Source organism: Crinia signifera, chromosome 8 (genome assembly GCF_055691185.1).
Source record: "Crinia signifera chromosome 8, ASM5569118v1, whole genome shotgun sequence".
Lineage (NCBI taxonomy): Eukaryota > Metazoa > Chordata > Amphibia > Anura > Myobatrachidae > Crinia > Crinia signifera.
Window position 1 is genome coordinate 39300880 of NC_139224.1, and position 144179 is coordinate 39445058.

General features: G+C 45.3%; 1 protein-coding gene across 2 annotated transcripts; it reads right to left on the reverse strand.

Annotated features, from left to right (window-relative positions):
• Positions 1-1716: 1716 nt before the first annotated feature.
• On the reverse strand, positions 1717-94127 carry BICD2 (BICD cargo adaptor 2). 2 transcript variants are annotated; one of them, XM_083156185.1, is made up of 8 exons: positions 93622-94127; positions 37749-37961; positions 17981-18133; positions 15574-16014; positions 12616-13617; positions 11538-11689; positions 6421-6631; positions 1717-3766 (listed from the first exon to the last, which is right to left on the reverse strand). In XM_083156185.1, exons 1-8 carry the CDS (start codon positions 93895-93897, stop codon positions 3761-3763), a joined length of 2454 nt encoding a protein of 817 aa, XP_083012311.1. In that variant the 5' UTR covers positions 93898-94127; the 3' UTR covers positions 1717-3760. The 2 variants fall into 2 exon arrangements, with proteins under 2 accessions (XP_083012311.1, XP_083012310.1); XM_083156184.1 differs by having other exon boundaries at positions 1717-6631.
• Between the last annotated feature and the right edge of the window lie 50052 nt (positions 94128-144179).

Consider the following 144179-nt stretch of genomic DNA (forward strand, 5'->3'; position numbering starts at 1 on the left):
TTTATTACAATTTAAAAAAAAATTGTGTAGGTTTAATATTCCTTATAAAGACGCCCATCAATTCACTAACCACGATCAATGATATTGGTTAAATGTAAGGCTGCACAGTGTCCTCAATATGGCTGCTTGCTTGGTATGACATGCCTAAGAAACATCACTGGTTCCACTACTTCCTCCTCAAAAAAAGACCAAATACTTACCTCAATTCTATGTTTACATTTATTTTCTATTGACCTGCATGCATCACCATATCCTCCTATGCTACCCATAAACTTATGCAATCGGAAGGTGCAAAACTTGCCCCCTTTCAGCACCCGATGTCGCATGCTACTTGAGATGGCCCATAGGGTGCTGATTGAAGAGGGAGGGCAAAGTAGCGTATCGCTATAAGGTTGCAGAATTGTTTAAAACACTGGGCAGCCATGTGATTGGCTGAGCTCTCTCTGAGATATTATGTGCAGAACATGCTATCGACGGTTGCACTTCAACGGCGTGCCCTCGCTTTGCACCGAATGAAGTAAAAAATGCATACAATCATTAGAGTTTTTGACTAGATGTGTGGTCGAATGATTGCATGCAATATATCACAAGTGTATGGGTAGCATTACTCCTTTGAACGGTGCAAAGCTGCCACTGGCAAGGAAGTCCAGGAACAGAGCTTTATGTAGCTAATGGGAGTGGGTCACATTGAAGTGTGGAAAATGTGTAGAATTCTGTGGACTAGTCAATACAGCTATATGATGTACTATAGTCTACATGTTGTTTATAAAAGGAACGGTTTAATGTTGTGGTTGCTGTGGCCATCTAGTGGTCATAAACAAGAACAGGATGTTTATACAACATCATTTTATAATTTTCACCGTTCTTGTATATGTTTTTCAAGCAGAGAATGTGTCATTTAATAAAAACAAAAAGGAAGAGGTTTATGTGGTCAGATTTGTGCAGGCATCCCCAATCCACCCCCGCCATCCTTCCACAAGGACATCTTGATAACTCCACCACATCACCAGAAAATGCGGAGGAGCCGTGGAAAATGAACACAGGATTCCAATTAATTCCTATTTAAAGAAATCTAATAGCCAGAAGTTAAATGGGATGGTTCTTGGGTATAATCCCTGGAGCCATAGACCATCATTTACCACACAACTGCCTAGAATAAATGGAAAAATCCATGGTACAGGGTTGTCCTCATCAATCATTCTCAAAGCAGTTTGTACACAAGAGATTTATCAATAGATAGCCATCATAACCGTTCCACCTGGATTATTCATCCCAGATGTAAAAGTAACACTTCTCTCTTTTAAGTCGCAGGTAACTAGAGTACCAAAGGGTTGATTTATCAAGCAGTGAAAAAAGCACAAAGTGGGTCAGTAAAGAAGTTGGCCATAGTAAAGCTAGCATCTACCAACCATTTTACAGAATCTACTTGACAAATGCTTCCTCAAAGCTCATTGGCTGATATTTAATTGGTTGATAACTTGTCAACTGATCCATTTCTACAATTGGTTATTTTTAAAAGAGGAAATAATGCACGCAGAGATAGAAATTAATTATAATAAAGAAGATAATTATAATAAAGTCATAAAAAAGAGGCGGGACCAATACAGCTTGTAAAACAGGCCCATCCATTATTTTTCCTCTTAATGTAGCATTGGGTTCTGGAGAGCAATTCACATAGACCACAAGAAACCTTGGAATAAACAGGCGAAGACAGTGTTCCTTTATCACCTTTATTGATACATGTGACTACCCTTACACAGGCAACTCGCTACACACAACCTTGTATTAATATCATTAACACTTTTCATTCACTAGACAAACCGTTTTAAGAAGCGCCAATCTCTGCCAAAACGACTGCTTCGACTTTCCGATCTGTGTAAAGGTTACTTGGCAAGAGTACGTGCATATGACATGTAACTGAAGAACACTTTGCCACTAAAAGTAATGCACATTAAAATAATACAGTACTTTATGAAATAATTTCAAATAAATACCCACATACATATGAAATAATTTGCAGTAACAATATTTTAAGGATCAATACTGTAAAAGATGAGAATATAAAATCCCAACAACTAGAAATAATACTGTTTTTCCAGCAAACAGAAATCTTTTTTTTTCCCCCACTACTAAAATTTGCCGTTATTTTTGTCATCTTGTATAAAAGAAAAAAAATGACAGTAGTTTAGCGAGTACCAATTAAAAACATTTGCCTCTGCCTCGACGAACAGCCACCAATGCGGCGGTGCTTGTTGATGCCTCTCACAATTTCTGTTTCCTGAAAACAACAGCAGTTAAATACAACATGCAAGAGTAGATATTAATGTGTTGTTTTCCACATTTGCCAGCGATAGAATGGTAAGACCGCGTCCACCACCGTACACAGATAATAGAAAGTCCCTTGAGTTCGGGGAACAGCCGCCACAAATGTGTAAGTACATCTTGCTAGAACAATTTTCAAAAGCTATTAGTTTTGGTTTGCAGACATTTTTTGTTTCTCATTTCCTGAATTAGTAAGGATCTGCATTGAAAAGAATCACTGACCAACGGAATTTTTTTTGTTTTTGAAAATTGTTAGTTTCCGTAAATATAGAGGACTTGTATCCATTAAATATTTGCAAGGTTCATTTTTTTTATCCTTTGCACTTATTGCTCCGCATGGATTCATTAATTTTTCAGACCCTTTTCTTCCCCCCACTTCACACCTAGTCTAAGAACTTCTCAGTAATCATAAAGGCACTACTGGTTTCCATAACAAAGGCTTACTGTATAAACACTTGTTAATTGACAACTTTAGAATTGAACTTGCTAGATGTACCATAATTTGGCACGATAACGAAGAAAATAAAAACAAACAATTCCAATTTGGAATTTAACTGGTACAGTTGTATAAAATTCTGTTCATCAGCAATTCTTGATTTCCTAAAAAGCAGAATATTCTGTCATTTTAGATAATACTACTTATTGAACTTTTTTTTTTCAAGTGCCTATTACTGTTTTAACCAAAGAAAGTCAAGTTTTTTCCTTGTTACATTAAGCTATTCCTAAGAATAATAATAGTATGAAAACCCCAGAATTTTCAGACCCTGGATTTTTGTAATGAGCATGGCAGATAAAATCAGTAAGTATTTAAAAAAAAAAAAAAAATTGTATCATGAAAAAAAAAGCTGTAGTAAGAGAGAACATATATATTTGTAAGTCTTTAACATCAACGAGTGTATTAAATCATAAAAACAGTAAATAAATTCCTTGCAACATGTCGATCCTAAAATCAACATGCACAAGAGTTAATACTACCCAGGAAAACCGCCATGTTCAGGCTATTAATGCAGCCATTACATGTTCTATAAAATTTCTACAGAAAATATAAAGAAAACAGAAAAACATTAAAATATCAAAAGTGCACAGGTTTAACAATCGGATGTAAAATAATAAAATTAAAAAAAACAAACCAAAAAAACCTTTTCCCAACGTGACTGATACTAACAAAGAATAGTTGATAGTAGAGTTTTGTTCAGCACTTGTACGTTTTCTTCCCCAGCAGCACTTAATAAAGCTTTTTCATTTTGAAAATATATATTGAGAAAACATTAAATAATGGGAAGGAGCGCTTCCTGTAAAGTGTATGAAATAAACAGAGGGTGCAGTTTCCCGTCTTTTTTTTTTTTTGCCATTGGCTCTAAAAAGGTCATAAATTATTCGGACTGGAGTTATGTGCATCTCAATGCAATGGACCGCAAGTTCTTCTCCCGGGACTATTCTACAACTGGAAAAACGGAAAATAAAATAAAAATTAGATATGTCTCATTACAAAATATTGTCAGGAGCTGAGCTGTGCGGAGAAGGTTAGTTGAAAAACAAAAGCAAGACCAGGCAGCTGTTAGTTTCCAGGCGTAAAGGGTAGCCAATGCCATTCGCTGGCTTATAGGGCAGCGATCGTAGAGTAGTGTATGCAAGGTAACAGATTTCTGTCCGACATTGAAAGATATTTGTTGATCTGAAGTTATAGAAAGCAGAAGGTGGTGAAGCTTTAGACCTTTATGCATTGGTCATGCATGGTGATACCAGTTAGCGCACATCGTGCTTGATAAACAGGTCAGCCAACATTGGTAGCAAAAGTGATGTAATGAATGCTTGGAAGAAAATTTGACACAAAGAAATAAAACTAAAATAATAAAAATAGTGTCAAACAACTCAGAGATATTAGTGTAACACACTACAAAAAAAAAGTATCATAAAAAAAAAAAAAAAAAAAAAAAAAAAAGAGACATCTCACACCAATCCAATAAACTTGTAGCAGAAATTTGGAACCTTTCCCCAAAACATTATGGTATTTGATCATACTGAACATTTTAGGGGTAGCGGTCTCAAACGCACATCAGGGGAAAAATATAAACAAAAAAACTATTTGCAAAGTGCTCTGACTGAGTGTATATAAGACATATTCCCAAAATTGTATTATTCAGAAACCAGGGATATAAAAGTTCTAACGCTCTGAAAACGTTAAGGAAAAGCACTCGTGTTAGCATGCAGACACTCTCCAGCAGGCGGTGAGCTCTTGTTACCTTCCAGAGTCCCTGGGGGCTCGTCCTGACTATTTTGTGGCAGAGTGCCTGGACACAGGAAGCAGTGTGCTGATAATCTATAAGGAATGGCAGTGAGATGAAAAGAAGCATAGCCAGGGTCAATGCAGTGAAGTTAAAAAAAAAAAAAAAAAAAGTAAGCAAGCAGAAGGGTAGGAGGAAGGAACTAGAGTTTTTTGGAGGTGTGTTAGGGACAAGGACGGAACCCATTCTTGCAAGATTCACCATAGGAATCTATTAACGATGACTGAAATAACAGGTTAAACAGAGCTTTACAATAGTAGAGCAATTCAAAGCAGGCACTTTAAACATTTTTTTAAAATGAATCTTATTGTGCCTTCCGCTAATTAGTATCTTGAATTTCTTTTTTATAATGGCACAATCTCCACTGAACCTTTTGTCATTTTCTTAGCTTTAGCCTCGACAAAGAATGTTGCCAGTGCATTTAGATTCCAGATCCTCCTGGTTGGTAATTTAGTCAGTGACCACTAGGTGTCAGAGTTTCCTAATTGTAGAATCTTGTGCTTGCCGAAGTAATGCTCGGTTCTTCTCAAATGTACTTAACAGTATTCTATGATAATATAGAATAATTATATTAACACTAAGTTACTTAGAAGAAAGTAACTAACCAACTTATTATTGAATCCCGGCAACTTGTTGGGGAAGGTTATGTCTTGTTATTCTCTGGTTAGCCGGTCTTGGTTTGTTTTAGTATGTACTCAAGTTTTTGGTCTTTTCCCTATTTGAGTGAGAAGACTCAAGTAGTTTAAAGCTCATACTAATAATTGGATACTGTTATCTTGTTAATACTTGAGTGTCACCATTATTTTAAACCAAACACCAAATGTGAAGACATATAGTTCGAACCATATGTCATATTTAGCAAAATATATGTCCAATTTCAATTGGTTAGGATTGTGCAGGTTACAAAGCAATATTTATACCGTGCTCCAGCACACAAATCGGAGAGATGTCCGGGAAAGTGGAGGCAGACTGTGTCTGTATGGTCAAGAAACGAGGGACTTGTGGTTCATGCTAAATGTCCCATATTTCTTGATGAGCATTTCTGGACTTCTAATATTTGTGCTATTAATGATACAATGATTAAGACGTGCAATATAACAGGCCACCACGTTTTATACACCTGGTACGGCCAGAGAACTGACACTGTACTGAAGCGTTTCATCACTGGTACCATAGATACATGTTCCTAATTTTTTTTTTAATAATCATGTTTATATTGCCAAATGTGCAATAATCAATTTAGACTCCACCCACGTGTTGTTACCGCAGCACAAAGCGGACACAAAGACTTATCCAGCCGCCGTAAGGTGGGAGTGATTCCAACATGTAAATATGTTGCATTTCACCTATTTCTATATATAGGTTTTTTATCATGTGACACAGAACGTGAATCGGTGTTCAGATATTCTGAATTTGTTTTCAGCGCACCCATCGACAGATGGGTCATTACCGTGATTATGGCTTCAGCTTTGTATATGTTCTCCAAACATAAAAACGCCTACAAGGTTAACTCTGGAAGTGCTGTCTGTCTCCTTCCTGCGTTAACTTCTTGCAAAGCCCCCTTTACAAGTGTTAGTTATAATCAAGCTAAGCTTAATATTACCATTTGCATACACAGTTTAAACAACATACCAGCACAGGTTAAGTGGCTGCAATATTGTAGCAATTGGCGCTTCATGCGGACTATCCAAGCGGACAAACAAGGATCAGCCTTTCCCTAGTCGCAATAGATCTTATACTTTTCACTGCAAAACACCTGGTTGTTGAGAACCGACCCCTCTGAGCCGTCGGCACATGAGCGAACGTGACTTACGCTAGGGTTACTGTTTTTTTTAATGGACGTGGATTTTGTGCGCACGCGTTTCGCCTGCTCGTGGTCAAGTTCCAGGTGCTCTAAACGCTGCGTCAGTGCCAGCTTCTGCTGGATGGCCATACGGAGCAGTGAGTTCAAAGTCTTCTTCTCGTCTTCTGCCGCCGCCAGCTGCCTCTGCATTTCATCCAGCTGCGTTACATACTCGTCACACCTGCAAAAATAAGGATATGTCACAAGGGTTTTAGAAAATGTTAACTTAAAGGTAAATCACCAATGGCAGGAATGTGCTGTCTAATTTCAAACGTTCGATGTGTGACTAAGTGAGATGCTCAACACATAAAAACACAGACAGTAGTACAGATTTGCAGCAGGTGCCGGATGACTGACCGATGGTCGGGATTCCGATAGTCATAACACAGACGTTGGAATCCTGACTGTTAAAAGCCTGACAGTTGGGACCTGCCGGGACTTAGGGGGGTATTCGATCTTTGTCGACCTCCCGCAGCCATCTCCCGACGGGGGAGATGGCTGCGGGGCCCTATTCAATGCTGTCTTCCCCAACAGCATTGAACAGGGTTTCTCCGTAGAACGAGCCCGACATCACAAGCTGTCGGGCTCGTTCTGCCGAGAAAAGCCGGAAATAGGCAAGCTCCCGGCCGGAGCTCGTCTATTTTCGTCCTCAACTCGCGGCCACACCCCCATGTCACCGCTCGGCGGCCGGGACATTGAATCCCGACTGACAAGCTCCAGGCGAGCTGACCGAGAACGGGACAGGGGCACAGCTGTCGCGCTAGCTCGACAGCCGTGCCCCTGACATTGAATACCCCCTTAGACTCACCCCGCTGCCTGAGTCCCAGCAGTCGGTATTTCAACGTCGGGCTAATGTCTGTCGGAATCCCGACTGTCGGTGTACTATACCACACCCAAGACAGCTATTCAATTTAATAGCATTGCTTCGTACGCGTACACAGGACCTGATTCAGGAATGTATGCAAATGTCCTCGCGGAATGGGATCATTAGATAGACAGTTACTAGGTCGACATGCATGAAGGTCGACAGGTAATTAAGTCAACACAAGCATTAGGTCGACAGTCAAAAGGTTGACATGGGGGTTTTACAATCTTCTAAAAGGCGATAGATAAATGAGAATCTGGTTGGCTGCTCTGGGCGACTCCTCCAGTTCTCAAAAATCCGCACAATAGTAAATACTCCTCCAATATTCCTGAAAAGAGATCCCTATATCTATATAAAAAAAGTGGCCATACCTCCTTCACATTTCCAAAACAAGATACGGTGAACCAATAATAACAATGCATGTTGTAACTATCAAATTTACTCTACAACATGTACAGTACATGTACAGTACCCATACCACGTGACAGACGCAGCCTGTACAGTACCCATACCACGTGACAGACACAGCCTGTACAGTACCCATACCACGTGACAGACACAGCCTGTACAGTACCCATACCACGTGACAGACGCAGCCTGTACAGTACCTGTACCACGTGACAGATGCAGCCTGTACAGCACCTGTACCACGTGACAGACGCAGCCTGTACAGCACCTGTACCACGTGACAGACGCAGCCTGTACAGCACCTGTACCACGTGACAGACGCAGCCTGTACAGTACCTGTACCATGTGACAGACGCAGCCTGTACAGTACCTGTACCACGTGACAGACGCAGCCTGTACAGTACCCATACCACGTGACAGACACAGCCTGTACAGTACCCATACCACGTGACAGACGCAGCCTGTACAGTACCTGTACCATGTGACAGACGCAACATGTACAGTACCTGTACCACGTGACAGACGCAACATGTACAGTACCTGTACCACGTGACAGACGCAACATGTACAGTACCTGTACCACGTGACAGACGCAACATGTACAGTACCTGTACCACGTGACAGACGCAACCATGTACAGTACCTGTACCACGTGACAGACGCAACATGTACAGTACCTGTACCACGTGACAGACGCAACATGTACAGTACCTGTACCACGTGACAGACGCAACATGTACAGTACCTGTACCACGTGACAGACACAACATGTACAGTACCTGTACCACGTGACAGACACAACATGTACAGTACCTGTACCACGTGACAGACACAACATGTACAGTACATGTACCACGTGGCAGAAACATACAGTACTACTTTTTATCGCACGTGTTAAGCAATAGGTCTCCTGTGCGTACATATGTAACCTAATATCACTGCCAAAACGCAGGGCTGCTTATGAACCATAATGCATGACATAAGAGTAATTATGGACGTTTCTGCTACACAAATCTCTTTCCATCGCTGTGTAACTGGGTGACCTGAATCCGACATGTGTCGTCCCAGAAGACCCCCGTGCATTTATGCAGAGCCTTTCAGTTGCTACATGTAGTTAATGCGTAGATTCCCCAGGGAGCCAGCCTCATGTATTAATAACTCCCTTTGTGCCAGAGCAGCCTCAGGAAGTCTTTGGTCTCCGAGGTTCTAAATAGCTGCAGACTAATTGCTTCGCGTGTTCCAAGATGCAGAACTTTTCCCCTTTAAATATTATATGAAGTCTGATTGGCCCAGTATAAATTATGGTTCCTTGTCAGATTTAGAAATAATTCACATCTTTTGAGAAGTAGAGGAGCGCCCCGTGTCAGACCGCATTTTGTATTTCATGTTTGTTTGTCAATAAAGTTTTCAAAGCTATACAGCAAATCTTTGCAATTTGTACATAACCATTTATTTTGTGTTGTTTCCGTAAAATCGCATCACTGGGGACTGATCTATTATTGCTGGCTGATAAAGCCGCTACCTTATAATAACTCTGTTTCCCATCTATCTGCTACAGCTTCCTATTCGGGTGTTTCCCACATTTCCTGGACAGTAAGCTCATCTGAGCGGGGCCATCTTTGCCTTCTGTTCATGACATCTGTTTGTACATTGAGGGGATTACCATACAGAGCTACAGATGTTTACACATACATCTAACCTCTTGGCGAGTTAAACAGCCCTTCTAGTCACATCATGCCAAGACATGACTTGGTTGTGCTGGGCATCTTCCCGTGTGACTTTTTCCAATAAAATGCATCTTATTCGCATGCAAATAAGACGCACAAGCAGCTTCTGCTGATTAAATTTATGAGGCATGCCTACATTCTGTGTGCGACCGCTGCTGTATCTGTATACAAAACACTATGTAACGTAACATTTACCTCGTGTGTCCTATATACATCAAATTGTGACTCAGTTGCATTGAGAAGCCCAGTGCAACTGTCACACGGCGCTCAATGGTCGACAAGTGGTGCAAGGAGGTAAGATGTATGTGGACACACCTGTATGTAATTTGGCAATGTCTTTGCCCATAAATTATAAAATATATGGAATAGAATTCTAAACCTTGGCATTCACAAAGGTGACAAATGATTAGAACATAAGTGACCTCTCAGATGGCCCTGTCACGTTCAATCTAAACTTATTGATCCCCCTGCAGCTGACAGCTTGTTAATGTGACTTACCCATTACTGTGCGAAAAGACAGAAGCAGTTTTAAAAGGGGATTACCAATCACCCAGAGAGCTCCAATATTAAGTACAGTGTGAAGGAAGATTGTTCACTGTGAAGGCCCTGTGTCCGACACCAACATGTATGTGTATCTACCAATCCCCATTATACCGGTGGCTAGGATGCTGCTCAGTGGACATACTATGTTTGTAGCAAGGTACTTGTATTACACCACCATTCAGCTCTTAGACAGCAACACATATTAAACTGCAGCCGGCCTGTATACAACCTGGGATCCGATCAGAGTTTAATTAATGAAAGTACATGGCCAGCTGGCAGAATCCGCACTAGCACTGGTCATTCTCACTTAATTATTAAAGCCAATAGTGTGTTCTCCCTTCCAGTGCTTTGAGTGTTTGAGGACCACCGATCTCTGTGCTGCCCAGAGCAATGCCTGGGCATAGCAATTTTCATGTGTGTGTGTGTGTATATATATATATATATATATATATATATATATATATATATATATATATATATATATACATATATATACACATATATATATACATATACACATACATACATACATACATACACCCATGTTCCATGTCACCAACCCTAAATCCCTGAAACTCATTCTTTGAGGGGTTTTTTAACAAATGTAACACCGATTCACCTATTTTGGCCTGCGCTAACATCAAAGTGCATAAAACAATGTCAGCGGTAAGATATTACCTACGTATACTTCTGAAGTGTCAGCGGAGAGTAGAAATACTCCTGCCCCTTTCATCGAACACACAGGAAATCGGACTCCTGGTCCTGACTTATTGCACATATTGTGAAGTGCTCTCTGGGGCTTCCCAACCTTTGCTGAAGTTTTGGGTTACAGCCAAGTTTCAGTATTTCAGTATAATAAAGAGGACTGATCCCACTTCAGAGGCTTCATTACAATTATACAGCACCTGCTTTATCTGCACAGACTTGCACATAGGCCTCCTATATACAGGTGACATGCTGGCTAGCTATGGGAAATGATGGTGTAACATGTGTAAGCTGTGCAATCAGCGGCGTAGCTACGTTTTGCCCCCCCCCCCCGTCGCCCATTCAAACCCCCCCAATCCCCCGCAGCCTTACCTTTTGCGTTGGTCCCGGCGGCTCCGTTCTTCTGCTGAGGACCACCACAAAATGGCCGCCCCCATACAGCAGACAGTTTCAGAGAACTGTGTGCTATATGGGGGCGCCCATTTTGTGGTGGTCCTCAGCAGAAGAACGGAGCCGCCGGGACCAGCGAAATAGGTAAGCCTGCGGGGGATTGGGGGGATGTGTAACTATAGCACCGCAGCCCCCGGCGCCCCCATATGCACAGCGCCCCCCCCGCGGTGGCTGCGGTGCTATAGTTACGCCAGTGTGTGCAATACATGTTTTGCTGATTGATTCTTGCAGAAAAAGACAGACGCACAAATATTAGTGTTTGGTAACAGTGCTCTCTTACACAGGTCACTGGCTAATATTGCTAATGGGTGGTATTCTCAAGTTGTTCACAGACCATGAACTAATTTCTTTGCTTCTTTAGCAGTGCCTGGAGAGTCCTGGGTACGTACCTAGTGGCAAACATGACTCTGAGAGAAGAGAATGTAGCAGCGTCTTCCTTGAGTGCCTTTAACTCGTTGCGCAGTTTCATCATGGTCTCGGTCACCATGGCTTTCTCATTCTCGTATTTGCCCTTCAGGTTGGCGATAGCGAGTTCTGCAGTCTGGAAGAACAGATCGTTAGAATACGCGAGGATACAAAATACCATTATACCTGAAAATGATCTACAAAGGTTTCCTGCAAACGTGGGAGGTGTCAACAGTCCAGACAATGCACTGTGGCCGGTACAGGAAGAGGCTGGAAAAATAACAACTCTGAAGAGTTATAATGTATCTAATCATATTCTCTACAGCCCAGAATAGCCTATAGAATTTCCTATATATTTGAAGGAATTTATCAGGAGTAGGGTGCAAGGATTTTGTCTGATTCTGAGTCTCATGCAGTAGCATCTATTGGGGACTCGACCATCTGCGAGTTTATGCAAATGCCGCTGCAAACTCCTCCCCTTGTGTACATGCATGTGGCGGATTGTGAAACTGGGAAACACCCACTTATAGCATCAGAGCAAGTTGCAATAGAAACTCATGTGTTCCTATTCTCCCACCAGCCCTGTGTCAGGTGCAGTGCATGACCGGGACCTCCTATGCCTGCAGTTTAGCCTGTGCCCATCTCCAATTGTGTTGACACAACCGCAACACTCCCATAACATGCCCGCTGAACAATCCAAGTTTTTAGACCATTCCTAGCCAGCTGCCAGTGTCCATGCCCAGGAAAAAAACACGTAGACTATTATATATACACACTGCTTTATGGAACGTGACCTAAAAATATGCTAAATCCAAAGCTTTGACTATTCAAATGCAGCTGACGCAGAACTGATCTCATAGAATACTAACTAAATAGAGAGACAAAACATCTCCTATTTTCTTTTAAGATAAATACAGATTCAGCGCTCTGGAGATTAATTGCAAATATACTTTTGCCTCTGCAATAATGAAACATAACCTACTTTCCTAAGAGCAGATCTCCCAATTAAAAAATGATTATTAAAACATAATTGCTTAAGCTCCATATCCAATTGCTACTCACTTGTTTGTTGGCTTTAAGCACAGTTCGTAGAGTAGCAATCTGTTCCCTCTTTGTGCTGAGCAGAGACTTCAGCTTCAAGATGTCTTCCATGAGGGCCTCTTTGTCTCTATCTATTGCTGGCCCAAGATCTTGGTTGGACACCTGCTGTCGGGACAGCTCTGTGGTCCTGTCCACTGCAGCTTGCAAATGTTTGATCTGATCACGAATTATGGCAATGAGATTGTAAATGTTCATGGGTTCTCTTCTGGGGTCGGAAACAGGTGATGGGACTGGAGAGACAGGAGAACCAGATTCACTGTGGCCATTCTCTGGGCTCAAAAGGCCTTTAGAAAGCAAGATCGGTGACCGGCGCCCTTTACCTTCAGGACTGTTCCTCCCACCTTTCCCCTCCTTGTAGTAATCCAGCATGACCCTGTTGGGTGTTTCGTTGTTGCACATGCACACGTGATGGTACAAGTTGGCCAGCTCTTCACTAAAAGTAACCAGCTCATCTTGAGCCACCGTGAGACTCCCCTGTGTCTCACCGGCCACGTCACTCACTTTCTTTAGTTCTTTCTCGAGTTTGACAACTTGGTCTTGGTCTTGTCGCGTGGTCTTTTCTAGCACAGAGATTTTTTCTGCCATGGCTTGTGTATCACTTTCAAATCTGTTCTTATCCTCTTCATATTTGGACTCACACTCTTCATATTTATCCTTCACACATTTCAGTTCCTCTTTCAAATCATGTATTTCTGCCATGGCTACTTTGTACTTGCACTCTAAGATCTCAGGACCATTAATGTCGACCTCGTAATAGTCCCCATCTTCATGGCTGTCACGGTCTTTCTCATTATCTAGAGAGGATTGGCGCTCTTTGGTGGCTTGGAGTTTCTTCATGGCAGTTAGGTTCTCTGTGAGCCTGCTGACTTTGTCATTCTGCTCAGATAGTGCGCCTTTGGTGTTCTCCAACAGTTTTTGAGATTCCTGAAGAGTAGACAGCAAACCAACCTTTTCCCTTTCCATCTGAAAAATAATTGGAAAAGACAATGGTCAGAATGGAAACCAATTTTCAGAAAACCAATATTGATTTGTAATGAACATCTCAACATTTGGTTTAGACTTGGGGTAGCCAACCCTAGTCCTCGAGAGCTACCAACAGTTAATGTTTTCCAGATCTCCTCACAGAATCACAAGTGAAGTAATGAGCTCCACCTGTGGATCTTTTAAAATAGTGCAGCAGCTAGGTTGTCTGGAAAATGTGAACTGTTGGTAGCTCTCGAGGGCTAGGGTTGGCTACCACTGGTTTAGACGAATAAAACTAAAACCTTTAATATTTCTATAATGGACTTCTATAGTTTTTTCAGCATCAAAAGTAACATGGAATACTTAACATACTAATAACTTTTATTTTCAACTATGTTCATATACCTGTGCTTTAAACAGGTGAATCCTTTTTGGGGAACTGCTGCATCCACAAGATTATGTGACTTCATTCTTATGTCTATTCTCCTCATCATATCATGGGAGAGATGTATCATGCCTTGGAGAGGGATAGCAGCTTCGGGCAACTTTTCCACATTTTTCACTTTCCAAGGCTTAATACATCTCCCCAAATGTCACACAACCTGTCACATGCAGAACTGTTGTTAATAACCTAAATCAAAGGCGAGGAGGAAAATTCCTGCTGCTCTGAGCATTCTCCACCCACTTCAAAATGGAGGACATGCCAGTGGAGCAGTAGTGGAAGACTGAAAGCAATACAATGCTCAGAAGCTAGTTAAATACGCGATACATACAGATGATTGGCGGTCAGAATACTGACACCAGCAACCTGATGGAGGGAATCCCACCCGGGGTCAGTTAAAGGTTAGTCTGCTAGAAGAGAGCTTCTAACAGACTAACCCTCACCAAAGCCTAACCCTCCTTGCTAGTGCCGAACCCCTACACCCCTCCAGTGCCTAAACCCCACTTCCTGGTGACTAATACCTACCCCCCCCCCCCCCCCCGCTTCTCACCATAGCCGAACCTTAACCTTTCACTCCCTGCAGCATAACACTAAGTCCCCCTCTAGTGCCTAAACCTTACCACCCCTATTCTCCAGCTGCCCACTAGATAGCTAGCCCCACATACTTTCCAACTGGAATTCCGGATGACTGTATTCCAGTGTAGGGAACCTAATATATTTGGAGAGCCAGAAACCATAGTTGTGAGGACAGCCAGAATGTTGGTCTTGGTATAGTATAAAAATGTACTCTTAAGCCTTTTATTTTACTTTGCTGTTGTTTTTGTAGTAACTATTTACAGATGAATACATAATACATTGAAGATGCAAATGCAGTTACCCAGTGACCACTAGCACTATGTTTATAAGTATTTCAGCCGACAGCGCTATTTGAGAACACTCAAATTACCCTGATGTGTGATACAACTACAAAAGTGTCACCAACTTTTACACATATACCATCTGGCCATTGGAATATGGGTTTGGGGAGGGGGTACTGGAGTATGGGACGAGTGTTTGAATATCATGCCCAAGTGACTAACTCCATGCATGAAGGCAGATTATAACCATTATGGGGGGGGGGGGGGGGATCTTATAACATATCAATAGCATTTGAGAAAGTAATAAACTCTAGACCAGGGGCGCTCAAACTAATTTGCTGAATGATTACCGGACCCCAGCAAGTTATTACTGAATCGCTGCAACATGTGTGGTCAGTGAAGTGATCGCTTTTGTGACTGGGAGGCAGTGGGTAATGGGGGGGGGATGATAAAGGGTGACAGGGGGATGGAAGAGGGAAGCTGTGGATGTTTGCTTAAAGAGTCATACCCTGTCTCCCCTCCACAGACACATTAGCCTGATGGTCAGCAACATAGTCGTGACCCCATGTTGAGGTGGCCAGGACCCACAGTTTTAGAACTGCTGCTCTAGACCATACAGCCTAGAAAAACTTCTATAAGCAAAGACCCTTTCCATACCTGCATCAGTTGCTGTTTTAACTTTTGTATTTCAGAGATGTTCAGTTCACTTAGCAGGTCAGAAACCAAGCTTGGGGATGGGTCATTTTTCTTGGGAGTGGACATTTTGTTATCATTGTTAATCTTGATGACTCCATTATGCTCGAAACCATTCATGACCTCATCGTTGTTGGGCTCTGTGATCTCATCGCTGAACTTGAGTCCATCGAGGGAGAGGTTCAGGTGGTTGCTGTACATGGAGTCGTTGATGTTCATGTAATGAGACAGCTCTTTGCGCAGGTTATTCTTCTGTTCGCGTTCAGTCTTCAAGGTCTCGAGAGTTTCCTCCAACTGTCTCTCCGATATCTCTTTCAGCCTGATGGCATCTTCCAGCTGGCTGTTGAGAAACTCTGTCTCTTCTTCCAGTCTCTTAATCTCATGTTTGAGACCCTCAAATTCCACCTGTAGTACAAGAGTTGTCAGAAGTCAGTGGTTACAGGGGAACCATCAGCATGATAACTAACAGTTCAACACAAAAAAAACGTAATGATTATGAATTTAAAAACGAAATCTAGCCAACATACGCTGCCATCTGACAGATGTAGAACCGCTAAGAACAATCATTAAGTGGAGTATGATTTTTTTTTGTCTCTCAGCCATCACAGTTCACATTGCATCCATGTACTGTAAATACATGTTTGGGATGTGAGCTACAGCCCTGTGATTGCATATATAATAAGGTTACAATACCACAACTGTGAAAGATAATTTCATCATTGTCATTCCCTCACAACTCCAGTTATTAGATGACAATAATATTTAATACAGTATACCGTACCTCACCTATACCAAGTAGAATGATAAGCTAATGGCCCCCATACACTAGCCGATTTTGGTCAGATCAGTCGGATCTGGCCGAAATCGGACCAAAATCGGCTAGTTTTGATGTCCCCTCAGATCCGATGCGCGGTCCCGTGCGCATCGGATCTGCGTCGGGTGGTCGGACCTGCTGCACGTCCGACCACCCGACTTGGGACCTAGTGGGGCGGCGCGGCGGTGGAGGGAGCAGGGGGGGCTGGGGACGCTGCGGGGTACACAGGCGGCATAAAGCCGGGCAGGGGGAGCCGGGAGCTGTCAGTACTGAATAAAAAAAAAAAGCCCATACAATGAATGGGCGGCCTGTGATTGGCTGAGCGCTCTCTCAGCCAGTCAGCAATTGGCTGAGAGAGCGCTCAGCCAATCACAGGCTGCCCATTCAATGTATAGGCTTTTTTTTCTAGCACTGACAGCTCCCGGCTCCCTCTGCCCGGCTCTATGCCGCCTGTGTCCCCCGCAGCGTCCCCAGCCCCCCCTGCTCCCACCAGCAGCCCTGCTCTGTAGCCTCCCCCCCCCCCCCCTGCTCCCTGGGTTTTTTACATGTAAAAAATGGCACATCAAGTGCCAATCTAATCAAGCTCCCCCGGGGAGAAGCCGGGGAAGCTCAGGGGGAAGTCGGGGGCGACTTGTCCTAAGGACAAGTTGCCCTAGTGTATGGGGGCCTTTACACTGCGCTCAGATACTTTCTCCTCTTTTCTCTCCTCAGTCAGAAAACACTCATCACAAAACAAAGATCCCCACTCTAAAGCCCCCCCCCCCCCCCACACACACACACATACACACTATAGAGATATTTAAAAAAAGATCACTAATTTTGGCCCTTCAGAGCAACATCGTTTGTAATATACTACATATTACTAACGCTGCGCGCTCCCACGGGTCGTTTACGATGCCCTCCGTCAACCGTACATACAACTCAATTTAACTAGATCGTCAATTATTGCATGTACGAAGCGGGAGATAGTATGACGTCACTGAACAATATAGTTATATTATTCAGCATGAATTCACAATATCGCTTGTCCGTGACACCGGGAAGTTCATTTATCGATATCGTTCATGGAGTGTATCGTCTAGTGCAGGGGTTTTCAACCCGTGGCCTGCTGAGCTGGTCTCAGTGCCCCCTCCCCACCCGCCATGCACATGAGTCCGTCAGGCCGCTGTGATATCTATGGGGGCATAAATACCACATTATAGAGTGGCCCTCAGAATTTGTTGAATTTTTTTATGTTGCCCACACTAGTAAAGGTTGAAGACCCCTGGTCTAGTGCGTACCCGACTTAAAACTGAGCTCCACACTTCCTAACAAACGGCAGGTAGTAAACATTACAGGACTGAGACGCCTGCCCCCTCTGATTGAAAGGTAAAATACTCACCCAAAAAAGCTTCAGTATAATAAAATCAAATGGCAATAAAAATACAAAAAAAGGAACAATGGCCTCCGAAAGTGAAATGTACCAAAATTAGGATTATATCAGAGTTCCATGCCCTGACAGCATGTGGTGCCCTATACCCTAATTACTTATTGTGGCAATAGATGGGTTGAACTCACCTGGTTTTGTTTAAGAATGGACACTTGTTTCTGCAAGGAGATGTTCTCCTCCTCCAACTCGGTGTAGTCCTGGAGCAATCTCGCTTCACGAAATTTGTACTCTTTGATTTCATCACGCAGGCGGGAACGCTGTGCCTCCACATTCTGATTCAGCTGGAATTAAAATACAGTTTCTTGAAAATGTGCTCCAACCTACATTAAAATCATAAATATACATACATACAAACATACATAATATACACACACACCTCAAATTGATGTACACTTATACAAACAGGATAATTTTTTTGCTTTACAGTACATTAAATCCCGGATTAACAAGCGCTAATTATCACAAGAGCAGACACATTATAAATGCATTCTCTTAAAAAAAAAAATGCAACTCCCATAATCCTTTGCCAAACAGCATGACCTGAGCGTGACAACAGCTTAAACACAGCAGTACCATAACAAGGCAAAGAAGAGTCATGGACGGCTAAGCAGAAGTAAAATGTAACAAAAAAATGACATGTTTTACAGTTACCATATAACCCTGGAAGTAAATTGAGATAAAGGAGGAGGAATGGATTACGGCTCCTTATTTGTTCAGCAGATTAGTGTAGTGGGGACACAGAAATCCCATTATTAGTTCAGCTGCTGAGTTACCGGTCACATTCCTTTCCGATTGTCACAGAAACTGAGAACTTTGTCCCCCAGCCAGAGGTGTGAATAAGTGCTAAGGCCACTGTAAAGGGTTAAAGGTGGACAACAGAGTCTCAGACACAAATATCTATGCCCAGAAAAAATAACAGACCTATTAAATGCATCAATGACCCAGGAGATGCACAGTTGCATGGAAATAGCAGTAAAGCCGTTTACACACGGCAGCGATGTTTGCTAATATCGCGAGCAATATGGTCACTGGCGACCATATTGCCAGTGATGGGAGTGTGCCCCGGCGACAAATTGCCAGGTGTGCGCTTCCGTTTTCTGACCCGTTCTAATTGCTGGTCACAGGAGCTTGCTCCTGCAACCAGCTGATTATCTCTGCGGCACCGCCGGCAGAGGTTTCTTTTCATCAGCGACCATCTCTGGTCGCCGATGAAAAGGGGACATTGAGCGATACATCGCTCGGTTATATATAGCCGGGCGATATGTCGCCCCGTGTGTATTGACCTTCAGGCTACCAAAAGAGATGTCTTTGGTGTAGATCAGGGGTTCTCAAACTCAGTCCTCCGGACCCCACACAGTTCACATTTTTTTACAGGTGCACTCATTACTCACTGACCCATTTAAAAAATATCCACAGATGTAGCTAATATTTTCACTTGTGATTCTGTGAGGAATTCTGCAAACCATGCACTGTGTGGGGTCCTGAGGACCAAGTGCAAGAATCTGTGGAGTAGATGGTATCGGTGGTGACACCGATACCATCTACACCAACCACAACCAACTACCATCCCGCCAAACATACTTTACAAATTTTTTTCATTTCTCTGCAATCACTGCCTAGACCAGGGATGGGAAACCTTTGTCCCTCCTGCTGTTGTTGAACTACACGTCACAGCATGCCCTGCAACTGTTTTAGCATGGCCAAATAGCAAAACTGTAGCAGGGCATGCTGGGATGTGTAGTTCAACAGCAGCTGGAGGGCCAAAGGTTCCCCATCCCTGGCCTAGATTCTTGCAGTGTGTTCAGTATATGTTCAGGAACAGTTATCTGATGCACAGTAGCTGAGAATGAGCATATTGCTAGTCACACTTCATATTCCAGATGGCAATACCAAAATATTCCAACATTTGGTAACTAACAACCTCTTAAAAAGCGGTGTGAGAGGGCATAGTCTCTGCTGCTCAGACTAGCAGGCCCATCTGGCCCCGCAGCCGTTGGGCCTGTAAAATGAAGCCTCCACTGGATTAGTCCATGTATAGCCAGAAATGAACTTCTGCCCAGACAGAATATTTCAAGGAAGGCAGGATTGCAATTTGAACCTAAGAATAAACTACACAGACACCCCCCCCCCCCCCACACCCACCCCAAACACTCGCCTGCAACATATACAGCTGTGCAGCTGAATGAGCAATAACTAAAATTACAGGGCAGAGAATAGGCAGATAAGCCTAGATATTGTGGCAAGGAAAACTGCGCCGTCTGCAACAATAGCCCGTTCTCCAGATGAAGCGCAAGTCGCCCTAGTTACTTCTCTGGAATTGCTAAAAAAAAAATGTCAGAATGTTGCTCCGTGAGGATAATGGGTTTTACTAAACGTTAAAGATATATAATTGTGAATGCAAATAGGAAAGTAATTGCGGCTGCGGGTAAGTAATTAGCACCGTGGTGGAATAAACGCCCCAGTCTGGGGATATTAACCCTTTGGTTCACTGGCAATTCATCATGCGTTTCTGTGCAACTGAAAGTTTTTATTTCCATGCCAGAGAACACAAAGTGCTAAATACTGTAAAACATAATCTGACAGAGGAACCTTAGTTTTCCTCAATGCAGTCAGTGGCATATTTATTGTACAGAACGCAGAGGTGCCTGGGCGCCCGCTTGTTACCAGGATTATCGGAGTGACCACTGGGTGTCAATCACACGTCAGGAACGCGGCTGCTGTACTAAGCTGACAAGCACTGCATAGGACTCATTATTCATCCAGCTGTCCCATAGCATTGTCTGCAGTGCATAATATTGATATTTACTCAGCCGAGAAGCACAGAGCACATTGGTTTGCCTACAGATTAACCGATGACTTATTAGCGGGACATAAAATGTATTGTCTGCAAGTTAAACTCAATGGAAGATCATTCATTCTACTAACGCAAACATGTGAGCAATTAATATATCCAATAGTCCCATCTTGGTATGAAGTAAGCATTGGCAAGTTACCGGCTTGCAGGAAGCGGGAGAGTCCGTATGTCACGGGTGACATATACTGTATGCCTTTTGTTCATGAATAGGTCAATAGGGAAGACGACATAAAAATAAGGAAGTATCCGCTTAGCCCACGGTCTGCAGTCATAACAATACATGGTGAAATTGCAGCAACATTATACTAATCCTGCTAGGGCTAATCCTGACCTTCTCCTATCATGCGGTAATATTACAATCACCTATAGGGCAGAGAAGCATTCTGCAGAGAAGAACGAATGCAGATTGACTGTGACAGTACTTCCAGAGACCTGTGTTATTGCGTCTGTAACTGTGCTGTAGGCTAAAGACACAATGGAGGACGTGAGTTATACGGGGGGCTTTTCACAGACACCATATTTTACAGATTTCAAGGACACAAAGAATATGGAGAAAGCATAGCCAATGTGTGCAGTTACAATTACTTCCCCTGCAAGAGCTAGGCAAGAGCCGACTCTAAAAATCAGATTCATTACAAAGAAATCTAAGCATGCATGCAGTTATAAAACATGTCACAGGTGAAGAATTGCTACATAAGACTGATCATGTAATACCTATTCGCCATAACCTTTTTTTTTTTACTTTTAACCCTTTGAGTGCCAGCATCTCTGTGAGCGATGTTCTAAATATCTGCGAAAAATGCCAGCGTCGCTCACATTTGTGATATAAATTCAGATTAAAAAGTTTATGTAAAAAAAATGATGTTTCCTATGCAAGATAAACATTACAGGTCATTATGAATATAAAAAGGTTTTTGTGGCAATTTTCACACCTATTTTGACAAATTCACTTGGTACTCAAATGCTTAACCGTACATTTTCAAAAATGTAAACCACGAATGTAATACACAAAAAGATTTCATTAACTATAGCTAGGCTCCTCCCAGAGTGTCCTAAATGAGAAGGACAGAAGTGAAAATGCAGAGTACGCAGTTATTTAAGTTACACTTGCCCTGCCTCCAGGTATTCAAATTATTATTACTAGTTATTTATATAGCGCACACATATTCTGCAGCGCTTTACAGGGAGTAGTTGAAAATTCCCTTCAGTCTCTGCCCCGGTGGAGCTTGCAATCTATATTCCCCACCACATGTACACGCACACACATATATTAATTCTAGGGTTAATTTCCTGGGAGCCAATAAAACTACCAGTATATTTTTGGATTGTGGGCGGAAACAAGAATACCTGGAGGAAACCTACGCAAGCACGGGGAGAATATACAAACGCCACACAGTTAGAGCCATGGTGGGAATCAAACCCATGACCTCAGCGCTGTGAGGCAGTAATGCCAAGTTACTCAGAAAATATCAAATGCCAACACCAGAATGTTGACATGTTGTGAATTGTGGTTTGGTTAGTTTTAGGCAAAAAAAAAAAAAAAAAAATAGTTCTGTCAATATTCTGAACAAGCAAACGTGCGGTGTGTAAATATTACGGTGTTGACATTCTGTATGTATGTCTATCAGATCGGTCATATACAGCTGGAGATCAGTAACTAGAAGGGGGCACAACAAGAAGAATAAAATGCTCTCTTCTGTGTGCCAGTGTAGTTTTTGGTGGTGCCATGATGGAAATTGTCGTAGGAACATTTTGTGGTAACTAGATTTTACTGCATTGTGAATACAACCATTATTTGCCATGAGCATAAGATGAATCTTGCTGCGTGGGACATTTAAACACGTAACATAATGGACAATAAGTCCTGGACAAAAACCATGAAATGTGTCTGGTGTCCCAACGTGGCCCGTAATCTGGAGACAAAAAGACGCAGACTTAGCAAGTGATTTACATACAGCCCGCGCTCCGTCTGACAAATAATCCACATGGCAACAATGGGGTCATTCTTAGCTGGGAAGCGTGGCAGTAAATATTACCAACAGATGCCAGCTTATTACACCCAGCACTAATGAGGGTGCACTCGGTGTACAAGATGATGGATGGGACGTGCTCAAGCCATCGGGCAAGAACAAAAACTTTCCAAAGAGAACAGTTTTTCTGAAAAGCGTTACATGATCTAATTGTTCGTGGAGAAGATATATATAACATTTATAAATACTCCATATTTATTATAGACGCTCAGGTACCGGGACTTTTTCTAATTGTTAGTGGGGAGAAGATAGATAGATATATATATATATATATATATATATATATATATATATATATATATATATATATATATAAGGTCTGGCACTGCTATAGAACAGCGATGGTGCTGCAGCCGGTGCCCTCACAGAAATCATACATACTGTACAGAGGCTGGAGGTGCGGCACTCGTAGCTTCGTTATTGGCAAATCAATAAACACACCGTGACACGGTAGCTGGGTGATCAACGTTTCAAATAACTTTGTATTTTTCTTCAGGATAAAGGTCATAAAAAACACACATACCTTTATAGGTGAGAACAGACAAGTGCAAACACAACGTGCCAGTGAAGGGAGGCCCGCCCTTCCACAGGAGGGGGGTTTAGTGACATCATCATAGGGCGTCCGATAGACGCTACGTGGTTACCATGGTGACTTAATTAAAATCTGCACGAGTGTTATTTTTGGCCCGTGCAGATTTTAATTAAGTCACCATGGTAACCACGTAGCGTCTATCGGACGCCCTATGATGATGTCACTAAACCCCCCTCCTGTGGAAGGGCGGGCCTCCCTTCACTGGCACGTTGTGTTTGCACATGTCTGTACTCACCTATAAAGGTATGTGTGTTTTTTTATGACCTTTATCCTGAAGAAAAATACAAAGTTATATGAAACGTTGATCACCCAGCTACCGTATCACGGTGTGTTTATTGATTCGCCAATAACGAAGCTACGAGTGCCGCACCTCCAGCCTCTGTATATATATGTATATATATATATATATATTTATTTATATTTATATAAGGTGATTCATCGCGCCCTACGGGCGCTCTTCACACCGTCGTAAGGGGCTGCGCCCTCTTAATTTGTGAACGTTTGTATTGTGAGAAATATGGTTAGAATTGTATGAAAGATGCCTGTATTGCAACTTGAGTTATAGGTGAAATGTGTTAAATAGAGAGCATATGATTTGGAAGGGGGTGTGTATTGTTTTGTTTAATTAAAAAGCAGTTAGAGTAAGATGTACATTGATAGTGTGGATGGTACAGTGACATTTGTGGGTGGGTGGGTGTGTGTGGGTGTGTGTGGGTGTGGGTGTGTGTGTGCAATAGTATAGTAGGGTGTTTTTGAGTCAGCGGCTCCCCACTGGCGGAGGTCACAACACAGGAAAAAAGGAGGCTGGGTAGTGATAGGGGTGTGTGGGCATAAGGGGGACTAAAGAGGAGGGTGGGAGACACAGTGCAGCTTCTGCCAGTGGGTGAGGGTCCAGCGTTGCAGTACAGGAGTCAGTGTCTCCTCCTACTGGGTGGGAGTTAGGGTGCATGAGAGCAGGAGGCTGGGCTATGAGGCATGATAGGGGTATGGGGGCAACACAGCGTCAGCGACTCCCCAGTGGTGGAAGTTATGGTTCAGGAGAGCAGGAAGCTGGGTAGTGATAGGGGTGTGTGGGCATACGGGGGACTAAAGAGGGGAGCAGGGGTGCCGTGAATTGTGGGAGGGGCGCGGGGGGTGCCGTGAATTGTGGGAGGGGCGCGGGGGGTGCCGTGAATCGAGGGAGGGGGCAGAATTGCGGGAGGGGGGGCCCAGCTGTCGGTGAATCTCGGTAGGGGGGGGGGCGCAAAGCGCAGGAGTGGGGCGTGAATCGCGCAAGGGGGGGTTGCGAATTGTGGGAGCGGGGGTCGTGGGGGGTGCCGTAAATTGCGGGCGCGGGGGGGTTGCAGCGAATTGCAGGAGTGGGGTCGCGGGGGCAGGGGGGTTGCCGCGAATCGCAGGAGGGAGGGTGCGGGGGGTTGCCGCGAATCGCGGGAGGGGTGGGTTTTCTCGCGAATCGCGGGAGGGGTCACAGGGTGGGGTGGTGCCACGAACCGCGGGGGGGTGCCGCGAATCGCCACAAGAAAAAATCAACACAGAAAGGTCAACACATGTAAATGTTGACATAAGTGTGGCATTTCATTGGTGTCCATGTCAACACATGAGAATGAATATGAGAACATTCAAAAAATGAAAAATAAATCGCGGGGGGTCGCGCCGCGAATCGCAGGAGGGGGGTCGCGTGGGTGCCGTGAATTGCAGGGGGGGGGGGGGGGTTTATATATACACACACACACACACCATTTATAAATACTCCATATTTACTATAGACGCTCAGATACCGTGACTAGTTCCAATGGTTAGTGGGGAGAAGATATATATATACCATTTATAAATACTCCGGATTTACGATAGACACTCAGGTTCCAGAATAAGGTCTGGTGGGCAGTACGGATAGTGTAATGGTTATCATTACTGCCTCACAGCACTGAGGTCATGGGTTTGATACCCACCATGGCCCTAACTGTGCAGAGTTTGTATATTCTCCCTGTGTTTGTGTGGGTTTCCTCTGTGTGCTGCGGTTTACACCCACAATACACAAATATATTGGTAGGCTAATTGGCTTCCTACAAAATTAACCCTAGCATGTCTGTGTGCGTGTACATGTGGTAGGGAATATAGATTGTAAGCTCCACTGGGGCAGGGACCGATGTGAATGTTCAAATACTCTCTGTAAAGTGCTGTGGAATATGTGTGTGCTAAATAAATAACTGGTAATAATAATAATGTTAATTGTTAGTGGAGAAGATATAATATAGATATATACTCCTTATTTACTAGATGCTCAAATTCCAGGATTAGTTCTAAGCCACAATACCACTGTTTTCGTCGTATTGTAACATATAAATATAACCGCTAAAATACAGAACATCTAACAGATATATCCTGCATTTACTACAGTTTCCAACAAACAGAAGAACTCATATTTCTCTAAGAGGTCAGTGTTCTAGAGCCATTTCAAAAGATCTAAACATTCAGGGTCTCTGTATTTCTCTATGTATTGAAGAGAATTACATGCAATGTAATAGAGTGTTTTCTGTGGTCTTGCCTTACACTCACCCATGATACTTATTATCATGGGTGAGTGTAAGGATGCAGTTCTGTGCCGTTTTGGACTTTTGTCCGCCAATTAATAAATCATATTCTTGGATTAGAATTTATATCAAAATTACAGCAAATAGTGTCCATGTATAGGAGGGTTAATAACAGTGGGGCCCTTGAAGAGAATTACATGCAATGTAATCATGTGTTTTCCTACAAAGCTTCTCTGGTCATGCCTGCATGTTGTCTCCTAAGGGGCTGCATGGCTGCCTCTGCTTACATAGGACATGTACTGGAGAGACTCATTTTATTCTAAACAATGTTCAGAAGAATTCAGTTTGCTTGGACGCAATCCAACTTATTGGCTCACTGTAAAACTGTAGGCCAAACAAACACAGGAAAAGTTTCCATAAGTATATTCCTGCAGTAGTATAAATCTGATTACAGATACGGAGTTAGCGCTGACAATTGCAGATAATGCAGCATTTTACCGATGATTTCCAACATGGCAGATAGTCTAACTATAGGTGAAATTCGATTTCGATCTCTAGAGATCTCTAGCTCAACCTCTCTCTCTTCAAACTATAGGTGAAATTCGATTTCGATCTCTAGCTCAACCTCTCTCTCTTCAATCACCGTCAGGGAGTAATTACTTTTCAATCAATAAGAAGCCTGCAGCTATTGAGCAGATGACTGCAGTACCTGTAAAACAATGCTCAATCATTTCTCTAACTGAACAGGCAGCCGGTGGCTCGTGCCTCTCTACTTGGGGCCTCGGGGGTAAATGTATGTAGCTTGGAGAAGTACAGTAGTATCTATCCCCATATAGATCTTTATGTGCAAGGCGATATTGCACCAGCCAATCAGCTCCAATATGTAAATTGACAGTTAAGGACTGATTGGCTGGGGCATTGTCACCTTGCACATAATGTGGCAGATGTATGAAGCCTGGTGAAGAGATAAACTGCAGATAAAGTTGAAGGAGATTGGCACCGGCCAATCACATCCTAACGGTCATATTTCAAACACCGCTAATTGCCTGGTGCGTTATCTCCTTCCACTATGGGCAGTATTCAATGAGCATTTTGGCGATGTGCAGCGAATCCTGTTTAGGATTCGCTGCACATTCGCCACGTTCCGGAGCCTCCCCGGCTCCAGTATTCAACGAGTCAGGGGCTCGCTGCCCCTGACCGGCGAATTTTAACTCCAAAGGACGGAGGCAGGCAGGGAGATGGAAGTCTCCCTGCCTGCCCCAGAACGTTTGTGGGGGGGAGGTGGGCTCCCTGGGAGCCAGGCAGCACAGGCTGCCCCCCGGGGGTGCCAGCAGGCGACCGGGTATATTCACTACACCCGATCATGCATATGTAATGATCGGGTGCAGTGAATATATGAATATCTAATGAGCGGCTCATGCTTACAGCACATGAATAAAAATAGCATGCCCCTCCTCAGAATAAAATTCCTGAATTTTTGACACCAAATGTAAAAAACAAAACACTTTATTTTAAAAGTTCACATTCCACTTCACCATAAAAAAGATAGCGATTGCTACTCGGTGAATCATGGCGAAAAAAACCTTGAAATGTATTCGCCATCTGGTCATTGAATAGGGTGATTCACCGTTTTAGTCAAAAATTCGCCTTACAGCACAAAATCGCCATAAAAACCTGGCGAATCAGGCTCATTGAATACCGCCCTTTGTCTCTACTTTATCTCCAGTTTATCTCTTAGCAAGGCTTATACCCCTTTTACACCAAAAACCCTGGTCGGACCCTGGTCTTTGAATGCTGGAGTATCCAGGGTCTGACCCTGCTTTATACCCCATTTACACAGCACTTTGACCTGGGTCGGACCTGGGTCTGCACCATTTACACTGAACCTGGGTCAGCCCTGCCTTAAATAATATTTTATATATATATTTATAGAAAAAAAAAAAATATATATATATATATATATATATAGAAATATATATAGAAATATATAATATATAGAAATATAATATATATATATATATATATATATATATATATATATATATATATATATATATATATATATATATCAGGGCTGACCCAGGTTAAGTGTTTTTTTTTTTTTTTTTTTTAAGGTGCTGGGGGTGCCGGAGGGTACCTGTCCTGCCTGCTGTGCTTGGTGTACCTGGGGGTACCGGGGTGCTGGGGGGTGCAAGGGGTGCTGAAGGTACCTGTCCTGTCTGCGGTCGGATCTCAGCGGAGAAGATGATGTGCGCCGTTGCTGTACCACCCCCCCCCCCCCCTCCCCGGCAGACGGTCCCTGCGGCGTGCGGCGTATGGAGTGTCAGTGGCGGGGGTCCCTCTGGCGCATGGGAACTAGTACTAGTTCCTATGCGCTGGAGGGACCGCCGATACTGACACTCCATACGCCGCAGGGACCGGCTGCCGGATGCGGGGGGGGGGGGGGGTGATACAGCAGCGGCGCACATCATCTTCTCCGCTGAGATCCGACCGCAGGCAGGACAGGTACCCCTAGCACCCCCGTACCCCCAGCACAGCAGGCTGACAGGTACCCCCCTCTCCTCAGCAGCCGCAGGGACCCCCCTCCTCCCGCAGCAGCTGGGAACATCTTCCCCAGCGCTGCACGCTGTGGACCCGCTGCGGGTGCCTGCACCCGCAGCGGGACCATTTACACCGACATTTACACGGGTCCTATCCGTGTTCTACCCAGGTCAGGACCTGGGTAGAGGACCCGTGTAAATGGAAACGGATACCCCCCATTTACACCGCCGCGGATCCGGGTCTGACCCGCCGCTGACCCGGATTTTTCGGCGGTGTAAAAGGGGTATTAATCTGCCCCAATTTTCTTTATTTTTCTCTCTTTCTCCAAGCTTCATACATTCACCCCCTACCTTACAGCACAGGCCTGAATCTTTAATATAGTGGGGGACTATGTGTTCATTTCAGGGGTCTCACAAATGATCATTTGTCCTACAACAGCATCTTATTAAAATAATTTTAATTTATTTATTATTTTTTTCACTGTCTACACTTTTTTTGAAATATGTATGGTAGCTTTACATTTTCTACATTCATAAGATAAACGTTCCACGTTCAAGTGTCAATGACACAAACAAAATAACATATCCACCAGTATCAACCAATCCAAGCATGACATGTGTTTGTGTAAGTGCTGGGAGTGTCCAGGAGGATCTCCGACAAAGGCGAGAAACCTCACGGACGCCAATAACAGTGTGACGACAGGCAGACGCAGTGAAAACAAAGTAGGCAGGGGTGCGATGGCACAATCACAGTACACCCTGTCCCGCACACATGATTTAGGCGGTTGCTAGGTCGATACCTTGGGTCGACCTATGAAATAGGTCAACAGAGCTAAGGCCGACGGGGTTGGACAGTCGACACAAGCTTTAGGTCGACATGAGTTTTTTCGTTTTTTTTTTATTGAGCCTACAGATGGTATTTCATACCCTACCATCCACTAATGTGGATAGTGCATCTATAATCCCCAGGGTACATCTGGAGTATACCTGTATGTGTTACGTATATATGTCACTGATTAACTGTACCTACCCGGCTGTTGCACAGCAATCCAAATCGAATTCCTAGTATGTGCAAGTATACCTGGCCAATAAAGCCGATTCTGACCTAATAGGTGTCGACCCTCTAACCAATACCAATTTAGGTGACTCTCCCCGAGGAAAGCTATAGGATATAGGCACGTGTAACGCTACATGTTCGTAGGTAAAGCAGCAAACCCGACAAAAACTGTAATTTCCTTCTCAATGAGATAGAAGGCCTTACACAGAATAAGAGGAGGGTCGGATGGCGTGACGAAAATGGGTTTTGAAGGCACGGAAGGGGAACCTACAGTATGGCCCTCCAGCTGTTGTTGAACTACACATCCCAACATGCCCTGCAACAGTTTTAGGATTGCCAAATAGCAGAACTGTAGCGAGGCATGTGCACTTCAAGAACAGCTGAAGGCCGAAGGTTCCCCATCGCTGTTTTAAGGGGACATGCCTTAGCTCAACTCAAACCATGTTGCTAATAACGACTGTAATCTTTGTTTATCCTCCAGTTTATAGGAAGTGAAGGGCAGTGTGAGCGGTGACTCACACCCTGGAGAGTTATTTCTGACACAAGTTCTAGGTTTACACTATGACATCATGTGCATGCACTCAGCAGCCAGATTCCAATGCGGTCATGTGAGCAAAAAGAAGGAAGGAAAGAAGAAAAAAAAAGCTCTGATTAATGTACCACGGAAAGAGATACAAGACAAAAAGAGATACTATCCTGATTACCGTACTTTTTTAAGGGGACAGGTCTCACCTCAACTCTCACCATGAGAGTCCATACAATTTGCTTAAAAGAGTTTACAGCCCTATGTGATGCAAGCAGTTTTGGCCAGAAAGTGTGGCTGTTGCCGCGCTAACTCGCACCTAATTGGATTGACCCCTATAGTTACTGGCACAGTTAAGGGGTGTACACACTGAGATTTAGACAGGAGATTTTGACTAGATAGTGAAAATCTCCTAGAACAGTGGTTCTCAACCTCGGTCCATAGGACCCCCCAACAATGCACGGTTTCCAGGTCACATGGCAGGTGCACTCATAATTCACAGACACATTTTAAAATATCACAGGTGGAGCTAATTATTTCACCTGTGATTCTGTGTGGAGACCTGGAAGACGTGCACTGTTGGGGGTCCTAAGGACCGAGGTAGAGAACCACTGTCATAGAAGGTTAGCAAAATCTCCTGATTTTTCTCCTGCTTAGTCAATATTGTCTAGCATAGATTGCTTAGCATAGAGTGACTGTGCAGGCAAGGCAATTTTGACTAGATCATAGACTATCATGAGTCCTGTTGGAGAAAGTGTGCTATATAAATTAAACTTACTAACTTAAACAAAATCACGTAGTCGAAATCTCCAGTGTATCTAGTCAGAATTGCTTAGTCAAAACTGCCCATTAGCCAAAATCTCACCGTGTGTATGGGGCTTAACCTTAAACATCATAGTAAAGCACCACATTTACAGTTATATTGCAGACACATTTTAAATAACATCTACAGTATATCAACATTCTCCAATCTACACAATGTTGCCAACATATCAAGTTTTTGTGGGTGTGGTACAGGGGTCCGGCAGTAAGGATCCTGACAGTCATTAGCCCGACGTCGGGATCCCGACTGTCCGGACTCAGACAGCATGGTGAGCGCAACTAAGCCCCTTGCGGGCACGCTGCGGGCACGGTGGCTCACGTTTTTTTCGCATGTATGCAGTTGCATATAGCTGCTTTTGTTTGTGAAATTGTCCCCTCCATTACTGTTCTGTTATTTTCCAGGGCTGATAACTAGTACTACATAATCCCTGGCACTACTGCAGTACTGGCACACTGTACATATGGATGACCAGGAGTGAGAATGAAAGTGGTCAGAATACCTATGCCGGGATGCTGACAAAAAGCAGGCAAGTATACTTACCCTCCCCCTGATTGATGTGTGAGAGAAAAAGAGTGCTGTGAGAACAGGAGGGAAGAGGGCCCTGCTCCAAGGAGATTACAGTCTAGAGGGAGGGGGAGACAGACCGGAGACATGAGGTGCAGGCAGGTATTGGGCATGGCAGGGATGGTCAGAACATGACCGGTTTATATGAGTGTAAATATACTGCAAAAAGGCACATGCTAAATATGACCATACAAAAAGACACCTACTAAATATGGTTAAACCAGTCATTTCTCTGGCTTTGTATTCGGTCCCTGCTTCTATGTTGGCCTGCAGGTTTTTTTTTTATTTTTTTTTTACAAAGTATTAATTTGCATTTAGAGTTTAGTTAAACCCCTTTAATAATAAAAATGAAAGCAGTTGGGAAGAGAATGTATTCAAGCCATTGTGAAATGCTACATACTGGTTGGATGGAACCATCTGATGTGAGAGCAGAGGAGGATGAAGCTTCGTTTTCTAATTTCTTTATCTGCATGAAAGAGACACAGTCTATGTGCCGCTGAATGCAGAGAAAATCACCATTATAATCAGCCTCCAAGACAATTAGGGCAATTATCCTAAACTACAATGAAAGAATATCAGTCACATTACAAGTGTTAAATGAGCATTCAGGGGAAGGGAGGGGAATCACACAAACCATCCCAATTATCTGACATTTAAAAAATGTTTTTTAAAAAAGTGTGAAAGGAAATTTTCATAGCAACATTTAGAGGGGCAATAGACAGGGGGGAAAAAGCTGGAACAACATCTGTGGTCTTTTTGTAGCTTTTCAGACAGAACGCATCAAGCTGTGAGCCATTGTTGCACTCATATTATCAGGACAGAACTTTATATGCTGTACAAATGGCGATAATTACAGACGTCCATACTTCAGTATGAAGAAAACCAATCGAAATTCACTGGTGAGGAAACCTTAAAAGGAGCAATGTGTTCAGTTCAGGCACATTCCTCCCTTTAAAACCTTCCCAAGCCAGGGACTATTTTATAAAGGTTTCATATTGTTAACATTTTATATGCTGTACTTCGCAAAACACCTTAAGACCACCCAGGAGCCGTGTTTGATGCTGGCTGAAACCACACAAAGGCTTCAGCCGATCTGCTGTTTCACGCACATGTGCCGCTGCAGTAACTACTTATTAAATAAGGAAGGGGATTCGGGTTGGCTCGGTAAGCTGCAGAGATCGCAGCTTACTGAGCGCCTGAGACGCCGCCCGCTCAAATGCTCACCCGCCGATTCCCCTCGTTAACATGCGAGGGGACGTGTAACGAAAACACATCCCCTCCCATGCCTCCCCTGCAGGAGAAATAATTTGAATGGTTTCTCCTGCCTTCGCAAATAGAACTCGGCGGAAACTGACTTATTCGCAAGCGCTGGGACGAAGTCCGTTCGGCGGGTAATGTCCTTTGATGTCAGTCGCCCGCCCTAACAGCCTGCACACGTACCCATGGAAAAACCCAGCGTTTTCACGGTAATGCCCATAAAACGTTGGGCATTCCACATCCCCGCCGCCATCTGCCCCGATGCTTGCGAAGGGCTCGGCGACTGTGCAACTCGCCGAAGCTACTCGCAAAGGGGACGCGCACATGCGCATAATAGACCAAGACATCGAGATGGGGCAGAACTCACCTTACTGCGAGTAAATCAGAATCAATTGATTCTTAATTCTGTGTGATGCCCGAGTGTTTGGGTGAAGGCTCTCTGTGACCAGTATCTTATCCAATTTCCCTCACAGCCCATACATATGAGCTGACTACGTGTATGCCATGATAGTAAGTATAGCAGTAGGACATTGTGGGGATGACCACTGGCTCATTGTACAGAACTGAATCCACCACCCACTAGGAATGCTGGTATATAAAAGTGAGTAAGAGTTAATCTCTACAGAGCAGGAGGTATATATAATGCTTGCGCTATGTACTGTACTTAGTATTTGAGTATGAGAAAGTTGAAGGTTAAACCTTCTGTCAAAATTGTGTATTTGCCCTTGGAAAGAGACTCAGTAAGAGTTTTACTGCGCACTATTCACTTGTAGTGTCATTTGCATATTTATTGGAGTAATCTGTGAGCTTTATTGCTCCTATGTTTGTTTATATGAGACCGCATAGTGCAGCTCATGACAAAAAAAACAACATGAAAAAAAGTTTCAAGTGACCACTGATATAAGCTTCCCGCACAGAAGTAGGAATGACCTCACTAGTTGAAAGCCTGTCAAAATGACATCTTAAGGCCCCCAATACATTAGGCCGACTTGTTGGACCGGATTTCCTTTGTAGCTCCCCGGTAGGGCTCACACACGATTAGGCACTCGATGTGCTATTTATCACATGCGATTTATCACATGTAAATTTCGGGGAGCTGCAGATGGAAGGACTGGGAGCCAGATGGAAGAGCTCTCAGCCAATCAGCAGCTGCCTATTTTTATGGGTTTTTGTTTTTAAAATTTACCCGGCTCTCAAAGCTCCCCCGCATTGGATGCGATACAGCGCGGGTGCTTAAAAGCACCCCGATGTGCTGGTGATGGCAGCAGGTACAGATGGAGCCAGCTCCATCTGTTCCCGGCGCCCGCCAAATCCCTTTCACTGGCGAGAGCGCGTCCCAGTATCACGGCGGCTGGGCAGCGTCTCCCTGCCTATCTCCGCTTCAGGGAGATGCTGCCCAGTTCAGGGAGATGCTGCCCAGTTCGGGGAGGGAGGGGTCGGGTCGACGAGGGGGACCGGTGGCTGGGGAGGCGGCGGCAGGCTCTATTGCCACGGGGCTACCTGGCGGCAGCCGGCCGCTGGCGACAGAATCACCAGCCCCTGCAAAAAAAAATGTGGCCAGCTACATCTGTATGATCTCCTGGTCCAATGCACACGGGACCGCGCATGTCATACACATGCAATTTGGCTTGATTTCACGGCCCGATCCACCGGAGTCGGGTGAAATAGGGCCCTATGCTCTCTCCATATACAGCAAGTTTAAAAACAGATCGTAGCCATTATGTCAATCACTGATAAATCCAAAATCTTTAAGTTTGTGGCCTTAATGTTATCATCTCTCATAGCCAAAGTTATTTCATACTGGGCACATGGTTGCTGGGGTGCTCGCTTGGCGGTGCCCCCTTTTTAATAAGTGAACCACCAGAGTTTGGAAGAGTGTGAGGGTTCCTAGAGCAATAAAAAGCAATAGTGGACTTGGCTGGAACTTTCAGTAAGTAAACAGTCTGAGCTTGCCTTTAATTGAGCTGCTCTGTAATTCATGTCAAGCTGTGTTTGCATTTCCAGTTTATTAAGTAAAGTCACCTTCCTATCACTTCTGAGTACCGTGTTTGCAGAGTGCCGTGTGGTCAGTGACGGCCAGACAGCAGACGTTCCGCCAGGATTTGTACAACACAGGCACTTTCAATAACCAGGACTCTTTACCTAGAAGGGCGCCCGTCGTGGTGATCGCGGGTACATTTATGTCTGGCCGCGACGCGACCGACGCGATGCCCGCGATTTCCCATTGAAACCCATGTTAAACATGGAAATCGCGTCGGTCGCGTCCGGCCATAAATGTACCCGCGATGCCCGCGACGCGATGCACCCGATTTCCCATAGGAATCAATGTTAAATGGCCCGACCGACGCGATTTTACTGTTAAATGCCTCAATGGACCCGATTTGGCCATAGGAATCAATGTTAAATGGGCTACAGAGCCCAAATAGGCACAATTAACCCTTAAATGTCCCCCCAAATTTTTAACGCCTCCCCACGATCCACGCCAACCCGAAGCGTAGCGAGCACAGCGAGCCCGCGAGGGGCGGCGGTACGCGTCCTCCGACCTTTTCATGCCCTACTATCCACGTCGGCGTGGAGTTGAGAATAGAATAGTGTGGCGAGCGCAGCGAGCCACCGAGCCCGAAGCGTGGCGAGCGCAGCGAGCCCCGCGAGGGGACGCGGATACCTTCACAGTTATACGCGTCCCCTCGTGGGCTTCACAGGTGTCCGTGGCCACGCGGACACCTGTGAAGTCCGCGAAGGGACGCGTTTACCTGTGAAGGTATCCGCGTCCCCTCGCGGGGCTCGCTGCGCTCGCCACGCTTCGGGCTCGGTGGCTCGCTGCGCTCGCCACACTATTCTATTCTCAACTCCACGCCGACGTGGATAGTAGGGCATGAAAAGGTCGGAGGACGCGTACCGCCGCCCCTCGCGGGCTCGCTGCGCTCGCCATGCTTCGGGTTGGCGTGGATCGTGGGGTGGCGTTAAAAATTTGGGGGGACATTTAAGGGTTAATTGTGCCTATTTGGGCTCTGTAGCCCATTTAACATTGATTCCTATGGCAAAATCGCGGGCATTGAGGCATTTTACATGAAAATCGCGGTCAATCAGCCTTTTTAACATTGTTCCCTATGGGAAAATCGCGGTCATCGCGGGCAGCAGATTTTTATGTACCCGCGATTTACCCGCGATGACCGCGATTTTACCCCCGACGCCCGCGATTTCAATCGCTGGCGCCCTTCTAGGTAAAGAGTACCCAATAACCTACTACAAAATATGATCTAGTGCATGGACAAACGTTTGCTAAAAACTAGAATATCATTTGAAATGGTCATCATTTATTAAATGGAAAATACACTATATTTTAAGATTACTTTGTCAAATGACAGCTGTCTGACTGTTGCCTGCATTTCACTTGGATTTAATCAGCCACAGAATCTGTGTAATCTACAGATGGGTCTTGTCCCATCCTTGCTGGCGGGTCGCCATGGCGTCTGCGCTGGCGACCCGCCAGCAGCCACGCCAGCGAGGAGACTGAGACGCGTGTGCGTCTCACGCGCACGCGCGTCTCCGTCGCTAGCGCGACGGAAACCCTGTCCGTCTCCGCCTCAGGGAGACGGACAGGGTTAGGGGGGTGCGGGCAGTCGGCGGGGACCCCGGGTTACCGCTGGCAAGCCGGCGGGGACCCGGGGAAACGTATGGAAGCGCCGTCGGAAGGGGACGCGCGCGCCTCTCGTGCGCGCGCGTCCCCTTCTCACGATCGCCATGGCGCTGGCGGGGGATGGCGGCTGGCGACGCCAGCGCCATCCCCTGCCAAGATGGGAAAAGACCCATCTGTATGTAATGCAGGCATGGACAAACTATAGCCCTGCAGCTGTTGTGAAACTACAAGTCCCATCATGCCTTGCCACGATTTTGATATTAGGGAATGCTAAAACTATGGCAAGGCATGCTGGGATGTGTAGTTTCACAACAGCTGGAAGGCCACAATTTGGCCATGCCTGATGTAATGTCTCATATTAGAGGGATGTGTGTGTTTGAGAGACCAGATCGCTATATATTTATTGGAAGTAATCTATGTTCAGGTCCAAGAAACACCTACATATATACGGTCGGCAGCCACATTTACAAGAATGAGCTCTATCAGTTCCCAGGGAACCAGTGATATCACTAAGGAACTTATTACTAAGTTAAACCATAAGCCCTGGCCGTTTTTCACAAGAAATGAATCATAGGGCCTGATTATAATCACAAGTAATATTCCTCCCCAATCCAGTCATTCCTTGACTGTATCAGCATAGATTAGGAGCTGGTAGTTTCACGTACAGCACGTTTACTACAGTCATCTGTGAACGACTTAAGGGCCCCATACATCAGCAATTAATTGTGACAATTTTCAGATATGGAGATGATTGCCACAATTAATTTTAGATGTGTGGGCTCCCCCTTTTGGCAATCCCAATCAAAATCGCCAATCGATTGCTTAATCAGGTTTTTAAACATGTTTAATAATCTGGTATTATCTGCGGATCTTTTTTATATGTGTGGGCATTCCCAATTCGTCTTCTTCATCTATTTACATTATGAACAGCTGAAATGACAATCGATTGGGCAATTTCCAGATATGAAGATGCAATCTTTAGATGGAAAAATCTGCCGATCACTGAAATAAATCTGTAATGTGTGGGCAAAGTCAGATAGATTGTAAAATCCATTTATCTGGCCAAAAAATCCCTGTATCTGGAAATCCATAAATTGTGATTGCTGATGTATGGGGCACATTAACTGGACATTTTATCTGTGTAATCTTGGTTACAGTACAATACTCGGCAATTGTGTTTGCAGCCCCATACATTGGTGTATAAAAAAATCCATAGATTCAGGGCAAGATGGTGCCACACGGTGACGGTGAGTTGCCAATATTTCCCTTTCGGTAGAAACAGCAGCTGACTCTCCTCACGTCTAATTGAATTAACCTCTTAAAGCCGTCCTTTTTCCCCTCACATGGTGGAGGCAGACATTTTGCAGGATGAAGCTGGCTTAGTTCACACATTGGTTTCCACTATACTAGAATATAATAATGTTACCAACAGCAAAGTGCTATAAATGCCACAAATCACTCATAAACGTAATGCCGGCCTCATACCTCTCGCAGTTCTTGTGCCACAGAATTGAGGCGCTCGTTCTCAGACAGTGTGTTGGCAACCACGTTTCTTGATTGCTTGAGCTCCGTTTGCAGCTCTAGGACCTTTTTCATGTAATATTCTTCCTTGGTTGCAGATTCCTGTATGAGCGTTTCCTCTCGACTTTCGCCATCAGCCGCCACCTTCTTATGGTTACTATGTGCTTGCCCAAATGCCTGCAGGAGCGAGATAACACATGTTACACAGCCTCTGACATATTCAATTACTCACTTATAGAGCTAAACAAGAGGCGCAAATTCTCTCCCTCATCAATGGCCTAGCCCGGGGCTAATTTACTGCTAAATTCTCCTAGTTCATTATATGTGGACACTTCCTGAGAGAGCAAACAAAAGCAGCATTAAAAATGGAGCTTAGAACAGCTCACATAAGTATGCCCTATTCTTAGCTGTAAACTGAAAATACTTAAATCACAATAATTTCACATTTAAGGGTCCTATATAATGTTCCCGCTAGGCTGTTTTAGCGTGGTGCCGGGTCCTGACATTTTAGGGACGACAGACAGCTGCCTTGGGCAGCATGGTTTAGTGGGTGCGTAAACCACCGAATAAGAGACATGTCCCTCATTCTGTGCCTTTGTCATTATGTTGCACCCTTGCTATGCGCCTACCACCACACATGGAAAGAAATGGGGTAGAGGTGGGGGACAAATGACTGTGATTGGGTAGGGCTTAATGTGAGGTAGGGGAAGCAGTGGTGAGTGCACCGTATTGCCCCAGGATGCACCTGGCTCTGTGTAGAATGCCATTTCTCTACACATTGGTTTAACAAGAACATTTTTCTGTATACTACATACATTAATATCCTTTTCACAATACTTGAAAAACATTGAACACTGAAAAACAATAACATCACAGACACTGGGGACAAAGATACTAAAAACACAATATTTTGATTGGCTCTGGGACATGTGGATATATAATGAACCTACTGTAAGCATTCAGCAGTTACAGCCATTTTGTAGCTTGAACCAGGATTGATGATAACTCAGCCAATCAATTTACTTGCAACTGGGAGGTTCTGTAAGTGAGGAATAGTTATTTAAAAGGCTGCATTCTTTCTCATCAATTCTGGTTTAGCATGTGAGATGGTTGCATTCATTTTACATCAGCTGAGGAAGCAAAACGGCATTGATAAATAATATACAGTGTATGCATGACATACAGTATATATATATATATATATATATATATATATATATATATATATATATATATACTGTATGAGAGAGAGAGAGCCCATCTCTTTCATTGTCAGCGCTGGTGAGCATTGGTGGAGAGGGACTCCATCAGACTGAGACGCGCATGCTTTTCCGCTTCAGAGAGACAGGCAGGGTTAGGGGGGGGGGGGTTTGGGGCGACGATGGGGACCGGGGAGGCGGCAGACGGTGGCAGGGAGCATTGCCGGAACAGGGCATGCGAGCATCTCGGGCGTCCCCTTTCAACGGCTAGCAGGGGCTGCCGATAGAATCGCCAGCCCATGCAAGCATCAGCTGCGCTCCAACTGTTTATAATATATATATATATATATATATATATATATATATATATATATGATGACGATGTAATAAACATCGAAATCGTCTTTTGTCAGCCTCCGGGTGCCGCCGTACTTGTGTATATATATATATATATATATATATATATATATATATATATATATATATATATATATATATATATATATATATAGGAGTTGTTTAGCAGGATGGCACTCAATAAGGTAGCTCTTCGGTGCCAGGAACTTAATACAATAATAGAGAGCACTTACCCCCTTCCTTTGCAGGCGAGGATGGAACCGGCACACGAGTTTTAGTGAAGAAAAAAAGTGAAGTTTATTGTACAAGCATAATTTTGCACAAACAGTCAGCTGTAACCTAACAGCCGTTTCAACCACTTCCTGACGAAAACCACTAGGAAGTGGTTGAAACGGCTGTTAGGTTACAGCTGACTGTTTGTGCAAAATTATGCTTGTACAATAAACTTCACTTTTTTTCTTCACTAAAACTCGTGTGCCGGTTCCATCCTCGCCTGCAAAGGAAGGGGGTAAGTGCTCTCTATATATATATATATATATATATATATATATATATACAGAAAAGATGGTGTAATAGTTAGCATTACTGCCTCACAGCACTGAGGTCATGGGTTTGATTCCCACCATGGCCATAACTGTGCAGAGTTTGTATATTCTCCCCGTACTTTCGTGGGTTTCCTCCAGGCACTCTGGTTTCCTCCCACAATCCAAAAATATACTGGTAGGTTAATTGGCTCTCAACAAAACTAACCCTAGAATTAATGTATGTGGCTGTGGGAATATAGAGTGTAAGCTCCACTGGGGCAGGGACTGATGTGAATGCGGAATATGTGTGCGCTATATAAATTACGGTTAATAAATAAATAAAATAATACATGTATACAATACATACAAAAATTTGTATTTTGCCACCACTGCTGAATGCCCAGAACAAAAACGTGTAGCCTTTTGTATCATAAATATCTACAGAGAAAACCACATTTCTATCTGGAGACTGTAGTCAAAGTCAACACTCGGAAGCCGGAATTACAACATCTTACACCCTGGAGACACGATGAGTGCTGTGATATCACACATGTAATAACAACAGGGTGATGATTGTATATACTGTGGGACTGAGACGGACTCTCCTTTGCTGACATCTAATAGTGGAGACTTTAGCTTCTATAATTAGATTCCATTTGATTTCAGATAAGGAAAATCAGCGAAAATGAGATAAGAAAAAAAATCCACAGATCCCACTGAGACACATTTCACTGGGACAGCCCCGGGGAAATTAAAAACCATCACATTTCAGACAAGGAGTATAATACCCCATCTGCGCAGGGTCCCTACAAATCAGTTTCTTATTTACAAAGCAGCTTAAAACGGCTCCTAATACCTTATGTCTGCATACATGTAAAGATGTATCACTGTCCCTCATCTCTTCCTGACATGATTACAGCTAGCCTCGTCTACAGCGTATTACATATAGATGCGCCTTATATCTGACCTGGGAGTAAATGCTTAGCGATGCCAATCAGAAGGTGGCTTTGTCATTCTACTAAAATAAATACATAAATAAAAAGATTTTTCATGTGTAGCTTATAGGAGCGTGATAGACTCAGGAGGCCTCGGCTTAATGGTTCCAATATGGCAGAATGTGAAATCCTTACATAAACAAACAAAACTAAAACCCTAACTGTGGGGCCGATTCAGGATCGCTCGCAGTGGCCCAAATTCTGGATTTGTTGCAAAGCTGAACAGTGGTTGAGTGGGGATTATGGGCCAGATGCACTAAGCTTCAAAAGTGATAAAATGGAGAGTGATAAACAGCCAGCCAATCAGCTCCTACCTGCCATGTTACAGACTGTGTTTGAAAAATGCCAGGCAGGAGCTGATTGGTTGGCTGTTGATCACTCTCCTATGTCTGCATCACAGTGCTAGAGCAGTCTTTGTAGAGTATTTGCATTCCCACCATTTCCACTTACAGTCCAGAACCATGGTGTGTTAGTGCTCGGGTGGTAGAGAATTTACACTGAGAAACGTTAATAATGAATCATGTAAAGTGATTTATTTACACTAACCATATAGAAATGCTGGTATTTATTAAGGCCACACACTGTACTTGTGAATTGCTGTCATTTTTGTTTTAGACTAACGCATTTCACTATAAAGTTCATTGTTAGTGATGGTTAGTGATTCCAAAACATAGTCCACAAAGCATCGTAACAGTACAGTCTTTAAGGCTATCAATGCTGAAGCATGTGCGATTAAATGAGTACTTTAGTCAGTTTGGTTATATCGTATGTGTACAAGCATGGATATCCTTAAAACATGGATTTTTATGGTTCCTCAAGGACAGAGTTTGGGAAACACAGTTGTAGGCTAGGAAACGCCACAAATGAATCGTGACTTTAATGACACAAATTGGCTTAATGTAGAATTTTTCCTTCAAATCATACAAGATGTCTCTTTATCTATCAATGGTACAGATGGGACACTAAGATATAAACATAATGATATAAATGCCTTAAACCATCGGGTAAAGAAATGAGAGACCAAGTTTTCAAGACCAAGGGGTTATGTTAATAAGTTCCGAACGCAAATTTAACCGTTTGAGTGCCAATGTTGCTGTGAGAGATGTGCAATATAGCCCCTAAAAATGCCAGGGCTGTAGACGAGGAACATGAATCACTATAGATATTGTCAGCAAATGATCTGATGTCAATTCATTGAAGTTTATTTAAATATTGCGCCGAAAAAAAAAAAAACAGGTTGCGGTGAGCGATGCTGGCATTTTTAGCAGATATTTTGCGGATCTTTCACCGCAATGTTGGTACAGAAAGGGTTAAGTCACAATCGGTGATCAGGTTGAATGTGTCTTTTTACGGAGAGTTTCTTTAAATGCCGTAGTGATCTCGTAAAAAACCTGTAGCATCACTTGTCATGAAATCTTAAGGTGCATACACACTGGGCATTTTTGCCCAGCGTGTATGGATAATGATGATGGGGGAAAAACTTTCACTTTTCACTTAAGGGGCATACACAAGTAGAGATCTGTGCTAAGCAATTTTGCTTAGCAATCTGACTAGATTTTGACTGCATGCACTGACTTAGTTAGCAAGAGATATTTAATCTCTCAGAGCACACACAGAGAGAGATCTGTGCTTACTTTCTAAGCAATCTAGTCAGATTGCTTAGAAAATAGCACAAATTTGCTCCGTGTGTACACCCCTTTAAACTTGCACCAAGTTCTAGAACCTACAGAAACTTTAGCATAAAGTAAATATAATACTCTGCTCAAGTTTCAACTTTTCCAAGTTACATAAAGCCATTTCATTTGGAGCCATCCCATCAGTTCCCTAATTATGCATGTACCTCCAGCTATATGAAATGAGGGCTCCCACCAGTAGAACTGCGCACATTTAGCAGCACAATAAATCTGATTTTATTCTCCCATAGACGAGTGAGCGAACAGTCAGACAGAATAAATTCTACAATGCCTGCAGGTGAACACAATCCTCCAGCATTCTGCCCAATTCCCCCAAGTCGGGAATCTGAAATTAGATTGCAGACTCTGGAGCACAATTATTTTAGGATGCCTACAGCAAAAAGCGCTAAACAGATTATCTGGCTGTATTCTGGGATAATACAGTTCTGGGACTTTCCTAGTCAACATGTTTCCAGCAATCTGTCCGACAACAATTAGCATCTCTTATCAATCAGACATGAAGCAATTAAGTGACCTACAATAAAGGGCATCTTTCTGAACAAAAGGAGATTTCTAGGCGCAGTTAGCTATGAAGTATTTCAGGCAGATTGGAAGCACTGTATAGGGGCAATGGCAAAGTATAAAAGAGGAAATTTATCAATAGATGGAAATCTTTATTAAAGAGCCTTCACACATTGTTTTCAGATCTCATAACTGAGAAGATGACTTATGGGCCCTACACACACAGCGATATTCAGCCGCTTTCTGAGCCCGATCTATGACAGCCCTGCTTGTAAATTAATAGTGGTCGCTCAGAAGGCGCTGCACATTTCTACAGTGTGGTGGCCTTTTGAATGATCACTGAAGCCGCCCAGCCACCTCAGCCGTCCATTACCCGGAAACCCTGGCCGCCCGGCTCTCACTGCAGTCCCACAGCGGCAGCAGGAAGCTGTTTGCCGGCTTCGCCCGCCGCTCAGACCAGTGGGAACATCCTGTCTGCTGCCGAGCAGAGTATCTCAGGCGGGAAGGCAGGAGTGTGTGAAAGAACTTGCGGGAGTGAGAGTCCACCCAGCGTTCCAGTGACTTGGTATAAATGAAATGGGAGGGCTGATTGGCAGCAATCAGTAGTGAGTGGTGGTAAAATCTTTTACGTCATCCTGTCCTGTACATGCTTTTTCTTGCGGCCTGTATCAAAGTGTCATATTTCTGCATGAAGCACTCTTTAACCCCCCAGGTTCAGAAAGATTTGTGGGCAATCATGATCAGACTTTCAGGGGGGGGTTTGCGTTGCTGCTTGTCCATGAGGGATTCAGTGTTAATGGTTAATACTGTATGCATGCCTGCTCTGACGTAGAAACGTGGCTGATCACTTTAATGTGACACCACTTTGTTTGTGGTCACCCTTTTAATGATGACTGGTCTGGTAATGCCTTCTGACGGCACTTTCTGTGACAGATTTGAATTCTCCCATTATGAATCTCTGATACAAATCTATCTGTGTGTGGGCCCATTATCGGAGAGAGGGAAATCTCCCATGCTGACTCTCCTGTTATGAATCTCTGGCACAAATCTCTGCGTATGTAGGGCCCTTAACTTACTGTTAATATTCATGTATCTGTTGCCTTATGGTTAAGATCTAGAACTTACAAAATACAAATTTAACTGTAAACCTCACACAGAATAGTTTGATACGGTCTTCAGATGTAGCCAATGGGATCAATCTCTCAGATTCCGATCAGATGCTAGTTATTGGCTAGCGCTCCTGCATACAGACTACACAATTATTGGCTGATAGGTTCTGATAATTGTATAGTACCCAGTTTTAAACTGTCCAGTATTTGTGCAGTTTTCAATGCGTACAAATGACAATTACATTTGTACCACTTACATTGTGGCATAGTCTGTTTTTTTTACGTAAAATTTACCATGCACACATTACAAACCCAAACTATCTTGTTAATTACTGTATCCCCTCCATACATAACCAAGAGCCCCAACAATAAAAAAAAAAAGAATGATTAATCCATATGTGTCTGCATGAAGTATTATAGACTGTAAGTTCCTGGGGCTAGGGCACTGATGTGAATGGCTAAAATGTTCTCTGCAAAATGCTGCATAATATGCGAGTGCTACATTAGAGATGTATTAATAGAATATGACCGTGCATATCATTTCAATGGCTCACAAGATTTTAACCCTTCTAAAGCTTCCATAAGAATTTAATTGATCTTTTGTAGACACAGAAGAAAAAAAAGAAAAAAAAAAAAAAAAAGATTATGGGGGACCAACCCAGTGATTCCCAAACATTATCCGATGACACACCCAGTGTGCAGCCGTAAGGGGAGCCCATCCCTGTGATTCCCAGTCATTACATGATTACACACCCAATGTGTACTGCAGGCTACACCAGATCTGGTGCAGCTATCTGCCTGCCGGCTGCTGTGCGACCTGCTGAGGCAGAGAAAATGGGTCAGCCGGTAATTCAGCATTCACAGCAGCCTCTGGGTGACGGGTCGCGGACAGCTGACGCACAGTCATCATGGCAACTTTCAGTTCCTGATAATCACAGGGCAGTGTGAGCTGTGTACACTATGAACAAACCACACTGATAGTGAGGGAATGAGAACTATACATTAGCACAGACTGTTATTATATACACAATAGACGCTTCTTCTCACAGCCAGCCACTTTCCTACCCAAGGTCGTTTTATTGATGTTATCTCAAGAGCAAAAACATGATTAACTGGGGCTAAGGCCAGATAGAGCTAAACACACCAGATCTGCAGAGTGCCATTTGTACTGCAGAGGTTGGTTACATTGTATTTGGCACTTCCCTTATACAGGGAATGATACCAATTTCCATAGAACTACTGTAGACTGTGTGGGGGTGACGCAGTGTTCATGCAAGTCAGCCGGAATGACTCGTGTGCTGCGTGCACAGCACTAATGTGTATCATCGGCCCTATGTGGAGGTGTCCGCTCTTATTCATACCCAAGATTGGACACCAGTCATCATCACCACAGAGAACTAGCTCCAGCCTTTAATACCCTACTTATATAATATACCTGGAACTAGGCAAAGCTATGCTTCCATTAAACCAAGCACACTGTGGCAGTCCAGCTGTTGTAAAACTACAAGTCCCATCATGCCTTGCCACAGTTTTGCTATTAGAGAATGCTAAAACTATTGCAAGGCATGCTGGGATGTAGCTTTAAAAGGAGACCCACCAGCTGAGGGTCTTTAAAGCCTCTATCTCCTTGGCAATGAAAGAAAACGCCTACAACATTTACTGTAGGTGGTACTTAGTCCCGACCCACCTACGTAAAATGTATAGCTCGGCCTCAGATCGTTGTTGGAGAAGATGTGGTGAAGTTTATCCATATTTGGTGGACATGCCCCAAGATTGCCAGGTTTTGGAACGATGTACCCAAGTTGCTATCCCAGGTTCTTCTAGTACAGATCACCAAATCGCTATGGTCTTTTTTCCTTGGCTGTTCCATAGACGGCCTTGATAAATCCTCAGACAAGCTGAGATGTTTAATGGCCAATCACTGGAAATGTCTGGATCCTCCACCACTTCAACAGCTATTGAATTAAATTTGGTGTGTGGTGGCCATGGAGAAAATATCGGCCTACCTTCATGACACCTCCCACCAATTTTTATGCATATGGAGTGCCTGGTTTTCATTTAATGCCTCTGTCCCTCATAGATCCATACTGTCCTGTTTTTCAGACATTTTGATTTAATTAATTTGCCTATTTTAAATTTAAAATGTAGCTGTTTTCCCCTCGCTCCTTTTTTTCAATTTTAATTATTTTACACCCGTACTCGGCCTCCTCCCTTTCCCTATTTCTTTTTCTTCCTCTATCCCTTTCCCTTTTACCTTTTCCTTCTTTCTATGTTGATCTATGTACCTCTATTTTTTCCTTCTTTTGACTACTTCATTAGGTCCCTTACATTTTACCTACATCCTTAGGACCCCTGATTCTGATGTGAGTGTTTGGCACCTTGGCTAGTCTGGGTTCCCGGCCTTCACATCAACCCATTTTCTTACATTACAGCTGGACTTTTTCCATCCACTACAAATTATACGTATTAGGCAGATACATCTATTTGCAATATATTTTATATTGACATATCGTTATTGTTTATACTTATTTGACCTTGAATACTGTACCCCTATATGTATGCTTGTGTTTTTGTTTTTTATGTATATGTGAAAATTATAAACAATTAAAGTTTATTTTAGCAAATGCCAAAAAGAAAAGCGAATGAACAGCAAATAAATCTAAATTAAATACATAAAAAACTGTGGCTTTAAAAAGTAAGCTTGTCCGCGCTGAAACCCCAGAATTCCAATCCTTTTTAAACAAAATGGGGTAGCACGAACACCATGAAACAATAAAACAAACAAAACTGTTAAACTGTTAGAATAATAAAACAGTCAAGAACAAAAACACAGTACAACTGAGTGCAAGGAAGGTAACGCAGTTTTCCCCAGTCAGCGTGCACCAGAGAAAAGTATTTGGTCGGTAAGAGAACAGGGGCCGCAAATCCCATGTTCTCTTTCAGCAAGGCTGGGGAACAGTGAACCATGGGACACTCAACAGTACCCCTTCGGGAGGCAAAGCTCAGGCAGAGGACTAGGTAATCTTGGCTTACCTTGGTGCTGGGCTGCCTCCAGCACGGCGATCAGTGGCCCCGGCGCTTGGAGATGATGTCATCTCCAAGCGCCGCCTCCGTCTACACTGCGGGTGGGCACAGCAGTGTAAACCGTGTAAATCACGGATCCTTCTTCCAAATGCCGGGTCGGATCTGGGATTTTTGGTGTAAAAGGGGTTTTACTTACTTACTAACTGTCCTGCTGAAGCCCTGTGTCACACCATCAAGGAAGATTGGCATTGGTCCTCTTGCCTTAGCATAGACTGGGAAGACAAAACCCCCGTTCGCAGTGTGAAAAGCTAACCTGCGTCAAGCAACCTGGGTCCCGTTCACAATAAGGAGGAGGGATTACTTGGAGACAGCGTCAGCTTCAGCTTATTGCTGGGTTGCTGTTAGTACTGAAGCGTCTCCAAATCCCATGTCCAAAACCGGGTGCGATCTGGCATTTGCGATGTGAAAAGGGTATCAACAACCTGGCTCACAGGTGGTGGGGAATTCTAGACACCAGTAGTCCCTGTTCACTTACCTATCTAATACCCACAATACAGATTTAGGGGGCATTCAACTTGTTTCCAACAGTCGCAATATCGTCCATTTCCGACAGTTGGATTTCCATTTTCCAACTATCAGAAATGTCCGTGCATTTGTCGAAAAAAAATTAATGGAAGTGACAAATCAGCAGCTGTTTTCGCGAATGCGGATTAAACGGTCGAATCTGGATGCCTTCAATGCAGTCAGAAACAGCCATATTGAATAAATGTGTGCTGATATTTCTGACTGTCGGAATTATCAGCAAATATGAATACCCCCTCAGACTAACAGAACATAGCTAGCGTTTCTATTAAGAAAGTGCAATAAGGACACACAGTTTGGGTCTGTGTGTAACCACCATTTGTGTGTCCAATGGGACTATTTAGTAAGCCTTGTAAAGACAAAGTACCAGCCAATTGGCAACTACCATGTTATAGGCAGTGTTTTAAAAATGACAGTTAAGGGCTGATTGGTCAGTTCTTTAGCTCTCTCTCCATTTTATCTGTCTCCAAGTGCTATGAATTGAACCCTGATAAATCCATTATTATTAAACTGGTCTCATTTACAGGTAACAATTAAATTTTGCAAGCCACAATGTGACGAACTTGATCACACATAAGCTCTGCATAATAAAGTAACAGGCTTCACAGAGCTTTTAAATGTGCTGTACACAATCTTACAGCACTACATGAGCCCTTAAACCAACTCGCACCCCCCAGTTACCTCCAATAAATGCTCACTATTGTCAGTCACCACCACAACCAAATCACGGCACGTGCACAGTACAGAGAACATCGGCATGCATCTGCCTCAGAATCAGGCCCCCATATGTCTCTGGAGAGATCATGATTTGTGGCCAAATATCAGATCTCCCTGACAGATGTTTTGCAGTTAATTCAGAAGACTGTGCAGCAATTCGTTGTAATACACATCTGTTGCTGCTTTATCTGTCTACCCAAAGAACGCTTAATTATATTAAGAAAAATAGCATGTTACTAAATACAGGACACAAAAGGTACAGTCACATATTCCCTCTCTGCAGAGGAACCCAGATGTACTTCCTGCACAGACAATGCAAATTTTAAGGAAAAGATGGAGGCTTTTAATAAGGCTGCGGGTTGCCGGAAGTGCGGGACTTTGCCGCTTTTTAAATAGGGGCAGACTCGCGTAATCATTTACAAGGCAAACCTAACCTCCGGCAATGCACAGGCTATTAGTTTAGCCCAATATGTTAAATCTCACTTAAAAATCCTGGGTTTTTGCAGGTGAATGCGCACCGACCCGGGATTTTGCGATTGCAGAGCCCCCCTCGCCCTTCCCTGCTGTCCTGGGATTCCCTTTTCAGTGGAAAGGGGGATAAACCCTGGAAAAACAGGGTAGTGGAATCGAGGGAAAATCAGCAGGGGATCCATCAAAATCCCAGGTGTGTGACCTTAGATTTCGATGGAAAACAGTATAAAGGGACAGCTACTAAAACGTGAAAAGTGGGGGATGTTGCCCCTAGCAACCAAACAAATTCTGTATATCATTTTCTAGGATGCAATAGAGAAACGATAGCTAAAATTAGATTGGTTGCTATGGGCAACATCAACACTTTTCCTTTTTAAAAGCTTTAGTAACCTTCCCCCTAGGTGTATGAGGATACCCAAGCAAGGCGAAATGAGAGAGAGAACCAAGCGTACCAGGGAAATCATCATCTTGCGTGTCATTGGCTGAAACAGCTTTACTCAATGACGCCGTTAATTTAAAAAATGTTGTGTATGCTACAAACAAGTAACCCCCCCCCCCCCAACTTATTTATAAATAGAAAAATTATTTGGCCAATCACAAATGCGAGATGGAATTAGACTGATTGGTATAAAGGGCCGGGCACCACAGGACAGAACTGCAGTTTGCCCCTTCCCGTTCCTCCTTTATAATCAGCACATGGGACCTCACACGCACAACAGTAATTACAGTCATATAAATATCGCATTCTGTCTGATCGAATTCAATCAAGGTCTTATCTCCCTGAATGACCCCTGGCTGGCCAGCATTACGCCAAAAGCACAAACCCGATCCGGTACAAAGCAAATCCAATTAATTGAATTCTATCTATAATGTAAACTCCCCAGTGTGGATTAATATCCTTCAGTTGAGGCCAAACAATACGCAGACAGTAGCAAATGTCAGGGGATGCTTAATGAAGGGCACACTGCCCTTTTCTCTGGTGCACCGTGCAGAAATCGGATGCCAATTGTCCTTTCCCGGCAGACCCACTGGAGGCTCGGGCTGCATCCAACAGGCACTTGTGAGGCTTTTGTCAATGCAGGGCTCAGATTACAATGCAGGCTACTGCAGTGAGGACAGACAGACCCCTCCATCCCCCCCATTCTAAAATACCCTCCACTATCCCCAAATACACACATGCATCTAACGGTACCAGCTAACAATGAACTGCAGCAAATAATGTAATAACATTTAAATAAAATATAAAACACAACATGCTAAAGTCAATCTAATGCTATACCAAACATATTTGTTCTGTATTCGATTTTTGGTTCCATAGATTTCAAGAAGGTGCAAATATATATATATATATATATATATATATATATATATATATATATATATATATATATATATATATATATTTATATTGACAGACGGGTGGCACTCCAGAAAAAATAACAATACTCAAACGGTCAGGTGATCCAACGTTTCAAATGTTATTACAACATTTTTCATCAGGGACACCCTGATGAAAAATGTTGTAATAACATTTGAAACGTTGGATCACCTGACCGTTTGAGTATTGTTATTTTTTCTGGAGTGCCACCCGTCTGTCTGTCACTATATATTGGAGTGGGTCTCATCCCCCTCTCCTGGGAGGGCACCCGATCTACCTTCTTTCTGCTGCATGGAGTGCCGGCCACCTTCTGGACCATATATATATATATATATACTAGGTGATTCATCGCGCCCTACGGGCGCTCTTCACACCGTCGTAAGGGGCTGCGCCCCCTTAATTTGTGAACATTTGCATATGAGAAAGATGGTTAGAATTGTATGAAAGATGGCCTGTATTGCAACTTGAGTTATAGGTGAAATGTGTTAAATAGAGAGCATATGATTTGGAAGGGAGTGTGTATTGTTTTGTTTAATTAAAAAGCAGTTACAGAGTAAGATGTACATTGATAGTGTGGATGGTACAGTGACATTTGTGGGTGCGGGGGGGCTGTGTGTGCATGTTGTTTAGGTGTGTGTGTGCAATAGTATAGTAGGGTGTTTCTGAGTCAGCGGCTCCCCACTGGCGGAGGTCACGACACAGGAAAACAGGAGGCTGGGTAGTGATAGGGGTGTGTGGGCATAAGGGGGACTAAAGAGGAGGGTGGGAGATACTGTGCAGCTTCTGCCAGTGGGTGAGGGTCCAGCGTGGCAGTACAGGATGGTGGCCCTTAGTCAGTGTCTCCTCCTACTGGGTGGGAATTCGGGTGCATGAGAGCAGGAGGCTGGGCTATGAGGCATGATAGGGGCATGTGGGCAACACAGCGTCAGCGACTCCCCAGTGGTGGAAGTTACGGTTCAGGAGAGCAGGAAGCTGGGTAGTGATAGGGGTGTGTGAGTATATGGGGGACTAAAGAGGGGCTTAGGGGTGCCGTGAATTGCGGGAGGGGCGCGGGGGTGCCGTGAATCAAGGGAGGGGGGGGCGCAGGTGTCGGCGAATCGCGGCAGAGGGTCCGCAAAGCGTGGGAGGGGGCGTGAATTGCGCAAGGGGGGTTGCGAATCGTGGGAGGGGGGTGCGCGGGGGGTCCGTGAAGGGGGGGGCACGGGGTGCGATGAATCACCTAGTTGGTTATATATTCTTGTAGAAGGATGGTAGGATGTTGCTGTCATTCAGAATGCATTTACATAAACAGTAATAGTAGCAGTAAAAGGTCTGACTTAAAACACCTACAGTAAAACAGAACAGGTGTTATATATTATACAAAGAATTGGTTGATGATGTGTAGGTTGACGTGCACATAGTTCATAGTTGTCACTGGAAAAAAATTGCTACAAGAAAAAATCAACACAGAAAGTTCAACACATGTAAATGTTGACATAAGTGTGGCACTTCATCAGTGTCCATGTCGACACATGAGAATGAATATGAAAACATTCCAAAAAAGAAAAATAAATCTTCAAAAACTCATGTCAACCTTTTTCATTGTCGACCATAGCCGTGCCAGTGTTTTGCATGTGCCATTTAATCCTGGGGTTGCCGTGAATCGCGCGCGGGGGTGGGGGGGGTGAGGGGTGTCCGCTAATCACGGGAGGAGGGGTCGTGGGTGGATGCCGTGAATTGCGGGAGGGGGGGTCGTGGGGGGGGGTGTGGGTGCCGCGAATTGTGGGAGGGGGGGGGGGCGCGGGGGGTTGCAGTGAATCGCGGGAGGGTGGGTCACGGGGGTGGGTGGTTGCCGCAATGACAGGAGGTGGGGTCAGGGGTGGGAAATCGCGGTAGAGGGGTCGTGGGGGGCACCGTGAACCGTGGGAGGGGGGCCGGCGCGAATCGTGGGAGGGGGATCGCGGGGTGCCGCGAATCGCAGGAGGGGGGGGTGTCACAGGGTGGGGCCGCGAATCGCGGGAGTCACCGGGGGTGCCGCGAATTGTGGGGGGTGTGCTGCAAATCGCGGGAGGGGGGTCGCGGGGGGTGCCGCGAATCGCCACAAGAAAAAATCAACACAGAAAGTTCAACACATGTAAATGTTGACATAAGTGTCCATGTTGACACATGAGAATGAATATGAAAACATTCAAAAAAAGAAAAATAAATCTTCAAAAACTCATGTCAACCTTTTTCATTGTCGACCATAGCTGTGCCAGTGTTTTGCATGTGCCATTTAATCCTGGGGTTGCCGTGAATCGCGCGCGGGGGTGGGGGGGGAGGGAGGAGGTGAGGGGTGTCCGCGAATCACGGAAGGAAGGGTCATGGGTGGATGCCGTGAATTGCGGGAGGGGGGGTCGCAGGGGGGGGGGGGTGTGGGTGCCGCGAATTGTGGGAGGGGGGGGGGGCGCGGGGGGTTGCAGTGAATCGCGAGAGGGTGGGTCGCGGGGGCGGGGGGTTGCCGCAATGACAGGAGGGGGGTCAGGGGTGGGGAATCGCGGTAGGGGGGGGTCGTGGGGGGCACCGTGAACCGCGGGAGGGGGGCCCGGGGGGTTGGCGCGAATTGTGGGAGGGGGGGTCGCGAGGTGCCGCGAATCGCAGGAGGGGGGGTGTGTCACGGGGTGGGGCCGCGAATCGCGGGAGTCACCGGGGGTGCCGCGAATTGCGGGGGGTGTGCTGCAAATCGCGGGAGGGGGGTCGCGGGGGGTGCCGCGAATCGCCACAAGAAAATATCAACACAGAAAGGTCATGTAAATGTTGACATAAGTGTGGCACTTCATTGGTGTCCATTTCGACACATGAGAATGAATATGAAAACATTGAATATGAAAACATTGAAAAAGTGAAAAATAAATCTTGTCAACCTTTCTCATTGTCGACCATAGCCATGTCAGTGTTTTGCATGTGCCATTTAATCGTGGGGATGCCGTGAATGGGAGGGGGGGAGGGAGGGAGGTGCATACCTCCCAACATGACCCTCTCCAGGAGGGACACATTGCTCTGTTTCTGGAGTTTCTTCTTAATTTATGGATTACCATCACCTGTGCTTAAACACCTTTCTTATCAATTACCCTGTTTAAAACAGGTGATGACAATCATAAATTAAGATGGAAGTCCACAACCCAGCGTTACAGCTCCAGACACACTTTGAGTGACAGATGTAGCCAAATATATAAGAGATCTATATATTTATATATTTTTTTTTTATTATTTATTTACAGTTTCTTTTATAGTGCAGCATATTCTGTTGCGCTTTACAATAAGAGCCAGTGATTAAACAAATTAGGTATTAACAGACAGTCAAAGGTATGAAGGCCCTGCTCGCAAGCTTACAATCTATAAACTTGCCCATAGCCGGGATCCCGACTGACTGACACTATTCTCCCTTGTGGGGGTCCACAACCCCCCATAGAGGTAGAATAATATATGTGGCAAGCGCAGCGAGCCACCCAGCAGGCACGTGGCTTCTTTGTGCTTGCCCCCATTGGAGTACCGGCAGTCAGGATTCCCATGTCGGTAAACTGACCGTCACACCACACCCCTGAAATGTGTTGGAGAAATACTTGACTGTACCCTACAGGATGGGCATCGTACATCTCCAAAGCACGAGAAAGTATTGTGCAGTACATGATCACATACACAGGGGCCACGGGAACATATTCAAGCATTTTAGCAAATATGTTTTCCCAGTTCTGCCACAAGAAGATTCCATTAGAATTTGCAGAGCAAACATGTACTTGTTTACATCATGTAAATGGGAGCAGGATGTTAGCTTCTTGTCAGGTCCTGTACAAGCATTCTTAGTAGGTAGCATACATTAACGGTGTCACATGGGCAGCGGTGGTACATATACCAGCCACTGTCTTCTTACTGATGGTTTTATATATTTTTCCTAATAAGATGCAGGCGCTGTTCTCTTTATATTCCTGCCGAGTGTATACAATCTAATATACAGAGCTGCAGGTGGTTTTAAATATGTTAATGACAACAGATCACCTAAAATGAACCAAAAACACAATATTTAGTACCTCTGCACTAATCAATATTAGACAAGGCTGGTATGGATACATTGACATATACCATATAAAACATTGAATCAATTTCACAATGGTCTCAATGTGACCGTATTAATAACATACGGATATATGATATCAGTAATTATAAACATAAAACTATAGTAAAAAGTTTTAATGAGAAGGTGGATCAATAATCTAACAATTGTTGATTATAAATCTTTACTGGAATCAAACATTATTGTATAGCTTTAAATGATTACAGTGTAGTAAGTGCTGCATCCATCTGTACTGCTGTCCCCCTTAGCAGTACAGGTGGAGCCTTCTCTGCATAGCCATGGTGAGCGCCGAATGACAGGTGGAGCACAGTTCAGTTATCAATATAATATCATGCCCACTCTCCACTGTGGGAAATGCCGGCAATAGTCAGTAGCGGACGAGTTTGCTGGGCACACACTGAGTGGCATGTAATACTGTATGAGAATCAGACTGGGCCAGAGCTTCAAAAAGAATGAATTGGAGAGTAGGGATGCCAATCCCAGGGCATTTTTTCAATCCCAGGATTGAAAAATGCTCAATGCCGGAATTCCTAGATTTGTCATCCCTAGTTAGCAACCGTGTCCCCGTACCGACTCCAAAACCGGCCGACCCGCACATTTACTTACATTGGCGGGCGGCTGGGAGTGGAGCAAACAGTAGTGGGTGCGGAGGTGCTTCCAGGCGCGAGGCGCTGTCAGCACTCAGCAGCAGGAGAAGCCGGGCGGGAGGGTGCCGCCGGACAGCAGCAGAGTGGGCAGGCACAGGAACAGGATGGCAGCAGAGTGAGCGGTGTGGCCTGTGCAGCGTGACCTCTTACTGTCATGCTGCGCAGGCCGCACGCCAGGGTCCAGATTCGGGATAAGCCAGACAGCATCTGAGTGGGTGCTCAGATGCTGCCTGTCATTAGATGCGCAGTCTAATCCCGAAAATACAGGGATTGGAGGATTGAAATCCCGGCATTTTTGGGGCCAAATCCCAGGATCGGCCATCCTAGTGAGAGTGATAAACAACCAGCCAATCCAACTGTCATTTTTCAAACCTAGCCTGTAACAAAGTGTGCAAGGTTTCCCAGTTATTTAAAGCATCAATCATGTACCCTGCAAAGCCAGGTTGATTTTGCCAAGCAATTCATTGCCGCTTTAAAAAGATTGGGAAAACGCTCACAAAACCTCTCACTTATTGTGAGTATTTGCGCCCACACAGTTGTGAGGTCAGTGTGTATGGAGAACACCATGCCATCTCCATCAAAAGATATCTATGGATATACTTAAAGAGTGTGCCCCCAGCCTTACTGAAAAAAGCACTAATACTACCTCCTTCACTCTGGTTGAGTTCCCTGCCCTGGTACTCCCATCAGTTCCTGCTCCAGAGTACAGACCTTCAGGAAGCTGGACTGTGCTCCAACAATATTCGTTCCCCCGGCAACATAAGACGGTTATTATAGAATCAGACTGTTATTCACATATAACATGGGTCAAGACAGAGCAAGGGTTTGTACCAGTCGCACAGGGAAATATAGTATCGTTTTCATTCAGGTGGACCCTTGTATAGGTTATTTCGTGTGGGATTCACTTGAGTCAACCTGTAAGGGTGTGCTACCATGGGACATAAATTTTGAGCATACAGAGAAAGAGAAAGCACAGAATGTCCAGTATGGTGCACCTTTGAAAGGAATGTACGATAAAATGTAACTTTTAATAAAGGATGCTTTTAAAAGATTGCGAACATAAAAACACACTAACACACAGATAAACACAAATAGTGATTTAAAAGAGGAAGAATTCCTCATGCAGTGTGCCCCGGATTTGTAATACAAATGACAAATTGGAAATTTTTATTATAGATGTCTCCTGGTGTGTATGCACCACGGAGAACCCCACTTAAAGGTTTGCTGTTAAATTCAAGAACAGTTGTACTTCATGTGTAACCCTGAAAATGAGATCTACCATGAGATCGGGTTCACATGTATCGACTTCGTGTGTGCTGAAGGGAGATTGACTACTAAGTCCTATTATTCGTGTGATGCGAAATTCCTACCGTTGTATCAATCACTGGTATAGATCGATTGACTTGATATTTACACAGACAATAATTCGTGAATGATTGCAACCTTTTGATAACCCTTCTTAGACAATGAGATCCACTGTGGGATCGGGTTCAGGATTTTGCGCTCAAATGGTTTTACAGAGAGGCTTTGAGACTAATACTGGAAATTACTCCCGGTGCAGGGTGTGGAGAGCGTCTCCGTTACCTGCCCTGATGGCGGTCACCGTAGCCGTGTCTCAAAGAGTCGCCTAAACTCTGTCAGTGAGGCGCATCTGAGGTATGTGCCCTTGCACGGCCTCAGAAAAATCAGAGTGCTGCTGAAGTCAGGTGACGGCCGTCACAACCTGATCAGTAAGCAGCGGGGTTCCGTCTGCGGCGGAAAACCCGTTAGGCGCAACCAAACATAATCAAAATACAATGGTAAGTGGGGAGAGGGTAGGGGGGACACACTGCGAGCGGTCGGCGCACGCTTCGCAGAGCTTCTTCAGCACAGTGGATCTCATTTTCTAAGAAGGGTTATCAAAAGGTTGCAATCATTCACGAATTATTGTCTGTGTAAATATCAAGTCAATCGATCTATACCAGTGATTGATACAACGGTTGCGCTGACAGGGATTTCGCATCACACGAATAATAGGACTTTATAGTCAATCTCCCTTCAGCACACACGAAGTCGATACATGTGAACCCGATCTCATGGTAGATCTCATTTTCAGGGTTACACATGAAGTACAACTGTTCTTGAATTTAACAGCAAACCTTTAAGTGGGGTTCTCCGTGGTGCATACACACCAGGAGACCTCTATAATAAAAATTTCCAATTTGTCATTTGTATTACAAATCCGGGGCACACTGCATGAGGAATTCTTCCTCTTTTAAATCACTATTTGTGTTTATCTGTGTGTTAGTGTGTTTTTATGTTCGCAATCTTTTAAAAGCATCCTTTATTAAAAGTTACATTTTATCGTACATTCCTTTCAAAGGTGCACCATACTGGACATTCTGTGCTTTCTCTTTCTCTGTATAACATGGGTCACGCAGGATTGTAATAAAGACGAAAAAAATATATAAATCTCAATTGTTTCTACTTAATCATAATAATAAATACAAGCAGAAATAATGTTCCAAAAACAATAATAATAAAAAAAAAAACACCATCTCCTGTCACCTAAATCATCATTGTAAAGGTTCCAATGCTTGGAAGAGTGTCAGTAACGCCCCCTTGCAATGCAAGAGCATTATAAACATATGATATTAAGAATGATGTTCAGAGCAAAGGAATGAAGCCCGGGATCTCAGAGGCCAACTGGAGCACTCACCTTGTCTAATCTACTACAGCGACACATTTGACAGCTCATACAGGCAATTTCCCCTGATTGACAGCTCAGTCTGTCTTCAATTACTATAATTAAATGGAAGCGCTGGCAGAACAGATTTTAGCCTATTGCATCTTATTACAATGTGATATAGGTAATAATCTACGCATGCTCCTAACCGACAAATCAGAACACTTGAGCTAATGATCAGCACATTTCATTGTTAGGTATTTTGGTAAACCAACATGCCGTAATAGGGGAGGAGGGGGGGATCAATTCAAGTGGTTTTGACATTTTAAAACTGTACTGTTCAGAAGCAAGATTGCCATGGCAACACACGACATGAGATTGATTGAGATACAACTCTATCAGATTCCACACCCTGACTTCTCCGCTCTGTCGCTTGCACAGCGTGAACCCACCAGACGACGTTAGCCAGATTCAATGTCATGTTTTACTGCTCCTGTATTATACGGAAACAGCTCTTATAGTAGTAACACAAAAATAGTATTACCGTGTTTCCCCGATAATAAGCCCTACCCTGGCTTTTGATGACTGGTCCAAAATAAGCCCTACCCCGAAAATAAGCCCTATCAAAATTCACATTACCCGAGTGCGTTCACCAACTTCAATACCCTCAGGTCCACTCTAACCCCCGCTAACCCTCTTCACCGCCGCTTGAGGGATGCTGTACAGTACAATGCTGTTCTGCCGTTGAATACCCCAGCTCCAGGTCCCAGGGATGCATCGCGCCCTGCGCATGATGTCACTGCGCTCATCACGCGGCTTCTGTACATGGCGGGAGCGGATAGCAGCGGTGCCGGTGGAAAGAAGAACAACTGGAACTGGAAGAAGGTTGTAGGTGAGGAGCAGGGCCGGGGGCATGGTGCTGTAACTGGGGGGCTGTGAAAGCAGGACTGGGGCATGGTGCTGTAACTGGGGGCTGTGAAAGCAGGACTGGGGGCATGGTGCTGTAACTGGGGGCTGTGAAAGCAGGACTGGGGGCATGGTGCTGTGAAAGAAAGACTGGGGGCATGGTGGCTATAAAAGCAGGACTGGGGGCATGGTGGGCATGTTAATTAAAATAAGCCCTACCCCGAAAATAAGCCCTAGGGTGTTTTTTGTTACAAAAAAAAAAATAAGACAGTGTCTTATTATCGGGGAAACACGGTAGAAGCAGAGGCCATAATGTATCAAATGAATACACGGAAGTGGCAAGTGCATATTACAGTAACAGATGCGTTTTCATAATACTGTAGACTTGTGTACCATTTGCCCGCCCACAACCCGACCATACCAACCATGGAGGGCTTATGTAACTAGACGAGTGGCGGCTCCAGAGCTGACGCTGCAGCACAGTCCAAAACTCAAATAGGGGAGTCTACCAACTGCCAGTGAGTCAGTTTGGAATGGCAGTTGGTGGGAGTGGCTTTGCCTCCCCTATTTGAATTTTAACTGTGCTGGTGCCTCCCCTGAACTAGATGCAGACTCTGGTGTGATTACTCCTAAGGGCAGACTCACCAGATCCGCACCAGTATCATCGCCCATACTTTCACACAATAGGCCCCGGAGCAAGCCCAGTGCAGATACTGTATATTCACCAAACCAGCTTGCATTCACCAGCCCTTACTTATCATACAATTAAGCAAGTTGAGTTTCATTGCAACCCCCTCAAAGGACAATCGCCCACGGAAAAAAAATATGTTGTGTACCCCTTGTCTCAAGGTGTGTCATTCCAATGTAGAGCACATTAAATATGGTGTCTAGCAAAACAACAAGAGAAAAAAAACCTACAGCGAAAACAAGGACTACAATAACTTGCGCTTAAATTCCCCTGAGAAACTGGCAAGATGCTTTTTATATATTAAGTCTGTCCCAGCACAGTACAAGTGATACAGTACACTTAGCAGAGAATCGATAAAATATCAGACAACTGAGAGGTGTATTACTATTACACAGATACCCAATCTCAGCTTTATGGTTACATAAGGGGCTTAATTTAAGCCACCGTTTTGAGATTGGATATGTGAAACCAGCTCAGATAAAGCTGTCGGAGTTTATAATGTGCGCTATCATGTGGGAGGGTAACCAGCAACGATAAACGCTTATTTCTCGTATGATATCTCACGCCTGAGACAAAGGCTGCAGAAATCTAATTATCAGCACAGAAACGGTTCTGAATGTCACTTTCTTCTTTATCATATGGTGGGAGTAGACATTCAGATAGAGCGTAATCCCCAATTGTAATTATCGGGAAGGTTTTTTCAGTAATGAGCACTGCAGTACATGTTATTTAAATCTGATGATCTGGATTTGTATGCACTGATTTAGCCTATTCTGATCTAGAACACAAGAAATGAGAACACTGCAGAAAAACATAATCTTGCTCATTAGTTATTAATATTGGGAAAATGCTAAATATTTTATTTGCCATACATTTTAGTAGTAAGAAAACAGTAGTGCAGGGACAATATAAACTATACACAGAATGTAAACATAGCTCTAAAGCTGGGTACACACTGGGTGATAGTGACTTAACGATATGGACGATATTGACAGGTCATTATTGTAGCTCAATCTGACAATATTGTCAGCGACTGCATGTACAAGGCGGGTGACATCACTGACCTATACTGTGAACGATACTGGCTGTATATGTGGCCGAACAATCAGATAAACTGACACGGAAACTGCCTACAATCACAACTGGGTGTGAAAATTTAAACGCCCACCTTACTTGTGATGCCTGGACAAACATAGTGAGCGGCAGATTGGCAAGTACCAATCGGCCGGTCAGTCAGTGGATCCGTGGGTCAGCAGACAAGTTGGATCCATCTTTTGGGGCACATAAGACCTTTGATCTAACAGCGCACCAAAACCAGTGTCTCGTTACCACAAAACTTTTTTGGTTTTGCCGCATTTCCCAGGGTAGTTGCTAAATTGTTGTGGGCTAAAGGACCTTTCACATCCAGTGGCATGCTTCTTCACTATCTGCGCCACAACTGGTTGCATTTAGTAACCAGGTGGCAAGGGGAGCGAGCCACCTTGCCGGAAGCGTGGCCAGCAAAGGGAGCCTGCGAGGGTCCATTTGAGCCCCTAGTTCTGACCTTGCTCCCCCTCTCTCCTCCCACTCTCCTCCCCTGCCACGTCACAAGGTCCCTTAGCCCACTTGAATTTAGACCTAACCCATTTAACAGTGTAATCCCTATCATATCATTTGCTAACAGCACATCCAAAATGAACTGTATATGCAAGTGGCAGATGGAAGATGTTTATTTACAATAGGTTGAGACAGCGGAGTCAAAGGCTAATTAAAAATGATAAAACTTTTGTAAAACTATCCAATGCTATAAACACTCCAGTGTGTTAATGCAAGGAGAGAGACTTTGATAAACCAGCAGTTGGTGGTTAACATTGTGTTCTAGTGGTATAGAAACACAGGACTGAAGGCGTTAACATGGATATTTAGGCTGCATGCTCTAAAGTACATCAATTGCTGCCATTATTTCACCTTGGCAGCAGTGATGGCTAAATAGGGCAACCCTGATCTGGTGAGGCAGAAAATCTGGACCTCCAGCAGTGACTGCTGTACTCTGGTTGTGAATTCTGGGACATAACAGCCCCGAAGCGGTGTCTCTCAGCTCCTGGCAATGGTCTAATCAGGGTCAAGGACAACAAGAAAAAGTGATCTGCAGACACAAACCTTTCATGTGTGAGGCCGAAGCCAGAGAGACATCATACAGGAAGGAGTGACTGTACTGCAACCATAAGGGAAAATAATCATCAGGAAAACCTTCCATCCGTGCATGGGTATCTGCATATCGCGTTCCGTCACTCTGAGGACATGACCCTCTTTGTTTGAAAATTAGGATTTTCCCAAGCTAGCATTGTTACAGACAGCTAGAGAGCTCATACAATGATCCAATACCCATTCTCCTTGTATTTGGGAATATTATCAGGGTTACTTTTAAGGGGTGTACCCACGGTCAGTGTTCCCTCTAAGCTGTGCGCGTGTGTGCGCGCACACAACTCGCCAAGCCCGCGCACAGACATTACAACTGAGCGCACAAAGGTTAAAATCTTGTTTAGTGTGCCACGAGTTTAATAAGGTTGAAAATCACTGCTATAGCCTATATGTGTGGTGTGTGAAGTCTGTAAATATTCAAATTGCTTTATTAACTCAACAGAACTCGAAACCTAGGCCTTTATACGTTATGTGACGCACAAAAATTTTAATTTCCTTCCAAAGTTGCACAGCCAATATCTTTTGCCGCACACAGCCTTCGTAAAATTAGAGGGAACATTGCCCACGGTGGGTTCCTTTTCTTTTTAATCCTCATTCTATCGCACAGCAAGCTAAACGCATTCGATTTAGACCAAATAGTACAGATCTGTACAATAACATGTAGTCTGCAAAGTCTATTTTTGTCTATTCGATTTCCATGCTGCACATCGGGATCGAATCGAAAGCGTTCAATTTCGATTCTGCTTATATAAGCCTAATCGAATAGAAACCGGTGTACACCATATTAGACACTGTCCTGCTCTATTTACCTGAATTTGCCACAATTGAATGCACTGTAGTCAATGTAGCAAAATGAAAGAATTACTGGGAAAGAGGACAGTGCACAGAATAACCGCCTCCGGGCACCGACAATTTATTTATTGGAATTCATACAGCACTGACATACTCCACTTTAAACAGGAAAGGCATTCACAAATAGACCAGAGGTAAAAGAAGGACTTGTTCACAAGCTGACAATCTATAATCCAATTCTGCAGGCATGGTATTAATGAACACCTTTACCCAGGTCCGGTGTAATGCAGGGTACACACCAGGATGACCATGATCGTGCAACGATCATGATTCCTGTGAAATCACACGATGGATTGGAGTATACAAACACACATGATCAGTACCCAAAATGTAGATTGACAAATCATAGGCAATATCCATAGCTCCCAACTGTCCTGCTTTCCATGGGAATGTCCACATACCCAAAGTATGTTCCCGCATCCTGCCTGGGCCAGCCAGTTTCCTGGGGAGGGGGGCGGCAGTTAGGAGTCCCCCCAGCCTGAAAGGAATCGTCTATTCAGTGCTGCAGGAGGACGCATCATCCCACAAAGCCTTGCCCATTTTCATAGGCCACACCCCTTTTGGGGAACGTGGCAGAGCCACGCGAGTGCCCTGTTTCCAGGACCACAGATGTTGGGAGGTAGGAATATCCCAACCTCACACTGTGCCCCTAATTGAATTGTGTAGGCTATGTCACATCCTTAATATAGTAAAAGACCTAATCGGTGCCCCCCTCAAATTGCCGTGTCCTAGGCAGCTGCCTAGTGGTAGAGAGACAGCTATGGCTTTACCAGACGCAGATGTTTCTTGAGCTTTTTCACTTCAAAGAAATCTAATAAATCATACATACATTATTCCTTAATTATAAACACATTTGCAGATTTCATTAGGTGTAATGTGCCACCTTGTATGCCCTGCTACTATAGGAGGAACATTTCTGGTTCTTCTCAACACCTCTGTGGGGTCATGTGCAGTTTGCAAGTGGCACATCACACCTTTATATATGTATATTTCCTTGAAACCATAGCAACCAGAAACTGATTAGTTGCCAACTTGAACCTGAGGTAAAAAAAAAAAACACTTCCAGGGTTGTCGGTTTTTCTGTGCAAAAACATTGCTCTATTGCTAAGCACAGCGACAATAAGAATATTAGGTGTAAAGGTATATCAGGAGGAAGACAAAGACACTTTGCAGGGAGCATTCAGCAGAAGGTCTAATTGGGAACCATGGGCTACTGTTATTGCACTGCACACGGAAGGACAAAGCAGTGTCAACATGCTCGGGGAAATCACAAACAGAATCCTGCTGGAGACATGTGAAAAGCATTGTCTGACTTCTAGAGCGCAGCAGGAAGTGCAGCCTTCCTGCCCTCTCCTGTAACCTCATGTGCCACACAGTCATTACCCAAGGCCAAGAGGGCACCGGCCCTGCCCCGCACACCACTGCACACTGGCTTCTGGCTATTTTTAAGCAGCTTGATTACAAATACTTTCTGCTTGGAAGCTTAACACAGTCACTTAGAATTTTACAGTCCAGCGACAGATGAGGAAAGCAGGTGGGGTGACTGTGCGCTTCTAGAGAAGGTTTAATGCATTTATCCGCAGACTCCACTTTTATTCCTCTCCTCATGTCAACATAAAATAAGTTCTGGCTGCTGGGCATTAATCTCAAAATTATTATTTTTTCCCCTTTTCATTTACTGTATGTCACCATACAAAATAGCCACTCCTGGTCTGTTTTACAGGAGTATTTCTCTTCTACAGCCTTTGTGGGAGCCGTCTGTATTTACACGGAACAAAGAGGACCTAGGGATGCATTTACGATTACCCCTATCACACTGCAGCTCTTAAACTGTATATTGACGTTTCCTTTGCCTTTTAAAATGGGTAGAGCTGCAGTGTGAAAGCTCCAGGGTGCTTTACCCGTTTAACAATTACCGGTATTTCTTAAACGGTTAAAAAGCAGTGTCCTAGCTGTTTCAGAGACGTTTTTTATGCAGTGTGAACAGCTCTTTTTCTATGGCTTGATACGTGTTCCTTGGGGGTTAAACGGGTTGAATATGTGAATGGTACTTACATGCTATTTAAAACGGTTTTCACCTGCAATGTGAAAGAGGTTTAGTGGCTCAGACCAGTTTTAAACAGTTTCGAAATACCGGGTCTTAAACGTTTAGGCAATTTGAAAGCAGCATAGTATAGCGACAGCTTGCTAAAACCACGGCTTCTCCGCGTCAAAGCAATATTATGGTTGTGGTTTGTCTATCTAGACACTCTAGTGTAGATATATCAATCAGTAGGTTGACAGAAAAATGTCAACATTTAATAGGTCGACAAGATATTTTCACATCTATTTGCTCGCTCTCTGCACTTATATTTTCCCTCTATGCCAACGTGAAGTCCCAAAAATAAAAAAGTTGACCTCTTGACCCCGTCGACCTATTGATGTTCTATTTAGACACCGTAGATCCATCAGTTGGATACCGAATATTATAAAATGCAAAAAGCATTGCACTTCAAATATTGTTGCCATTTTAAATATCCTCATAAGATGAGAAGCGGAGGCTTTTGTAAGCCAACACAGTAAACTGACCCCCCCAAAGTGTTAAGTCATACTGTACTTCTCTACTGTCCCCTTCTGCCTCTCCTGGATTGGCCAGGGTGAATATATATTTATCATCAAGTATGCACTATATATGCTTCACCCATGATGGTTATGCTTAAATTGGTGCAGGAAAATCTTCTGACACACACACACGTGTGACCCTTCTGGCAGTTGGTGGGTTAAATTACTGATGAGGTCTTGTAAAACTAGAAGGGGGCAGGAAGCCTTTAGACTTAGCCCACAGCCCCCCCTAAGCCTGCGTCTTCCTTCCTTGCTAACACACAATAACATGGCATCACTCCAGTACACTGCACTTATCTGAGTCTTAATGATAGACTGTCCAGTCTCATCTTGTTAATCCTCCCTTTCACCTCCAGAGGAAAACGTGCTGTCTGTCTACCCTTATTCTGTACAGCGGTGAGGGGCAACAGGCGGTCCCACTGTACCAGCTGCCCCCAGCTCCTTCCTGTCACATTTGTTTGCTATAGCTTCTGACACTTGTTTAAAATGCCTACTGACATGATGTTACTACAGATAGGTATCTGTTCTTGGATTGAAGGTCTTGATTTAACATCTTATTAACTATATAAGAGTGAGAGGCCTGCTAACAAAAAATTATATATATTTATACTAAAATGGCCTTTTTATACTATACAACTTGAAACCACATGGGAGAAAGAAAAACACTGGTACTTATGTAGTATCTGGGCGTCCGATTTAGAAATCGGATCGTATCGTATCGCATCGCATGCGACCAAATCGTATGCGATGCGATGGTCAAGATTTTTCCATAGGATTCAATGTTAAAATGGTCTGAGTCCATTTTAACATAGAATTCAATGGGAAAAAGGGGTCCTTTTCCTTTCCCCACTATCCAAGTGGGCATGGAGTTGGATATAAACCTGTGGCGAGCGTAGCGAGCCACCGCGCCCGAAGCGTGGCGAGCGTAGCGAGCCCCGCGAGGGGACACAGAATACTTTTTAAGAAATATGCGTTCGCTCGCCACGCTTCGCTCGCCACGCTTCGGGCTCGGTGGCTCGCTGCGCTCGCCACGCTATATAAAATCAACTCTATGCCCACTTGGATAGTGGGGAAATGAACAGGACCTTCTTAACATTGAATCCTATGCAAAATCGCATCGAATCGCATCGCATCGCATCTGATTGTATGCCTTAAGGTAAGGTAACAATCACAAAATCGGCAGCCCAGATACTACATAAGTACCAAAACACTTTACATTATGTAAATAATGCACATCAAAAGAATTATTCGCTAATGTATAATTTATAAAAAAATATTCAATTACCCAGGATGTGCAGTTAAAGGGCCAGATTCTCTAAGCTTCAAAAGTGATAACATGGAGAGTGATAAACAGCCAGCCAATCATCTCCTACCTGCCATGTCACTGTGTTTGAAAAATGTCATACAGGAGCTGATTGGCTGGCTGTTTATCACTCTCCATTCTATCACTTTTGAAGCTTAGAGAATCTGGCCCAAAATATGCTACTGCGCACATCACCTAGAATTACAATAGTATACAATAGTATCTGCATTCACAGATACTCCCATAAAGCTCTTTAGGCCCAGATGTACCAATCTTCAAAACGTGATAACGTTGAGAATGATAAGCAACCAGCCAATCAGCTCCTACCTGTCATGTTTAAAACCCAGGTACTTGTGGATTATCACAGCTCCCACGATGTGCATCGCAGAGCAAAAAAATCGCATCGCATGCGTTTTTTTCACAGAAAAGCATCCAAATGCATTGAAATTAGTATCAAACATGTTCAATGGCCCCCAAATGTCATTTTTGAGGCTGTACCACCCCCACTATCAACGCGAACCCGAAGCGTGGCGAGCGCAGCGAGACCGCGAGGGGCGGCGGTACGCGTCCTACGACATTTTCATACCCCCACTATCCACGTCGGCGTGGAGTTGAGAATAGAAAGTGTGGCGAGCGCAGCGAGCCACCGAGCCCGAAGCGTGGCGAGCGCAGCGAGCCCGCGAGGGGACACGGATACCTTCACAGGTATCCGTGTCCCCTCGCGGGCTTCACAGGTGTCCGCGTCCGCTCGCCACGCTTCGGGCTCGGTGGCTCGCCACACTTTCTATTCTGAACTCCACGCCGATGTGGATAGTGGGGGTATGGAAAAGGTCGTAGGACGCGTACCGCTGCGCTCGCTACGCTTCGGGCTCGTGTTGATAGTGGGGGTGGTACAGCCTCAAAAATGACATTTGGGGGCCATTGAACATGTTTGATACTAATTTCAATGCATTTGGATGCTTTTCTGTTAAAAAACGCATGCGATCAAATCGCATGCGATTTTGTAAAAAAAAACGGTAAAAACCTGCAAAAATCGCATCCAATCGCATGCCATCGCATACCACTATATATGGCATGCGATGGGAGCCGTGATACTCCACAAGTACCAAAACCCATCCCTCTTGCATGACAGGTAGGAGCGGATTGGCTGGTTGCTGATCATACTCCATTTTATCACTGTTTGTAGCTTGATACATCTGGCCCTTTGGGAGCAAAAATGGGATGCTGGTGGTCGCAGGGTGCCAGAATACTAACCATTCCTGTCACTTGTGCCCAAGGTCACTAATTAGGGGAGATGCCGGAACTTCTCCTTGCAGCCCCCATGCTGGAGAGAAGAACAGGTTTTGTTTTACGCAGCTAAATCCAATGTGCCTGGGAGAAATCAGCATGGAAAAAGTAACAACTGAATTGTGCCACCCCCGGTTCTTCTGTCACTGTAGATGGAAGATTGTGCGTACAAAACAATTCTATCGTTCCCATTGAATTGACTCCATAGACTAAAAGATTTCACTTTGATGCCAAAACTCCTACACAGTAAACACCGTAATGGCGGATAACCCAGAGGATCATACCCGCCAACATCTGAAGAGTAGTGTTCATCCTAGCACCCACCATCTTTCAAAACCCATGCAGTTCCTTTTCCCTGCCTGGGGTGTCGCTGTCTGCTGTGGTGTTTCTAGCACAGGTCTGGTTTGCATATACAGACCACACTGTGCTAGCACAGGTCTAGTTTGCATATACAGACCACACTGTGCTAGCACAGGTCTAGTTTGCATATACAGACCACACTGTGCTAGCACAGGTCTGGTTTGCATATACAGACCACACTGTGCTAGAAGCACTACAGCAGACAGCGACACCCCAGGCAGGTAAGAGGAACTGCATGGGTTTTGAAAGATGGTGGGTGCTAGAACGAACACTAGAAGAGCAAAAACAGGCACAAATTCAAAAAGGGGGCATAGCCACGTGTAAAGGGGGCATGGTCTTGCTCCCTTTCCTATAATTACAATGCACAATTGGAAGACACAAAAAAAAGATACAGGCCATAAAAAAAAAAAAAAAAAAAACAACAGTACTGTACCTGCCAAAAAAGGTAGTTGAAGGTTATGGAGGATTCCTACACCTGCAAGCACACAAATATGTATGTAACCTAATTTACGATTCACACCCATACTATTATACTGGCTGAAAATTGCCCCACTGATGTACACAAACATCATAACAAAGCACTGGGAATATTACATTGAGCGTGGCACAATAGCGTACCGGAACAGTTCATCGGCATAAAATACACTGGACAATGGCCCAAAACAATAATCTGTTTTCACAAAAAACACAGATTCATCCTCTTATGTAACACAGAGAAAGGATTTAGTTTTAAGTTAACGCCATTTAGGAGAGATTACTGTTTAATTGCAGCCAGAGCTGGAACACAGGCCGCAGATACACATCCTTTATGCACAAAGCCTTCTATAGTCAGAGACAACTGGGCGGCAGTCACATCAGACCCTAGAGACTGGCAGCTCCAGGGGCTGCTGGGAAATAGAGGCTCCCATTAGCCAGACACAGGACTGTGAACTTTAAGACATTAGGGAGGGTGGGAAGACAGAGGGGGGTGGGGGCAGTCACATTCAGCTGTCATCTGCTTTTGCATACCCAACAACATACTTTTGTCAATACACAAATCTCCTATTGGTAGGTATACACAAGTCAGAAAGAGGGAAGTACAATGTATAGGACGACCGTGTAGGTCCCTAATAATCAATACCACCTAAAGGATCTATATAGAGCATGCAGAAAACATTATTTCGGGCTGAATATGAAGCTATTAACCCTTGGAGTGCCAACATCTCTGTGAGATGTGCAACATATACACTGAAACCGCCAGTGTCGCTCACATTTGTTATACAAAATTAAAATAAAATAAATTTAAATTGAAAAAAAAAAATAATAATAAGTATTTCCTATACAAGGTAAATATTATAGGTTATTATGATGAATGCTTGGCAAATTTCACACCTGATTTGACAAATTCCCTTGTCACTCAAAGGGAGAAAAGTCATTGTAAAGAAAAGAAATTCTGAGGTGGAACGATAAAACACAGATGTAAGCAGGCAGGTCAGTATGGGAAGGATCCTCGCCCTGGTACAGTCTCTCTAGGTCAGGGATAGCCGGTATGGGTCAAAGCACATTTGTGCTAGAACTGCCATATTAGTAAATGTGTATACATACAGGTGTGGCACTAAGACAGGCATGTCCAAATGATGGCCCTCCAGCTCTTCGGAAACTACACATCCCAGCATACCTTGCCATACTTTTAGCATTCCCTAATAGCAAAGCTATGGCAAGGCATGATGGGACTTGTAGTTTCACAACAGCTGGAGGGCCATAGCTTGGACATGCATGCACTAAAGAATGCCCAGCCCAATGCCCTGGTTCAGGAGCAAAAGTATACTTCAAGTAGAGTAAATGTGCCACCTTCAGTGTAATACATCTAATCTGTGCCCCTTTTGTGTAATATATGTGCGCCCCTTAAGTCTGATTAATATAATGTCTGACATTCTATTATAATAGAATGGGACACTCCCTTCAGTATACAAAAAAAATGTTTTTCAAAATAGTTACAGTTATAACCTACATAATAAAAATCAACTGCCTTTAAAATTGTCATCATCTGATTAGAACATAAGAATAGTTGGTATGACCTCTGACCTCTCCCACAGAGATGCACAGGAGAGAGTGATGGAGAGAAGAGAGGCGTAAGTGAGGGGTGGAGACACGATGGAGATGAGTAGGGTGGGGGGGAGGGTTGGAGACCGTATATCAAAACAAATAAAAGCAAGGCAGTGCTGGGCATTACAGGATTAACTCATTGCCCCCCACCGGGTTTTCTGTAGTGCAGCGGATACTTACCTTCCAGCCTATTATCTTGATACAACATAATCCTTTGAATAAAAATAAAAGAAGTAAATAGAAAGGAAACAAACTGCTCACTTGACTATTGTATAGATGGGCAAAAAAAGATCCATCTGCCACATATAAAGCTAGCCCTTTATGTTTTACTTACTGACTAATAGCAGATAAGAAGGTTGATCCTGGAGTCTGTTCCTCAATGGCAGTTATGCCGGCCACCATTTACCCTTTAGTGGAGCTACTGTATAAAGTTATATTAAACTTTTAAGTGAACTTTAATCATCTCCAACCAGGACAAAATAACAATAAGCACAGCACAAATGGAGAGTGATAAAGTGTCAGCCAATCAGCTCCTACCTGCCATGTCACAGGCTGTGTTTGAAAAAGGTCAGGCAGAAGCTGATTGGTTGGTTGTTTATCACTCTCCATTTTATCACTTTTGAAGCTTAGTACACATATGAGGTTACATCAGATCAATTACTCACCTCCATGTCCCTCTATTTTTAACAAAAGCATGGCTGTTCTGCTGGGTGTGTGTCGATAAGTTATGGTGTGGTTTAATATGCATAGCTCTGTGGGGCATGATCAATAAAACCAGCACGATGTTCATACCCCTCATTTGTATGGGAGCAATTTGTCTCTTTACACAGCTGAATGTAGACAACCTCTCACAGGCCTGAAATCATACCTCCCCCTCAGCTTTTCGCTCAGGCCTGAGATTCTTAATAGCTTTCACCAAACCAGGAGCATTAATCTAGATGCACGCACTGGCTGTGAACTCAGTCTTCTTCCACAATAATAGGTACAAGGCACCCTGGTATCTGCAACGTCTGTGTGGCTAAACTTTCACCAGAAACCTTTTTATTTGACAGGTGACTGGCACTCTTCTTGGTGGTAGTTCAATACAGTGGCGTTAACTGGTATAAATAATAGTCTGGGAAAATGGGGTTATGTAAAATGTCCAATACTCCCTTCAAAGTCACAGTTTTGGGGGTTTATTTACTAAAGTTTCTAAAAATAAAAATAGAAAAATGATGGGTGCTCACAACTTCTTCCCAATATCACCTATCAATGTAATTGGGATTGTACATCTGCATCAATGGTTCCATGCCAATATTCCGTTTTATTCGCTACCATTACTGTTTGTGTTGATTAAAGTACCTGAACGACTCCAGAAACTCCGATAAGTATTCTTGCTCAATGAACCTCATTCCATCCATATAAAATCACAAAAGGATTCTTGGGTGGAAAGAATCTGCTGCGTTACACAAGGATTTTGTCAAAACCATGTTTGGAGTCCGGTATTGTATTAATTGATGCTGCACTCTGTGGCACTTTCCAGATATAAGGGTGTCTTCAATGCAGAGGGGGTTACACAAGCGATGCTCGCTGTTTAACCCCCGCGCAGATCGCTCCCCCTATTCAACGTTCTGGGGGAATCCTCGCTGACAGAGGACGGCGAGGATTCCCCCAAACAGCGAGGTTCGCAGCTAATGCATGGAGCCTGCTGCATTTAGCCGCGAGTCTCGCTGTTTTGGCAGCTGCATAGGCCGATTCCTCCTCACTCCAAAAACGGAGCGAGGGGGAATCAGCGTATGCAGGGGGGGTCAGTTGAATACTGACCCTGCGAGCTGTGACAGCGAGCAGGCAGCGCTGCTCGCTGTCACAGCTCGCCAGCAGCATTGAATACTGACCATAGAGATATATTTTGCATACATTTTGTTACTTGTATATGACAGAGCTTGTGAAAATACTAAAATTGAAAAAATGCTTCTTGAAAGCAAATGGCTTTCCCTTGATTAGAACTAATTTGCAACATACCAACAGCAGGAATGTTACTCTCTGCATACAGCCTGTCTCCAGGCAGCGGTCCTCTGCATTATCCCACACGGTGTAGTCTCTCCCGGGGTGCTGAAGGTCTCAGTGATGGAGAGAACCACTAAACACAAAATACCAGCCACTACTAACATTTACCAATACATTTATAACACATCCATAATATTTGTGATAAAATTTATTCATGGGAAAAATTTCCCAAGATTGACACACACACACACACACACACACACACACACACACACTGGGAGAGGGGTTAATATTAAGGATCCATAATATAAGGCAGTTGCAATTGTGACATCCCGGAGTCGTTGATCAGTTTAACAGACCTCACAGGCCAGCAGCGCTACCTGTTTGTCTTCACCAGGGGTGACCAAACCGATCCTCAAGATCTACCAATGGTCCACGTTCTCCAAAATTACCTAGCTGGTGCACAGCTGTATTCATTACTAACTGTCACATTTTCCAAATTACCTAACTGGTGCACAGCTGTAGTCATTACTAACTGTCACATTTTCAAACATGGTGCATTCATTCCTACTATATATCCACAGGTTGCCTGAGATACATGAACTGTTATTAGATCTTGAGGACAGGTATGGCCACCCCTGTCTACACCATAGCTCAGGACAATGTTACCTGGGGGAAGGGGGGGCAGTGGACCCACACTCACCTCCCATGGGCAGCATACCGACTGACACGCACACATACTGTGTGAATCCATTCTCATTTATTGGCAGGGAGGTGGATGGAACAGTTCCGTCTCAGGATGCTACTGCTGCCGCCAGGAGGGAGGAGAGAGGAGGGAGTGAAGGCCAATGATGTCTCGCAATAATGCTGCGGCGCAAATTTCTTCAGCTGCGGCCACAAATTTCTTCAGCTGCAGGAGCGCCTAAGTAAGAACGAGAACGCGCATTGCATCGCACCTCTTGTCATATACATGCAATCTGGGCACTGTACATGAGATTTATCGCAGAAATCGCATGACAAGTGCCCTGATTGCATGTATATCGCCAAGTGTATGGGGGACATACAATACCTGGACCTAGAAGTTGTAATACAGTATTATACGGCTACTTGGTACAGCTTTAAAATTCTGCCTGATTAATGGCAAAGAATAACAGAAGTAAACAACATACAGTACACTACACTATTTCTCCATGTTAATCTGATAAAGCTGGATGTGATGGGGGTGGGGGCAGGATTAGCAGAAGCGATATTAGACATGGGGTAATATTACACACAAACTCTGAAATATAACTACAGTATATACCGGGCACCTTATCTTTCCCTCTACAGATAGTGAAGAAAAAAGGGAACAAGCTGTTGCCAGTTTTACAGATATATTTTCACACTCATCCAATCAGTGATAATCCTTTAATTGTTCCATTGTTGTTAAATAGTGTCAAGCCAAATTAGCTTAGAGGGGGGCTACCTCCCGCTCAGAAGGACTACTCAGTGTCCCCATTATAAAGGTTACGCGGTCAAACAGACTGTCTGGGACAGTACAGAAGAGGTCAGTAATTAGCCCGACCCCTCTCCAGGCAATTAATAGCCCAGACTTCACTTAAATGCTTCCAAATAGTAATAATTGGGTGTGCAGTGAGCACGCTGTTTGGGAGCAATTAGTCTACATTGTCTATTAATCCTACAGGCAGACTAACCCTGAAAGTATCTGGGGACAGTCATTATTACATTTTTCTTATGCATAGCACGTTTTTACGTGTCCGATTGCAGAGAACATACATGATATTAATGAGATTATACTCCATCGTTATGCAGTCTTTCAGTGAGCCTCCATGTTTCCCTCCCATCCCCCAACACCAGCCTAGATGTGCACATTCACTCCTATTAATGAGCTTCGCAGCACAGCGTGATAATAGACATAGATCAGCAGCACTTGTGGATTACAATGAAATACAGGTTGAGTATCCCTTATCCAAAATGTTCAGGACCAGAAGATTTTTGCATAAAGGATTTTTCTGTATTTCAGAATAATTTTATATTTCAATGATGTATCTTGAGGTATCTTGCATTTATGTTGTATAAACACATCAAACACATGAAACACACACACACACACACACACACACACACACATCTATTTTATTTGTGCATGAAACAAGGTTTCAAAACATGAAACAAAGTTTGTGTCCGATCTCGGATACTGAGTTTAAAAATGCCAAGCAATCATTTTCTTACACATATTTAGTGCCAGTTACATATCATGTTCCCAGTAGTGCCAGTTACCTATCATATCATGTCCCCAGTAGTGCCAGTTACCTATCATATCGTGTCCCCAGTAGTGCCAGTTACCTATCATATCGTGTCCCCAGTAGTGCCAGTCACATATCGTGTCCCCAGTAGTGCCAGTCACATATCGTGTCCCCAGTAGTGCCAGTCACATATCATATCATGTTCCCAGTAGTGCCAGTTACCTATCATGTCCCCAGTAGTGCCAGTTACATATCATATCATGTCCCCAGTAGTGCCAGTTACATATCGTGTCCCCAGTAGTGCCAGTTACATATCGTGTCCCCAGTAGTGCCAGTTACATATCGTGTCCCCAGTAGTGCCAGTTACATATCGTGTCCCCAGTAGTGCCAGTTATATATCGTGTCCCCAGTAGTGCCCGTTACATATCGTGTCCCCAGTAGTGCCAGTTACATATCATGTCCCCAGTAGTGCCAGTTACATATCATGTCCCCAGTAGTGCTGTTACAGATGTCCCCGTTGTGATTTTAGCAAAAAAAATTTAATTCACTTTCTGGAATGTATGGTTTTCTGAATAATTTGGATAACGGATATTTGGATAAGGGATACTCAACCTGTAATACAATAGGATAATACTTTTGGGAGGAACAATACAATAGGGGCGCTATACAAGTTCAGCACAAAAACAAACAGCATTCTACTAAAATAAGTTTGTTTGCTTTTCAGAGACACTATTTATAGAGAATATTAAGATAGCGGCAGCTTTTGCAAGCCACGACTTCTCAACATAAGACCATAACATTATATTACAGTACAGAGCCCGGCGTGTCTTGAACTTTATAAGTGCATCTAACATTTTAAAGAAATCCACTGTGACTGGACACAAGCCTGTCTTTACAGCCCCTACAGTGGGTGCATTTTACTGAAGGCATAGAACCGCCCCATATACTTAGTTCTCTTACTCCATTATCAAGCACCAGCTCCGTACTTGGCGCAAAAAATGCATCAGACAAATGAACTCTGCCCGGATATTCCTAGTCAGTCACAAGTAGAAATGTGTTCTAGATGTATGCAACCCTGTATCTGCAATGCAGAATGGTTTTGCCCATTTGTTTTGTTTTTTATTTGTTAACATATTATGGCCTACAAAAAAGTTTAAGGTCCTTGCTTAGGGTGTCTCAAGTGTTCATCTTAAAAAAAATGCTGGTAGCCCTTAGCGCAGGACAAAGAGGCACAAGTGCAAATAGAAAATAACATGTTGAAATCTAGCACTAGAACACAGCGCTCCTCTATTGATCAATTCAGATTACAAACATCTGCCTGCGACTCCTATTTCCTGCCCTCAAAAATAAAATCCCCCGCTGAGAGCTGAAAGTGTAAACATGTGTGCTGGAGGCCTGAGACTCTGTCTGCATCTCTGGAGCGGGTTACAGTCAGGAGACGCTCTTACACAAGGAGCAGACATCTTTGTTGCGGTCTTTGAAGTACACGGAAAGATTGAGAGATATCCTTCAGCCAGAGGCCCCACGCCACTTTCTGATAACTTCTCAACCAGAAAGATCATTGTTCAGAGCGTTTCAGCTTTGCCAGCACAGCAACCATATTTTCAGTCCCCCACAATTATAGTTCCCCGGAGTAAAAATAAACAAGACCACAGGAAAACGCCCACTGAACTTCACCCTCCTCTTGGAAGAGACTAAGGACAATTGTAGGTCCAAATGTATTCCCCATCTGGTTGGGTCATACTGTTTTAGAGGGAAAATAGGTTGAACAGTGCAAACTTAAGGGGCCTACACATGGGGATATTTGCTGAGTGCTCTGAGCAAGGCTAGATCGCTCAGCACTCAGTGATGTGTCAGCACTGTGTGCTGGGCGATCAGTCAGGGCCAGTGTTCTCCGGTGAGAACATTGGCCTTGCCTGGCTTTATTACTAGATTTAGCCAACATGCTGGATAATAATCGCTGGACAAAATGGCCCCTATACAGGGAGCGATGAAGGGGCTTTTTCTACGTGATCTAGTTAGATTGCTTAGAAAACGGCATGAAATCGCCCCGTGTGTAGGCCCCATTAGTTGTAGTAGCCTTCGCTCCAGAGAAGAAACACAATCATATGTATACAGAGTAAATATGTTTGCAAAGGTCTCTTATCTTCAGACAGAACTGGAATCTGGTAAAAGGTCCCTCAAGTCTCACGAATGCTCTGCACTTGTTGGATACTCTCCTCGCACACCATGTAGATGTGTCACATAAAGGTTTTTTTTATTGCTCCAACAAGTAATGGACCCTTAAAAATATACAGAAAGTACACTAATCGTGCTTTACCATAAAAAAATGGAAATGTATTCAAAATACTAACCTATGCCATAAAATAAATGTAAAAAGATCAAATACCTTAACATATACCCAAAACAATAAGACCCAAGTCAAACACATAGGAAAAAAAATAATAAGAAGAAGAGGACAACGACTTGATATAGATTCCAAACAAAACTTTGTCCGCACAGACCGGGAAGTGGGAGAAACAACATGGAGTCTCATGATGGAAGCCAGGTCCAGGTAAGGGAAAAAAGGCCACGGCTCATCAAACCGGTTGGAAGTAAAATTATGTGGAGTATTGTATGGTGCATGGGTAGGGAATGAATTATATAGGAAGGAAAGAAGGAAGAGCAGGATACAGTAGATGGAGATTTGAAGCAGATATAAAATTATGATTATTACACTTGCTACCATATAATACAGTACTTTAAGAGAGTTTTAATCTATTCCCATCTACCCCACAAATACAAACAGTAGCATCAGTTTTTTGGGGAGTCTGTATATAGTCTCAGTGTTTGCAGGTGTTTTCTTACAAACGCTATCCAAACAGTAATTATGTCAATTTTTTTTTTCTGATTCTGACAATCCCAAGACAAATTGGATCAGCAACAAGGAACTTCCAGGCAGGTGTATGGCCTGTGTTAGTCTGTAGGTTTATGCTCTCTGTTCCCCACCTGATATCATCACACAGACCCATTAAAGGCCCCCATACTCTGGTTCGATTTGGGACTAATTCATCCAATACTGGCGGATCGAGCAGAGAAATCGCTTGCGTTTGACATCCTGATACATCGGAGTAGTGTTTGCCACCTTAACACATCACTCCTGTCCTGATATCATCTGTGCTGCACCTTCCACTATAAAAATCTAAATTCATGCCAACTCCATTCCTCACATCATGACACATGCAACCCTGTACTCACTTCACCCTATGCGCAAATAGGTTATGATCTCCCAAATGGCTGGAACACTTGTGTCCTGAGAGATTATTGCATCTATATTTGGTGAAGGGTGTGTAAAGAACATGGACTCAAGGGGGCCAGATCACAGACACTGTACCAATTAAAATAACTCGCCTTAAGGCTGCTGTTATTATTACCAGTTATTTATATAGCGCACGCATATTCCGTAGTGCATTAGAGAGAATATCAATACTTGCCCCAGTGGAGCTTACAATCTATATTCCCTACCACATGCACACACATTTATTCTAGGGTTAAATTTGTTAGGAGACAATTAACCCACCAGAATATTTTTGGATTGTGGGAGGAAACTGGAGTACCCCGAAGGAAACCCATGGAAGCATGGGGAGAATATACAAACTCTACACAGATAGGGCAATGGTGAGAACCGAACCCATGACCTCAGTGCTGTGAGCCAGTAATGCTAACCATTACACCATCTGTGCGGTTGTCCTAGGTCTTGATTTAAAAAATGGCGCTAGTACCATTTTCAGAAGATCTTGCACTTGTCCAGGACACATGCCATTAGAAGCCATGCATATTTATATTCTTTCCCAAACCAATGTGACCTTGAAGAACACATTTGCATTTAATGGCTATTATATTTTTACTGCTAGGAATTCACAATGGGCCTGATTCATCTTTGATCACTATTAGTCTAGAGCAGTGTTTTTCAACCACTGTGCCGTGTGTCTTGAGCTGTTCTCAGGTGGGCCCCCAGATCTAGAGATGCCCAAACCAGTTTACAGCCACCACCAGTTCAACTGTTATTTACCGATCTCTTCTTTTCATGTAAAAGGGACAATGTATTTTATTTTTGTTACGTGTGGGGACCAGTGTGATATTTTTTTTTTATATGGGGACCAATAGGTGTATTTTTTGCTGTGGGGACCAATGTGTTTTTACTTGGCAATTTTGAAATCTTATTTAGTGTGCCGCAAGGTAAAACACCATTGATCAAAGGAGAAGATCGCAGGGACACAAAAAAACCATGTAAGATGTAATTCTGCTTTTAGGTTTCGGCATATGGATGTCACAGAGTGAGCAGAATACAGTATGTAGTATAGAGCAGGTCTCACCTAACGTAGGACAACCTGAAGTGTGGACTGCAAGACAATTTCATGCAGATAATCTGATCTATTAACCCAGCGGTGGGGAACCTCCGGCCCGCGGGCCATATACGGCCCCAGGAGCCGTTTTTTTGTGGCCCGCCCACCCACCCGACGGCAGTAAGGCAAGTCTCGTACAGATATAATCTCACGAGAGCTACTGACCTCTCACGAGATTTCCCCTGTATGAGACTCCCTGCACAGCCGCTGGAGCGTGGGACGGCTGCCGCAGCACAATTTGTAAGTTTTTTTTGTTTTTTTTTTAATGACCCCCAAGGCATTATGCCTCAATGTAAACGGCCCGCGGACCACAAAAGGTTCCCCACCCTTGTAACCCTTTGATGCTTTTTTGCCACCCATTACATGCACAAATTATTATTTTTTACCCTCCCCAGCATGTTCAGCATAGTTATATTTTACAAAAGACAGTAACACAGTACAGCAACCGGTTGTTGATTCTTTTATGTGCCTATAAGCCTTTTAATACACTGTGATAAGGATTAGTTAATATCTGGACACAAAGCACTAATTTCACTGTGCGGATGTGTTATACTTGAATTGTGTTAGTGATACACACTAACCAATTTTCCTGGACTTTCTCTTGGTATGCTGGATATTTAGATTAATTCTGCACACTCAACCCCGTTTTCGCAGTCTAACTTCTCAGTGGAGTGCAGATAATATATTTGTGCAGTCCTTTAAGGATTTGTTCGTGTGTATTCAATATAATTTTTTCAACACTACACCTTCATAGCTGGTCATTTGGCTGATTTGCGGGTTCTAATAATGCACATACACTGTCCAATTCTTCCAGTTTCTTAAGCGTTCAATTTTTGTTGGTTTTGTTTTATTTGATCACTTGTGTATTGGTGATCATTCAAATTAACCTTAGTTTTTTACTCATATGTTGTCTGTCAATTTAACAGATTGCACTCTATAACAGCCTGTTTATGACCCATGTGGTTATTTTACACTTTTATTGTTGTATTTAACGGTCATTTATACAGGTCGGCATATGGGCTTTCATCCCTTATAGTGCCGATTATGTGTGTTCTGTGCTTAGAAAAAATTTTTTGACATCAACGTTTACATATATGAGCTGGCTGGACTGAACATTGGTTATGTGCGATGTGCGCCAGATAGACGCTAGCCGTTCTTTTTCATGCAGTAGAAGCTTGTCTATTGGGAGATAGTATAATATCACAGAAATTAATTGGATGGCATTCCTCTGTTGCAATGGATACACATTGTCTCCTTCTGACTCATCCAATTGTGTTTTATTTGTATCACACTCAATTGGTATTGTTTGCAAGCAAATTTCCGTGGTGGGTACACACTATTCAATCTTGCTGCGTTCAATCTATTATTATCAGGAATGTCAGTAATGACACCTGATAAATGTATATGCCCACATAACAAAATAATAAACTACTGACATTCCTGATAATAATAGATTGAACGCAGCAAGATTGAATAGTGTGTACCCACCACGGAAATTTGCTTGCAAACAATACCAATTGAGTGTGATACAAATAAAACACAATTGGATGAGTCAGAAGGAGACAATGTGTATCCATTGCAACAGAGGAATGCCATCCAATTAATTTCTGTGATATTATACTATCTCCCAATAGACAAGCTTCTACTGCATGAAAAAGAACGGCTAGCGTCTATCTGGCGCACATCGCACATAACCAATGTTCAGTCCAGCCAGCTCATATATGTAAACGTTGATGTCAAAAAAAATTTTCTAAGCACAGAACACACATAATCGGCACTATAAGGGATGAAAGCCCATATGCCGACCTGTATAAATGACCGTTAAATACAACAATAAAAGTGTAAAATAACCACATGGGTCATAAACAGGCTGTTATAGAGTGCAATCTGTTAAATTGACAGACAACATATGAGTAAAAAACGAAGGTTCATTTGAATGATCACCAATACACAAGTGATCAAATAAAACAAAACCAACAAAAATTGAACGCTTAAGAAACTGGAAGAATTGGACAGTGTATGTGCATTATTAGAACCCGCAAATCAGCCAAATGACCAGCTATGAAGGTGTAGTGTTGAAAAAATTATATTGAATACACACGAACAAATCCTTAAAGGACTGCACAAATATATTATCTGCACTCCACTGAGAAGTTAGACTGCGAAAACGGGGTTGAGTGTGCAGAATTAATCTAAATATCCAGCATACCAAGAGAAAGTCCAGGAAAATTGGTTAGTGTGTATCACTAACACAATTCAAGTATAACACATCCGCACAGTGAAATTAGTGCTTTGTGTCCAGATATTAACTAATCCTTATCACAGTGTATTAAAAGGCTTATAGGCACATAAAAGAATCAACAACCAGAAAAAATACATTTGGTCTGAGCAAGAATATCATAATCAGGCAACTGATTAGTTAAAATAATAAAGTCTTCTTCTTTTTCTGAATAGAGAGAAGCAAAATTTGGAGACAGTATCACACATAAAATTGAAAGAGCTTCTACATCACGATCTTTTTTTAAATCACTATTTCTAACCTTTACTCACTTCTACGTATTTGTTCTAAACTGAGAAGCAGTAATTAGGATACTACTTCTCTTTTAATGTACATTCAATAAAAGCTAATTTTTATAAGTGTATATTATCAGTTGGACGCCTTAAATAAATTATCTGCAGTGTGCACCCCCTTAATCTCTACTGTTCCCTTCCCCTTTTTTGTATAATTAGATTTGGGTGGGGTTTTACTTCAAAGTGAGATCTATATTGCAGTGTAAACATAATGCAGCCAGTATTTTCCCTTCACAGAAACAAAATAACTCACCCAAATCTAATTCTCTCTGCACATGTTACATCTGCCCCCCCTGCAGTGCACATGGTTTTGTCCATCTAAGAAGGATTTTGTCAGAAAGAGTGAACCAAAATAAGGCCCTGTGTATTAAGAAAAAGCTGTAGCTGCTAGCACTTCATCTACAGATTCTGATCCTCAGCTACGCAGTATGCAAGTGTCATATCAAATTACTCAGCACAGTTTTCTTGTGTGTCCCATTTGCACTGTGCTGTGACCAAGACACATTTTTGACAAAAAAATAGACATCTGACACGAGAAGATTTTCACGCGACCTGGCGTGCCAAAAGGGGCTGTTTGGTGTGACTGAAGCGAAGATGTCCGAGGACAAATGTTTAAGTGGTATTGCTTCATTAGTAGGTAGCAAACATTGTAATCAATACATGAGGTAATTACATTACTTTATTTATGTAACCTAAGCACATTTTTTAATAGTCATACGATGATGTAGATGTAATTGGCAGGTTTTCCCTTTCATGCAATTAAATTGTTGAAATCTAGAGTTAATTCTGGAAGCTGAATGTATCAGTTTTGTGTTCATACATAGGGGCTCGTGTATCCACGAGAAAAAACACAATGCATATGATAAATGATTCCCTAGCCAATCAGCTCCTATAAGATGTTTCAAAAAGGATAGGTGGGAAGCTGATTGGCTGAAGCACCATTTATCACACACACTGGTTTAATTCACAACAAGTTTTATCACTCGTTGATAAATGAGCCCCATAGTTAAATGTCTCAAGAATGATGACTCCATTACAGACTATGAAAGTAGTCTGATTTCTCAGGGATAACTTAAACCCCATACACACTAGACTAGAAATTGATAGATATCGCTCAGAAGCGCTCGCGCATCAATAATGACCCCCTCTCTCTTCTGTTCAGTACAGAGGAGGGAGGACCCCCCCCCCACACTGCCATCTGCAAGTGTGTATACAGCTGCCAGTGCTGCACAGGGTCCCCACCTTTGCCAATATCGCTGGGTACCAGTCTCGTAGCTACATATGTGGCAGACCCCACGGCAGCTTGGGGGAGCGGCGCCAGTGGGGTCTGTGGTGGGCGCCGCTGGCTGAGCTGGCAGGTGTCCCAGGCAGCAATGAGCGCTGAGCTGGTCCTGCTCCATGCACATCTAATGAGCAGGGACCCAGCGCAGTTAATATTGAATGAGCGGGTCCCCGCCCCATGCATATATAATGAGTGTGTCCCGCTCATTACATATGCACGGGGTGGGGACCCGCTCATTCAATATGCACCGCGATGGGTCCCTGCTCATTAGATATGCATGGAGCGGGACCAGCTTAGCGCTCACTGCTGCCTGGGACTCCTGTCAGCTCAGCCAGCGGCACCCATAGTCCATCACCTCACCCCTTCCTGGGGGGAGGGTGGTGCTGGAATTGTTTTCGGCAGGGGGGAGAAAATTTTCTATCTACGCCACTGCCGGGTACACACATTGCCGGCTTTACACAAGATAGCAATTTTGAAAGTATTTCATATGGTGGGATGTTGGGTTGTAATGATTTGGTGGCAGTTGTATGATGAAAAGAGTGTACAGGTAATTCTGTTACTGGTGCAATTCTCTATAATGAATATGACCAGATATCACCTCTGGAGCCAGCAGAACAGCTAACAAAATAAACCTTTTCTGTGTGAGGGAGTTCGTGTTTCTCACTTCCCGTTTTTGTGAATATGCGGTGGGTATTTTATAAAACAATCATTTTGTAGTGATCAGTAAGAGGGCCATGGCCTGGTTGCTTGGCTACCAGCGTGCATCAAACTGTTAAAACACTGCGATAGTGCTGAGAATACTTAGGATATGAATCACTCTTCATGGGGGTCTGTCTCCCTTCCCCGGCATCTGATTAGTCATCGCTCAGAATGCTGCAGAGCAGGCAGCGTATTCATATACAGACAGAACTCGCCAAGCTTGTATCAGTCAGGAACAACGACATGTTGCAGTGTTGTTGCATGCGCACCTATAGTACCGAAATCAACACTGAATTCAAGGGAAATGATTATTAATGTACCCATGGCTAACATAGGCAGAAGAAATAGTGGAGGTACCAGGAATCTGTAAGATCACCAACAAGGCCTCAAGCCTCTGTCGCATCACATATTTCGGCAATATTGTACATTGCATTCCCATAGGTGTAATGGAGTTGCAGAATGACATTATGGGTCCATTTCAGAGTTGGAAGCAAATCAGCAGCAAATGCACATGTGGAGAGGATTGTTACCTTTCTGCCCCTATCTGTACGATGGATTTTATAGCCGTTATCATCAGTGCTCACTTGACACAGGCCCTACCCACCGGTGCAGACGCACAATTCTGTACAGCATATAATTCCGAGGACACACCATTTAACCTACATACAATTGCCCAATTACCATCCTGCTGTGCGCCACTCGGCTGCAAGTGGTAAAGCGACTGAGTTATTAAAAAACAGACTTTGATGGCAGATAAGAACCACTTGGTCTGCCCTCATCTGATGGGTCACTAATATCCTAAAGTTCAAGTCCACAGCACGGAACAAGCCAACCTCCCCCAAGACATCATACAAGTGAGAGGTAACTGTTTAAAGGCCCCCATAAACTAGCGTGATTGTTCCCGATTTCATCCAATTCTGAGGGATCGGGGCAAGAAATCGGGTGAAATCGCATTTGTTTGACATCTGCTCCGACCCGATGTGAGGTCATGTGTGCATCGAGTCAGATATTGGATGTGTTGCACATACAGTAATGCAGCCCACACACGCACCGATTCCAGCGTGCGTTGTGGGCTTAACTAGCACACACAGCATCGCATCGTATGCCTTGTGCATACGATGTGCATGCGATGCGATGCTGTGCTAGAAAAAGCTAGTACAAAAAGTATGTGCAGCACATACTTTTTGTACTGTACGATGAGGTGCCGCGGGAGCGCGCACCCCATCGTACAGCATCGCACCGCCGGCATCGGCACGTGTGTGGGCTGCATTAGATGAATTGTATGTGCAGCCATCTGCGGCACATCGCAGGTGCAAATCCGACTTCCCAGCACGCGATTTATCAATGTAAAAAATCTACTCGGACGTTAGCCCTCCTGGGGAGCTGCCAGGGGAACTCAAAAGAATGTAGGTAACCTTAGTTTTAAAGAGGGGTTATATTTGTAATAAGCATCTGCAGCTATGTGTCATGAGTGTTCAGGTGCATACACACAGTGAGATTTTGGCTATGTAAGATTTTGACTATGCAATTTCCTTGAAGCCTCCAGAACCAGTCAATATTTACTTTAGAAACAAACACAAGATCCAACTACAAAACAGACTCGTATTCAGCTCTTATCTGTGTGACAAACTACATACAACAGATCATTCAAACCCATGACCTCAGCGCTGTGAGGCATTAATGCTAACCATTACACCATCCGTACTGCCCCGAATTGGAGGTTTGTCCATCTTAAGGGTCATTCCCTGTACGTACAGTACATGAATAGACTAATGCTGGATATACATTGGTTGATGCAATGTTGCTCAGGATTTCCATGACCTCCTGGACAAACGAAAAAGTGTGTACACACTGAGTGATTTTACAAACTATAAACACCAGTGGCCACATCCAGAACTATGCGGTCAGTGACTATGGGGGGTTATACGGATTCATTTGGAAAGGCACAATCACTCTCTAATGGACAAAACCATATGCACTGAAGGTGGGGCTGATGTAACATGTGCAGAGAGAGTTCCATTTGGGTGGGGGTGTACTTCAAACTGCTCTCTATATTGCAGTGTAAAAATAAAGCAGCCAGTATTTACCCTGCACAGAAATAATAAAACACCCAAATGTAACTCTCTCTCTGCGCATGTTACATCAGCCCCAGATGACAAAGGATGTCGCTAACGACTCACAGGAATGTGCATCGTTATATAGTGCGCACACACTGGACGATATGCATGTCATTATGACTGGCCTATATTGTGAATATCATTTAAAGCTGGCATGTCCAACATTGGCCCTCCAGATGTTGTGAAACTACACATCCCAGCATGCTTTGCCACAGTTTTGCTATTAGAGAATGCTAAAACTATTGCAAAGCATGCTGGGATGTGTAGTTTCACAACATCTGGAGGGCCAATGTTGGACATACCTGATTTAAAGTATTACCCAGTATACACACACACACACACACACACTTGAAACAATCATTACTTGTTATGATAAATCCATGTTACAGGGTCGTACTGAATAGCACATTCTCTATATGGACACTTCACATAGGATTGTCATAAGAATATTCGGACTTTCTATAAAAAAAAAAAAAAGCACAGCTTTATATGTGCTATCTGTATGTAATATGTTAAGCACCGTTAGGTTACTTTAACAAATACCATGATTCCTTATTAGGCGCCAACAGGGTATCTATTGGATTTTCCATGGCAACTTCCAGTGCAATATACATTAGTGTTTGTAAGGTGCAGAATTCGTTAGTTTATTCACTGGATACAACAAGGCAGCGTCAGATATGTATTTGTATTTCTTCTGACAGCAGGTGATAAGGTTAGAAGATCTGTATGTTGTGTGTGTTGTGTAAAAACATGGGCTGCCAATCAGCACAAACCCAAAATACAGACACACAATGTATCCACTTTATATTTACAGTTCTGAATAACTCATTCTTTGTGTACACACGGTGCAAGTTTGGATATTTCTCCTTGCTATTTTGACTATAAAGCCAAAAGGACACTTAGCCAAATTTGCACTGTGTAAAGGGGCTTTCAATACTGCTGCACAGCCCTGCAGCATTGGTATCACAATTATAAATAGAGGGGGAAATGTAATAGGATGAGAGATTTAGAAAGCGAGAGATTTGATAAGAAATCTCCAGTTTTTTAAAGCGGCAATCATTCACACTGCAAAACCAGTTTGATCTTGCGGTGTAAAGGATTGCCGTTTTAAAAAGCTGGAGATTTATTATCAAATCTCTCATCCTATTAAATTTCACAAAGACGGTGCAGCAAAGTCTATTTCTACTAGATCATAAGTAGGGTCATGCAGCATGGCCCCCATTCCCCTCCCTCCTGGCCAATGCCAGTACTGCACCAGCCGCCGATATTGAAATTGATATCGGCGGCCACCTATCGCACTGTGAAGCTTTGATTTGTGTGTGCTTGAAACTCCTGTGACTGTCTGCAACTGTTTGGGGGTGGTGACGGCCTCCATTTCCCTAAATGAAGTAACGTCACCACTGGTTTGGGGAGTGCCGAGACCAGGACCTCTGCCAGAAGACACAGATTTCCTGGCCTCTTGTAGGAACTGCAGTGGCCGACTTGCGTGACCCCATGGCCCATGGTGCTGCTGCCTCCTACTTACTGCATATCAGATGCCTCCTGCTGCATTACCAGACTACTGCATCACTGCTGCTTCCAAGTGAGCGTCATTGATGCAAGATCTGCCCACACCTGAATTCCACCTACAGTATAACGAAGAAGGGTATGGGTCATACGGTCGGCAAAACTTAGGTTGACAGCCACTAAGTCGACACCTGAAACAGGTTGACATGGTCATTAGGTCGACATGAGTTTTTCATGTGTCGACCAAATGACCACATCAAACTGATGTTTTTTTAAAAAGTATTAAAAATACATAAGTCCCCTTTGTTGGAAGACAATACACACCCAAAAAAAATTAAATACTTTTTTTTATGTATCAAATATTATTGATATGTTTGCTTTTCACATTTTATTTAATTTTGTGATCCACCGCCATTTAACAGTGATTGAGCTTTCTTAGATTGTACTATATATGCAATTTATTGTAGCTAGTACTTCCATGAAATATTCTAGATATAAATGTTATGATTGAAGGGTCTTCCTACCAGTGATAACCCTGCTTCACAAATCATTAGCGCAGTAACCTAGTTTCTATACATACATACATACATACATACATACATACATAATACACAATAACAGAAATGTAAAAGTGACATCATTATGTCACGTTGTACATCTGCGCTATTCGTGCCCGCAGCTGCTGAGTTTGGGTTGTAGGTGGGGCACTGGACGTGATCGGTTAGATATGCGGTGTATTAAAGGGGCATACACAGTGAGAAATTGGCTATGGATGATTTTGACTACTCCATTTCCCCTTGAAATGCAGGGAGATAATTTTGACTATGTGCAATTTTCTCTATGGCCAAATATGGGGGTTATTCTGATTCACTCGGAAAGGCATGTGCAGAGAGAGTTACAAATGGGTGTTTTATTGTTTCTGTGCAGAGTAAATACTGGTTGCTTTATGTTTACACTGCAATATAGATATCCGTTTTACCTAGGTTACATCAGCCCCACCTGCAGTGCACATGGGGGTTTATTCTAGTTCATTATTTCTGACAAAATTCTTCTTAGATGGACAAAACCATGTGCACTGCAGGGGGGCAGATGTAACATGTGTAGAGAGAATTGGATTTGGGTGAGTTTTTTTGTTTCTGTGCAGGAAAAATACTGACTGCATGATTTTACACTGCAATATAGATCTCACTTTGTAGAAAAACCCCACCCAAATCTAATTCTCTCTGCACAAGTTACATCTGCCCCACCTGCAGTGCACATGGTTTTGTCCATCTAAGAAGGATTTTGTCAGAAAGAATGAACTAGAATAACCCCCATTGTTTTGTCCATTAGAGAGTGATTGTGCCTTTCCGAGTGAACAGAATAACCCCCTATACGCGACAGTCAAAATTGCCTTGCCTGCACAGTCTACTTTTACTTGCGATAGCACAAGCAGAACAAACACTGTTAATTTGGGTAACTTTTTTTTACAATTTTGACTATATAGTCAAATTCGTAAGCCAAAATTGCACCATTTTGTATGCACCTTAAGATCCTATCAGATAGGATCGTGGATAGGCTCTTAAGGCACATCCGATTTGCATCCTATCTTGACTATATAGTGCAGATCTGCACTATATAGACAAGGCAGCCAAGACTTTCTGGCTTCCGATACATGAACGCGCATCGGGATCAGATTAAAACCCTTGCGATCTGCATCTGATTCTGATCCGATGTTGACTATCGTCAACATCGGAAAGGAAATCGGACCGTGTGTACACAGCATAACATGTGTACACACCATAAGTCTTCCATGACAGAGAGAAGATAGAACGTCATTATATTACCCAAACTGAATAAATGTTACTGTATAACTAGTAAACACCCCATAGCTTGCCCCGGGGCTAAGCAATGATCTAGCACAGGAAAATGTTTGACTTGTGTTACCTTTTCAGAGAGCTGGATTCTGGTCGCTAAATTGCTTTACATTCCTAGAATACCAGCTCGTTATCAAAGTCCTAATGAATTGTAGAGGGACACATAAGAGGGGCCTGCACTTCAGACAAGATGGAACGAGAGGGAAAAAAAAAACAATATTTCTCCGGCAACCAGAAATAGCTCAGTAATGAGGTTCCTTCTCCGTGCCGATATGTACAGAGAAGACCTAATGCTTTCATGTTCCAAGACTAGCAGTCTTGGCTACAGAGAACCTGTGGTCTGGGTGACCCATGAACTGACCTCTAGAACCCATACATTTATAGGTTCTTCGCCAAGGATAATAACTACATATGCACTAGAAGTACAATATTCAACATGAATTATATACAGTATTATATCAAATAAAACTGCCCCAAATATCTTCTATCTTCCAGCAATTGCAGCACAGGCTATCAATACACTACAATAGAGAAATGACTAATTATTTTTATCCATTTTAAACAACTTCAAGAAGAGGCATTTATTGTACTGAAACATTGCATTAATGTGTGCGCCAAGCATATCGTATTGGGGGCATCATGGATGGTGTAATGGTTAGCATTACTGCCTCACAGCGCTGAGGTCATGGGTTCAATACCCACCATGGCCCTAACTGTGCGGAGTTTCTATATTCTCCCCGTGTTTGCGTGGGTTTACTCCGGGTATTCCGGTTTCCTCCAACAATTCAAAAATATTCTGGTAGGTCAATTGGCGTCCAACAAAAATTAACCCTAGAATGTCTGTGTGCGCGTGTACATGTGGTAGGGAATGTAGATTGTAAGCTCCACTGGGGCAGGGACTGATGTGAATGTTCAACTATACGCAGTAAAGCGCTGTGGAATATGTATGCGCTATATAAGAAACTTAATAAATAAAATGAAAAGCTAATGCTGCTCCTCACCTGTATGGGGGGGAATTTAAACAGTGTGCACAAGGGCAGCTATTAAAGTGTTGCTCTGTTCGGTGTGCACATCGGCCAGCACTGACATTACTGTTCCCTTGTTCTGTCATATTGACGGGCTGGTTACTAGCTGTATTAGGAATACATACGGATGACCTACGGTGAGGTGCAGTCAGTCATAATTCTATGTCAGCATCTCGATACTGAGAATCCCAATAGTGGTCCGGCAGTATACCCTGCACTCCCCACAGCCTAAACCTCCGACTCTGCAACCCCCACCCCACCCAGAGCCTAAGCCTTAGACCCCGCTAGTACCTAAACCAGGAAACTGAGGTTACAGTAGGACCAGGAAACTGAGGTTACAGTAGGACCAGGTTCTCACTCATTGGACAAATGAAGACTGGAAACATCTCCTGGTCTGCGGTATCAGGATTAATGCTGCAATATACAGACATGAGGGTCATAATTTATTGTTAACAGCATGAATCCACAGCTCCATCCTGCTTTGGGTCAAACATCCAGGCTGGTGCAGAGAATAGTTTCCTGCACTATACTGGACCTTTTAATAACAGTGCCACATCCTACCCAATCATGTCTGCAGGTCAAGCTCCTGCCTTAATGGCCACAGACTGCCCATCATCTAATAGAAAATTCTATCAGGATTATGCGCACATTGCAAAGAACAAGTCATCGCAAGCTAGTTCCACATACAGTATATGACAATAAATTCTCTTTACTCCCAATGGTGTCCACAGTCACCAAATCTCAATCCAATACAGCACCTTAGGATGTGGAGGAACTGGAGATTGACAGCATCATTGTGCAGCTGATAGATCTGCAGCACCTGTGAGACGGGTCACGTCACCATGGACTAGAATCTCTAAGGCAGGCATGGCCAAACTGTGACCCTCCAGCTGTTGTGAAACTACAAGTCCCATCATGCCTTGCCACAGTTTGGCTATTAGGGAATGCTAAACCTATGGCAAGGCATGCTGGGACGTGTAGTTTCAAAAGAGCTGGAGGACCACAGTTTGGCCATGCCTGCTGTAAGGATGTATGTCTCCAGGGGTCTGGGATGGATATTAGACAGCACTTACATCGACAGCCATTACATCGACACCATTAGTTCGACAGCTCAATAGGTCGACATGGTTTTAGGTCGACATACCATTAGGTCGACAGCTCATTAGGTCGACACTACCATTAGGTCGACAGTGTCTATGTCGACAGTCAAAAGGTCGACATGGGTTTTTTCACTGTTTTTTGGCCGAAATGTCGACATGGACACAGTTTGAAGTGTACCACAGCCCCTCGCTTCGCTCGCAATGCTTCGGGCACGGTGCCTCGCTGCGCTCGGCACACTATTTTATTCTCCACCACGCCCTAGTGGATAGTAGGGCATGAAATACTGCCTGTCGGCACATGTCGGCTCAAAAAACAGTGAAAAAACCCATGTCGACCTTTTGACTGTCGACATAGACACTGTCGACCTAATGGTAGTGTCGACCTAATGAGCTGTCGACCTAATGAGCTGTCGACCTAAAACCATGTCGACCTATTGAGCTGTCGAACTAATGGTGTCGATGTAATGGCTGTCGATGTAAGTGCTGTCTAACAATAGTCCGGATACCGTCTCCAGAACTTTGCCTCTAAAACGGTCTCCCTTTTTTATAGAATGAATTTCGCAAAGGAGGGTAGTCGAAAAAGGTGTACCTCATAAAGCGGCAGAGAGTGTAATATATGTATAAACATATATCCATATAATAATAGAGTAACAGAGTATGAATTGTCCCATCTTTGTAATGTACACTGTTACCATGGTAATGGAGATGGGACAGACCAGGTGAGGAGAACCCTCCAGCACCAACACAGGTTAAGTATAGGAGTGCAGGGAGAAGACCTGGCACACAGCAGGTCCAAGACTACGAAAAGATAGATAGATAGATAGATAGATAGATAGATAGATAGATAGATAGAAAGATATTTTTTCAGCCTTTCATGAGTATTTATAAATACATATGCTCACAATAATTCTCTTCCTGTTTTTCCAAAATTCTTATTTCCTCTCTGTTTACTAGCATATTTTAATCTATGCAGCAGCTACAGGAAAGAGAGATACAAGACAACACTGTAGATAAATCAAGGAATAAACAGGAAACCCTTTTCTTCCTCTCCATAAACAAAGTGTAAAGCCGACATTTTCCTACAACGTGTATCCAATTCTAGTTCTCCAGTAGATCTTGCGGAATGCTGGGGACAGAAATGACTTGTATCAGTTTAATAACCATTTCCCGGCCTGGTTTTTCCCCCTGCAGCTCCCTATCCATAGGAGGATGGAGGAGGGGAATCAGGGAGCTGAGCAGATGTCTTGGGAAGGGCAGGCAGGCGGTGTGCGCAGACTCCAAGCACAGGGGATGATGCCACATCTTCTGAACACACTGCAATGAGTATTGCAGCACTGAGAGGACTTATTCCAAGAGAGGCCAAGGATGACTGCATGGAACACGATGCATACCCCATTTTACCCATCAAGAATTAGAGAACCCCCCACTATTTATCAGAATATCTATTTAACAGAGCCGGGACTTACATACAGGACTTCTTCCCCCCAGATAACTGCTATAAACAAATTGCAAATTTGGCACATCCATATTTTTCCATGATTCATGCATCATTATCAGGGGAGTATTAACCCTAGCACTACTGCACTGGTGTCCTACACTGTCCTGTTCAGTAGGAATAGATTGGCCAAAAGCCTTTTAGATACTTGAATGGATATCATTTATACATTGACAAAAATCACAGCACAGTACTTCTACAAAGACATGGTGATGCACTGTACTAGAAATGGCAGCCATGTGGAATATGTACAGCATTGGTGTGAAGGGCAAGTGTGCTGGGTGTGAGAATGTAGCCTGCAGTGCAGAGACTCACTGTACAGTACATACAATAGGGAGAAGTCCCATTATCATACACTAAGTGGCATATATGTCTTATTACAGGAGTATGCTGTGTGCAATAGGAGAGGGGAGGGTTATGGTTATTGCTCAGTCACAGATAAAGGTGTCTGGAAACTGACAGGAGCATAATATTAATGCTAGTACGTGCAGGCAGTGACACTGCGGTTACTACTGGAAGGGGAAGAATCAGGGTGGCAGTGGCACTGCCAAGGTATGATTTATGGGTGACTGCATTGACAGCAATAATGAGGGCTGTAGGGGCACTAAAGTAAGCATTCATACAAAATAATGAAAAGGGGAAGTGCATGCCATGCCAATGTGTGGATGGCAATGCCAGTATCAGTAGGTGTCAGTATACGCAGTGATGAAAATGCCAGTGTAGCTGTCTGAAAACAACAACAAAACAACCATTGTGGCTCATAAGGACAGTGGCAAGGTCTATGTGGGAAGCTGCCAGTCTGTGCAGCGCCCTGACAGTACAGGCGGCAAGGAGGTCCCCATGAGCAGTATGCAGTGGTACAGTAAATGGAGGGTGATAGAGATTCTGCAATGTGCCGTGCCATGTGGATGGTAAATGCTACAGATAGCAGCATTTGCTGTTCCCCTGTCAGATGGTGAGTGCAAGTATGTGCTGCCCCTTGTGGATACTGATGCCAGTATGCACAGCCCCTTGTGGACGGGGTAGCCAGTGTTGCCAATGAATGCAACTCCCAGTGGATGGTGGTACCACTATCTGCAGCCCCCTGTGTTTGGGGGAGTAAGTGCCAGAGAGATACCCATTTTGGTGCCAGTGTATACCACCTCCAGTGTAGGTGCCAGTGTGTGTGTAGCACCCTGTGGATGGTGGTGCCAGTATATGCAGCATCCAGTGTAGGTGCCAGTGTGCGTGCCCCCTGTGGATGGTGGTGCCAGCTTATGCAACCTCCAGTGTGGGTGCCAGTGTGTGTGAAGCCCCCTGAGGATGGTGGTGCCAGTATATACAGTGATGCCAGTGTGCCCGCTGCCCTCTCACCTCCTTCAGCTGCTCCATCTCCTGCCGGACGGTCTCATACTCCAGCTCCAGCTCATCGTACTGCTGCTTCAGCTGCTGCTTCTCATCCAGGACCACCAGCCCGTACTCGGCCGCTTGGATCTTCTCCCGGGTGGTCTCCCCCAGCTCCTGGAACAGCCGCTTAATCTCCGTCCTCAGCCAGTCCGACCCGGAGTGCATGACCAGCCTGTCATACTCGTCCTCCTCCATCAGCAGGGCCATCCCTGGGCGGGGTGCAGGGCTCTTCTCTTCTGTCATCCAAATATTCGAGGTGTCCCCCCTGCACCCCGGTTCTCAGCGGCAGTGACTCCCCCGCATCCTGCGCCCTGTGCTCGCCGCCGCCGCCGCCGCCGCCGACACTGGCAGGAATGCAGCGAGCAGATCCCTCCTTCTCCCAGGGATATGAAGCGGGGACCGTCTGACAACTGCACGGAAACAAACCCGCAGCGGGAGGGAGAGGAGCGGTAGGGAGAGACGGCTGGAGGTGTAGATACTTTGCTGACATTCCCTAAGTCGGGTACGGCCACTGCGCCTGCGCAGTAGCGACACAGCGCTGGAAAGGGGCCACATTTATTATAGGCAGCCCTGGCAGGACATGACATGGTCTGCACTCTGCAGGAGATGAAAGCAGCAGCATTTACTCTGTCATGCTGAGATGTGGGGAATGCAAGAGTCTGTAAGAGGGCTTTCCCACAGCCAGGGCACACGCCAAGTCACCATACACTTCTTGTGGATATTATTTTGCAGCAATAAAATAAAATAAAAAAATCAACCAACCTGTCACCAATGTTTACAGCTGTCACCATTAGCATTGTCACTTATGCAGTCCATCCTAATTTGGCATCCAGAATGCACACTCACAAATAAGGGGGAATTGTGCCACCTGTACACTCTACACCAGGGCTGGGCAACACCGGCCCTCCAGATGTTGATGAACTACACATCCCAGCATGCCTTTCATCAGTTTCAGCATGGCCACATAGCAAAACTAATGCAAAGCATCCTGGGATGTGTAGTTCATTAACATCTGGAGGGCCAGTGTTGCCCAGCCCTGCTCTACACGATGCAGTGGTACGGCAGTGCAATGTAGCATGCCATGCTGCTTTCGACACCATGGCATCGAACCTTATATCTTCTGATTGACTGTGCTGTGTGCACCACCCCCTCTACCCCCCACATGCTAATGACAGCACTTGTAGTACTGCAAGTCCTTGCAAAACTACAACTGAGGCTAAAGTTAGGCCCAGAGTGGGTGAATTGACTCGCTAAGCAGCAAAAATTTGCTGCTTAGCGTGCCATTTAACGCCGCCCGCATGAATGCTCCTCCTGCCGCCATTTCCCCTCGGAACCATGCAAGGGGATGTGTGAAGAAGACACATCTCCTCGCATGGCACCGCTGCAGGAGACTAACTCATATTTGCAGCAAACCCCGATCATTGGGGCAGAGGCTGAATTTGGAACACTGAGGGGCAGATTTATTAAGCTCGGTGAAGTGATAAACTGTCTGGAATTTATCACCGGCCAATCAGCTCCTACCTGTGAAGTTACAGGCTTGGTTTATCAAATGAAATGACAGGTAGGAGCTAATTGGCCGGTGATAAAAAAAAAGACAGTTTATCACTTCACCGAGCATAATAAATCTACCCCTATGTGTGATCCAGAATCAACTCCAATATGCGGATTCGTATTTTGCTCCAATCTGTGCAGCAGTTGTGGTGTTTACATTTAAAACAATGGGATGGACAGTCAGAACAAAAATGGGTACTTATGTATTATCTGGGCTCCCATGTTAAATGCACCCCATTTTTTCATACCCCTACTATCCAAATACGCATGGAGTTGATTTTATATAGTGTGGCAAGCGGACGTGGTCTCACAAGAAAAACGGGAGCCCAGATATTACATAAGTACCCAAAAATGTATATGGCCCTTCAAGCCAATACGTGTCGTTATAGCATTGGGAATCTGATTCATGTTTGTAATGCTGGCCATACACCATCAATTAGTTGGCTGGTTGGATGGATAATATAGCAGGGTGTCATACTTGCCTATGCTACCGAAAGCTGTGAGTGGCTCGATATTTGGAGTAGTCCCCTACAGCTCCAGAAGGGTAGGGGACTCTCCCAGATCCCACCGCAGCCTACCCACAGGATGGAAATAAAACCAGCAAAAACCCTGCACAGTGTGGAGTGACGGAGCTAAACTGAGAATGGTCACATCAGTCACCCCAAAGTATGTAAGTATGCAGTGTGTGGGAGCAAACGATAATCAGAAGTTTTCTCACACAGGGGGGGGGTGCTCTAACATCCACGCCCCCTTACCGCTGCCCATCGCCGGCTACCGCAAACATAATTATCGCATATGATCTAACATATGTGATAATTATCACAAAAGACAGCTCTTGCGTTAAGAGCTGTCTTTTGCGTTGACCCGGCGATGAGCAGCGCGTCCCGGCGGCTCCCCCCTCCCTCTCTTACCCGGCGGGGGAGCTGACTCTCCTCATCCCTGCACCTGGAAGAGGATGTAAAGTGCAGGGAGGAGGAGGTTACAGGTCCGGGCAGCTCAACTCTGTGCTGCCCAGACACAGGTGAGGGGGGTCGGTGCGGGGCGGCGGGGGTCGGTGCGGGCGGCAGTGGGTTGCGTTAGAAGCCCATAGGCTTCTATGGGGCATCGCCAGATTTTTCCAATTCAAAACGCCGGCATATACACTAGTATAAAAGGAAAGTCTGTGCCTCACCTGCCTCACCCCACCGCACGACACTGGTCAACGGTCATTTGCTCTCATCCATTACCAGGATTTTGTTCCAACCAGCCCAATCTGACAATCGATCTGTAGATGTATGGGACCCATTAGTCCAGGAACAGAGCATTTTCTCCCTGAAGGAGAGGGTCAGGCGGGCAACCATGGGTTAGAATGGCGATTTCTTCCCTGTTCTAACTATACATGAGTGGCAGCTTAGTTGAGTGACTGCTTAGTGGAGTTCACCCAAGCCACCCCTAGCTTAACCAGGTGCCGTTACTAGACAATGCAAGGTACAGCTGCTGGTAGGGGGTGGGATCAGATCTGTCAATCACTGCAAGGAGTTGGGTGTGTCTTCAGCTCAGAGTCGGCACATAGGTGCCTAAATGATGTTCCTATTACAGCAGCAAAGCCTGCCTGTCAGTGGCCATCAAACTGAGGCACCAACCATAGCCTTGATTCTTCAAACACTGGTGACATGATACAATCACAATGGCTCACACATACATGGTGGCCTTTGCACAGTGGAAGGGCCCACTGACAGCAGCAGCTAATGCACCTATGCTGTGTCCCACCCCAGTCTGCAAAGTGTTTCCTAATTAGGAATGAAAATATACTGCTTTGCATTATTAGAAGGAATGTGTCCCCAAACCGGTATCGTGCATGAGGCACCATGGAGTCTAAACCCGGTTTTGTGTCTGACTTCGACAGTACACTCGACAGTACAATTGGGCCCTTACGGAGCCATTAAGTAGCATTGTTGAGTCCTGTATTTTGAATTGTTTTCTGATTATAAACCAACTGTAAAACTGTGAATCTGCGGTTGCTTGTTCTGGCAACTGTTAAAAGAAGCTTGAAGATATCAGTCCATATTATAATAGTGTCAGCTGAGCAAGTCAGATAAACCTTTCTGCAGATCCTCTGCCACGATACATGTGTTATTCTAAAGATATCTTCATAGGCAGCAGTTCTATCAGGTGTCAGCAGTTGCCCTTAGCTTCCATTTCCTAAGGTTGCTTCTGGCATTGGAAGCAATTGGATCCCTTTTTATCTCTTCCTTGCTCAGAATGCATTGTCTTCATTTCAATTCCTCAGTCTCAGCTGCTATGGCTGAAGGCATTGGGAACAACATCCAAAGAGATCAGAAGGGTCTGAGTGTTCTCCAGTGTAACTAAGTAACATTTTGAGAACTTGAGTGGTAATTGCAACAAAATTTGTACATAAATATGGCAGGTGTGGGTCTATACCCTGCAAAGGTTGTGTCAGCTTTATTAAGAAAAACACCATTTACCTATTTATTAATCCAGCATAGTAGAATTACTGTGGTGATAGAGCGTGACCCAATCACAGCCACCTCTGTCGTACCGTATGCCACTTGTCCACTTTCCCTGGTTGTCAGGGAGACTTCCTGAAATAGTAGGAATCTCCCTGACTCCCTAGAAAACTCCCTGATTGCACATTACACCCGCATTACACACACAGAGGTCACCTACAGGGCCGCCGAGAGGTGGGGAGTGGGTACTAATTACCTGGGCCCGAGCTTGCTGGAGGGGCCCGGCGGGGGCCCTGGTCCAAACCCCCCCCCCCTCCTTCCCCCTCCGTCTCTCCTGTGCAGCAGCATCAGCAGCACCACACACACCTACAGCATGTGCTGTGCTGACAGCAGGCTTAGCATGAGCATCTCACTGGCAGCGTGAGAGCTCATGCTGAGCCTGCTCACAGCACATGCTGTAGGTGTGTGCTGCTGAGGGGGGGAGGGAGAGAATACCAACAATACCCCCTCAACTTTAGACTGTTTTTCACCACCTAAACATTTTGGGGGCGTGACCTAATCCCTGTAGATGGCCAGGCCTCCCGCAATTAGGCCACTCCCCAAAATTGTACCTGTGCACTCATTTGCATAGGTCACGCCTACATTTGCATAGGCCACCTTCCCTTTTCAACGGAGGAAGAAGTTGGAAGGTATGCTCTGCAGTAGTTCCTTGTCTCTCCCCCTCCAGCATGTCTCCAGGCTGAGGTCAATGTGCAGCTTCCACCATGCAGGGGTCAGGGCAAGAGGGTAGGGATCCGTATCTGCTGTCACATCCAATCAAGAGAAAGCTTAGATGTAAAGGGCTTCCTGGTGGCTGGCTGCTAGCAGGCTTTGCTGGCTTGGGTGGCTCTCATAATAACCACGGCCTGCGGTGCTTGATGGTAGTGCTATGATTGTGCCAACTCCGCCCCATCACGGACGGACTCGCGCATGCGCGGTCCAGACTTTCAAATGGGGCTTGAATAAGTAAGCCTGGTGTTAACCCTCTCCCTATGCTTCAGGCAGGATGCCTCGATGTGCTCGGCAGACTTTTTTATTCTCCAACTATGCCGTAGTGGATGATAGGGCATTTAATACCGCCTGTTGGCACATGTCGGCTCAAGAAAAACTCATGTCAACCTTCCCATTGTCGACCTAATGCTTTTGTCGACCTCCCAACCCTGTTGACCCTAGCCATGTCGACATATTACATGTGTTGACCTAAGCCATGTCGATATTCAGTAGTAGACCCAATGCATGTCAACCTAAATAGGGTCTACTAATGACCATATACCCAGTGGCGTAACTAGATACACGTGGGCCCCATAGCAAAAGTTTGTAAGGGACCCTATTCATCACCTAATGGTGAAAAATGTATATAGCACATGATACTTTGACTGGCAAAGTGGGCCCCTCTCAGCTCTGGGCCCCATAGCAGCTGCACCCCCTGCACCTATGGTAGTTACGCCCCTTGCATATACCATGGGAGTGGGGTAGCAGTCTTTGCACCTTATGGATTTATTATTATTATTATTATTATTATAATTTTATTTATAAGGCGCCACAAGTGTTTCGCAGCGCCGTACAAAGGAACAATACAGGGAAACAAAACTTGGCATAACATTGAATAAATAACAAAAATACAGTACAAATAAAGAGCGCCACAGATCAATACACATTACAGCTTGGATATAAGTAGTGAGGACTCAATCAGCATACAACTAGAGGCTTGAGGCCAATGATGGAGAGGAGTATGCAGACGAAGATGGTCACTGAGTGTTGGAGTAAAGGAGAGCTGTGAGTGAAATGTGAAGAGAAGTGGGCTTTGACAACAGGAGGGAAGAGGGCCCTACTCGGAGGAGCTTACAATCTAGTAGGAAGGGGAGACAGACAGATTACAAGAGGTGCAAGCGAGGGGGTGGTGGTTAGATAGCAGGATGTAAACAGGAAACAGGCAAGGGGTCGGAGAACCAGCTGGTTTATGCAGTGGAAGGGTACGCTTTGATGAATAGGTGAGTTTTCAGTGCCCGTTTGAAGCTTTGCAAGGTCGGGGAGAGTCTAATGGAGCGAGGGAGTGCGTTCCACTGAAGGGGTGCAGCACGGGCAAAGTCCTGTACTCTAGCATGGGAAGCAGTGATCAGGGTGGAGGAGAGACGACAGTCGTCAGCTGACCGTAGAGGGCGGGAGGGTGTATGAATGGAGATGAGGTTAGAGATATATGGAGCAATGGAATTAGAGATGGCCCTGTATGTGAGTGTGAGGTGTTTGAAGAGGATTCTGTAGGGGAATGGAAGCCAGTGCAGATTTTGTTGAAGGGGAGTAGCAGAATTAGAGCGGCGGGAGAGGAAGATAAGCCTGGCTGCAGCATTGAGGACAGATTGGAGAGGAGCTAGTTGGGATTGAGCAAGGCCGGTGAGAAGAGCATTACAGTAGTCAAGCCGTGAGATGACCAATGAGTGGATGATCAGCTTAGTTGCACTCTGTGAGAGAAAGGTCCTGATGCGAGCAATGTTGCGTAACTGGAACCGGCAAGAATGGGCCAGCGTTTGGATGTGGGGTGAGGGACGAGTCAAGAGTGATACCCAGGCAGCGGAGTTGGGGAACAGGGGAGATGATGGTGTTGTTAACAGTGATAGAGATATTAGTAGGGGGCATAGCTCTGGGTGGGGGAAAGATAATAAGTTCGGTTTTGTCCATATTCAGCTTCAGAAATCGCTCAGACATCCAGGTAGAGATGGCAGCGAGGCAGTTGGAAACTTGAGAGAAAACAGTGGGGGACAGATCAGGAGAGGAGAGGTAGATTTGGGTGTCATCTGCATAGAGGTGATATTGGAAGCCAAAGGAGTTAATGAGTGCACCCAGAGAGGAGGTGTACAGAGAGAACAGAATGGGGCCAAGGACGGAACCCTGAGGGACCCCGACAGGAAGGATAGAAGGTGGTGAGGTAGAGCCAGAGGCAGAGACTGAGAAGGAACGGTTGAAGAGGTAAGAGGAAAACCAGTTGAAGACTGTGCCAGAGAGGCCAATGTTTTGGAGTGTGTGGAGGAGGAGAGGGTGATCCACAGTGTCAAAGGCAGCAGATAGGTCCAAAAGGATAAGCAGGGAGAAGTGACCCTTGGATTTGGCTGACAGCAGGTCATTGGTGACTTTCACTAGGGCAGTCTCAGTGGAATGAAGTGGGCGAAAGCCAGATTGAAGGGGTTCTAGGAAGGAGTGGTCAGACAAGTAGCTGGTGAGACGCCTGTAAACCAGCCGTTCTAGTATTTTAGAGGCAAATTTGAGAAGAGAGATAGGGCGGTAGCTTGTGGGAGATAAAGGGTCCAGGTTAGGTTTTTTAAGAATAGGCGAGACCAGAGCGTGTTTGAAGGGTGAGGGAAAGATGCCAGTAGAAAGAGATCGGTTAAAGAGGTGAGCAAGGTGGGAGCAGCCAGTGGGGGAGAGGGAACTGAGGAGACGGGAGGGGAGAGGGTCCAAGGGACAGGTAGAGGGGGGAGAGGATGAGATGAGGGAGTGGACTTCCTCAGCTGTAGTAGGGCAGAAGGATGACAGAGTGGGGTAGTTGGTAGGGGAGGATGATTGGGGTGGGTGGGCAGCAGAGGGGGTATGGAAGGAGATATCATGTCGGATTACCTCAATTTTAGAGAGGAAGAAGGAGGCAAAGTCAGTGGCAGTGAGGGATGAAGGGAGGAGGGGTGGTGCAGGGCGAAGTAGAGTGTTGAAAGTTTCAAAGAGACGTCGGGGATTGGAGGAATGGGAAGAGATGAGAGATTTGAAGAAAGATTGTTTGGTATAGGAGAGAGCAGCGCTGTAGGAGGAGAGAATAAACTTGAAATGGAGGAAGTCTTCCAGAGAGTGAGATTTCCTCCAGAGGCGTTCAGCAGAGCGTGCACATTTTTGCAAGAATCGAGTTATTTTGTTGTGCCAGGGTTGTGGTTTAGAGCGTCGAAGGGGAACAGTGTGGAGGGGGGCTACAGAGTCGAGAGCAGAGGTGAGAGAAGAGTAATAGAAAGAGGCAGCCTGGTTGGGGCAAGTCATGGTTGAGAGAGGAGAGAGGAAAGTCTCCAGGGAAGACAGGACAGTGGGGTCAAGAGACCCGAGGTTACGTCTGGTGACTGTGGGTCTGGGCAATGAGGGGAGAGGGGAGGATGAGAGGGTGAAAGAGAGCAGATTGTGGTCAGAGAGTGGGAGAGTGGGATTAAAGAACACTTTGAAGCTTCAATTTTTCATTCTTATATAATATTAAAACAATATTACACATAGTTGTTTTTTTCATTTCTTTCACACAAGAAATCATGGATCAATAATTACATTGATTAATCATTCAAGAAAGCGAACTCAAGCTTATTTATCGACTATTGAACCATCACTTTCTTCCTTTTTTGTGTTTTCATATATGTTTAGCGCCTTTTGATTGCTTTTTTTATAAAAAAAAACAAAACAGTTTTGTATGTCTTTGTATCTGTGGGTCACTACCCAATCACAAATTTTAAAGGCTACTCATTGGCTGCTTTTTGTGTAGACCTTCAGTCAGACACATCAGGGGGCAAATTCATGCTCTAACACAGACGCAGGTTAGAGCAATGGATCTCTTGGCTATATCACATCTAATTGTGATATACACTATGGAGGTCATTGTAATTTGTACCCATGGAGGAGCGATGTTTTGGTTCTGTGCATGGGCATAAACTTTTATGCGCATGTGCAGGCTCCGTTTGCGAACGGACGTGGTGATTGGGTATAGTCGCCGGACCATTCACACAGAGCGTGGGGTGAGGGGGGTTGGACATGGGTTGCGCCCATGGGAATGCCCAACATTTAATGGGGGTTACCATGGAAATGCTGGCCGTTGGTGCCGGGGGCAGACAGCTGATGTCACCGATTGTCAGCTGTCCACCCTCTTTACATACAAGGGCGCTGAAGATCTAAGATCGGCAGAGACTGACTTATGGTGTGTACACACGGTGAGATATGCCGTGCTATGCAAATCAGGATGCGATCAGATCGTATCGGGCCTCGCATAGCACGGCATGCCACAGAGGCACAATTTTGACTATATAGTGCAGATCTGCACTATATAGTGTTGCCTGCCCTCTCTATTTGGCTGCCGATTTGCACTCACACGGGAGCGCGTATCGGGCTCGCAAGCCCTAAAAAAACACACAATAAGCATGCGATATGGCTTCCGATGTTCACTATATCGGCAACATCGGAATCCATATTGCACCGTGTGTACACACTATTACAGTAGATCTGCGAGCGCTTGAGAAATCTTTCGATGATTGGCGACCATCGAATGATTTTGCCCCCGCATGCAAGGCTGCGAATTAATGTTTATGCTAAATATCCATTCGCATGCGTGCGGGGAAATCGGCGTACGTGCAATGGGGTTTATGCATTTAAATCACATGCAAAGCTGCGAAATTCAACTAGAATGACCCTCTATGTGGACAAAAATATTAAGCCACACCTTTTAATGATTGAATTCAAGTGTTTCAATCAGGCCCTAAATCTAGCACATCCCATTTGCAAAATGGGTCAAAGAGCTCAGTGACTTGAAGTGTGTTACTGTGATAGACTGTCACCTTTGCAATAAAACAGATCATGAAAGTTGAAAGTTAATCCCTGCTGGATATTCCACGGTCATCTGTGGATATAAAAAAGAGGAAGTGTTTAGGGACAACAGCAACTAAGTCACAAAGTGGAAGATCAAGCAAAATCACAGGCACAGGGTGTATAAAAGTCACCAGCGCTCTGATTCCATAGTTCCGATGGGATTCCATGGTACAGCATCTGCATACAAGCCTCAAATCACCAATGCCAATCGTGGGATGAAGTGGTGAAAAGCAGACAGACAATGGACTATGGAGCAGTGGAAACGTGTTCTCTGGAGAGATAAATCCGGATTCTCTTTTAGATGGGTGAGTCTGGGCTTGGCGGATGCCGGAAGAACGTTACCTGCCTGACTGAATTATGCTGATTGGTGGAGGATTGATAGAGGTATGGGGCTGTTTTTAAGGGTTTGGCCAATTCCCTTATCTCCAGTGAAGGACGATATTAATGCTTCAACATTCCAACATGACTGTGCCTCAGAGCATAAAGCAAAGACTTTAAAGATATGATGAGTTTGATTTAGAAGAACTTAACTGACTTCAACCCAATCAAGCACCTTTGGGATGAACTGGAATTTAGATTGAGAGCCCAGCCTTCAACATCATTGTAATTATACCAATCTAATATATAACAATCAAATTAATGCTAGCAGAAGACTAGTGGTGTATCTGTGCACACACACCTTGAACATGCAATACACAGGTCCCCAATTAAAAACAAGGAAAGAATGTAGTAATTGCTGCGCTAGTTGGTCACAATTAGTGTGGCACTTACTAAATTCTTTCCATTACATATTATGCCACACACCAAAATGCCCATTACATATACCACACACTGCGTAATGTTTATTACCTATTATACCACACACTGTAATGCATATTACATATTATGCCACACACTGTAATACATATTACATATTATGCCACAAACTGTAATGCCAATTAAAAATTATAACACGCTGTGATGCATATTAAAAACTATGCCATACACCAGGGGTGTCCAAACTTTTTGCGACGAGGGCCAGATTTGGTGAAGTGTAAATGTGTGGGGGCCGGCCATTCAGCCTGATATTCTTTGAATCATTAATCACATCAGAATGGTCCCCCACTTTGCCCCCATTCACGCTATGTCCCCCAGCCTGCCCCTTCACTGTATTTCCCCCAGCCTGCCCCTCATTTACTGTATGTCCCCACTCTGCACCCTTTCACTCTGTCCTCCAGCCTGCCCCCCTTCTCTTAATCTCCATCAGTGCCTCCATTCATTGCCTGACCCTCCTTCACTGTATGACCCCCATTCACTATGTACCCCACTCTGCACCCATTCACTGTATGTCCCCCAGCCTGCCTCTGCTCCCCCTTCTCTGAATGGCCATCACTGCCTCCATTCACTGTATGTCCCCCAGCCTGACTTGTGTGAGCCAGAGGAAGGAGAGGCAAAGCAGGCACTGCAAGGACAGGAGATGCTTGGGCTCCCGCTGCCGCCCTCCTCCGCTCTGCATGTTACGGGAGCAAGCTTCCCCCTTGCTGCCCCCCTCCCCAAACACTGCTGTCACTGTGATTGTGGAGTAGGGTGATATACGATTGCAGCAGCAGGGGTAGGACGTAAAACACATCTGACTGTGGTGGCCCGGCACCTCCTCACTACTGCACTAAAGGTGGGGACCCACGCTCGCCGAGGCCCCTCCTTGTAGTATCCTGTGCTGTGCTTCCCACATCTGATGCTCTGCCCGCTTCCAACTGGAGGCTGCGGGCCACTTTAAATGACAGCACTGGCCGCAATTGGCACCCGGGACTGACTTTGGACATGCCTGCCATACACCATAATGACTTTTAAAAATGATAACACCATAATGCGTATTATATTTTATGCAACACAATGTAATGCCCATTACATATTATACCATATGGTAATGCATATTACATATTATACCACACACTGTAATGCCTATTACATATTATGCTACATAAGTGCTGCTAACCTACATGCTTGTTGCCAGGGATTACATGCTCATGGCCATGGGTTATTACAAGCCCGTTGCCATGGAATTACAAGTTCGTTGCCAGGGGGTGACATGCTCCTTGCCAGGCGATTACACGTTCCTTGCCAGTGGTTAACATGCTCCTTCCCACAGGGGAGTTACATGCTCCTTGCCCAAGGGATGTTACATGCTTGTTTCCCAGGGGAAATTACATGCTCATTGCCACGGGGTTTACATGTTCATTGCTAGGGGGTTACATGCTTGTTTCCATAGGGGATTACATGCTTGTTGCCAGGGGAGTTACATGCTTGTTACCACAGGGGCTGTTCACATGCTTGTTGCCCAGGGATGTAAATGCTCGTTGCCCTGAGGTTTACATGTTCATTGCTAGGGGGTTACATGCTTGTTGCCATAGGGGATTACATGCTTGTTGCCAGGGGAGTTACATGCTTGTTACCACAGGGGGGTGTTTACATGCTTGTTGCCCTGGAGGTGTAAATGCTCATTGCCCGGGGGTTTACATGCTTGTTGCCACAGGGGATTACATGCTCGTTGCTAGGGGGGTTACATGCTCATTGCCATGGGGGGGTTACATGCTCATTGCCCTGGGGGTGTAAATGCTCGTTGACTGGGGGTTTACATGTTTATTGCCGCCTTGCAGGGACACAGCACAGCGCTCCCGGAATCCACACTTTAGGGTAGCGCTGGGCACCCTGTGCACTCCTGATAGACTACCTAAAAAAAAAGCAGTGACCGTCCTTGGAGGGGCACATGGACTCTGTCTGTATGTTGACAAAGACTCTGCACCCTACCTAAAGGCGCCGCTCACCCCTGTCAGAAGCTCCCAGCTCCAATAGGGTAATAGGGTGGTCTGGTGCACCCCTGGACCACCTTACGGGGCCACAGGCTATGCTGATCAGATGTCAGGGGCCCCTTGGGACCCACCTGGCCCTAGGTTGTCCAGTGGTAAATCTGGCTCTGAGTTGAGACCACAAGAGCAGTGGTGCAGAGAGAAAAGAAGTATGTACTCTTTACATGGGTCTCGCAGCCTCCCTCCATACCCCATTCCAGATAGCCGGGAGAAAAAGCAGTGACTGCTGCTGCAGTAGCCTCTCTCCCCAGCTCAGCACACACGCACCTCCCCCATTGGCCATGTTTCTTTGACTTTATTAAGCTTTTGAGCATTAAGCTTCTGAGCAGAAGCTAATTTAATACTGCCTGTAGCAGCGGCTTGGCGTGGGGGTGACAAGTGGCCCCTGAGGGGACAACAGGAACATCTAATCCAGCATCATGGTGGGTCTATCCAGCCCTGCGTTTGTTGACAAATCATGCTCTCAGGGCAACACAGACAGTGTAATGGTTGCATTAATGCCTCCCAGCATTGAGGTCATGGGTTGAATCCCCATCCATGGCCCTAACTTTGTATATTCTCCCCATCCTTGTGTGGGTTTACTCCGGGTACTCCGGTTTCCTCCCACAATCCAAAAATATACTGGTAGGTTTATTGGCTCCCAACAAAGGTAACCCTAGAATGTCTGTGTGTGCGTGTACATGTAGTAGGGAATATAGATTGTAAGCTCCACTGGGGCAGGGACTGATGTGAAAGTTCAAATAGTCTGTAAAGCGCTGCGGAATGTGTGTGCGCTATATAAAAAACTGGTGATAAATAAATCATAGAGATTTGCCATAATGTGTGAGATCTGCAGTAGAATATGGGGTGGAGCTGTAATGCTTTTCTCACTCCCTAGGTGAAAATGAGTCTTCGATGGGGCAGGGTTATAAAGATCGTCTCTGTTATAATGATCCTCTCCTTCTTTAACCATACCTACGGGTATGGTATAACTCTCTGACAGTCGTTTCTCTGACATCGGAATCAGAACTGTCAGGGAAAACTCACCCGTGGTGGTCGTCACTATGTGGAAGGGGGGTGCCGGCAGTGGTGATGGTGGTGCATGCGCAGTACAGCATTGGGGTATTTTTCATGAAAAAATACCCCAATGGTGCTGCGGAGACCCATTACAGGGACAGAGCTTTATTGCAAGCTCTGTCCCTGCATTCGATCATTGATACATCCGTGCAATGTAGTCAATTATTGCATTGCGAGTTGGGCCGATGTTACCACTGCACATCCGCTCCTCATATGTGGATGGTGATAAATGGCAGGGCCGAAACTAGGTTTATCAGCACCCGGGGCAAGGCAGACACTTGGTGCCCCAGCCTCCCCCCCCCCCCAGAAAAAAAAATCCAATGCACATTGCAAAAAAATGGTGGTCACACAAAACTATAGGGTCTTAAACATGATGCCACATAAGTAGTGCCACTTACCCACATGCTCATCGGGAAAATCGTCAAGTTGGATGGCCGGTGCGGAAAGAGACAAGGTGGGATCATCCAGGATCCAGCAGCACTGCAGCCGCCAGCCGCAGTACAGACTCTAGCATGGCGCCACCAGGCTGCAAGCCTCAGCACCAATGTGACAGCCGGGCAGAGAGAGGTAGGGATGGCCATCGACCATCGATGATTAGAAATCATCGATGGTTTATGGCCGATGTCGAATAGTTTTGCCATCGATGGGGGAGAACCAGATGGTTTCCCACCATCGATGTAAAGCTTAAACGAATAGTTTTGTTTTTGCTTTTTCCCTACAGTGCCGGGACACGGAGCATAGCTCTGTCCCCGACACCCGCGAAGCCCCGCCCCCGCATTTTGATTGGCCCACAGGCCACTCAATCAGAGAAAATGGATGACCATCGATATGCAAAAATATCGATGGTTATCCATAGAATGGTTATACACTATCGATGGGCTGTTGCACTTTTGCCATCGATGGCAACCATCGATGGCAAAGACAACGATGGCCATCCCTAGAAAGAGGTGGGCTGCCCGGCTGTATGAAATGTCATGCCGGGTCGCCACACAAAAGGAGCTTGCGGCACATGAGCAAATCGGTGGTCCGCTCCTGATTGTCTGCCGGACCAGGATGCCTTCTATTGGCTGGACACCCGGCACAAAATTTCAAACAGCGGTGGACTCGCTCTGAAGACAGCCGGGCAGCCCACGTCTCTATGCCCGGCTGTCACACAATGTCTGTTCTGCCGGAATGCGCTGTCTTCTCCCTCACGCTGAGGCAGTCAGTGTCCCGCTGTAACATTGACTATCTCAGCTCAATATGCGCCCCCCCCCATGCAGCACCTGGTGCGCATGACCCCCCAGCCCCCCTCTAGTTACGGCCCTGTAAATGGGCCCCTTGTTTTACCCTCTTTATTTCTTTTTAATGCTTAATACATCTGCCCCAATATGACTTATTTTTAGTGATATGTCTGTGATAAATAGGGAGAGAATGGAAAAAGTACATTTGCCAATATCAACCAATCAGCTTCTCTCTAGCATTTATCTGGTATATGATATAAACTGTTAGGTAAAAATTGATTGGTTGCTATGGGAAATTTCTCCACTTGTTTAAACTGCTTGATACATATCAGCCAAAGTATTAAACACTGAAGGGCATGTGTTAAAGGGTGGGGAATGGGGTGGAGCGGAGTTCCACCACCTGTAATGGTGAGGTGGAACTAGTTCAACCTCCACCCTGGCCCTGCAGTTATACCCCTTTTCCATAGACAAGATTTTGTACTCCGGTGCGAACATGCTTTCAGACCCTTTCCCACTAGTCACCTGACCTGGGATACCCGTTTACACTGCCCCTGGACCCGGGAGCATTATAGTTTGAAGGGGTTGCCAAAAACCCTACAACTGGCCATGGCTCTGCCTAATTGGGGGAGGAATTAGCTGGCACAGGGAAATGAGTTCCACCGGTTCTCTGGGACCATTATAATCCAGAATCTGACTGGTTGCTATTGGCAATATCATCTCTTTCCATTGATAGTGTCCAACCTATTAATGGAAACAAAACGAGAAACGCAAAATAGGCCAAATTGATATTTTCCATTACAACCTCATCCTCTTTACACCTAGCTATCTGGACATTGTTAGTGACAGCATGCAGTATAGTATTACAGCTACCACTTATGCTGCTTTCAGACCGCATAACTGGCTAGCTGAAGGGCAGCCAGTATCAGGGATGCTGGCGGCTGTGGCAGCTCTCTGCCAGGGGGTTATGCTCACTGGAGCAGGAGCCGGAGGTCTGCGGGAAGGGGAGAGAGCCGGGACACTGCCTCAGCAGCTTGGTCAGAAGGAGCACATTGCGAAAAACAATCGCATCAAAAGGCTCAGAGTGTTCCACTGCTGCCCGGGGCAAGTTCAAAGGCATGTGAGAGCCGGGAGCAGAGAAGAGCCCAGTGCCTGGCAGGGGGATCAGTGTGTGCCCTCTGCCTGGCAGTGCCCGATAGTAGTCAGCAGTGCCACAACCTGGAATCATGAGGCTGCCACTGACAGCAGTAGGGGGGATACAGGTGGGAGAAGCAGCATGTACACCCAAAGCATATAACCAGCATCAGATAACCACTGTTAACGTAGTAAAGCAGGGCACACGCTGAACTGCACTCATCAGGTGCCGGCCACTAGTTCTGAGCACTGACAAACTCCACAGCGAGATACTCGATTACCAGCAGTGAGAGTGGGGGAGGCTGCCTGGGAGGGTGTGCAGCAGGACCGCAGGAGTTGGGTTGCGTGTGTGTGTAGTCGTTTGCCCTGCCTGCAGGCAGGGGAGCCGAGAGAGGGGGGGAGTGGGTACTAATTACCCGGGCCCAGGCTTGCTGAAGGGGCCCCGCAGGGGCCCTGGTCTGACCTCTCCCTTTCCCCTCCATCCCTCCCGGGCAGCAACAGTAGCACACACTTCTACAGCATGTGCTGTGCTGACAGCAGGCTCAGCATGAGTGTCTCACTGACAGCGTGAGAGGTCATGCTGAGCCTGCAGTCAGCACAGCTGTACATGCTGTAGGTGTGTGCTGCTTCTGAGATTACAGTTTTTAGAGTTTTCTCTCACCCTCCTCTAAACATTTTGGGGGCGTGGCATAAGTCTGGGAGGTTCCCACAACACACACACTTAGTCCACGCCCCAACATTTTACCGGGGCCCGGCATTCCTCTCGGCTGCCCTGCCTGCAGGTCATCTCTCCCCCCCCCCCCCTCACCAACATCAGTGCACTGATCCCCTGCCCGCCAATCGTTCCCCTGCGCTGCCGCTCACAGCCGCTGCCGGGGTCAAACTCTCCACTGCAGAGTCTCACCACCCGCTGCCTGCATCTCACTTTGCAGAGTCCCAGCAGGGGGATGTGAGGACTGGAGTCCCGGCGGGGGAGCGCTCTGAGCCCCCGCACAGGCCAGTGGCGGATCTAGACTTCTCTTCTAGGGGGGTGGTTTAGTGTTTAAACTTGCCCCCCCCCCCTCCAGTCCTGACTCCTACCCTTCCCACCCCACCCCCCCAAATAATAATAATAATAATAAAAACAATAATAAATGTCAAAGAAAAACCATGGGGGGTCTGCATTGCAAACACACTGTATGTGCAGTCGGACACACCAGCAGCCGGACAGTGCACACACAAGGGAGCTCCAGGTTGTGGCTGCTCCCACTCATCAGGCGACTTCATCTTGAAACCGGGCACACACCCACCTTGTGCCTGCCGGGGGGTGCTGCAGACACAGCCCACCCTACACTGTCTGAGAGCAATCAGGGTGGCAAACCACCTAATTTACAGCCCACCAGCCAATAGGACGGCAGGATGGGAGAGAAAGCCCAACTATATCAGCTACTGGGTGAGAGAGGCGGCATCATCATCTCCCCATCATCACTACAATCATTACTAAGTAGGTGCGGGTGCAGATGCGGCCGGCAGCAGTGAGGAGTATACCACTCGCCCCCCGCAGTGATTCCACTGGCCTAGGGGGGGCGACCACCCCGTTCGCCCCCCCCTTAAATCCGCCCCTGGCACAGGCTGAGGACGGTGACGGGTCCAGCAGCAACAGACCTCCGGCAGCCCGGAGGTCTGCTGCTGCTGCTCAGCGGCGTAACTATAGCACCGCAGCCCCTGCCACCGCGGGGGGGGGGGCGCTGTGCATGTGGGGGCGCCGGGGGCTGCGGTGCTATAGTTACACCCCCCCCATCCCCCGCAGACTTACCTATCTCGCTGGTCCCAGTGGCTCCGTTCTTCTGCTGAGGACCACCACAAAATGGCCGCCCCCATATAGCACACTGTTCTCTGAAACTGTCTGCTGTATGGGGGCGGCCATTTTGTGGTGTCCTCAGCAGAAGAACGGAGCCACCGGGACCAGCGCGATAGGTAAGGCTGCGGGGGATTGGGGGGGGTTTGCATGGGCGGCGGAGCGGCGGGTGCTTGGCGGGGTGGCGGCGGGGGGGCGCCCCCCCTAACAGCGGGGGGCGGGGGCACCCAAAACTTAGCTACGCCACTGCTGCTGCTGGACCCGCCCCTGTCCTCTGCGTCCTCAGCCTGTGCGGGGGCTCCCTGCTGCATCAGAGCACTCCCTCGCTGTGACTCCAATCCTCAAATCCCCCAGCTGGGACTCCGCTCCATCCACATCCCAGCCCGGCAGTGCAGCCCCAGCAGCAGCAGCAGTAGCAGCAGCAGCAGTGAGAGCAGGATGGGAGAGAGCTGGGACACAGTACGCCATATTGGATCATTTTTGCCGTCAGGGGGAGCGAGCCCCTGACGCGTTGAATAGTGTGGGCTGGTGGTGAATAATGGGGAGCGGTGAATCACAGCATGGCGCATGGCCAAAACAGGATTCGCTGCCGTGCACTAGCTTGATCATTGAATACTACCCCTTGTCTACCATTTATACCGTAGCTCCCATAAGTAAGTAGCGGAATGTATCCCATGGTGTATGCAGTGCGTAGTACATCTCGCTCACAGGATGAAATATATTATTTAATAAAATCTGTTATTATTTTATGCTGTTATTTACATTAGTGACATCTTGTGTCCAGATAACCAGTTTCAGCACACCCCACCCAAATGTAGCTCTCTCTGCACATGTTACATCTGCCCCACCTGCAGTACACATGGTTTTGCCCATTTTGCAAACAAATTTGTACTGAGCTCAGATCTGAATAAGGCCCTATATACAGACAGCAACTGCTTGTTGGCATATGGCCAAACAAACACCTACTGTACATCCCCAAGATTATAGTATACAATATCACATTGACAGAACAGTGTACAATTTCCACATCCACAAGGATAAACTGTAGTAATGTTACACAACCGTATGTAATGGCACATAATGATTATCAAATAACCAGTTGTGTAATGTAATGTAACACAGTATGGGAAGGCAAAGGATTACATGCAATGCATCAAAGCAATGAGAAAATCAAGGCATATGCTTGCTTGCATAGGAAGAGGAATCAGTAGCAGGAAAATAAATGTAATGATGCCACTGTGTATAGGTGACTGGTGCGGCCTCATCTACAATACTGTGTCTAGTTCTGGAGACCGTATCTCCAGAAGACTATAAATACATGAGAATGTACAAAGAAGGGTAAATAAAATTGTGTACTTTTCTAAACACCTCTCTGGAAGAAACCCGGAGAAGTGAAGCAGCTGGGGTCTTCAGGAGGTGCAGTCAAGTGGCTGCATCATTATGCTCCATCCCTATGATGGTAAATAAATCCTGTATATTTTGGGTCCATGAGAAGAGGGTGGAGCTAAATTATGCTAAGTTGTGTCTAGTAAGTAGGTGGGATGTGGGAGGAGCAAGACAGTAGAACAGGAACCAAGGATCAAAAAGGGTTTGAGATTATACCAAAAGGATATAAAGGGCCCTACATACGCAGAGATGTGTGCCAGAGATACATCACGGGAGATTCAGCACAAGAGATTTCACTCTTGTGGCTAATTTCAGACAATGAGCCACATACAGAGAGATGTGTGTCAGAGATTCAAATTGGGAGATTCAGCATGGGAGATTTCAAATCTGTCACGACTGTCACGCCGCACATGCCATCAAACTGCACTGTGTATGTATATATATATATATATATATATATATATATATATATATATATATATATATATATATATATACACATACACACACACATATATATATACACATATATATATATATATATATATATATATATATATATACACATATATATATATATATATATATACACATATATATATATATATACATATATATATATATATATATATATATATACACATATATATATATATACACATATATATATATATACATATATGTATATATATATATATATATATACATATATATATTATATATATATATATATATATATATATATATATATATATATATATATATATAGTGGAGATAGTCCATACATACATTGGTGGAGATATATACATAGTGGTTAGTCCATACATACATTGGTGGAGATATAGTCCCCCACCCCAGGATGGAGATAATTAAGGATATTACGTTGGTGGTATAGTGGGTATAGCCCCCCAAACATTGGTGGCACAGTGGGAAAAAAATAGATATACTTACCGCTACTCTGGAGTCCAGCATCGCGGCTCTGTCCCGCGGCGTCATCAGGAGGGCTGTCTCCGGCGGTGACGTCATCGGCTCGGCGGTGGTCTCCGGCGGTGCCTGTCATCGGGATCAGCGGCGGCGGTGGTGTCAGGTGCAGCGGCGGCGGCGTTCAGCGGGGCTTCAGTCGCTCAGAACAGCCCTGCTCATCTGCCCGCAGCCACACATGCGGGAGATGAGCAGGAGCTTTCTGAGCGACTGTTCTGTATTGTACAGCCCGTCCGTTCTGAATCTTGGACAGATTCAGAACGGCGGGTGCGCGCATGTAAATCGCTGTGTGGGCTATATACACAGCGATTTACATGCATTTTCAGGCATTTTCTGAGCAATTTAGTAAAATCGCTCAGAAAATGCCTGAAAATTGTGCTGTGTGTGGGGGCCATAAGGGGTAGACTAGAGGTAGATTTGGGGGAGGTTTTTTTGTTTCTATGCAGGGTAAATACTGGCTGCTGTGTTCTTACACTGCAATTTAAATTTCAGTTTAAACACCCCCACCAAAATGTAACTCTCTCTGCACATGTTACACCTACCCCACCTGCAGTGCAGCATGGTTCCAATTGAGCGTATGGACGAGGAATAGGGTATACATAAAAGAGATATACAGGTACTGCAATGTGGCCATGGAACTTGGCAGCTGCAAAGGGTATCTGGCCCAATAGAGGAAAAAAATTACAAGCAGTGGCGTAACGTGAAATTTTGCATCCCCCACCCCAACAAGTCTCCGGCGACCGACAACCCCCCCCCCCCCCATTATACATTTATTGAAATTTCGCATATTTAATTATTTCCAGTTCATAGTGATGGCAGTGCAGCACCGTCTCTGTCTGAACTGCCTGCTTCCGAATCCTGACCCCGGCTCTTCTCTAGCGTCTCTGGAGGTTATTCTGATCGGAGCGGCCAAACGTGCGTACGTTCGCCATTACCGCACGCTAGCCGTACGCGGCCGTTAGGGTTAAGTCCACCCACAAATCAGCCGCTTACGTACGGCCAGAAATAACGTAGAAGGGGAGTGCCGTACAAATGAGCGTACGGCAACGTACGCGGACGGGCCAGCCCTTACACTCCGACAACAGGCGTACAACTGAGCGTACGGCGCCGTCTACGGCCGTCTTTCCTCCGTCTCCCCACCGACTTCTTGCGGAGATCTGAGCGTACGCCAGTTTGCACGGACGGGTCCCTATTGTTTTCAATGGAAAACTCAGCTTATGTCACCGCTCGTGAGAGTGAGCGTACGTCCGTGCACGCTGGCATACCCTTCACATATATGGACCTGCAAATCTTGCCTCTCAACTACTAATCTGACAATTGATTAATTAATCTATTTGTTATTCAATTATTGTTTTCTATTAACTCAATTGTCTACCTTAATAAAGACCTAATAAAACTACATTTGAACCCTCATTACATGTATATTTGTTATGTTCTAATGTGGCATTTTAATCACTATCTATGTGTCCCCATATTGCTGTTACTTTTACATCAAGTTATGTTGGTGTTTCTGTATATGTACTAAATTATGTCCATAATTACTTTGTCCACAATGTGTAACATGTATACCTACCCTGATGTTATGTGTGATGTTTTAATCTAACAACATTAAACATGCATGCATTTTCACTATGTGTTATTTTACTCAAAAACACACACATTCACACATCAATCATTACCCCTCACCTCAAATTACAAGTATAACGTACAGTACACATCTGTATGTACCTACCCTTACAAGCCCTCTAACATATTTATTAGTAAAAACACAGGCAATTTCGAACTGTACATAAACGTTTATTTTGGGCAAAAATAATAAGGGGGGGGGGGGGATAAAAAAAAATTAAATGAGGTCGTCCAGTTGGGCAAAAAGAATAAATAAATATAGCAGGGTCAGGAATATTTCCCTCCGGATCCATGCCACCTCCTCCTGCTGCTGTTCAGTGTCTGTAGGGAAGGGATAAAAATAAAAAATTAATATATAACAGACACAAATGTTTGTTGTATTTGTACCTAAAAATAAGTTGAGAGTTATGTGTGAAGGCCACATACATTTTTAAACTACATTGAAGATGGGTCTGCTGTAAACACAGTACTACAAAATAATATACTTAATTAACTGCAGGGGATATATATATATATATATATATATATATACACACACACACACCACATGAAAAGCCTGTGTTTGTCCCTCTGCCCCTTACTCTGGTGGAGACCTCACAGTCCTAGTGCTGCCTCTGATTAAAATCCCTCCCATGACTAAGCTGCTGCTGCTGTTCTCCATGGACCTGAGAAGCATGTAATGAGCTCCACCAATCAGAGCTCAGCACAAACTTCTCAGCCTCTGTCCTCTGGTGCAAAGTGTCATGGGACTTAGTCAACTCCCAGAAATGCACTGCACACTTGTGCAATCAGTGTGCCTTGGCTCCCGATGCTCAGCACCATAAATCATTGTCACATTGGCAGATAGGTGAAGCTGCAGCACTACCCCACCCATGCACAAAACATTTAGCTAAAAAAGAAAAAAAACAACTTACACATTTGTTTGGTCAAAAATACATGACAACCACAGGGGGCCCCTAGCTAGAGGGGGGCCCAGGGGCACTGACCCCTTGTGCCTCCATTATAATCCGGCCCTGTGTTGCACATCATGCTGGGAACTGGAGTTACCCAACACCTGGAGCCACATAACTACCACACCACTAATGTCGGATATCTCATTGGATGTACTGTTATGTCAATTATTCAAGGGGTGAGGCATGGCCACACTCAAAAAAACCACCAAGGGGACCCTTGTTCCTGGAGAAGGACAGGACACACCTCATGGTCGCCCTGCAGTGATATGTTGCAACTAATGTTGATGTTGGATACACATATGTGGTTGTTGTGATTGTTGATGTGTAGAAATGTGTAGGTAAACATTAGACAAATTATTTACTTACGGCTACTTGAGCCATCCTCGTCACCGCTGGTTGGCTGTGCGGTGGTTGGGGGGGTCTGGAGCAACTCCAATGCTGGTCCTGGAGTCTGGACCACGGTAGTGGCTGTTACTGGGGAGTGGAGAGGTTTGGGGGTGGTGGTGGAGAGGTATAGGGGGGTTGGAAATGGGGTGGGGAGGGGGGGGGGGTTGGGGAGGTGGTGGGGGTGGGGGTTGTGGAGGGGGAAGGGGATGGGGAAATTGTGTGGGTCCAAACAGCACCCTGTGTCTCTTCCTCTTCCTCCTCCTCCTCTTCCTTCTCCTCTTCCTCTTCCTCCTCCTCCTCTTCCTCCTCCTCCTCTTCCTCCTCCTCCTCTTTCTTCTCCTCATCTTCCTCTTCCTCCTCCTCCTCTTCCTCCTCCTCCTCTTCCTCCTCCTCCTCTTTCTTCTCCTCATCTTCCTCTTCCTCCTCTTCCTCCTCCTCCTCCTCCTCTTCCTCCTCTTCCTCCTCTTCCTCCTCTTCCTCCTCCTCCTCCTCCTCTTCCTCCTCTTCCTCCTCCTCTGGCTGCTCTGGGGCTGCCTGGTCCCGGCGTGCCTGCTCCCGGGCTTCTCTGGCGGCTCTTGCCCGTGCTGCAATGTTCATGTTGATGGCATAGAAATCGAAGATTGTGATTCATAAAAAAGGGGGAAAGAAAAATTCACATTAGTCATGCTCATAACCTTCCAAATGATCATTGCTGTGATATTTCAGACATTTATCATGCTAACTATTTGATATCCTACACCAAAAAACTGAGCAACTACTTAAACCCCCCCCTATACCCCCCATATACACCCATATACACCCCCCTATACCCCCCATATACCCCCCATATACCCCCCATATACACCCCCCTATACCCCCCTATACCCCCCATATACACCCATATACACCCATATACACCCCCCATATACCCCCCATATACCCCCCATATACCCCCCATATACACCCATATACACCCATATACCCCCCATATACACCCATATACACCCATATACACCCCCCTATACCCCCCATATACCCCCCATATACCCCCCATATACACCCCCCTATACCCCCCATATACCCCCCATATACACCCATATACACCCATATACACCCCCCTATACCCCCCATATACCCCCCATATACACCCATATACACCCATATACACCCCATATACACCCCATATACACCCATATACACCCCCATACTCAGCAACCTATTTTTAAAAAGTACACACAACATTGCTAAAAAAACGCAGACATACTAGTAATCAAAACTTACATCGGGCAATATGGCGGCGAAGGCTGCACAGTAGAACGGGCTGCCGCCGGCGCAGGTCTGACCAGCGCCGCTCAACCTGCCCCAGGCTTCTGCGGACGCCGGTCGTGGAAAATATCAGGCGGCGGGCAGCATTATACGCCCGCCGCTTGTCCGCATTAGAAACATATGGGCCCCTGGGCCCCAGGTGACGGTCCATGACGTGGACCAGGGCCAACAGCTCAGAGTTGGAGAATGGCCTAGCTCTGTTTGCTGTCATGGTGGCAATGGCGCAGTTATTAATTGCAGGTACATATATCACTTTTGGTGCTTGCTGATTGGTGTAAAAAATTGTTTGTTTGGTATTAACTTTATTAATCCCTCTTACATTAACAAACTGGATGCGAATAGAAACTTACGCGGACCGTTCCGATATACACACCACAACCAACAGCATGCATTCAATGTATAGAGAGGAACTGTATATATACAGTGTGCGGAAAATAATACACGCACCCCGTCTACTCCTAACTACGCTGCTTAAAGGGGGCTCAATACACCGATTGCCATGAAGAGAAAAGTACTGTATATATAGTATGCGGAAATTAATACACGCAACCGTCTACTTAGAACTACGCTGCTTAAAGGGCCACAATGCAACATGTTGCTGTATGACAATTGCATAGACATTACATATGCAAGGCAAGCATTATAACGTGATGTTTTGAAATGTGACTCACAAAGCATACACGAACTCCAACAGATACCAGCTGACAACACTCATCATTGGAATGACAGGTGCACACATTTCACGATGTAGCCCACAATGCTCCACAACCTGTGTATATACATATACGGGTGATTGATCAGGTGCATTGAGACCTGCGTAATTTAAGCGGCAATTATCGGCGGGAAATATCGGCGTAAATTTGCATCTACCTTGCGGGGAAAAATATACGCCCCCTTGTTCGTGGCGGGAGATTAACATATAAATATTCAGTCAGATGCAGCCCACAATTGCTGCAAACATGTCTGACTCTGACGATTCAGCAGCAGAGGACGCTCTGCAGAGAGCACAAGCAGAATCCCTGCTTCAAGCATTACAGAAGAGGGAACAGGAGCGGAGAAGGAGGGCCCAAGAGAGGAGTCGCCTGCAAGATCAAGCGGGCCCCTCAGTAACAGGCCCTGGTGAACCTCCACCAGCTCCACAAGGGCCAAGCAACCAGCCAGAACAAGAGGTTGCATCTCTCCAAACAGGTGTGACCCAGCAGGTGCATGGTGAGAGAACTGGGGCCACCAGAAAACGTGCTGCAACATCTAGGGTGATGACTGAGCAGGATACCACCACCAGAAGGAGAAACCCTGCATTTGTAGAGGCCGAAATGCGAATTCTCGTGCCCAGGGCACGTGAATGGATTGAATTGGCAACCAGGAAGCTGGGTGCCAGTGCAAGGAGAAACCTTTGGGACAAGATCACAGAGGAAGTGAACCAGGTGTCACCAGTGGTCAGAACTTGGGACGCGGTGAAGAAAAGGTTAGTGTGTTTGTCAGGGCAATTTTTCAGCAGTCTCCAGCAGGAACTGAGGCCCTTATTCTAGTTCACTCTTTCTGCCCAAATATTTCTTAGATGGACAAAACCATGTGCACTGCAGGTGAGGCAGGTGTTACTTGTGCAGAGATAATCCGATTTGGGTGGGGTTTTACACCTGCCTCACCTGCAGTGCACATGGTTTTGTCCATCAAAGAATTATTTGGCCACACATGGCAAAAAAACATAAGATCACCCACACTAGGAAATGTCACGTAGCTAGGGGTACCACCTAGTCCCTTTAATTCCGGACACATATTAATTACACAGGTTCTGTGGCTGGCTGACTTCAAGACTCCACTTCACCTAATTTTAAACTGCCACAGAACCTGTGTAAGTAACATGTGTCCGGAATTAAAGGGACTAGGTGGTAACCCTACACGTAGCACAGTGGTGCACATATCTCATGGTGATATTTGTATTTTTAAACTTGTAGGTGGACTGACTTCAAAAGTGCCCTGAAGAGGAAGATGACTGACCGGTACAACCACAGCATGTCCACCGGGAGCGGTCCTATGCCTGACCATTTGGAGTTTACCCCCCTGGAGCTGGACTCCTGTGATGTCATCGATGTGGGGGAGATCAGGGGGATCTCCAATATGGACAGTGAGCTCCCGGCGGAGGTCTTTGCTGCTGCTTTTGATGGTAAGTCACAGTAATGCATTGTATTTAGAAAGATATTTTTTATTGCGTATGTGATGGTGACATTGTTTTCAATTCTTATCCTAGCAGAAGCAGAAAGTCAGGATGTACCGGCAGCATCTTCCTCTGCAGAGCCACAGGTGGAGCAGGTGGTCCAGCCTCCACCAAGACGTCGCCCCCAGCCCCAGCCACAGGAGACATGGAGTGAGAGCCTGTTGGTGACGCTGGACAGGATCGAGCAGCAAGGGGTGGATGCTGCGATCCGTCAGCAGCAGGTGGGGGATTTTCTGGCGGAGTGGAAGGCCACAAACCAGCTGCAGGTTGAGGCGTTGAACCGCATTAATGAAACTCTGGCGGCTGGCATGCTAAGCATTGGCCAACACCTCAGCCGCCAGAATGAACTTATTGCGGAGCAGCTGTCCACCGCCAGGTCCCTAAGGGACAATTCCCCCATCTGCTGCCACACCCCAAGCTGCTCCCCAACCTTCCACCTCGGCTGACCCTCCTGTGTCGACTAGGGGAAGACGCCGAAAGCCAGCTGAGCCAAAGGCCCCTGTCCCCAAGGCCCCATCTAAAAGGGGCAAAAAAGGGCCCAAATGAGACCTGGTTCACTTCCTCTGTGATTGGAGGCCAAAGGTTTAAATTGCACTGGACATCCGCTTCCTGAGTTGCCCATCGATCCATTTGCGTGCCATGGGCATGAAAGTTCGTATTTTGACCTCTACAAATGCAGGATTTTTTTTTTTGGTGGTGTGTATCTTGCTTAGTATTCACCCTGGTTGTTGCAGTACGTATTCTGGTGTCCCCATTTCTTTCACCATTGCATTTGCAGGGTAACACATGTTTGGAGATATGCAACCTCTTGTTCTGGCTGTTTTATTATTTGTGTGTCTATTTTATTTGTTTATTTGATTTGTCACATTAAAGTGTCAAGCTGTGATGCTGAACAGCAAATAAATTTATTTTACAAATTAAAACAAAATTGTGGTATGTGTAATTTCTTGTGTGAAACAAATACTAGATTTATGTGTACTTACTGACCAGGGTATTTTTGAACATTTGTGGAAGTGTGGTGGAAGTTTCCCATGTGTAACCCTCTCCATGGCCATTCCCATGTTCCTATCCAACTTTTCCCTGCTAATTAGTTTGTGTCAGCACATGTGCAGAGCAACTTATTAGGTGAGAAAGCAGTTTGTGTGCAGGTGAGGTAGCTCCTACAGTAGTAGGTAAAAGCAGGTCCAGAACAATGCTTTCCTCATGGAGTGGGTGAGGCAGACAAACAAGGGTGAAAAGGTACATTTGTGTAGGAATGCATATGTGTCCTCCCTAAAAAAAGATGTGTGAATGGGCCAAACATGATAAATTAGCTTGTGAACAAACATGCATAACTTTTAAAATATATATGATTTGACAGTGTCATAAGCAGATGTAGGAATCCTTTGTTAGAGAGATGAGAGTGCAATAATGTGATTGGTGGCATCTTACATCCAGAGTGTAGTGAAATCCAAATCATAGCAGATGAGATAGTGGTACAGGTCATAATTTTGGGTACTATACAAAGATTGTGTGGAAAATAGTGGTCATGGGCTTCAAACATTGCAGAAACATCCTTTGTAGGTGTTAGATGTGGTTTATGTTATTGTAACCTAAATACAAAACCTATGTTAGTATTAGAGTGAACACGTTGACACATGTCGACTTGTGTAGATTGAGTGTGCTACTGCGTAAAGTCTATGAAAGCAGGTAGTGAATGTGTCTGTTTATCAAATACCTACCTTAGCGTATAAAAAGATTCTTACCTTAAATTAAACAAACCTTTAAATGTGGAGAAGTATAGAAACATAAGCTTCCAATGTGTTTGCGTGCTGCATGTGTGGCTTGCAGGCAGTGAAATCATGGTTTGGAGTTAATAGACTGCAGCATTGCTTATTACATTCAGGTGTATGTGTTTGAGTACTAATCAGCGTTAATTAGCCAACTCAGGCGCACGCTGGCAAGCGGTATCTGTAGGGGTGGTTTTAGCTGGCGGTTGGCGGCCGCCTGTTTGGTGTCCGAAACGAACGGTGCCTTAGTCGATCGTGCGGTAGTAGCACCGCTCATTTTGGGTGCACACCCCCGTGTACGCCCATATTTACGCCCATTTTCCCTCATTATTTTGGCCGCTCCCATCAACACGCCCCTATGCCGCCCCATTACCCGTACGCTCGCGTACAGGTTTTTTCGCACGTTGTGACACCGGCCGTAAGCGTTGTGGAGTGTTCGCGCCGGCGCATTAGCGTATCTGCACATGCGCAGATCGTAAAAAACCCCGGGACGTACGCGTACGGCCCGGCCGCTCCAACCAGAATAAGGCCCTCTGTCTCTCCCCTCTGTGCGTCTGACTGACATCATGCGCAATATGGAGAATCCGGAGGGATGAAGGGAGGCAGAGATCAGAATTGTGGTAAGACTGCTGCTGCAGCTGCTTCCCCTCCATCCTAGCCCGCCCCCTCCCGCCCATCCTGTACACAGCAACCAATAGGCTCTGTGTACAGGGATCGTCTGTCTGCTCAGTGGGAGCCAGGTCCAGGCTAGTGGCAGCACAACATCATGACGCGCACCATTGCTGCGGCCAGGCATCTCTGGTCAATGTCAGCTCAGCTACAGGTCAGTGCACCAAGCGCCCACCACAGACCCCCCTGGAGCTGGCTCCCCAAGCTGCCGCAGAGTCTGCGGCACCATTGTTACGCCACTGATCACAAGGCATCTAATCCTGGGATAATATCTGTGATGAGTTATTATGGGGACCATTTTCAGGGGTTAGCCGCAAAGGTACTTGTTTCCTATCTGGGCGCCCACGATCAAAATCGCGGTCATCGGGGGTAAAAATCGCGGTCATCGCGGTCATCGCGGGTAAATTGGGATGGCCGCGATGCCCGCGATGACCGCGATGACCGCGATTTTCCCATAGGGAACAATGTTAAAAATCCTGATTGACCGCGATTTTACTGTTAAATGCCTCAATGGACCCGATTTGGGTCCAAATAGGGCAAATTAACCCTTAAATGTCCCCCCCAATTTTTGACGCCACCCCACGATCGACGCCAACCCGAAGCGTGGCGAGCGCAGCGAGCCCGCGAGGGGCGGCGGTACGCGTCCTCCGACCTTTTCATGCCCTGCTATCCACTAGGGCGTGGTGTGAGAATATAATAGTGTGGCGAGCGCAGCGAGCCACCGAGCCCGAAGCGTGGCGAGCGCAGCGAGCCCCGCGAGGGGACGCGGATACCTTCACTGTGAAGCCCGCGAGGGGACGCGCATAACTGTGAAGGTATCCGCGTCCCCTCGCGGGGCTCGCTGCGCTCGCCACGCTTCGGGCTCGGTGGCTCGCTGCGCTCGCCACACTATTATATTCTCACACCACGCCCTAGTGGATAGTAGGGCATGAAAAGGTCGGAGGACGCGTACCGCCGCCCCTCGCGGGCTCGCTGCGCTCGCCACGCTTCGGGTTGGCGTCGATCGTGGGGTGGCGTCAAAAATTGGGGGGGACATTTAAGGGTTAATGGGCTCTGTGGCCCATTTAACATTGATTCCTATGGCCAAATCGGGTGGATTGAGGCATTTAACAGTAAAATCGGGTCCATCGCGGCTTTTAACATTGATTCCTATGGGAAATCGGGAGCATCGCGTCGCGGGCATCGCGGGTACATTTATGGCCGGCCGCGACGCAACCGACACGATTTCCAAGTTTAACATTGGTTTCAATGGGAAATCGCGGGCATCGCGTCGGTCGCGTCGCGGCCATACATAAATGTACCCGCGATGCCCGCGACGGGCGCCCAGATAGGAAACAAGTACCGCCGCAAATATTAAGTATCACTGGAATGAGGTCAATCTTAACAAATCAGAGGCTCTTACCCCCGGCTGCATCACATGATTTAGTGATCCCTTCCCTTTCAAATTAATTCCCACTTCATTAAATATCTTGGGATCAATATTCCCAGCAAATTAGCCCAACTATATAGATGTCATTTTGATCATATCATAACTAGTGTTATACGGCAGCTTGAGGCATGGTAATCTCTTCATCTCTCGCTGCTAGGGAGGGTGGCGGTATTGCAATCTATAGTGTTTCCGAAGTTATATTGCATGCAAATGCTTCCTATAAAATTATCTAGAACTGACACCAAAAAGGCAACGTCAGCCTTTTTTAAGTTCCTGTGGCTAGATAAAAAACCTAGGGTGACATTCTATGCTATGCGATTTTCTGTTTTTGGCGTTATTTAGACCACAAAATGGCGATATCGCATTTTTCAGTGAAATCGCCAATTTAACGTGATGCGTTAAGGGACAGAAATCGCATATTTTGTGCGTAAAGATATGCGGAACAAAAGTGCGAGATTAATTCGCACTTTTATCGCATCCAGATGTTTTTCAATGCAAAACTATACAAACCGCTTATTTAATGCTATGCGCATTTGCAAATCGCACTTTTGTGGTGTCTATTTATCGCACTTTTTTCAGACCTGGTTCTGGTGGGCAAAAGATGCTGGTAGCCCCCCCACTACTGGGTACCCCACGTATGTATGGTGCTCACCTGTACCTGGACTACCTGTCGGACCAACAGGTTGTGGGGATGGTTACGCTGAACCCCATTACCCTGTCGGAGTTATATGAGCAGGTGAGAGATGCTTGGGCCCATTTTGTGGGTGGCAACTATGTAGTGTCTGTCCAGCACTAATTAATGTGTGGCCTCTACTATTTGTCCACAGCCTCCACTCAGTCTGTGTCCTCATGGGCCTTGGTGGTATCACAGGCCACTTTGTCTAAGAATTGTACTGTACTGTTACTTGCTATAAAGAAGTTGTTGCAGACATACATCAGCAGGCATAACTTTTCTGGTAAGCACATGTGGCCTGTACTCCAAAATGTACCAGTGTTGGAAGTGGAAGTGTACTCTTTAACAAATTATTGACCAATACCATCTGTTTCCACCCATATTCAACCTAACACCAGTCCACAACAGATGCACATGGTGGTGCTGACCTATCCCTTGCTGATATCTACCTTCTAAGTACTCTTGGTACATGTAAGAATGAAGTTTGCAGTGAAACATGGCTCACTGTTGTTGTGGAACTACATGTGCCAGCATGCGCAGACACACTACAACCATTACAGTCCAAACCATGAGTGTCAGAGCCTGCTGGAAAATGTACATCCACAACCTTTGCCAGGCAATGAGTTATAGCACACTACTTTACTGCAATCCCATAGTCATATACCATTCCAATATGTTATATTTCACACATTCATTTATCTTGAGAAAAAGACACAAACACAATGTTATGCGGTTAGTAACTTTTACTTTTTTTGCTGTAAACCATTCTGCAGTTTTACATGTGCAAAATACAAACTGTGGGGCCATGTACAAAGATATTTGGCATATTAATATGTATAAACACTGATGTAGCAGCTACCTTCGGCCAGCATCAGGCAGCCCTACACCACTTTTAGAGCTGGCACTAAGCCCACCACGGGTCCTCACACTACGACGGGGTGGGGAAGTGGGGGAGACACTTATTGGGGTGCTGGAGACACTGCTGAGGGTTGGGGTAGTGCCACCTCCCACATTGCCTTCCTGCTGCTGCTGTATTTGGGCCTGCATAGCTAGGAGGGCATTGGTCTGCGCTGTGCATGTGTGGGTTAGGGCTGTAAGACTTTGTGCCAGGCTCCCAATATGCTATTCTGCTCCCGTATTGCAGCAGTTAGTTCTGCAAAACGGGTGTCAATACTGTTGGCAATGCGCACTTGAGTGCCTACACCTACCCGTACACTACGTGCAATTTTGCGCAACTGCAGGAAGGTGTCACGCATGTACCCCTGTATATTTCCCATTTGGAGGCTTTGGGAGGCCATTAATTCAAGCTGCTTGTCCTTGAAATTCACCAAGGAGTTAGCTACTTGGGAAGCAGTAGCTGGTGTATGGGGTTGCTGGGTGGTTGGTGCAGAGGCAGAACTCTGGGAGGCAATGGAGTCATCTGCCGCCGGGCTCCTGCTCCCATGGGGGCACCTCCCCTCCTCTGCTAGTTTAAATCAGTTAATTGAAATCCATTGATATCGCTTCTATGGCTGATTCCCCCTCCTAGTAGGACAATAGAGGTCACATTCTCTTTATTTTAAACATATTACACATAACATACATAAATACATACATACACACAAGCAAAAATGTACTTATATAAGGTGGTATGTGTGTGTGTTTGTGGGGAAGGGGGGGCACCAATATTTATCTTGCCTCCGGGCAACTGGGATGAATTTACGCCACTGGGTTGGTGGTGGGTTGGGAGACACCCCACTTGGGGGAAGATCACTCTGGGACGAGGTCTGCATTTCTTCCTCTGCCGCAAAGGTGTCGACCGGATCAAGAATGATGTCCATTTCGTCTAGCACCAGTATTGAAGAATCTGTTTGGTTTGACCCTAGTTGTATAGCACCTGTGGATACAGATGAAGAGGTAAGTATTGATGCATATATAGGCCACACTGTCCTCTATACTGTTTTACATAGGCCTATAGATGGCTGACGCCCATACCTAGGGGTGTTATCAGGGCCGGCGCCACCACTAGGCAAACCTAGGCATTTGCCTAGGGCGCCGGCCACTGGAGGGCGGAAAATGCCGCCCGGGTACCTGTCCTAGCTACGGCGCTGTCTATTTAAAGCTGGCGGCGGAGGCAGCGGGGGTCCCTGCAGTCTATTAAAAATCACGAGCGCTATCCGCCGGGCTATGCGGAAGCGCTTCTAGTGTGAAAACTCTGGCAGCCAATCAGCGTGCTGCCAGTGTTTTCACACTAGAAGCGCTTCCGCATAGCCCGGCGGATAGCGCTCGTGGTTTTTAATAGACTGCAGGGACCCCCGCTGCCTCCGCCGCCAGCTTTAAATAGACAGCGCCGAACGCCAGGTACCACCCCCACCCCCCACCCCCCTGCCCCCCCCCCCCGGCACCGGGGCGCCCCCAGCCCGACTCGCCTGGGGCGCTCCGGTGCCTTGCACCGGCCCTGGGTGTTATGCACTTACACATGTACCCCGATACAGCATGCAACATTGACATTAATAATATGTCACATGCCTAGCTCAGATTACACTTATTTCCGCTGCAATGTAGCAGCAGGAGCAGAATGTAGTGTGAGATATTGTTGATGTGACATGGGTGTGTGTACTGTATGTGTAATGGGGTGTTGTTTAGTCATTTACCTGCTTCCGCAGATTCTGCAGCAACGGGCCTTCTTTTCTTGGATGCTGCAGCACTTCGGGACGGACAATCTGTACAAGGAAAGATGGGCAGGCATTATGGACCTTGCAATGGATAAGCATTTTCAGAAAACATGCAGTGAATTCACAATAATGGACAATACCCCATAGAAAAGGACAGCATTATATCTGGACCACCCTTTTTTTGGTTTTCAGTCAAATCTTTAATTTCAAACTTAGTAGTAAACTAGTGTACACATGCCAAGTATAGGATATTCGGTGGTATGTAGGCATGGCAGCTAAACCTCCAGTACACCACAGGGTTTTTGTACACATAGATGTTAGTCTGCTGCAAACAATGGTACAATGTTAATCAATATGAGTAGTTGTGGAACTGCAAGGCCCAGCATTGTCAGCAATTTACAAGCAGGAGCAGCCATTTTCTTGTGCATGACCTTGCTGGGCTATGTAGTTCCACAGCAGCACTCTACAAAGCATTACAATACAAGTGCACATTGCAGATATAATACATTGGCATGTATGTTACAGTTTGCATGGGGTCACACTTACCAGCTCGCGGTGGCGTTTGTGGCCTGTCGGAATCCGCCACATGCATCCCAGGCAGGACCTCAGGTGGGATGATGCGCTTCAGCTTCACCTCATAAGCATTGTAGGTGACAGTGGTGGGGCTTCCTCCTCCAGTCCTGGTGGCCTCCTCCATCTCCAGGGCCATTTTATGCTTCAACTGGCGTTTTATATCGTTGAAGCGCTTCTTCACATTGCGCACCAGGCGCTTGTGATTACTCACAGCGTTCACCGCCTGGGTGATGTCCTTCCATATAGCGCGCTTGCGCTGGGCAGTGGTCTTGTAGTTGGTTTTGCCAAGCAGCCTCTCGAACACTGGCATGATAGCCCTCACAAGTGCCACATTTTCCTCATAGGAAAACCTGACCATGCGGCCACTTTTGGTGCGACCAGCTACCACCTCCTCCTCCTCCTCCTCCTCCTCATTTTCTGCCCCAGCCATGTCGCCCTCCTCCTCCTCCATGCCAGTGTCTTCCTCCTCCTCACCAGCATCTTCCTCCACCTCTGACATGTGGCCCTCCTGCAGCTGGTGTGGGGTATGGTCTAGGGCTTGGCTGTAGGATGGGGATGCCAGCGGATCCTCCACCTCCTCCTGCTGGGGCTGGACGGCCAGGGTCTGAGCTGAGGCTGGCCTTGCTGTGGCCATGCTGCCTGCCACACTGCTGCCTCTCCCACTTGTCTGGCTGCTGCCACTGCTCCCTCTGCCAGTGCTCCCTCTGCCACTGCTCCCTCTGCCACTGCTTCCTCTGCCACTGCTTCCTCTGCCACTGCTTCCTCTGCCAGTCATCACTCTGCCACTGCTCCCTCTGTCACTCCTAACTCTGCCACCAACACCTCTTCCTGAACTCACGCTTCCACTGCTCCTCTCCATGCTCCTTACTTCCTATCAAAGAGTGAAATGGCGCCAATGGCACTTTATATAGGGGGCGTGATGCATAATGGAGGGGACATAGGTGGGCCAATAGGTTTGGGGGTTCTTAGTGATGCGGAGACAGGTTTGTAAATCGCACTCCGGTTGGTCCAAAACTCGCACATGACCAGCGGAAGAAATGGCGCGTTTTTGTTACTAAAAATCGCACTTTTTTGTGACTAAAAATCGCACCACTTCGCCGCAAATCGCAACTCTTCGCACTTTTCAGCCTCAAATGCGCATCACATTAAATAATCGAATTTTGACTGAAAAGTGCGAGTTAGAAAAATGCGATTTGCGGCGATATAGTGTGCGAATTAAACATGCGCATTTAGCGCATAGCATAGAATGTCACCCCTAGTATTTCTAGATTTAAACTATATTCTAGAAAGATGGAGGAAGGACTGGGAAAACCACATTTAGACGCCTTCACGCAATCTGTTTTTATGTGGTATATACTGGATTGGCTGCAAGGCCCTGACAATTATACCCATAAAGCTTTGGAGTCCGAATTATTCCCATCTTTTTCTACTGCAGCGTTGCTTCATACTCCTAACTCCGCTTTGCCTCCTCAGGCTATGCAAGATATTTTATTCACCCACACATATTTAGCACTAGGTGATTCATCGCGCCCTACGGGCGCTCTTCACACCGTCGTAAGGGGCTGCGCCCCCTTAATTTGTGAACGTTTGTATATGAGAAATATGGTTAGAATTGTATGAAAGATGCCCTGTATTGCAACTTAGGTGTCCGCGAATCGCGGGAGGGGGGGTCGCGGGGGTGCCGCGAATTGCAGGAGGGGGGGTTGTGGGGGGGTGGATGCTGCGAATCGCGGGAGGGGAGGGATTGCAGAGAATCGCGGGAGGGGGGTCGCGGGGTGGGTTGCCGCAAATCGCGGGAGGGGGGTTACGGGGGCGGGGGTTGCAGCGAATCATGGTAGGGGGGGGGTCGCGGGGGGTGTGCCGTGAATCACGGGAGGGGGGGTCACGGGGTGGGGTGCCGAGAATCGCGGGGGTGTGTGTGTGTGCCGTGAATCGCGGGAGTGGGGGTTGCGGGGTGGGGGGGGTGTGACGCGAATCGCCACAAGAAAAAATCAACACAGAAAGGTCAACACATGTAAATGTTGACATAAGTGTGGCACTTCATTGGTGTCCATGTCGACACATGAGAATGAATATGAAAACATTCAAAAAATGAAAAAAAAACCTTCAAAAACTCATGTCAACCTTTTTCATTGTCGACCATAGCCATGTCAGTGTTTTCCATGTGCAATTTAATTCTGGAGCTGCCGCGAATCGCGGAGGGTGCCGCGAATTGCGGGAGGGGGGGTCGCGGGGGTGGGTGCCGCGAATCGCGGGAGTTACGGGGCGGGGTTGCGGCGAATCATGGGAGGGGGGGTCGCGGGGGTGTGCCGTGAATCACGGGAGGGGGGGTCACGGGGTGGGGTGCCGAGAATCGCGGGGGAGGTGTGTGTGTGTGTGCCGTGAATCGCGGGAGTGGGGGGGGTGGGGGGGGTGTGACGCAAATCGCCACAAGAAAAAATCAACACAGAAAGATCAACACATGTAAATGTTGACATAAGTGTGGCACTTCATTGGTGTCCATGTCGACACATGAGAATGAATATGAAAATATTCAAAAAATGAAAAAAAAAAAACTTCAAAAACTCATGTCAACCTTTTTCATTGTCGACCATAGCCATGTCATTGTTTTCCATGTGCAATTTAATTCTGGAGCTGCCGCGAATCACGGGGGGTGCCGCGAATTGCGGGAGGAGGGGGGTCGCGGGGTTGGGTGCCGCGAATCGCGGGAGGGCGGGGTTCACATGGGTTCAGGTGGGGGGGTTGCCGCGAATTGCGGGAGGTGGGGGGTCACGGGGGGTGCCGCGAATCGCGGGAGGGGGGGTTGCGGGGGGGTGTGACGCGAATCGCCACAATAAAAAAATCGACACAGAAAGGTCAACACACGTAAATGTTGACATAAGTGTGCCACTTCATTGGTGTCCATGTTGACACATGACAATGAATATGAAAACATTCAAAAAATGAAATAAATCTTCAAAAACTCATGTCAACCTTTTTCATTGTCGACCATAGCCGTGCCAGTGTTTTGCATGTGCCATTTAATCCTGGGGCTGCCGCGAATCGCGGGGGGTGCCGCGATTTGCGGGAGGGGGGGGGGGTTGCGGGGGGGTGTGACGCGAATCGCCACAATAAAAAATCAACACAGAAAGGTCAACACACGTAAATGTTGACATAAGTGTGCCACTTCATTGGTGTCCATGTTGACACATGACAATGAATATGAAAACATTCAAAAAATGAAATAAATCTTCAAAAACTCATGTCAACCTTTTTCATTGTCGACCATAGCCGTGCCAGTGTTTTGCATGTGCCATTTAATCCTGGGGCTGCCGCGAATCGCGGGGGGTGCCGCGATTTGCGGGAGGGGGGGGGGGGTTGCGGGGGGTGGGTGCCGCAAATCGCGGGAGAGCGGGGTTCATGGGGGTTCCGGTGGGGGGCTGCCGCGAATTGCGGGAGGGGTCGCGGGGGGGTGCCGGGGTGCCGCGAATCGCTGGAGGGGGGGTTGCGGGGGGTGTGACGCTAATCGCCACAAGAAAAAAATCAACACAGAAAGGTCAACACATGTAAATGTTGACATAAGTGTGGCACTTCATTGGTGTCCATGTCGACACATGAGAATGAATATGAAAATATTCAAAAAATGACAAAAAAACTTCAAAAACTCATGTCAACCTTTTTCATTGTCGACCATAGCCATGTCAGTGTTTTCCATGTGCAATTTAATTCTGGAGCTGCCGTGAATCACGGGGGGGGTGCCGCGAATTGCGGGAGGGGGGGTCGCGGGGGTGGGTGCCGCGAATCGCGGGAGGGCGGGGTTCACAGGGGTTCCGTGGGGGGTTGCCGCGAATTGTGGGGGGTCACGGGGGGTGCCGCGAATCGCGGGAGGGGGGGTTGCGGGGGGTGTGATGCGAATCGCCACAAGAAAAAATCAACACAGAAAGGTCAACACATGTAAATGTTGACATAAGTGTGCCACTTCATTGGTGTCCATGTCGACACATGACAATGAATATGAAAAAATTAAAAAAATTAAAAATAAATCTTCAAAAACTCATGTCAACCTTTTTCATTGTCGACCATAGCCATGTCAGTGTTTTGCATGTGCCATTTAATCCTGGGGCTGCTGCGAATTGCGGGGGGGGGGTGCCGCGAATCGCGGGAGGGGGGTCGCAGGGGGGGTGCCGCCAATCGTGCAAGGGGGGGTCGCGGGGGGGGTCTTTTTGCCGCGAATCGCGGGAGGGAGGTCGCGGGGCGGGTGTTTTTTCCGCGAATCGGGGGGGGTCACGGGGGAGGGTTTGCCGCGATTCGCGGGAGGGGGGGGTCGCGGGGTGGTGGTTATGCCGCGAATTGCGGGAGGGGTCGTGGGGGGGTTCTTTTTGCAGCGAATCGCGGGAGGGGGGGTCGCGGGGGTGTTTTTGCTGTGAATCGCGGTAGGGGGGGTCGCGGCTGTTTTTGCTGCGAATCGCGGGAGGGGGGCGCGCGCGGGGGGGGGGGGGTTTGCCGCAAATCGCGGGAGGGGGGCGCTCACCTGGAGGCTGTGGAGTAGCAGTGCTGGGCAACATGGGAAGTCAGTGGGTGTCTGGCACTGTCTGTGGGCTCACTGGGCTGGTTCTCTGTCACATACCTCCCAACATGACCCTCTCCAGGAGGGACACAATGCTCTGTTTCTAGACTTCCCCTTAATGTATGATTGCCATCACCTGTTTTAAACTTCCCCTTGATGTATGATTGCCATCACCTGTTTTAAACAGGTTAATTTCTCAGAAAGGTGTTCAGCACAGATGAAGGCAATCACACATTAAGAGGAAAGTCCAGGAACAGAGCGTTATAGACACAGACACCCACTTTGAGTGACAGATGTAGCCAAATATATAGGAGATGGTTGGCCATTAACAAAAAATTGGGGCGCAGATATGGGGTAACGCACCATATTACATTCTGGGGTAACCCACATTTTTTACCGGGGACACTTAATGCTACATATCTAACTTGGAAGTCTAATAGCTATTAGAGACGTATTTGACCCGGGGGACAACCTGTTACCATTCCAAGAGTTGGTCTCTAAATACTCCATTAGTAATAAAGATTTTTATATGTATTTACAAACAAGGCACTATATACAGACTATACCTTCAGCTATGAAAAAAAGAGAATGTCCAGGATCCGCTCCATAGTACAGGTCGAGTATCCCGTATCCGAATATCCGTTATCCGAATTATTCCGAAATACGGACATTCCAGAAAGTGAAAAAAAAAATTTTTTTTTGCTAAAAACTCACTGGGGACATATGTAACAGCATCACTGGGGACATGATATGTAACTGGCACTATATATGTGCAAGACAATGATTGCTTGGCATTCAAATTCAGTGCTGAGATAGTACACACATTTTGTTTCACGTTTTGAAACCTTGTTTTTTGAACAATTAAAATATGTTTGTGTGTATTTTATGTGGTAATAAAATATATTTGTGTGTATATTATGTGTTTATACAGCATAAATGCAAGATACTTCAAAATACATCATTGAAATATTAAAATATTCCGAAATACGGAATAATCCGTTATCCAAAATTCTCCTGGTCCCGAGCATTTTGGATACGGGATACTCAACCTGTATTTTCATTCTTAGTTCCACTGTGTCACACAGATGTCTCAATTTTGTAGACTCAGACCCCTGGTGTGACACACTGGCCCGTATAGACTCCGATATATGTATCAAGGTTTGCTTCCTGTTGACGCTAAAGATATATGGGCAGGGGTGGCCAAGTCATGGCAGGTAGATAATCCCAGTGGTAGAGTCTCAGGACACCTGGATTAAACACCTTGAAAAAAAACACGAAAATCCTCCAATCAGCAATGTTGCAAGAGGTACATTTAAAAACTCTACACAGGACATATAGGTCCTAAGCCCAACGCAAACACTTTGTACCCAGGGAACTGGGTCTATGCTGGAGTGCAAATGTACCAATGCATCATTGTTCCATGTCTTATGGGAATGCGGCAAAATTAGAAAATGTTGGGATAAGGTGATGGGATTTGTTAATGGGGTCTGTGGGATTCGCTTGGTGTAAGACCTGATTGCCATGCTGTTTGCTAACTTCTCAGCATGGGATTTGGGAGGGAAAAATAGGATATTGAATCCCTTTTACCATAGTGGTTACAGTGGTGAAGAAGGTGAAACTGCGGTCCTGGACCTCTTCTTCAGCACCAATATTATCTTCAGTTAGGACGGGCCACTTTCACAAAAAGTGGGGTGGTTATATCGACTCATTGGATGCTAACACGAAAACACATGTCTTCAAAATGTTTGAAGGCACCACATGGTATCTACTTTGTACATTGTCTTAAAAAAATGTCCTGGATAATTCCTGCAAAAGGGGGAGGGGGGGGGGGGATGTACTGTTTGATTCACTGTATTCTTCTGTAACTCTCAGTTTCTCTTTAATCCAATGTTTGATTTGTAATGTTGTTATATTATTTTTGTTTATTTTTGTTACCCTTTGAAAAAAAACAAAAAACAATAAGCGTTACAAGTAAATTGCTGTTTATTGACCATTAACCATTATGCTGTATTGACAATGACGCTTAATAACAATTGTTTTACAACAAAAAAAAGTATCACTAAAATGTATCAGGAGGGATCCCTCCTGTGTCGCCGCCGAGCGCATCCCCCACATCAGTCCCTGCACCAGTAGAACTTATATCTATATACAGTGGCGTAAATTCATCCCAGTTGCCCGGAGGCAAGATAAATATTGGTGCCCCCCCTTCCCCACAAACACACACACATACCACCTTATATAAGTACATTTTTGCTTGTGTGTATGTATGTATTTATGTATGTTATGTGTAATATGTTTAAAATAAAGAGAATGTGACCTCTATTGTCCTACTAGGAGGGGGAATCAGCCATAGAAGCGATATCAATGGATTTCAATTAACTGATTTAAACTAGCAGAGGAGGGGAGGTGCCCCCATGGGAGCAGGAGCCCGGCGGCAGATGACTCCATTGCCTCCCAGAGTTCTGCCTCTGCCTATATACCCTACTACATGTGCACGCACACATAGGGCAGTATTCAATGAGAAAAATTCGCTGTGATTTCTGGAGAGTTTGTGCTTTTCACGCGGTGGAGAGAGGTTTTTTTTCTCCAAAGGCGAGCCACCCTATTCAATGTGAAATATTCTCCGTCTTTCTAAGTGATTCTCGCCCTCTCTCTCCGTGTAGAAATTCTCCATCTTTTGATGGAGAGCACGAATGTGAACTTTTAAACTAAAAGGGTGTTTTTTTTAATTTTGGTGTCAAAAAATCAGGTTTTTTTTTCTGTGAAGGGCCATGTTATTTTTATTCATGTGCCTATAGCACATGAATATACAGTATATTTAATTTTAAAAAAAATATTTTTGTTACATTTTTTTTTTTTTTTTTTTTTTACACAGTGCAGCCAGCAGGGGGCCGGAGCGCTCGAGCCGCTCATTAGATATTCATATATTCACTGCACCCGATGCACGTTCGGGTACAGTGAATACTGGGTCCCCCGCTGGCTATAGGGGGGGCAGCCTGTGCTGCCTGGGTCCAGGGGAGCCCTGCTCCCCACCCCATATCCCCTGCAGCAGCCAAGAGAGACTTTAATCTCTCTTGGCTGCTACGTCCCCTGGCTCCCTGACAGCTCCCTGCCGCGGACGCTCGTCCGCTGCAGGGGTTAAGACTCGCCGCGAGTGGCGGCGAGTCTTTAACACGTTGAATAGGGGGAGCAGGAGGCTCCGGAACACGGAGAGTGCATGGCGAGAGAAAAAATCTCTCGCCATGCACGGAGAATATTTTACATTGAATACTGCCCATAGACATTCTATGGTTCATTTTGTTAGGAGCCAAATAACCTGCCGGTATATTTTTGGATTGTGGGAGGAAACCGGAGTACCCGGGGGAAACCCAGCCAAGTACGTGGAGAATATACAAACTCAAGGTGCCCACACACGCACCGATCCCGGCGGTGCGATGCTATACGATGGGGTGCGCGCTCCCGCGGCACCCCATCGTACAGTACAAAAAGTATGTGCTGCGCATACTTTTTGTACTAGCTTTTTCTAGCATAGCATCGCATCGCATGCACATCGTATTCACAAGGCATACGATGCGATGCTATGTGTGCTAGTTAAGCCCACAACGCACGCCGGGATTGGTGCGTGTGTGGGCACCTTCAGTTAGGGCTAGGGTTGTAATTGAACCCATGACTTCAGGACTGTGAGGCAGTAATGCTAACCATTACACCATCCATATAACTAGGCTATATTTATGAAGCGGAGGTATTTCATTTTTATCTCCCTAAACAAAATCCATGCTACAGTGGCCCAGCTTGCTTTACATAGAATCCGAGTGCGCCTTTAAGTTTTCAGCTCCAGTCTGCCGAGAATAGTCTGCACTTTGTAAGTATAGCCCTAAAATGCAACCAGAAAGTTCTGCCCATTATAAGGTGTTTTTGTTGAGGGAGATATTAAAACTATGAATGTCAAACTATTTATATAATATTGCACCATGTAACATCTATATTATCTGACAATAAAGTAGCATAAAGCATATTTTTTTTACATACTCAGTGACTTGTACTAATAATAACATTGATATTTACCATTTTCCATTTGTTTGTTCAGGCTGGGATTATTTGTTTTTTATTTTGCAAATTTCCCATAGTTATATGACTACCATGGCAACAACAGTCACATGACACACGAGGCCTCATTCAGTGGTGGATGGTAATGTGTTAATTATTGCCAGAGTCACGTCTGCGATAATATTCGGTACTTGTGTAGTTTCACGGCGCCATGCAAGGGGACTCAGACGCACGGCGCCATGCTGGCGCCGTGAAACTACACAAGTGCCTAATATTCAAATGCTAGTACTTCTTGGGGGTTATTCTGGTTTGTTCGGTCCTTCGTATGTACCCATGGAAGACCAATGTTTTGGTTGTGCGCATTTCTGCCATGGCGAACATCCCCGGATGTCCTGTTGAGTGTGCACGCATATCTAAGTGACCTGAAAGTCACTTAGATGTGTGAGCACCTTCTACATCATTCAACGGTCGGCACCATCCAATGATGTGGGAGTCGCCCCATAGGCTGCGAATGGATGTTTTGCCAAATCAAGCACTTGATTCCCCCCAATAGAAATCCCGCCACTGCCCCTGCACAGAGGTGTGCTCCATACTAAAAGAGCCCAATGCTCTGAATCATTTTCTTTATGTTCATGTATTTGACACTACAGCTTAAACATTCAGGCAGTCAGTGGTAATATAGTGATTCTATCTAACAGCATATGTAGATTCAGCGTTAGTAACTTGGTAGTGGCAGAGCAGGGGTTAAAGGCGAGCAGGGCAACTTGCTCTGAATGATCTCTCAAACTGCTCCCAGCAGTAAGAATGGAACGTTCCGAGATGACAATACACCCTGTCTAAGCGCGTCATTGTGTCACTGGCAGACAACACCCACAATTCTCTGTATGCAGGAAAACAACTCAGTGTATGCTTGTAATTCATGTAAATAGTAAAACATTTTGGATGTATCACTGGGCAGATTCCCTGAAGTAGAACTTGCATTGTGTGCCACAATGACCATGTTCCAAATCCCGGGTTGGATTTTTGGTGTGAAAGGAGTATATAAAGCCATTTACATGAATAGGGGTGGTACAGTTGATGCATAGATTTGTACCTGCATACAGAGTGGATATTGATCTGTGCACGTGAGCACGAATGCGAGAGACTTACATTCAACGCTCCTTTGTGCATGCAAAATAGAAGTTAAACTTGATTTGCTTTGAAATCACTGGTATATTGCACTATCACACCCTGATGAGGCTTGAGTCCGGTCATAAAGAGATTGCTCACTGGAAGTTCACCTTTATGTCATTTATAGGTGTTGATTGTACTGATATGTAGGGCCTGATTCAATACCGAAGGAAATAAAAGTAAAGGCCCCCATATACTTATCTGATTTGGGCCGATTTTGCCCGATTCCGACCATATCGGATGTGTTTGACACTCCATCCGACCCCATCTGACCCGATGCGTGATCCTGTGCGCATCGGGTCGGACCATACAGATTGCAGGTTAAATCTGTCGGAACGGATCCATCTTTAGCACCCACGATGTGTTGGTCGATTCCGGAGGTGTATGCCAGCAGTAAAGCACCGCTGACACACACCTATGTGAAGGGGGCAGGCAGCGTGTTGTCCAGACTGTGTGAAGCGCCCATGGGCTGTGCCTGCAGCGTTGCGGGCAGTCCACAGTGTCCAGGAAGTGCTGAGCTGACACTGCAGACAGCGGCGACAGAATGTGACAAAAAAAAATAAAAAGATATGCCTGCCACTGATTGGCTGAGAGTGCTCTCTATCTTAGCCAATCAGCAGCCTCGCTGCCTCGCCACTGATTGGCTGAGAGAGAGCTGTCTCAGCTAATCAGCGGCAGGCCTATCTGTTGAAATTTTTTTTCACATTCTGCCGCCGCTGTCTTCAGTTTCCCGGACACTGGGGCCACGCTGCACCCACAGTCCCCAGGCACTTCACGCAACCCGGACCTCCTGCCCCCACAGCTCCTGGGAATTACATGGGATAAATTGCATGCGATTTATCCTATGCAAAAAATTGCACATCAACTGCCAAATCGTAGTGAGCTCTCCCAGGCAGCTGTCGGAGGAGCTCAGGGAAAATTAGGTCGGACTTGGCCTTCGGACAAGTCGGCCTAATGTATGGGGACCTTAAGTTTAGACTGACTTTTATTTCCGAAGGGAGAGAAATAATTTGATGGTCGGCAACAGATTTATTTCCCCTTCGGCTGCATGTGAGGGGATGTGTTTGCGTACATCCCTCGCATGTTATAAAGGGGATTCTGTGCGGGGGGGGCTGATGTTCAGCCAGGCAGCTGGTGGCAGAACAAGGCTTGCTGAGCAGAGAACAGCTGCTGCATAGCATGCCTTGCTGAATCAGGCCCTTAGTCTTGTCTGTTTGCAACATGCTCCAGATAGGACATCCTAGAAGTATTTGGAGTTAAAGTCAATTCCCAATTGTGAAACTTCCGTAAAATATTACTATTCTCACTGATAACAAACAATGCCAGGATATTCTATTTTAAGTGCTTTGAGATTTATTTTTTATTTTTCATAAGAGGTTGCATGAGTTCATAATAGTAATTTTAAATGCTAGTAATCAGGTATCTCCTACAGGGCAAACCATGTTTTGTGAATATCCCTTTAGGGCGAACAGTTGGAATAACTTTCACTTTGTGTATTTTCTCCAAACACGATCGGGGCTATTTTTGAAAACGTCTACAGTATGTAACAATCATGCTGCAACCGTTGCTGTAGCTTAGCACTTGGGGCCCGCATAAAAGGCGTGATCCTTGGAAGCTCCAGGATGGTCTGTATGCCAGATGAGATTCATTGTGTGACGTTGGAAGAGTCAGTGATAGTGTACAGCAGGGATGTCCAAACCTGTCCTAATGATCTACCAACAGTTCATGTTTGTCAGGAGACTTGAGGATCTATATTAGGAATGAATGCAGCATGTTTGAAAATGTGACAGTTAGTAATAACTACAGCTGTGCACCAGCTAGATTATTCGGAAAATGTGGACCGTTGGTAGACCTTGAGGACTGGTTTGGCCAGCCCTGGTGTACAGTGTTGCTTTGGGTCTTCTGTGGTGTCCGCAGATTGTTCAGCTTGGATGCAGCCTGCACTAATAATTACAGAGCAGGGACTGCTGTGGTTATAACAAAATATTATACGTTTCCTGACCTGGACACTATATACAGCAAGCGATGCTGGACCAAAGCCAGGAACATAATGAAGGACCTCAGCCATCCCAACAATGGACTATTCTCTCCGTTGCGGTCGGGGAAGCGTTACAGTTGTATGATAAGCATTTCACTACAAATTGTACTATGTATGATTTTGTATGTGACAAATAAAATTTGATTTGATTTGATTGTCACTGTCACTGCAGTATGGTCGAGGAGTGTGATGATTCCATTACTACAATCATTATGGGATGTATTCAATTGTCCATGATTTATGGGCGTGCACATCCAACTACAACACTGTGCACCAACATCACCAAATTTCTTGTGTACCTCTATTGGGTGCGAAGTTGGTTATCGCATAGTGCCCATCTCAGTGGTGTTCCAATGGCATTTTGAGGGTATCACCAGTAATCAAATAAATAATTTTGGGGGCAGATTTATTAAGCCCAGAGAAGTGATACAGTATCTGGTTCTTTATCATCGGCCAATCTGTCCTAACTGTGAGGTTACAGGCTGGGTTTGCAAAAATGGCAGTTAGGAGATGATTGGCCCGGTGATTAAGTACCAGATACTTTATCACTTTACCAGGCTTAATAAATCAGCCCCTTTATTGGTTGTGCCAACAGGTGGATTTATCAAATCTCACATGTGATCCCCTAAGCACAAATTTTCTCTAATAGGATCCATACTAGGAGATAAGGGAAAGAAAATATCTAGTGGCAGCCCTGTATCAGGGAGGGAACCAGAGGGAGCGATCGGTGTGGGTGGCTAACTCAGCAGCTGCTAAAAACAGGCTAGTGAGACCTGTATGGTGATATACAAAAAAGAGTAAAAAAGAAGGAATGGCAGTGCTCTAAATTAAAGATAAAACATATCAATTCAAGTAGAGCCCACATCCACAATATAGCAGCAAATATTTAGGGAGAGTCAGTTTCTATTAAGCCCAAACTTTGTAGCTAGATGTAAATAGTTACCATTCCTGGCTGGATGAATAAGAGCAATAATCACTGTCCATAGGTCCAAGTGGTCGGCCCAGGGTTGGCACAAATAACCAGAATCCACTGGCAAGCTAATGGTTTGGTGGGTCTTATATCGCCAAATGAGAGGACACTGGTGCACCAGGGAAGAAGTCAATGGTCTCCCAGAATGAAAAGGTTGTGACCAAAATAGGTTCAATTCTGTAGGGCTGGTCCGGACTGCAATCCCAAATAAGCAGGTGGAAGATGGGCAAGCACTTTCTGACGCGTTTCGCTGCACTTGGCAGCTTTATCAAAGGTATGGGCATGTGTCGTATATACCCTAAAGATTAGGGTCACATGATCGCATCATCAACATAAATCATCCAATTATCTTAACAGTTTAAAATAATGATGTCACAGAGCAAGAGGCAGACCTTCATCTAGAACCATATAGAAATGACTATCCAAAGGGCTAAAATGAAAAGTTAGATAGTTATTTTTATTACATATATTAAAAGTTTGCAAATGTCAGACTCCCGGATACACAGCGTTTGTCGTTTCTCATTGGTGGCAGTGGTCAGGTGACCAAAAGGTATGGACTCTATTTGATCCGAGAGCGGGTCACGTGACCACATCAATGCTGATGGCTAGCGATCAAATAATTTAGCAGGATTTCTTCGCTGGCCAACATAACACACATTGCGGCCAAAACTCATGCGCAGTCTAGCCATAATCAGCCAAGACGCAAATTCGCACATCAGCGACCAGGTCATATATAAAAGGCCCTATGTTAATTGTTTTGCAAAAGCTTTAAAATCCAGTTTATAAACTAACAGACAACATGAATAAAGTCATTGCATCGGTCTTGTCTAGCTGCTTTGACATCCTTTTGTTATTTTACTAATTTTGACGAACAGGGTTACTCAGTTGGCTTTCATATGTATCCACCCTTAATCTGTGAGCAGTACCTGAGGCAGGAGGAGTTGGACGAAGTAGTCAGTTGAGAGCCAACACCTGCACCATAGCTTTGCCTTATGCTTTCCCGGGGCTGTAAGCACCCAGCCTAATGTAACTACTCAAAAGAGAAACGTAGGTGGCACTGATAACTGCCTGCAGGGTTCTGCTCAAGTCAGGTAATGCGGATACTTTGTGCCTCATTCACAGGTATTCACACACACCTTGTATAAAACCAACATCAGCAGTTTCTCCATAGATCATATAAACAATTAGTACGCAGATTGCTAGGGGCGTAAAGGCACATTTATAATCATCAGCATAATATCTGCTTGTTTTATTTTATTGCAATCTATAATGGTTATTATTATTATAATTTTATTTATAAGGCGCCACAAGTGTTTCGCAGCGCCGTACAAAGGAACAATACAGGGAGACAAAACTTGGCATAACATTGAATAAATAACAAAAGTAGAGTACAAATAAAGAGCGCCACAGATCAATACACATTACAGCTTAACTATAAGTAGCGAGGACTCAGTCATCATACAACTAGAGGCTTGAGGCCAATGATGAAGAGGAGTATGCAGACGAAGATGGTCACTGAGTGTTTAAGTATAGGAGAGCTGTGAGTGAAATGTGAAGAGAAGTGGGCTTTCACAACAGGAGGGAAGAGGGCCCTGCTCGGAGGAGCTTACAATCTAGTAGGAAGGGGAGACAGACAGATTACAAGAGGTGCAAGCAAGTGGGTGGTGGCTAGATAGTAGGATGTAAACAGGCAGGGGGTCAGAGAACCAGCTAGTTTATGCAGTGGAAGGGTACGCTTTGATGAATAGGTGAGTTTTCAGTGCCCATTTGAAGCTTTGCAAGGTCAGAGAGAGTCTAATGGAGCGAGGGATTGCGTTCCACTGAAGGGGTGCAGCACGGGCAAAGTCCTGTACTCTAGAATGGGAAGCAGTGATCAGGGTGGAGGAGAGATGACAGTCGTCAGCCGACCGTAGAGGGCGGGAGGGTGTATGAATGGAGATGAGGTTAGAGATATAATGAGCAATGGAATTAGAGATGGCCCTGAATGTGAGTGTGAGGTGTTTGAAGAGGATACTGTAGGGGAGTGGGAGCCAGTGCAGATTTTGTTGAAGGGGAGTGGCAGAATTAGAGCAGCGGGAGAGGAAGATAAGCCTGGCTGCCGAGTTGAGGACAGATTGGAGAGGAGCCAGTTGGGATCGAGTGAGGCCGGTGAGGAGAGCATTACAGTAGTCAAGCCGCGAGATGACCAGTGAGTGGATGATCAGCTTAGTAGCACTCTGTGAGAGAAAGGGCCTGATGCGAGCAATGTTGCGTAACTGGAACCGGCAAGAATGGGCCAGGGCTTGGATGTGGGGTGCAAAGGAGAGGGAGGAGTCGAGAGTGACACCCAGGCAGTGGAGTTGGGGAACGGGGGAGATTATGGTGTTGTTGGCAGTGATAGAGATATTAGTAGGGGGCATAGCTCTGGGTGGGGGAAAGATAATAAGTTCGGTTTTGTCCATATTCAGCTTCAGAAATCGCTCAGACATCCAGGAGTAGATGGCAGAGAGGCAGTTGGAAACCTGAGAGAAAACAGTGGGGGACAGATCAGGAGAGGAGAGGTAGATTTGCGTGTCATCAGTATAGAGGTGATATTGGAAGCCAAAGGAGTTAATGAGTGCACCCAGAGAGGAGGTGTACAGGGAGAACAGTATGGGGCCAAGGACGGAACCCTGAGGGACCCCGACAGGAAGGATGGAAGGTGGTGAGGTGGAGCCAGAGGCAGAGACTGAGAAGAAACGGTTGGAGAGGTAAGAGGAAAACCAGTTGAAGACCGTGCCAGAGAGGCCAATGTTTTGGAGTGTGTAGAGGAGGAGAGGGTGATCCACAGTGTCAAAGGCAGCAGATAGGTCCAAAAGGATAAGCAGGGAGAAGTGACCCTTGGATTTGGCTGACAGCAGGTCATTGCTGACTTTTGCTAGGGCAGTCTCAGTGGAGTGAAGTGGGCGAAAGCCAGATTGAAGGGGATCAAGGATGGAGTGGTCAGACAGATAGCTGGTAAGATGCCTGTAAACCAGCCGTTCTAGTATTTTAGAGGCAAATGGGAGAAGAGAGATAGGGCGGTAGCTTGTGGGAGATAAAGGGTCCAGGTTTGTTTTTTTAAGAATAGGGGCGGGATGTTGTAACATCCGCGCCCATTATCGCCGGACATCGCATTTTTAATAACGGCATATGCTATAACATATGCCGTTATTCATGCAAGGGACAGCTCTTGCGGTAAGAGCTGTCCCTTGCGATGCGGTGCCGGCGCTGGACTTCCGGGTCTGTGACCCGGGAGTCCATCTGCGCATGCGCAGACCCCGGCGCCGGCCGCAGGGCACGCTGGGAGGGATCCGTGACGGATCCCTCAAACAGCGCTGCGGTAAGAAGCCCATAGGCTTCTGCAGGGATTCGCCAGCTTTAGCTGGCGATTCCCTCCGCAGCGCTGACACTG

Coding starts and splice junctions, on each gene's coding strand:
- BICD2 (XM_083156184.1), bottom strand. CDS start 93,897: ATGACAGAAGAGAAGAGCCCTGCACCCCGCCCAGGGATGGCCCTGCTG. Junction 16,015..17,980: donor CCATTCTTAAACAAAACCAG/GTGAGTTCAACC, acceptor CTTGTACTACAG/GTGGAATTTGAGGGTCTCAA. Junction 13,618..15,573: donor TAAAACAGCAACTGATGCAG/GTATGGAAAGGG, acceptor ATTATTTTTCAG/ATGGAAAGGGAAAAGGTTGG.